Source organism: Episyrphus balteatus, chromosome 3, assembly GCF_945859705.1.
Source record: "Episyrphus balteatus chromosome 3, idEpiBalt1.1, whole genome shotgun sequence".
In the NCBI taxonomy this organism is placed as follows: Eukaryota; Metazoa; Arthropoda; class Insecta; order Diptera; family Syrphidae; genus Episyrphus; species Episyrphus balteatus.
In genome coordinates this window covers 32992417-33115288 of record NC_079136.1, presented here as the reverse complement: position 1 = coordinate 33115288, position 122872 = coordinate 32992417, and the positions used below count along the sequence as shown (strand labels likewise).

Below are 122872 nucleotides of genomic sequence, written 5' to 3'. Positions count from 1 at the left end.
GTGAGAAACTTATGTAATATTTTTACTTAATGCATATAAATTCCAAAAATAACAAAACTTACCTAGATATTTCATATATTTTGTAAAACTAGCCTTAACTCAAAAAATGGAAACCACTGTTTCCATTTTGACAGATTTTAGGCGTACCTATACCCAAGTATACCTGTTGATTTTAATTAATGAATCTAAATAATATTTATTTCCAAATATTGTCTTGATTATTTGAACAAAAAAAAATAGTTTTGACATTTTTCTAAATATTAAATTTCGAAGTTATGTTAGAAAAATGTGTAGGAGTTTTTTTAACTACCTACAACTTTTGCACATAACTTTTTTTGATAAGAGGTGTACTTTTGCCATAAATCGTTTAAAACCCCTTTTCTTACCCAGTCCCTTTTTTTCTTGAAGCTAAGTTAAGTTCAAGCCAGTTTACTTGTTGCTTTCTGTACAATAGGACACTTCGTATCACAAAAATTAAATAATGTTAATGTTATAGGTTATTTGAAGATCTATAGCTCTTACAACGATATTTTATTTTGTTTGCATGTCCTCAGCAATATTCAACAGCAAAAAAAATCTCAAAACCATTTTTTGCAACGGTCAATGCAAAATGTTAATATTAAATTTGGCATGAACTTTTTTTTATTCTTTATTTGATGTTACTTAAAAAATGAGAATTGCACTTATCGTTAGAGTATCCATTCTAACCAGAGCCGGTTTTAGGGGGGGGGGGCAGCCTGGGCCGTCGCCCAGGGGCGCAAGAATTGAGGGGCGCCGCAGGCGCCCCGAACTTTTACAAAAGTTATATAAATAACGAAATCTTTCCAATCGATGTTTTAGTTTTTTTTACATTCACAAAGGCGCCCCAATTTTTTTCTATTTAACATTTTCAACGGCGCTCGTATTGTTTGTCCTAAACTTTTTGAAGAATGAAGGCGCCCCCCAATTTTGAGTTAGTTTACTTGGCTTCCGGAAGGACAATGGTGTCCAAAATCTTCGTTCATCTTTGAAGAACAAGACGCCCCAATTTCTTTTGAAAGACTAAAGCAATCCTAATATTCCTATTACCAATTTAATTTTTGCAAATGTGCCCCTATAATAATGAATAAGGAAAGAGAAGGGAGACGGACAGAATCCCGAAATTAAAAATCCAGAAAGCCCAAAATCCAGAAAACCCTAAATTCCGAAAACCCAAAAACACAAAATCCCGAAAACCCACAATCCCAAAATCCCGAAAACCCAAAATCCAGAAATGCCAAAAATTGACAGCTTCTCCATTTCTCATAAAAACTACGTTTGTGTGTGAGAATAAAAAAATAGGTTTATTCGTTGTTCCCCCCTCCAGGGCACTCTAAGTCATTTCAATTAACTGTGAAAAAAATCAGAGTTTCTCGGGTTTTCATTTTACATCGAACACCTCAGAGCTTTAGTTTCATCAGCAAACATCGAACACAGAGGAAATAACTCTGGTTGAAAAAGGAGCTACAAAAAACGCTTGACAACGAATTCGGAGCGACCCAGAGTGCCCTAGAGCTCACAACGAACAAACCTTATACTTATAAAGGTATGTTGTTTTCGATTGGCCGTCCGGAAGCGCCTGGAATCATTAAGAAGCGTGCTGCAAGTTTTTTATTCTCCTAGTGAAAAAACAAAAACAAAATATTTGATTTTTCACCAATACAGATATTAAATTTTAGAATTGGGTGGAAGCGATTCAAAGTTTTTTATTGGATTTCAGAATGAGTGAATCATTGAGTGATTTCAATCGAAAACGACATTAATGTACCTAGTTTAAAAAGTTTTTTGAAAAAATATTGTTCAAATAAAACCAACTGTACCTAATCTTTAAATGTGTTTAAACAAAAAAGTCAGATATAAAGGTAGTCTTGTCAATTGAGCCTAAATGACATGAATAATTAATTTTTTTTTTAAGTTAACCTTTTTAAGTTAATACACTGCACAGTTTTAATAAATGCATTAACAAGTATATGAGAGGTAAGACATAATCTGCTACTGCTTTTTTTCGTGATTTAAAAAAATTGTTTTTAGATGAATTTTATTTTAGAGGCTCCACTTGCAATTTTGCCCAGGGGCGCCGGTAGTGCTTAAACCGGCACTGATTCTAACAAAACTACCCAAAAACAAAATTGTGAGTAAAGTTAACTTTTGTAGTCTCAAGAGGAAATTAAAATATTCTCGTGGATGTGCTGAAATAAAGTTTTCTTTTGTCAGTTTTTGGAATCTCATAAAATATAAATGCAAGACTGGGTCGTACGTAATAACTGCTCTTGTAGTTTGAAGTACCTTACCTATTAGTTAATCATAAAAAGAAGTTCCGACTCTGATACACGATTGTTCACATCAAATCGACAGGGTGACTGGTTATGAACATAAATATTGTTCAAGGTCTTCGACAACATTAAAATAATAAAACAGTTTTGTTTTTTTATTTATAACAAATATAATTTATTTACTTTTTTTTACTACATATTTTTCCATACAGTCCGTTTTTGTTTTATTTTTTTTTTTTATTTCCCTCTTGTTTTGTTTTTCAATTGATTTTTTTAAGGTACATAAATTAACATTACAATCATAAATATTACTTACACATATTACACAATATTATTTAAATTTTTTGTTTTAGTTATCAATAATTTTTGTTTTATTTTCGTTGATATTATTTTTATTTTTTGTTTAAAAATTTATAATTATTTTGCAAAAACTAAAGGTGATTTTGTTTGTAAAAAAATAACAATTTTAAATGAGAAAATTCGTTCTATTTAGGTATACAAAGTAGGTACTCGTGTCTCGAAAGCCAAAATGGTGCTTTGAGAGATGTTTGTTGAGTCAAATTTTCTGACAGTGAAGAGTTTCTACAAATTTGAAAACAAGGATTTCGAAAGAAATGTAAACATGTTTTAGGACTCAAATAATTAGGTACCATTTTTTTTTTTCTCTGACTCTCACAATTTCGATTACTTCAGAGCTCTGAGTTTCTCGTACATCATTTAACGAATTTTATGGAAAATAATTCGAGAGATACTTAAGTATTTGTCTTAAAACTGAGGAAAAATTCAAAAGAAAAATTGAAAAATTATTTTTGAGAATAAAATTATTTTTAAATTTTTAGTTGTAATTTTTTGATGGGTCTCTTAATAGACCAGTGCCAATCCGGTTTTCAGAAGGCAAAAGTTGAACAAATTATTAGCAGCATAAAGGTGGTGGGAAAATTTAGGATAAATTGTATATGAAAGGGGGAAAATAAATTGCCCACAAAAAAATTTTGGGAAAGGGGGTGGGTGGGCGAAAAAGTGGGATGGGTGTCAAAAATCATGGTTTTTTACGATTACTGTCAAAATTAGACGTCCTAGCGAAAAAAGTTAAACGCAAAAGTTGTAGGTAGTATAAATGTCTACAACTTTTTCTCAAACAATTTTTTTCTATAACCTCAAAAATATTGAAAAAAAGCAAAAATACGATTTTTTTATTTTTATTTTTATCTTTTACAAAAATAGTTGGATTTTACAAAACTTGGCTAAAAATTACTTTGTTATGTTTTCTATCTATTAAAAATGTTTTTTAAGCAAAAAGTTAATTTTTGGATTTTTTACGAATTTAATTTGAAAAAATAGCCCATTTTTCAATCAAAAAAGTTACCGTGATTTTTGAAAAGTTTGGAATGCAATTATTTAGCTTAAAACCGTTTTTTAAAGATTTTGTGGAAAAACTATACATTTGTTTTAGAAAATATTGAGAAAAATTGAAAAAAACAAAAAAAAAAACATTTTTAAAATTGATTTTTCCGTAAATGACAGTAATATTGGCGAGAAATAATTTTCCATAGAAACCAAATTATACTTTTCTAATTTTCATTGACCTTTTTAATTTGAATCAAGCACTAGAATAGGTCTAACGTGCAAAGTTTTTCAGATATTGAATTTTGAACGTCGCAAATACTAATTTTCTGATTTTTGGCATGGTAATATGTTAAAAACGTGATGTGATAGAATTTTTCTGATTTTTTCAGATTCGACCATTAGAAAAATATACTTTGATCTCTGTAAAAAAAAACTTTTTGACTAGTGAAATCGAACATGGCAGAAAAAATTGAATGCCATTGCCTTGTTCGATTTCACTAGTCAAAAAGTTTTTTTTATAGAAATCAAAGTATATTTTTCTAATGGTTTTTTTGTGCGCTGAGCTCGAATCTGAAAACAGAAAAATTCTATCACATCACGTTTTTGACATATTCGATGCCAAAAATCAGAAAAATAGTATTTTTACGATTCCTGGCAAAAGTGGCATTTCAAAGTTGTAGATAATTAAATAATCTACTTTGGTTGGAAACTATTCTTGAAGATTTTATCGAAAAACCTGAGAAAATATTGTCGGAAATATGAGGAAAATTAAAATACGATTTTTCGTGATCAATTTTTGAGTGAATTCCAGTAATGAGATGTTTTCTAATTTTTAATATATCAAAATTGATTGTAAAAAAAAACAACGTCGAAAATATATATTTTGTAAAAAGGTTTTACCAAACGTTTGCTATAAAAATCCATACAAAAAAATTACACAAATTTTGGGTGTAACGTTTTTGGCAATCACAAAATATGGTAGAAAATATAAAACTTTTGCTAATAAACCAAAATTATGAAGATACTCCATATTTTGTAGTTTTTAAAAACCTTACACAGAAATGTTGCTTTTTTTCGTATGCATTGCACACAGTTCTTTATTTCTGTTCATTTTTTATTTACGTACCTTGAAATTATTCCAAAAACCATTCTTTTGTCTATTTCAAAAAATTTTCTATCCATTTTAACTCGATGAGGATTTGCAATTTATTATTATCGTTTTTTATATAGATACCTACTGTGTTCACAATTCAAGAATGCATCCAACCCTGTAAGCGTAAGACATTAGACCACAATTTGTATCAAAGTTAACTTTAACAACCAAAATCACCAACAGTAACTACCTGATATTTTCATAATAAAAAATTAATTCCATCAATGCTCATTTTAATTTTTAATTCAAATATTTGAATTTTTATTGTTTTAATTAACAATTTTTTTGTTAATGGAAAAAAATAATTTACATTATACAATTACATTGAAATATTTATAAATATCAAATATTGTTAAAAAAAAATTCAGAAACTCGTTATGGTTGAAATTTCGTTTAAAAAATGTCTGTTTGTATTGTCAACATTTAATTAGGCCGCATAATATTATATTAAAAATAAAATTCGTTTTTTTTTCATAAAGTATTTTTTTTATAATATTTAGGAGATGAAAAAAAAATACTTTTTTCTTTAAATATAAACAAAAATTAATTTAAACAAAAAGTGCAAGATTTATATATTTTCTTATAATAGAATTGCTATATAAGAAATTAAAACAAATAAAATGTGCAAAAAATAAAATTATTCATAATATATTATTTATTTTTATTAATTTTAAAATTCTATAAATAAAACAATAAATTTTAACTAAACATATAGTTTTAATCACACTTTTAGAACTTAAATATTTATGTATATTATAATATCTTACAAATTAAAAAAATATTTACAAATGAATTTGAATTAAAATTATGTATAATTAATTTTTACTTTTTTTTTAATATTGAATTTATAATTTGTTAATTTTGTTTAAATAAAATAAAAGCTTTGCTTTGGGATCAAGTTGAATGTTGGGTTTTTTTTTTTTTTTAATATTTATATATAATAAATTTAAAATACAAATTTTATGTGCATTAAACACTGATGGAAGGAATATAATGCATAAATAGGTACATTTTCATTTTTCTGAAATGAATTTTCATAGAACAGCAATAAATTTATTTTTTTTTTTTCAAATATTTTATATTTTATTTATATTTGTTTTTACTGCCAAATAGGTTCTGTAAAAAACATTTTTTTATATGGATTTTCTGATTTATAAGAACTTCATTGCAGTGTTTAATGAGAACATAAATTGAAAAAATAAAAAGTATAAATCAAAATATTTGGCACTAGCTACATTTAACTATCTAGTAATTGAATCTCAAGTGGTTAAAAACTGCCAAAAAATATGTTTTTTTTTTTTTGAGATGTAACATCTATGAATTTTTTAAATATGTTTTTTTTTTTTTTATTTTAAATTTTAAATTCTTAAAAATATTATTGACGAATAGTTTTAAATATTTTTTTTTTTTAATTCTTAAAAAGTCTCTACACAAATATTTTTGGTATCATAATTATGTCTTATTATCCATTTTGAAACATTAATAGTTTTGATATTTTGTTTAATTTTTTTAATTAAATTTAATCAGGAATAGTTTTCAATAATTTAATTATATTATAAACGTTTAAAACATTTAGTTTATTTTTATTTTGTTTTTATACACCTATTACAACTTTACGAATATTTTTTGTTTGAATTTTATTTCTTTTTATTAATATATTTTTTAATTTTTTGTTTTTTTAATTAAAATTAAATATTAAATTTTAACTTAAGAAGAAATAATAGATTTAACTAGAAATAATTATATATTATTTTTTTTTTTTTGTTTTTAATTAGATTACCGCTATGATGTATCATCCAATGAATTCTCAAGATCTTCTGGAGGATTTTTCTTTAAACAATCACGTATTCCTTGTAGGATAATTGCAACGCGGCGATCCAGCGCCACTAAATGTGGATCCCATAGGATAGGATTGATGGGATCTGTTGACATTGTTTCACGCATTATATCGGATAAGTGTTTGGGTCCATTGTGGAATCTATCAAAAAAATAAAAAAAAAAAAAAAAATAAAACGAAAAATAGTGATTTTAATAAATAAATTTATTAAATTAAGAAATTTTATTGAAACTTACTCCAATAACTTTTTAAGGGTAGTCGTCCGTATTAAACAGCATTGCAGGACTGGTGCCAAAATTGTAAGTTCATCATGAAATGGTTTACCAAATCCACGACCATGATCCAAATGTAAAGGAAATGTGTCATTTCCGTAAACTCTGTTAAATACAAAAAAAAAATATAATATTAAACTTCTTCAAAAAATGCATATTTTAGATAGAAAATAAGACTCTCTAAGGACTTATTCTTTAAGCAAATACGATAAGTTGTTTGTAAGTATCTTGCTATTATTTGGCTTTTCAAACTAAATTATTAAGTGACATTGCAATACCTGTTTTTCTATATATTGTATATATTCCCAAATCTTAATAATCCTAAATGGGTCTTCATTTCGAAATAAAACTCAAACCAATTGTTTTACTTTTTTTTTGTGTTTCTATTAATTTTCTTCATTTATTGGCAACACACTTATTGGCTTTTTATCTATAACCATTGTGGTGGTGAATTCAACATCTGGGCTGATGGTTTTGTTATTGGTAATAAAATTCTCTTCATGCGACATATAGAACACTAGACAGAAGGAAAAAGGATACGTGCTCCATTCAGACTTTAGAGTTTTGCAGAAAGGTTGCACAAATATTCATTTTATATGATGGTAGCATTATACGGCGGGCATGTAGTTGTTTTGTCGCCGTTGCTTTTTGTTACGTCGAGGAGGTTGCCGAAGCCGATGTCCTTCACATCGGAAGTATTGGAGTTCTATACATTTATGTTTGTTTGTAAGAATGAGCTTGAGCATGCATTGGAGTCTTGAAACCTTTCTGTATTTCATATAAGGAGATGCATATTGCAATGCCTTCGTTTGCATACATACCTATGCAAAACAGGCTTTAGACAAGTTTCCTTCTTCTAGTGCATTTTTTTTTAAAGTAAAAGGTTGATTTGCAGTCAAATTTAAGTTGAGATTTTCATTCAAAAATTTATAATTTATCAGTACAAGGAGTATATTTGAAACTCGACCGCGTAAAATAACTCCAACCAGGAATCAGGGTTGTAAAAACATCAATTTAAAAGAAAAAAATATTTTTTGCAACTGAAAAAAATTTGCAAAAAATTTGTGTTGCAAATAAAAATATCTTGCATTAAAAAATAAATTGCACGACTGGGGTCGCACGTATTTGCTCTTATGGTAAAAGTTAGTCTAATGTTAAAGCTTTTCATTGAACAAAATAAGGGAAAATTTAAAATTTGATATTTGCACGGAATTTCATTAGTGGTGCAAAAAAAAATAAATAATTATATACCGGTTTAAATGATATCTTTAGAAAAAAAATTTCGAAAATCTTTGGAGCTGTTTTTAAAAAAAATAATTTTTTATATATAACAATTTTTTAACATTTTTCAAAAAAATATTTGGTATGACAGTTTGAAGAAATAATTAATTTACATATAAAAACTAATTTTCAAAATTTTTCATTAATCCGTTTTCAAAAAATTGATTTTTCAAAAAAAAAATTTGAAATATTTTTTAAAAATCCAAAAATGCGGTTTTTGAAATATCATTTAAATCGGGTTAATGTTGTACGAGATATTCAGAAACGAAAAAAACCGTTCTATGACAGGTACCGTTAATAACGGTACAAAAAATATTTCTTTTTATTTTAAAAGTTGGCTCTTATGTGTAGTACTACACACAAAAATTTTAATCAATATCGTTAGAGCCGTTTTTGAAAAAAAAATAACTTTTCTATTTCCGTTATATGGCAGGTACCGTTAGTTTTGGTCAAAAAAAAAAATTTCAATTTTCCCTCTAAAGAATCACCAAAAACTGCTAACTACCAAGTTTGAAGAAAATCACTTCACTCGTTTAGGCTGCAGCTCCACATAGAGACAGACAGAATTGCCGGACCCATTTTTTTGGCATTCTCCATCATCGTAATGTCATGTAAAATTGTTATCTCGAGTTCGATTTTTTTTACGAATCCTAAACTTGCCCTATAGTACCTATTTCGCAAAAAAAAATGTATTGCAACTGTAAAATATTTGCATGAAAATAAATTTTTTACTGCATACAAAAATTTATGTACTTTGCATTAAAAAAAAGTTTAACTGCAATTAAAAAAAAATTTTTGCATTGAAAAAAAAAAAAAAAAAAAATCAATGCAAAATGTGTGCATTAAATTTTTTTTTTTGAAGTGAAAACTTCTTTAGTATCGTAGTGATTTGGAACACGATGAAACGAAAAAGCGACAGGAAAAATCAATGAATAAAATTTAAACTGTATATAAGTAATAAAATAACATATAATTTAACAACAAATAAATAAGTGTACGAAGTATCGTAATCTCAGTTTGAAATTTCGACATGGTTGGTTTTAAAAAATTCTAACTTTTTTTTGTAGGCGTGTCGGTCGTAGAAATATCATTGAAGCATCATATAAAAGGTGAAATAATAAGCTTTCAGGTGGTTTAAAATTTATTATAGGTTGTAATTAAAAAAAAATGAATGGAAGAGAAAAAAAGATTGATTTTTTGCTTTTTTTGATAAAAACTGATTGGGTTCAAAAAATTATAGCTCGTTTTGTAGACGTGGGACAGACATGATTGAAATAAATATTTAAAGCTTAAATAGATACATTTCCATATGATATAAAATTTGTTATAGGTTGTCATATAAAAAAATGCATTTAAAGGTGACGCAAGAAAAATGAGTTTTTAAGGTTTCACTTCTACCACGTGTGAATTGCACACCTGAATATTCGTCATAATTTTATCTATTTGACTATACATTCGCTATTTCAACTATAATATTGAACCTAATGTAAGACCAAACAGTCAAAATTGTAAGAAATTCGACGAATATTAAAAAAAAAAATATTTAATGCATGCATTTTGCATTGATTTTTTTTCCAATGCAGAAATTTTTTTTATTTCAATAATATTTTTTTTTTATGCAACTTGTTTTTATTTATAATAAAAATTTGATTTTCAATGCAAATATTTTTCAGCGACAATACAAATATTTTTAATGCAAAATATTCTTAGTTGCGATAAATATTTTTTTAATGCAATTTTCTTCATTTGCAACAAATATTTTTTGTTTAAATTTGTATGGTATTGGGATAGAAAAGCTCTAAAAAAATAATTTCTTACAACTTTGTAATGTATATTTCAGCTGAAAACCCTTTATGAATCAAAATAAAAGTCACAAGTAGCACAAAATAGTATATAATTTCTTTATTTAATCTTTATTGGTATTGTACATATGGCTTCTTTTTTTTTTTTCTTTATTCCTTCTTTATTTGGTATTATTTTTCAATTTATTCTAAATTATGAACTTAATTCCTTCTTAAATAAGGATAGAATCTATAACTTCTTTTTATTAAGAAAAAACTGTGTTTTAAATCTTTGAAAAAAACCGTACTTTTTGTAAATATGCTGTACCAATTTGACTGCAAATCGGTCTTTGCCTATACCACATACAAGGTTTTACCTCGTCTTCGTCATATAAGGGAAGTTCAACAAGGAATAGGTAATATAAACACTCTAAGCGGCTCTATATAGAAACACACAAAACTATGCAATGAAAGTGAAGAGATATTATTATTCCTTGAATTCCTTAGAGGAGCTAAAGTGTGTGTGCATACTATAGTTTTGGCTTCGAAAGAGAGTACCTCTCTATACCCAACCTTCAGTACTTATGCAGTGTAGGTACATGCCGCTTCTCTATAACCGTCGTCATCGTAGTCGTCGTCTGCCGGATCTCATCTTTGAGTGGCTATTTAGTGCAATATACTTTGTCGACTTTGTATCACCTATAAAGTGGTGCCCTCAGTTTTTAACGATGAAAACCATTTTGTGCAAAGCTTCAAGTCTCGTTTAGACGAGTTATACCGTATACAGACGAGCATCTACTTCAGTTTTTGTCACTTTGCTTTTGAATTCGCATAATGGTTCAATAAATATCCAAAGTTGCAGTTGCAGTGCACGGTGCATGCATTGCATATTGGCATCAGCACATATTCGTGCGTTGTGTTTCGTGGGGCAATATGCACTTTTGTTTCACATATTCCTTGAGTTTTGGGGTCCTTGAATGGGGTAATTTATAATAGACATCACCTGGGACCTGGCAAATTTCAATTTTCCATGAAAAAAACCTGAGCTAATTTTGGGGCTCGATTGCAAATAAAATTGTTTAATCTTATTGTTCGACAAATCGGAACTTTTAACATCAATTTGTATATTTTTATGAATTTTTTTTTAGAACAGAAAAGAAGTGTCATTGCAGCACAAATGAAATATCAAGAAAATCAAGTCAAGTTTTGAACAAGAAAGGTTTTAAAACTGCTGCTGTAGTTTTTTTAATTGTGTATTTACACCTTTTTTTTTGGAATTTTACATAAAAACTTAAACTTTCAAAACCTCAAGAATAATCATTTGAAACTTTTGAAAAAAAAAAAAAATCATTTCCGTAAAACTTTTGTAGAAAACAGGAAACTTAAGGAGTACCTACCTATCTTACACCTATCTACCAAAAGATCCAATTAAAAAATTAAGTCACATTGTCATTTAAATAAAATGTAACTCCTTCAAGAAAGTTTAAGTAGAAGTTTCATTTTGATTGTAAAAATATTGAAAAAAATTTTGAAAAACTTTGCCTGCTTCCAGGTGGAAACAATCTCTCAATTCAATCTAGTATAAGTTGGTAACTGCAATTATTACTTCCAAACCACAAGAGAAAATTTGTTATTTTGCCTCCATTTCTGATTCCACAAAGAATTCTGAAAAATCTTTCCAGGTGTTCATATTTTTTAACATTTCAAAAGCAAATAAAAAAAAATATGAAGTAAAAATTTTGAGCTGAGACAATTTAATCGTTTCCTTATTTCTATTTCATTTTTTTTTTTGTTATTTTTTAACGGAAAGATAAAAAATTGTTGATGGTATTGCAATGCAAGTTGTAAAAAAAAACTTATTTCTAGAGGAAAAGTCAAAGAAAAAGAAAAGTTTCAATGCAAGGAAAATTCCTTGAGAGATAGTGAGATGAAGGTATAGAATCAATTAAAATCAAGTGATGCAGTATCTGTGACAGGTTTCAGTTATAATTTGAAAATAATAATAATAAAAAAATATTGTTTGTCAACTGAGTTCCTCGTGGAAATATTACGTCAGTCAACAGATTTTATGTGCAGCAGGTGCTAAGGATTACAATTTAATCTGTAGTTTTCTTATTTTTTTTTTACTTAATAAAGTTCATAATTCTTCTTGCCTTTGGTGTGTTATTTTTTTTTTTTTTTTTGATTAAGAAAAAAAATGTTTCTAGGTGAAGTTTTTACTTGAAAACAAAGGTAAAAATATGAAAATACACTTAACAAATTTTAATAAGTTTTTTTTTTTTTTCAATTAAACTTGTGTTTTGATATTACTTGTGGATGTTTATTAATAAATTATTAAAAAAAGCTGCATATACAAAAAAAAAAAATAATAATTTTAATTGCTTATAATAATTCAGTAATTATAGTCTGAAGAAAAAAACTCAAATCATCAAGTATCTATCCCAACAAAATCATTATCTTAATAAATAAAAATGTACGTCGCAAGCATTTGCTTTTACTGTAAAATTTCTTAGTATTTTAATTGTCTTTAAGTTAAAAATGATAAAACACAAATTTTAATTCAATGTATAAAATGCAATCAATATTAATATAATAAAAAAAAAAATTAAAAAATAATTTTTAAATAAACAAAAACATCTATCTTTATGGTGTTAATCTTTAAACGAAACATGCCATTACAGTTAAGTTTTTACAATGCAACAAAGAATTTGTGAAAAATAAATAACATTTTTGAACTGTTTTCGAACCCAAGCTATGAAAATCAATATTAAAAAATGTTTTTTCGGTATTATCGGGTCAAAAACATCACAACTAAGAAATATGAATAGCAAAAAATTATTTTCCAAAATAATAAATAGTAAAACTAATATGTTTTTCTCATGTTACATGTAAGTAAAATGCACTGCCTAAGACCACCAAAAAAATTCGGAGAACTGAGAAAATAACTTTTTATGAAACTATAATATATGCTACTTCTTCTAAGCAAAAAAACAAAACACTTTCTGCATTAACATTTTTTATATCTTTTTTTCAAAAATTATGACCATATATAAAAAATTTTTTTTTTTCAAAAAAAAAAAAATGTGAATTTCAGTGCCTTTCTCAATAACAAAAAATTAAAGGTATGATATTTGATTAACTTTTTGTAATAATCCAGTAACTAGGCATTATTATCTTTCAATTAAGCCATCGTAACCTAAAAAATTGTTTAATTTAATATTTTTTACGAATTTTTAAAAAAATGTTACATGAGAGTAACGCTGGGTCCGAAATTGTTAAAAAACAAAATAATTTTCAAAAATGTTTCTCTAAGTCATCAAAATAAAATAATAAATATACCTATAAAAACAGCCTTTTTGACGTATTTTTTTAGAAAATTATTAATTGTTATACAGTATGTTACAGTTGTAAAAGACGTCCATACTTCTAATAACTCTTATTTGAGCAAAATCAAATTCACTGTAGTTGTTTATTTAAGCATTTGATTAGAAAAAAAATCGTTTTAATTTTAAATTACTCAAAAATTAAAAAAATACAGACTCTTTAAAGAATATTTGCAACGAGATTTTTTATAAATTATGTTATAAATTTTGGTTTAAATACTTAAAAAAATAGTTTTCCAAAACTCGAGCAAAATTTTGAAAATTTTTTAATTAGTTCTTCTAAAACCAAACAAGTGCCAATTCTCAAAAGTACACAGAAATTTTGTTTGAACTTTTGACCCACTTTGGTGGGTTGTAACTCCATAGCTAATTTGTGGACTAATGAGAATGACCCATCCAATTGTGTTAGTAGTTGGTTATGGACTTTTGGCATATGAACTTTTACCCTGTACCTGAGAAAGGCAGATGCGAGCAAAGTATTCATAAAAATGAAAAAAGTATAACTTAAACCCTAAGAAAACATTTCTAAGTGTTACTTATTGCAATTATATTTTTCATTACCGAACTTGCAATTTTCGTTTATTTTCTACTAAGGCTTTATAATTGTTTTTCAAATCTCGGTGGCAAATACTTACTTAAATGTTTCATAATGATGTCGGTCCATGTTTCCTGTTAGAAAGTCAAACACTGACATATCCATTAAATCCAAAAGACGCCTGCCTTCATCATATGGTGGGATGTCCCGAACCTTTAATTTTGAATACAAAAATGTATACATTATAATCAATAAAATATATCAGTAATTTATTTTTTTTTTTTAATTTTAAGTTTTTAAAAAAATATGAATAAAAAAAAAAGAAATCAATTCATTTTATAAAACTTCTTTGATTTTAGATTTTAGATGATTGCAATATTATCTTATTATTCAACATTGTTTTGAGAATTTCCGCAAAAAGTTATCGTATCAAAAAAAGGCTTGATGAAATATGTGTCAAGGAAAAACCCATTAACACATTAAATTGATAACAAAACTCAAATCCTTCATATTTACTAGAACGAGAAGAATTGAAGCTCTATTTTATCTCATTTAATTTAATTAATTTTTCGAATTTGGCAGATTTTATCTTTTTTGTTATTAATTATGTAATATCGTATTAAGTGTTTATTATCGCTACAACTATCGGTTAAGAGCTGTGCGCCAAAACCCACTTCATCCGCATGAATTCTCTCTAGATATCGAATTATCTGAAGAAGATTACTCGCGCGGCTGAAATAGAAGCCAAAAAGTCTTAACTATAACTAACTCAATTTGTTGTCAACTGCTCAAAATTGGCATAAGATAAAAGCCGTAAGAATATGAGCGACTGTAATAACATCAGATTTATTTTATTTTACGTACACTGTGGCGTATGCGTACCATTTTTTTATTTTCAAAATTCACTCCGTGCTTATACGATTTACTTTCGTTACTTTGAATTTAAAGGTGCTTGGTATATATGTTTGCGTAAATAATTGAAGACACCAAAATCTTGTTAAAAGTTAGACAGATATTTTGTAAAAAATGTGATCGCCTTAAAACTCTATTTATGTCGTTTGTTGATACAAATGACCACCAACCAGATGAATGCTATCAAACGCCTACATGAATGTGTTTCAACTACTGTTTGCATAAACCTTTGCATATTTTGAGGTGCATTTTTACTTTATATATTATTCAATTTGTTTTGATTTTTTTCCTAAGACTTTTCAAATTATTCTTTCCGACAGAAACACAAATTGTTCAGATCTGTAAGCAACGCATAAGAAAAATCTGTTATTTTTAGAATATAATTTCTTGAAGATGTTAAGTAGGTACTTACTAATTAATTAACTAGTAGAAAAAAACATTTAGACATTAAGAACTTATTGAGCATAAAATAATTATAAAATTTTACCTTGAAGCGACGAATAAAAAATAATTCTATCCAAAAGCTTTTTTTCATTAAGTCTTTTGATTTAATTTCTTTCAGTTTTCTTGAAATTAAGATGAAAATTTTCAAACAAACAAGTTCATTTTGATTTCATCATCAAAACTCAAAGAAAACTGCAAAATTGGTTTTATAATTTTTGAAAAAATATCTCTCAAACTGCATGCAACTGCGTTCTGGTTCTGAACATTGCAAGAGAGAGGATAATATTGTTATTTTCCTTTTTAAAATGTATTTCATTAGGATCAGGAGGAGATTTTTTTCTTTTCTTAGAGCTTCCCAAAGTACAGCTAAATAATAATTTTCATTTCACCTAGAACATGGAAAATATTAAGTCCTGTGATGGTGAAACCATCAGCATTGCATTTGTATTTTCCCTTTATTATTATTTGTTTGCATTCTCGCATTCATTCATTTATTTACAGAAAACATGAAATTTTATATTCTAGCGCTGCCACTCAGGAAGTGCACGACCTCTATAGTTTGAGAGTTGCCTTGTTTGAAGGGTTAAAAGGATAAAGGTACTCACAAAACTTGAAGCAATATCCTAAAGAAGAGTTTGACTTAAAAAAAAAATATATATATAAAATCTTCTTTGAATTGCGTTCTTCTCTATGTCTGCATCATTTCTTGAGGCAATAAAGAAAATAGAAAAGACCTTACAATCAGTATCATAATCAAAAAGTGCCAAGCAACCGGTTGTAGAAGAGCAGAAAAAAAATACAAAAAAAAAAAACAGCAAAAACGAACGAAGTGAAGTGAAGAAGAAAGAATCGCATTCTCCCATTTAAACTTACCATTGTACAGTAGTCAGCGTCAGTTTCCCATTGGGCTTTCCTTCTTTTGTGATAGGATCGTCGCCAAGGATGTCTCCAAACCTGCAATTGAATATTAAAAGCAATTCAAGATTATACGGTTCATTCATTTTGTATTATTTAAATTATAAACGAAGAAGGACATATTAAATAACGTTCCTTGAAGAAAATAGATATAGATATTAGATATGCTAGGGATAGTGATTGAGATAGGTAATTTACTCCGTAGAAACGTAGGGCTACGACAAAGATTCAATTACGTTTTATATTAAGATCGAAATATTAAATTCTTTCATTTTAAATTCAGGGTTTAATTGAAAGGTTTAGTATTTCAAAAAAACTGAAATTTCGTGCTCAGTTATTTGGGCTTGTTATTATAAGTACTTTAGTACTTAAGTACTTTTTAAGGTAATATTTTAGAGAAAACACAATTTTTTCAAGAACTAGAATTAATGTCCAAAATATAACAAATATGGAAAAATTTATTTTTCTATAAAACAGCTGTATTGATTTGCATTTAAACGTTTTTGAGTGATGTCGAAAATGAGGTCGTCTTTTTGAAACAAAAAACAATATGCATAGGTATTTTTTAGCCGTTTTGTTGATTTTAACTTGCTCTATACGGCAAGTATTGGTTTCGTGTCGAAAAAAAAATTTGATTTTTTAATCAAAACCAACATTACGATGATGGAGAACTCCGAAAAAGTGGGTCTGGCAATTCCGTCCGTGCGTCTGTGCGTCCATCTGTACACATTTCCACAGCATAAAAGGGTAAATGGATTTTCTTCAAATTTGGTACAGATGATTTTTATGGAATTCTGAAAGTTGGTTTTTTTTCCTCCCCTACAAAAAAAATACGACATTGGGAATTTCTCGAAAACGGATTTAACGATTTTGATTAAACTTTGTATACGTAGTATTTAAAGCAGTGGCAATAAAACTGCATTTTTATTTTTTCTCAAAAAAGTCAACAACAACAAAAATTTTTTCATATAACAAAATTTTGCCCTAAATGTCGGCTCTTTCTCAATATCAATTTTTTTTTTAATTTAGAGCCAGCTTTAAAAATCTACAAGTAGACTAATATAAAAGTGTTTTGAACTGCAAAAGCAAGTATGTGCGAGCCCAGTCGTGCATTTCATTTACTTACTCATAAAGGAACAATTTTAACAAAGATTTTTTTGTAAAAAAACATTTTATCTATATTGAAAAAATATATTGAAAACAATAAGACCTACAGAGATGGTCTCAGGCTTCAAATATCGGAAATTTAACCCTTTCGGACCCAGCGTTACTCTCATGTAACATTTTTTTAAAAATTCGTAAAAAATATTAAATTAAACAATTTTTTAGGTTACGATGGCTTAATTGAAAGATAATAATGCCTAGTTACTGGAGTATTACAAAAAGTTAGTCAAATATCATACCTTTAATTTTTTTTTATCGAGAAAGGGACTGAAATTCACATTTTTTTTTTTTTTTTTTTGAAAAAAATTTTTTTTTATATATGGTCATAATTTTGAAAAAAAAAATATAAAAAATCTTAATGCAGAAAGTGTTTTGTTTTTTTGCTTAGAAGAAGTAGCATACATTATAGTTTCATAAAAAGTTATTTTCTCAGTTCTCCGACTTTTTACTTGCGATATAGGTACTATAGGGCAAGTTTAGGATTCGTAAAAAAAATCGAACTCGAGATAACAATTTTACATGACATTACGATGATGGAGAATGCAAAAAAAGTGGGTCCGGCAATTCTGTCTGTCTGTCTGTTTGTCTGTCTGTCTGTGTGTCTGTCTCTATCTGGAGCTGCAGCCTAAACGAGTGAAGTGATTTTCTTCAAACTTGGTAGTTAGCAGTTTTTGGTGATTCCCTAGAGGGGGAATTGAAATTTTATTTTTATGACCAAAACTAACGGTACCTGCCATATAACGGAAATAGAAAAGTTAATTTTTTTCAAAAACGGCTCTAACGATTTTGATTAAAATTTTTGTGTGTAGTACTGCACATAAGAGCCAACTTATTAAATAAAAAAAATTATTTTTTGTACCGTTATTAACGGTACCTGTCATAGAACGGTTTTTTTCGTTTCTGAATATCTCATACAAAATTAACCCGATTTAAATGAAAATTTTTATACAAAAGTGTGTAAGTAAAGATAATATTAAAATTTTAGAAAATTTTCAAAAAACGCATTTTTGGTTTTTTAAAAAATATTTCAAAATTTTTTTTTGAAAAATCAATTTTTTGAAAACGGATCAATGAAAAATTTTGAAATTTAGTTTTTATGTGTAAATTAATTATTTCTTCAAAATGGCATACCAATTTTTTTTTTGAAAAATGTTAAAACATTTTTATACATAAAAAATTAATTTTTTAAAAAACGGCTCCTACAATTTTCGAAAATTTTTTTCTAAAAATACCTTTTTATACAAGAAATAAAATGGCATATTTGTTTTTTTTTTTTAAGATAATGTATGACGGAGTTTAATTAATTATAAAAAACCGATTTAATTTTTTTATACTACTTATGAAATTTCTTCAAAATATCAAATTTTAAATTTCTTGAATAAAAAGCTTTAACATTATAGTTACTTTAAGCATGAGAGCAAGTACGTGCGACCCCAGTCGTGCAATTTATTTTGGTGGTCATAGGCAGTGCATGTTACTTACATGTAACATGAGAAAAACACATTAGCAAAACTATTTATTATTTTGGAAAATAACTTTTTGCTATTCATATTTCTTAGTTGTGATGTTTTTGACCCGATAATACCGAAAAAAACATATTTTAGTATTGATTTTCAAACCTTGGGTTCGAAAGGGTTAATAAGCTTCAAAGTTTTGATGCAGTGTTTTTGTAAAAAATTCGTTTAAATTAACAAAGGATGAAAAATTTCGTTTTTGTATATATTTTTTGCATTTTTGACAATTTTTCTTTCGATATAGGGGAAGTGGGGGCAAGACCACCTATGGGGCCACGACGGTTTTTGTACTATGTTGTATGAAAAAATACTAAATTGGCAGGACTTTTAAATAGCTTATATTATGACTGTAAATTTGGTTGAAATCCCGAAAAGTTATAGTAAATTTTATGATTTTTCATCAAATCGTCATGTTTTGTGTGAAAAGAAATTTGTACTTTTTTAAATGAAATATTTAAAAGTCTTTACTTTTTCTTTTTTTGTAATAAAAGTTGGGAACCGATGAAAATATAGCATACGTTTCCAAATTTTAAGATAGAAACGGTTTTATTATCAACAGAAGTTGATAGGGCGGTCTTGCCCCCATGTGGGGCGGTTTTTTTGTTAGATGTTTTTCTAAAACGTATTATCGTTTTTTCATTTAAAAAAAATTTTTTTTATGATGATATTTCCTACAAAAAACATTAAAATTAATGAATAAACACTTTATTTTAATTAAAAGATGTTTTTTATTGGTTTTTAAGACGGTTTAAAGCCTATTCCAAAATCAAAATTAACAAATTTGTTGTATGGTCTGATAATAATAAAAGGGTTAATTCAAAAACGCATCGTTGCTTTGCATCACAACTATGGCACAGACAAAATAAATTACAAGTAAATTGTATCACGTCGAGATAGGGCATTTACGGAAAGATGGATTTTCTTGCAACTTGGTATAGGAGAATTTTTCGTAATTTTTAACACCATTTAAGAAAGATTTTAATACCTACATATCTCAAAAAGTTCTGAAGTCAGCTAATCCTGAGTATAAATCCTGAGTTAAAAATTTCAGTACAAATCTCTGTTTGCGTTTTGTTTGGTCTTGTGGAGTGTCCGCCATTTTGAAAAACCGCATTTGTCTCAATATCTCGTGAACAACTGGTCGGACAGAAAATTCGCAAGAATTTTTTAGATTGGAAATATAATTATCTTTTTCTTTCAAAGTTACAGTACCGTAAATACTGCAAATTGCAAATGGTGCATTTTTTGGTATTTTAAACAAACCTTAGAAATAAGTATAACTTCTAGAGCAAGTATAAGTTCTGGAGAAAAATGTATGTACAAGAGAAAGAAAGAAGAAAGGTTAAATCTTGATTTAACATTTTAATGAATAATTTTGAAAATATTTAATACGCATAAAAAGCCATGACTCTTATATTTTTGAAAATTTAAATATTTATACACTAGGGTGGGTCAAAAAAACAAAATTCTGTTTTTTTGATTTGGTACTCCGAAAAATCGATTGCAAGATTTCGCAATTTTCCATTTTTACATCAAGCTTCCACTAAAAAGAAAATCATTTTTTTTTTAATCTACTTTTTAGCAAATTTCTTGACATATTCTTGTAGGAAATTAAACGCTCTACAAAAAAAGGCCTTGTACACTTTTTTCCTTTATCTAACCGTTTAATAGATATTTGAGGTCCAAAAATCCAGAAAATCTTTAAAAATTCGTTTTTTGTTCTTAATTTTGTAACAAATTGAAAAATTAAAATAATCAAACGCGCAAGACATATTCTTGTAGGAAATAGATCCACAAAAAAGGTCTTGTTAACTTTTTTCATTAATCTAACCATTCTAATGATATTCGAGGTCAAATTTAAAAAAAATTATAAAAAAATTTTTTACTTTTCAAAATTTTCTAATTCACTGAAAATTCATTATTTTCGAATTAACAAGATATATTCTTGTAGGGGCTTAAACGTTCTATAAAAAATTTCTTGCAATCAAATTGATTGCTTTAACCGTTTACAAGACATTCATATTAAAATATAGAAAACTTAGTTCCTCATAAATTTAGTATGGAACGGCTACATCTAGGTATAACATTTCCAGAATGGATAGTTTAATTTTTTTTTTCTTAGGTTTTCCGCATCATCCTCTCTAGGATAGCCAGTCTTTGCAAGAAAGGTGCTGATTGACGTATTTGTTAAAATTTCGATAATTCCCAACACGTTTCTGATTTTAAAATTGATGATTTTGGTATACAATGGGTTAACACGTGCTTAATTTAATTATCCACAATGCATGCATAAAATAATCCTTTAAACATCATTATTTGAATTTCTTTTTAAATTTATAGCAAATATTTAACGATGCCTGTACCCCAAATATGTTTTTTTCTTGTTTGTATTGAATTAAGATTTTTCTTTACCTTTTACTGTCCACCAAAAAAAACTCCTATACTTAAGTTGAAAACCAGTGTAAAAATCTTAATTGATTTTCAACAGAAGCATTTAAAAGTAATTTTATATCTGATTAATATTAATAAGTTCATTTTTATCCTTAGACACTTTATAAAAAATAAAGAACAACAAAAAAGCACTTTGCTTATTTTGTTCGGTTTTATAGCATTTCCTTCCGCCAACACAAATATTCCTACTTAGGGATAAGAAAGAAAAAAAGAAACAAAAGTTATTTGCATTTTAATTAAAAAAAGAAAAAGACGAAGAATATATAACTTAGCGACGACGACAACGAATTCTGATAATGACCCCAAAATTACCCAGGACAATGGCTGAATGATTTATGAAGAAACCGTCCAAAGTGCAAAAGAAGAAGAAGACAATTCTATTTTTGGGACATACCTAGCTAATATTTTTTTTTTTTTATTTTTTCAGTTTTAAATGCGGGCTTTTATACTGGAGGGCAATTTTAACTATCCATCTTCCGTAACCAGTCTTTTTTAAAAGAAAAAGTTTTTCTATGTTCATAGATTCCTTTATTACTTTTAACCTACTTATCACAATTTGAGAAATAAGGTATCAATGGAAATATCCTGCTTATCCATTGAATATAGGCTCTGAGACGCCACCTTAAATTAAATAAAGCGCCCTCTAGGGACAAAAGGAATGACTAAAAACAAAATTTTACTTGGGTACATTTAAGAAATAACTATCCACTTTTTAAACAACGACTTTAAGAAACTGAAAAGTTGCTGTGGCCGTCAAAATTAAGCTGGAGTGTTCATTTCTTTTCTGAGAAATATTTTTTATTAGCAAGACATCACTCCCACCTTCATATTAACAAGAAATTAGGTTTTCTTCTCTTTCCACAGTGGCGAAACAAGGACTTTAAAAATATAATTTCTTTTTAAATCAAAACTACCTCTCGTTTTGCATTTTTCTTGTTCCAGACATAGTCAAAAAACCCCCGACAAGACCCCGCATACAGAAGTGAAAAAAAAAAAATAAAAATAAAATAAAACAAAAAAATATTATACGTAGGTACCGTTCAGAGAAGGGTCGTCGACCAAGATATTCATTCACCTTTGTCTATGCGGAGAATTTGTATTGAAAAGGATTTTATTTAAATGCGGTTAAAAGATAGATACGGAAAAAAATCTCCTTTAAAGGATTGCAAATCCCATCGACAAAGTTAAAATATAAAGAGAGAAAAATAAAAGTATACACAAGGAACAAAAAAAAAAAAAATATAACGAAAATCCCAGCCACAGGAAAAAAAAACACAAAAAAAAAAAAGATTTCTGCATTTTCAAATAGGTCAAAGTTGCACTTCCTAACCAGCAAGGATCATTGTAGGTGGATGTAACTTATTTAAATGTACCTAAAAAAAAAAACGTGAAGTGGAATGCATCCGTTACATTGTTGCATTGTAGGCGACTGGTTTTTACAAAGAATAATTTATTCACTGAGTCCTTTTTTATCTTATTTTTTATTTTTTTTGTATTATTTTTTTTTAAGGGATAGTATAAAAGCATCCCCATCATCTACTTTGATATGCTTGTGGTCGCCGGACTATATACAGAGTAGAGAAGTACTATGGTTTGAGATTTAAAAAAATAAAATGCGGGAACACTGGCATTGTTTTGCATATTATTGTTCAAATCCTCTTTAGATAGTTTTCGAGGGCGACCAAACCCAAAACCCCACTACAGTTTTTTTTTTTTTTTTCTTTTAATTTATTTTTTTATTCTTGTAGGAATTTGTATTGGAATTTTAGTTTTTTTTTTTTTTTTTGTTTAAATTTTTATTTTAGAATAGAATCATGAAATCAACTCGCTTTTGTGTTCTGGAGGATGTGATCTGTCCTCAATTTAAATTTGTTGTTTTTTTTTTTTTTTTCTTTTCTATTGTCAGAAAGCTTAATGTACCTATTGGTAACAATTTTCCTAAGAAAGGACATTTAGATAATTAATTTTTTTACAGAAATAAAAGTAGGTCAGTCTGATTTTGTTGGATTTATTATTTTATTTAACTGATAGAAGGCGTTTTTAATTCATTTAAATTATTGAATTTATTGAAAAAAATATTTGCAAATTATTATACATATATATTCTAATGGAATGTTTTAACACTTGTATATTACCCGAAGAGCTAAGAAAATTTTGATCTATAAAAAGAAGCTTAAAATAATATATTTTAAAGGAGTTTTAAATGTAGATGTACTTTATGATTTCTTTATTAAATCTTTTACCCTTCTTTATAGGGATTTTTTTCTTAATTTTTCCTAACAGCCGCCCGACTTGCATCTTTTATCTACTTATGTAATATGAACTCAAAAGAGCTTTAGAATTGTAACTACTTTTTTAAGTAATCCTGTGCTACTTGAGATTTAACCAGTTCCAAATAAACTTTGTTGTAATTTTAACATGCGAGATAAGGAGCAATGAAAGAAAGAGCAAGACTAGAATGAAAAAAAAAAAAAAAAAAACACATCAAATACAAGAGGAGTACCTACCTAAAACTTTTATATCTGTGTAGGTAACTCCTTGGATTTTGGTTGATGAATTGTTTAAAGGAATCGGATGTTTTATGAGGATTAACTTTCAAACGCGCTAAAGTTCAGTACAAGATTACTGATTTGGTGAGAGAGAGAGTAGATCCTGCTTTTGAAACAGATATCGCTGAACAGAAATAATAGACTGGATTTAAAGTTTTTTTTCCTGAGCAGAAGTGGACAGCAAAAAAAAAAAAAAGAAATCTGAAGAGCACAGAAATTAACATTGAAATATACCTTGCAGCGGAGAACCAACTGACTATATTAAGATGTGGATACTCTACCATAGTCCAGTCAAATAAGGGTTTAACATCGGAAGGAATGCTAATATTTTTTTTGCTCAATATTTTCGTTTTTGCATTCTATGTGTATCTCAAAAGTCTAAAAAAATGTCCGTAAGTCGCGATTTTTAAGGTCAAAGCGTGAAAACCTTTTAAAGTTATGGTAGCGTAACCAAATTTTGCACTAAGTTTTTGTATGCATTTTAATATTAAGAATCAAAACAATGCATTAAAAAAAAAACATAATATCTACGAAAAAATTGTATATTTTGAGAAAGGGGGAAATTTTAGGATATGCACTTGTTTAATTATATCAAAAATCTAAAAAAAATCTGAAAGTTATCATCAAATATTTAATTAAGATTTTTAAAGCAATTATTGGTTCATCAGTTGAATAAACCAATTTTATCGAAAATTTCGGAAAAAAAAAATACTTTTTGATAATAATTTACGTATGTAAATCTTGAGTCTGATCAAAAATTATTTTCATTTAAAAAATAAAAAATGCGACTTAAAAAATCAGTTTTATGAAAAATGTATTAAATTAATTTCAAGCTAGGACAAGCAAATCTTCTCGCCGAAAACATTCTTCGATATTATACATAGATTGCATATCGATCACCATCACTTTTTTTCAATGTTAACATAATTTAATTTTTTTCTTTAAGTCCAAAAATATAGGATATCGCCACATACACTTAATAGCTATGAAGTTTTTTTTTTAAAGATTTTAAATTTTTTTCTGAGTCGATATAATATTTTCGAGCAAAAGATGATATGCTGATATTAGTGATGGGAACTATCGAATGATTTAAACTATCGAATAGTTCATTCATTCATTTATTCATTCGAATAAAAAACTATCGAATAAAACTATCGAATAAAAACAATCGAACAAACTATCGAATAAACTATTGAATAAAAACTATCGTATAAAAAAACTATTCAAATGAAAAAACTATCGCTTAAGAAAACTATTTGAATGAAAAAACTATCGTAAAAAAAAAATCTAATCGAATGAGAAAACTATCGTATAGAAAAACTATACGAATGAAAAAACTATCGAATAAGAATAATGTTCAAAAGAAAATACTATCAAATAAAAAAACTATTTTAGTGACAAAACTATCGTATAAAAAAACTATTCGAATGAAAATAGTAACTAAATGAATGAATGAATGAATGAATGAATGAATGAATGAATGAATGAATGAATGAATGAATGAATGAATGAATGAATGAATGAATGAATGAATGAATGAATGAATGAATGAATGAATGAATGAATGAATGAATGAATGAATGAATGAATGAATGAATGAATGAATGAATGAATGAATGAATGAATGAATGAATGAATGAATGAATGAATGAATGAATGAATGAATGAATGAATGAATGAATGAATGAATGAATGAATGAATGAATGAATGAATGAATGAATGAATGAATGAATGAATGAATGAATGAATGAATGAATGAATGAATGAATGAATGAATGAATGAATGAATGAATGAATGAATGAATGAATGAATGAATGAATGAATGAATGAATGAATGAATGAATGAATGAATGAATGAATGAATGAATGAATGAATGAATGAATGAATGAATGAATGAATGAATGAATGAATGAATGAATGAATGAATGAATGAATGAATGAATGAATGAATGAATGAATGAATGAATGAATGAATGAATGAATGAATGAATGAATGAATGAATGAATGAATGAATGAATGAATGAATGAATGAATGAATGAATGAATGAATGAATGAATGAATGAATGAATGAATGAATGAATGAATGAATGAATGAATGAATGAATGAATGAATGAATGAATGAATGAATGAATGAATGAATGAATGAATGAATGAATGAATGAATGAATGAATGAATGAATGAATGAATGAATGAATGAATGAATGAATGAATGAATGAATGAATGAATGAATGAATGAATGAATGAATGAATGAATGAATGAATGAATGAATGAATGAATGAATGAATGAATGAATGAATGAATGAATGAATGAATGAATGAATGAATGAATGAATGAATGAATGAATGAATGAATGAATGAATGAATGAATGAATGAATGAATGAATGAATGAATGAATGAATGAATGAATGAATGAATGAATGAATGAATGAATGAATGAATGAATGAATGAATGAATGAATGAATGAATGAATGAATGAATGATTTAAAACTATCGAATGAATTAATATTTTACAACTATCGATAGTTTCATAGTTTTTATTCGATAGTTCCCATCACTAGCTGATATTATCATTTTGATAAATAAACAATTAAAACTTAAAAAAACAAAAACAATAAAAACTTTAAAAAAAATTAACAGGTGGTTTCTAGTAGTGATAACAGGATAACAAAAAGTAATAATTACGTCTTAACGCACTAGTATAATTATTATACTATAGTATAATTATTATACTATAGTGCGTTAAGACAATATATAAAAAAAATATTTTTAAAACCTACCTAATTTTTTTGATATCTAAAAACACTTATCTTCCAATATCATTATTTAATAATAAAACAACATAGGTCCTCTTTGCTGGGAACATAAAATATTTTAAGAATAGTTTTTTTTTAATTTTTCTGGCTTTGCTTAAGGACAAATATTTTTACTCACAAATAATACTTTATATAAAATAAGCGTCCGTAAACCGAATTTACAAACAATTAAATTTTTTTTCCAAAAATAATAGTAAAAATATTATTTAGCTTTGAACAAATTTAAGACTTCTTGATACATAAAATTGTAGATTTTCACAATATGTTAACAAAATTTTACTATTTTTGTTAGAGATAAAAATAAAAATCTGTTTTGATCACAAAAATATTCATTTAAGTTTTAAAAAACAATAAGACAGTTTTTTAATATTTATAGGATGAAGTATTTTTATATAGGTACCGACCTTTAAAAAAAAAAATAAGAGCAAAATTGGAGCTGTACGGCCAATTTCCACAATAATTTGCTTTAGTTACCCCTCTTCAAAAAGTTTCAAATCTTAAACTTAAAAAAGAAAAAATAAGTTCAATTTTTTTTAAGCACTTCTAAAAAAGTTGACTTTGAAAATGACATACTATTTAAAATTTTTTTTTAAACAGTTTTATTATAGATACTTTTACTCTTTTCAATGAAACGAAAAGTTAATATTAGGTTATTTTTAAATTAAATAACCTAGAAATTAAAAAAAAAAATTTTCACAAAAGTTAATTTAAATTTTAAAACATAATACAGCAAAACTGGCAATTTTAAACCCATAGAGATTAAAGTATTTTTAATTAGAAACGTTTAAAAAATTGATCATATAAAGCGGTTAACTAAATATTGCCATTTTTAAGCTTTTTTCTTAAATTCGAAAATAAATAAGGTTAGTTTTTTTTAGTAAAGGTAGTTTACTACTTCAAAACTTTCAAAGTTTCTTACTGCGCATAAGCTTCATACAATACTTTCAATTAGTTTTAAAATTTAAAAATTTTCAATATTTTAATTAATTAAATCAAACCAAAAACTATGAATGTAATCCAAATGTGAGCAAAATTTTTAGATAGATGGTTCTGTAAGTAATCATATATGTAGTAAGGAAAAGGGAGCATATTTTTTCTTCAACTTTTCATTGGTATGACGACATCCCAAGTGCCTTAAATGCTCAAAATCCAATTTCTATCTCATCCAAAACTCCCATAAGCACATTATCTATCCACTAACATATCATAACTTTGACTTTCTCATTTTAAAAAACTCATATTAAGCAGCTTTATGACAACCAAACTGCAGTAAGTTCAAAAAATGTACGAAGAAAAAAAAATTATCATTTTAATAACCCATATTAAAATGTCATAACGAAGCTAGAAAAACAGAAGAGCACAAAAATGGAGAAAACCCCCAGACATATCCGACTTTTTGTGCAAATTTTCTCGCTATTCTCGCCAACTTAGCGAATTAATATATCACAACGAGTGAACATTGCCAAAAGACATAATGAACAAAAGTCCTTCTTTCTCCAAGAAAAAAACCAAAAAACTAAAGGAAGAAAAAATGACAAATGAAAAAAACAAAAAAGATGATAAACGGATAAACTATTTCGCGGACATTTTTACGCCACTCAGCTTCCAAGGATGTGTGTGTGTGTGTGTTGCAAGAAGAGGATGAGGATGAAATGCCAAGCGACATCATCGCAATGCCATGGCACCAGGCAAAGTAACGAAACGCGAAGATAGCATCACCTCCCAATATTTTCTAGCAGCTGCTCCCACTTCAACTCTCCATCTCCATACAGACACCCCATCCCAAACCTTACATCCTTACAATAATAATAATTTTCTAATGCAGAACATTATTCTTACCTTTCGCTGCGTTTGCTCGAATGCTGGCAGAAAGGCGGCAAAAGATCCCTCGAGTGTGTCCGGATTACCACAGATGGCGTGCGATGTATCACAATAGTATGAGCATTTTCCATGGAAGCATAAATTGTTGGACGGAGATACGAAGAATGTCTTTAATAAATTATCATCAGCAACCTGGTAAATATCTGTGGTTATGTTTAATAGGCGACCGGTTACTGGCATTGCACGACGGAATCCCATGATCCTGGAAATATAAGAGGATAATAATAATATAGAAGCAGTATTCCAGTATTAAAGTGTCTTTGTGTGTGTATAGTATAGAAAGTAAAGTCATTTTTGTTTTGTATTTTTAGAAGAAAAAAACAAAAATTGTAGGTTTACACTTAAGGATGTAAGTAAGTACCTTATACAAAGTGTATAGGTATAAGAACTCTTAGGTTAAAGTTTAATATGGCGGCGGTTGATGGTGCATAACTTTTGGCCCACAGAAAGGAAACCATGAATAATGCTGCGTTATTTACATATTAATGGAGGTGCAGAAATGCTACTTTAGTAAATTATAATAACCCATAGGATAATGTGTGTGCGGCTGCATGTGAACTTTGTAGTCTAGATTCTTGTTGCAACCTTGTTTATCATTATAGTCGATGACTTGTATTTTGCAAGGGTTAAGATGAGCAATATTTAACTTTGTCATAAATATAAAAGCTATTTTTAAAGTTATTAGGAGTAAATTAATTATTTATTTAAAAAGTAGAAAAACTCAGCACGATTTGATTTACTTTGTTTTTACTTATATTACGTATTTAAGGATTGGAGGCAAATTAAAGTATATAAAGCAAAAAGAGAGGCGCTTTAGGTTTTTTAAGGCATAACTGTGTCAATGCAGGGGACATGAAAAACATAGTAATATGTTTCATAAATTATTTATAAAAACTGCATTAATATTGCGCTTTTCCGAGAAAATGGTGCCGATACATATCGATAGACTGACATGTTTTTATTGCTGGAAATGACTTTTTTGTACTATTCATTGATATCAATCAGTTATTTTTCCTGTGAAAAATCTGCTGATCAGTCTATTTATAAAAGTTATGTTGGTTGTTTATGTTTATGTAAGCATATACGAATTTTTTTTTTCCTAATTTAATTTTCATGTATTTTCGCATCTATAAGTTTTCTTAGAACCAAAGTTTCCAATAGAATTAAAATAAAATGTGAAATAGGGTCACACGTTCTTGTTCTTCTAGTTAAATACACCTACATATATGTATAAGCTTTTCGTTCAGTTATCCAAAAACAATCAATGAATATTATATCGATGTAGGTACGTACAGATGGACGAACAAGCGCACGAACGTGAATTGAATCATTTATTTTCAAAACATGATAACTCCATTTTTTCAAAAAAAATTTTTTTTTACTAAATTTGTAATCTAGCGATAACCAAACCACGACTGTCTTTAAAATATGAAGTGTCTACTCTATCCATAACCGATTTTTAAGCTATACGCGAAATATTTTATTAGTTTAAAAAACAGGATAAGTTCCGGACTTATCATCTTTTCACAATAAACAACAGCTTTTTTATGTGTAAATGCTATAATAGACCATTGTCTGAAAATCTTAAGTTTAAAGCATCTGTAAAGTTAAATAAGCACTCTGAACATTGTATTTCAATCTTACATATATAAATGTATTTGTTAGGTTGAAGCTTAAAAAATATTGTACATATCTCATTCATTAACAAATTAGGTGACTTTTTTTTAATATTTAAAATAAATTTTTTTTTTATTGTAGACTTTAAGCCTACAATAAAAAAAATTTATTTTACATATCTCATTCATTTCATTCAAATTTTGACACAACGTACGTTTCATTAAATATTAGAAATCGTTAAAAAAAAACGATTTTTCAATACATATGTGATAGGCATATGTTTACAAATTTTGTAATATTTGTAAAACAAACAAAATTGGTATGCCATTCAAAGTAAATAATTTATCGACTCATAAAAACAAAGTTTCAAAATATTTTATACTCCTGTTTAAAAAAAAACAAAACGATTTTTCAAAAAAAAAAGAACATTTCTTACATATTTTTAATTTTATGTTTCTTTAACGATTTTATAAAAAAAAACGTAGTTGAAATCATCATTTATGTATCGGGAATTTAGAAATGAAGAATACGGTTCTTTAATAGATACATACTTAAAAACTTTTTAATTTATAAATACCTATATTTATTAATAAAAGATTTTTTTTAAGAAATTTAATAATAAAAACTTAAAAATCAATCTAAAATTTCCCTTCAAAAGAAGTACCTGTTAAATAATCCGCGCCTACTCGCAGGAGAAGCCTCTCAACACATACAACATCAAAAAGGAACAGGCGATCAGCGAACAAGCTGTGTGTACTTTCTTTTTACTTAGCAACCAACAACACCAGCCAACGATTGTGTGTGTGTTGCATCCTTCTTTTTCCTCCTCTCATTTTCCTCAGTCAAAAATGTCAGTCATAAAAAGACCTTTAAATTAAAAGGACGTGCTGCGCGCAGTCACAAACAAGACAATTCGTGTTTTATTTATTTATTTATTTCATATAGATACATTTTAATATTACAGTCCACTCTCTAGTTTATCGTTCACGGTCCTTCGACACCAAATTTGTTCTAAGCGACCTGTCCTTTAATAAAATTAATAAAACAAAAAAAAAAAAAAAACTATTTACTCGTATAAACGTAAATTATGTAACAGATACAAGCTAGAAACAGTAGATCCTTCTGTGAGTGTGTGACATTTAAAGACAAAAAAATCCGCGTGTGCATACAGAAAAAACACCCTTGTGCTTGTGCAGCGTGTGAAAAAGAAAAAGAAATACCTACAAATACAAAAGCAAATACATTCCGTTATTAAAAAAATAATAATAATAGGTATACAAAATACATTACAAACCAAAAAGAGTTAAAAGAACAGAAAAAAAAAAAGAAAACAAAAAATAGAAGTTGAGCGAAGATGTCGCACGAAATAAAAGTATTACGATATACATATTTTGTATCGATATGTGATGATGTGCAGTGATAAATAAAAAATATAACCGTAATCAAGAGGCAATCAATGAATTCCTCTTTGAAGATTTCTTTGACTGTGTTTCACATCCATTTGCTTGTTAATTGAAATACTTAGTTCAGCGTTATAAAAACTAACAAAATAGGTTTTCATATTTATGTACCTATAATGTACGTAAGTATGTAATAGGTTTCTAAGTTTTTAAAAAATCAAACGAAATAGGTATTTGCAAATTATATTGCAGTATATATATAAAATGAATCATGAAAATTTAATAGTTATCCTTGATTGTGTTCCCATCAAGACTTTTCAAAAATATGGCTCATACGTCATACCTCCTTAATATATATATGTACCTACAATCATGCAAATCATTATTTACATACCTACCTAATTATTTTGTTTCAAATGAGATCACTACCTGGGTATACCAACTCTTGCGGGGATACATTCAGGTATCTATGTACATTTGTACGTGGACGTGCACACAAATAATGCAATAAGATGATTGTGAATACAAATAAGGGACGAAGTAAAAACAAAAAGAAAACTAAAGAAAATTGTTTGATATCATATTGGCTGTCCGTTTGCGTGGTTTCTTAATGGCGGTATTTATTACACAATATATGTACATGTGTATGTATCTTGGATGTATCTTGGATGATGTATACATGTGATGTATCTATTTTGAGAGTCTAACTTCTTCAAAATCCTTTATAATTTTTGCGCAGCAAATGTGTTTGTTTTGTTTGATTTTTTATTGTAGCTGTTGTGCTCTGTTTAAGTGTTGTTGTTTTGAATAAAAACCCCGTTAGGTTGCTTTTGTGTTATGCCGATCATGTAGGTTGCTTCTCTCTTAGTAAGGATATTGCTGTTTTGTTTTTTTGGTTTAGGTTGGGGATGCATGTATGTACCTATGTAGGCACGTAGGTATGTATCTCGATCGGAAGTATAAATGATATGACATCTCATTCTCCTGTTGGGTCGAATTGGGAGGTAGGTATGTACATACCTTGATAGTATGGTGTAGCGTTAGCGTGTAGATATGTATCTTGGCCCATAAATAGATTGGTAGGTGGGTGGGATAAGACTAATTGTTATTGTATGACAATTGATTGTAGTAATTATGGAAACATATGATTACTTTTGTGGTGAGGTTCATCGAGAAAGTCGCTCGTTGGCTGTGTGATAAATTGTATCGTTAGAATTTTACAGGTTATAGGTATATAAAGATTTGACCACACAGTATCAAATGCATATTGTCTTCATTAAATTCAAGTCTACCTATTAGAATTGAATAAGATACGCTCAACGCAATTACTTACATACAATTAAAAAAAAAATTATCTATTACGAATAATTAGCACCTAATCAAAACAAAAACAAAAAACAAATACAGCGTGCATTGTGTAACATGAAGGTATTTTACCTTTGCAATTGCATATGCCACATCAAGATTTAAAAACTCAGACAAATCTGTGGTGTGGAGGATATTTTTATTCATATGTTAAAAAAGAGAAACCAAAAATACTAAAGTAGGTATAGAAAGAACTTTAACCATTTAGCAACTTTTCACAGTTTTTAGAAAAAGTGGAATAAAATTACATCTGCAATAAATTATGTGTACAAAAGAAATACAATCGTCATTGTATAGAGCTACACCTCCAGTGAAATAGTTTTCATTGTACTGACTAAAAGAGCGGGTATACTTAGGCGGGTGTTTTATATAAAACAATTCAATTTTCAATGCTATAAAAAACTAGTGCAAGTAGATTGAAGTAGCAACTGCTCAAAAATTATACGATCTTTCCTCTAAGGAGAGTAACAAAACATACAAGTGCATTGTCGCAAATGGATTGTCACAATAATTGTTTAATTGTTTGTTTTTATTTATACTAATACAGGCGCATATTTAAATTTTACTTCAGAAGTTTCTTTGTTCTATTGTTTCACTTGTTTCCTATTGGAATATATTTCTTATCTTAATTTGGCAAGTAGGATTTGTATTCCCATCTTGTGCGATAGTACGATTAGTCGTGCTGCAAATGTATGTAAAAACAAAACTTTTTATTTTGAATGTGCGTTCTTACAAAACGCACATTCTTGTAGAAAAGTGTTGCAAATGCGGGGTGACCATTTAAAATTGTATAATCTGAATGTGCTTTCGCAGAAAAAGCACATTCTTGCAGAAAGGTTTACCTACAAGGGTGACTTTTAAACTTTTCATTTTGCGTGTGCGTTCTTACAAAACGCACATTCTTGCAGAAAAAGAGTTGCCAACGCAGGGTGACCTTTTTAAAAAATTTTAATCTGAGTGTGCTTTCGCAAAAAAAAAGAAAAAAAAACATTCTTGCAGAAAGGTTTACCTACAAGGGTGACCTTTAAGCCTTTCATTTTGAGTGTGCGTTCTTACAAAACGCACATTCTTGCAGAAAAAGAGTTGCCAACGCAGGGTGACCTTTTTAATAAATTTTAATCTGAAAGTGCTTTCGCAAAAAACATTCTTGCAGAAAGGTTTACCTACAAGGGTGACCTTTAAACTTTTCATTTTGAATGTGCGTTTTTACAAAACGCACATTTTTCTCAATTCCATTTTGAGTGCACGTTCTTACAAAACGTACATTCTTGCAGGAAAGCAGATCGCCTACATAAGGTGTCCTTTTCTCAATTCAAATTTGAGTGTGCGTTTGCAAGATGAATCATTTGTTCATGAGACAAAGTTCATCCGAGCGTACATTCTTGCAGGAAAGCAGATCGCCTACATAGGGTGTCCTTTTCTCAAATCCATTTTGAGTGTGCGTTTGCAAGATGAATCATTTGTTCATGAGACAAAATTCATCCGAGCGTACATTCTTGCAGGAAAGCAGATCGCCTACATAGGGTGTCCTTTTCTCAATTCAAATTTGAGTGTACGTTTGCAAGATGAATCATTTGTTCATGAGACAAAGTTCATCCGAGCGTACATTCTTGCAGAAAAGCAGATCGCCTACATAGGGTGTCCTTTTCTCAAATCCATTTTGAGTGTGCGTTTGCAAGATGAATCATTTGTTCATGAGACAAAGTTCATCCGAGCGTACATTCTTGCAGGAAAGCAGATCGCCTACATAGGGTGTCCTTTTCTCAATTCCATTTTGAGTGCACGTTCTTACAAAACGTACATTCTTGCAGGAAAGCAGATCGCCTACATAGGGTGTCCTTTTCTCAAATCCATTTTGAGTGTGCGTTTGCAAGATGAATCATTTGTTCATGAGACAAAATTCATCCGAGCGTACATTCTTGCAGGAAAGCAGATCGCCTACATAGGGTGTCCTTTTCTCAAATCCATTTTGAGTGTGCGTTTGCAAGATGAATCATTTGTTCATGAGACAAAGTTCATCCGAGCGTACATTCTTGCAGGAAAGCAGATCGCCTACATAGGGTGTCCTTTTCTCAATTCCATTTTTGAGTGCACGTTCTTACAAAACGTACATTCTTGCAGGAAAGCAGATCGCCTACATAGGGTGTCCTTTTCTCAATTCAAATTTGAGTGTACGTTTGCAAGATGAATCATTTGTTCATGAGACAAAGTTCATCCGAGCGTACATTCTTGCAGAAAAGCAGATCGCCTACATAGGGTGTCCTTTTCTCAAATCCATTTTGAGTATGCGTTTGCAAGATGAATCATTTGTTCATGAGACAAAATTCATCCGAGCGTACATTCTTTCAGGAAAGCAGATCGCCTACATAGGGTGTCCTTTTCTCAATTCAAATTTAAGTGTACGTTTGCAAGATGGATCATTTGTTCATGAGACAAAATTCATCCCGGCGTACATTCTTCCAAAAAAGAAAAGCAGACTGCCTTCGAAGGGCATCCTTTTCACAATTCAAATTTGAGTGTACGTTCGCAGGATGGATCATTTGTTCATGAGACAAAATTCATCCCGGCGTACATTCTTCCAAAAAAGAAAAGCAGACTGCCTTCGAAGGACATCCTTTTCACAATTCAAATTTGAGTGTACGTTCGCAGGATGGATCATTTGTTCATGAGAAAAAATTCATCCCGGCGTACATTCTTCCAAAAAAGAAAAGCAGACTGCCTTCGAAGGGCATCCTTTTCACAATTCAAATTTGAGTGTACGTTCGCAGGATGGATCATTTGTTCATGAGACAAAATTCATCCCGGCGTACATTCTTCCAAAAAAGAAAAGCAGATTGCCTTCGAAGGGCATCCTTTTCAGAATTCAATTCTGAGTGTACGTTCGCAGGGTGAATCATTTGTTCATGAGACAAAATTCATCCCAGCGTACATTCTTCCAAAAAGAAAAGCAGATTGCCTTCGAAGGACATCCTTTTCACAATTCAATTCTGAGTGTACGTTCGCAGGGTGAATCATTTGTTCATGAGACAAAATTCATCCCGGCGTATATTCTTCCAAAAAAGAAAAGCATCAGACTGCCTTCGAAGGGCATCCTTTTCACAATTCAATTCTGAGTGTACGTTCGCAGGATGAATCATTGGTTCATGAGACAAAATTCATCCCAGCGTGCATTCTTCCAAAAAAAAAAAAAAAAGAAGAAAAGCAGATCGCCTTCGAAGGGCATCCTTTTCACAATACGAATTTGATTGTGCGTTCGTAGGATGAATCATTTGTTCAAAAGACAAATTTCATTCCAGCGTACATTCTTCCAGAAAAGCAGACTACCCACATAGGGTATCCTTTTCCCATTTTGAGTATGCGTTCTCAGGATGAATCATTTGTTCAACAGACAAAATTCATCCTTGCGTACATTCTTACAAGAAACAAGGATGAATCTTTTGTTCAAGAGACAAAATGCATTCCAAAAATTATCATTTTACAGTAAATATTTAATAATGAAAAACACTTCTAACATACATACATATAAATATTAAATTTCAAAACACACTCATTTCAAAAACATACATACATTTGTAATATTCCTCCAAATAGGAAGCATAATTAAATATTTTCTTCTTTATTTTCTTTTCTTTCCGAGCGACACATGAAAGATCGTTAATAATTCTCTTGATTCTGCCGAATCAAAGTGGGCAGGGACATCTCTTATGCGTTCAAGCTCAAGAAAAATGATATAGTCCATCAATGGCAGCAAGTGATCCATTCACAAGCAGGCAGGTTTGTGTTACAACAGTAGCGGCAACAGAAGAAACATTGATATCAGAGTGATGGCTCGATATCGGCCTGTTCTTCATCAAAACTATCAACAGAAATTCCTTTATCGGCAGCTCTTCAACAATTATTTGTCATCATTCAACGGCATTCATCTGGGAATGTTGTAATGCGCCTAGGCTTCAATACCTCTTCAATTTTAAAAATACATCAGTATCTAAAAGTCCTAATACAGCCATCAATTAAAAAATTTTGCAAATAAACGGAACAAGTTTTCCACCCTCAAATTCAAATATTTTAATTCTTCATCAAGTTAAGCAGAGCAGACATTCTTAACAAGCCATCTGTTTCACAACAACAGCAGTAGAATGCGAATGCATAAACAGCTTTTACAACGTCTAATACAAATGGTGGGCCACTTCAAAATCCCCAAGAGATTCAACAGATCATTAGTCTGCAAAACAGTCAACTATAAGGTCTATACGAGCAAAGATCCCCTCAGTCAATTCACTACATATTACCCGAATCGACTTGGTTTTTTCCATTGGCATTTACAACAGGGGCGCCAATGGTTTTCCCAATGTCCTTGAGCAAATGCTATTCGGAAGAAGCCCCCACCCAACGCATCGAAGATCAACAATCATCAAATATTAAACCGTAGGTTTAAAGTGGGCAGGATGTTAAATAATCCGCGCCTACTCGCAGGAGAAGCCTCTCAACACATACAACATCAAAAAGGAACAGGCGATCAGCGAACAAGCTGTGTGTACTTTCTTTTTACTTAGCAACCAACAACACCAGCCAACGATTGTGTGTGTGTTGCATCCTTCTTTTTCCTCCTCTCATTTTCCTCAGTCAAAAATGTCAGTCATAAAAAGACCTTTAAATTAAAAGGACGTGCTGCGCGCAGTCACAAACAAGACAATTCGTGTTTTATTTATTTATTTATTTCATATAGATACATTTTAATATTACAGTCCACTCTCTAGTTTATCGTTCAGTACCTATACCATTTAATTTCTTTTAAAACAGACAATTTTTAGAAAAAAATTTGTCGATCGTTAGAGCCGTTTTTTTAATGTTTTTTTTGTTCATAAAATATTCAAACAAAATTTTAAAAAAAAGTTTGGTATGCCATTTGGAAGGTAATATTAAACGTCACATAAAAACAAAATTTCAATAAAATTCATTGATGCGTTTTCAAAGATTTGATAATATAAAATCTATGCTCTATTATTTTTCCGAAATCTGAACATATCAATCTCAAAGATGTGGCTAGTAGAACTCAAGATATAAGCTTTTTTAACTAACCATATCAGCATTTTTAATTCAAATAAACAAACAAAAAATTAAACAAAAAGGCTCAAAAACATAATCGCATAAACGGTTTATATCTTGAGTTCTATTTGACGCATCCTCAAGATTGATATATTCAGATTTCGGAAAAATGATAGAGCATAAGATTTTATAGTTTTTATTTTAAATAGTGTAAATTTAGCCCATTCCCATTAACTGGAAAACTTGGGTTATTTAACCCCCTGAAAACCGTATAAAGCACAAAATAAGTGTTGTCAGACCTTTAAATTCGATACTAAGATGCGTATGGCTACAAAACTGCTTACTTATGTTTTTTTTTTCAAAACATATTTTTTTTAATTTATGAAAATTTTCCAAAAAAAAAATGATAAAGCTCAACTCTCTGGCACAAGAATACCTACGAGCCATGAAATCAGATTTTGTAAGTTAAAAACCTGTGTTAACTTGCAGGATTTTTGTTTAATCTTTAAGTAGGTTTAAGAGAACATCCATTTAGTGGTTAGGGATTTAGATTAAAAATAACCCAGATTAAAAAAAAAGGTCTCTAAAAAGTTTAAAAAAAAACTTTGTTTTATTTTTGCAAGCAACGTGAATACATTCTAATGTTTAAGTGGTTTTAGGATGATGCTATAATTTGGCTTTTTATTTTTGTGTTATTGAAAAAAGAAACTTTCTCCTTAACGAAATAAATAATCTTATTTCAATTATATTCTCCACAAAATCCTTTTTCCAGTTTTATAGAGTCTTAGAATCCATTTCATTTAGTATTGAGAACAAAAGACTTTTTAATCAAAAAAAAATGGTTGGGGTGCAAAAGTTATAATCTTTTAAGTGTTTTGAATAATCGTCTTTCATTCGATAAAGATTACAAAGCAACTGAATAAACAAAATTAAAAAAAAAAAAACGATTTAGTTTTATTTTTTAACAAAACCTTTTTACATTCATCCCAAGTCTAAGCTTTAAAAAAATAAATATCTGTATACCAAACATCTTGTATTTTGGTGGTGATAAGTCTTTGCATATGTTTTTGGTTTTTTTTTTATTACTTTACGGACCAAAATCGAATTCCAACGGTTTGACAGTTTTTCGACACAAATATTATACGATGATTCCACAAGGACACATGCCTCGAAAGAAAACACAAACACACACATGACAAGGATAAGACAGTAGAGGCAAGGACAGAGACATAACCCAGCATCATGTTATACCTTTTCGAAGAGAGCCAACAGCATGATGCAGGCACAGACACAGCAGACATGTAAGATCGAATAAACTTGAATAATTTATTTGATGAATTTTTAAATTTTATTACTTGGGGTCTCTCGCTTTTGGGAATTTTCTGTTTCCATCCATACACAATAGAGAGGAGCTTCTCTCATCTAGATTCCAGCTTGGGGTGTAGACCGTAAGGCGGAAGTTATTATGTAGCTTCCACGAGACGACAATGCCAATTGATTTATGTGACCCGTCCTTACTGGAGAAAAGAAGGCCCAACCAAAACGGACAACGGACGAGATTTTTCTTCGAAGTTGTTGGTAGTTGGAGAGCGACACAAAGCATCGTCGTCAGTATATAGAGGAAGGTGTTTGGCCAAACTTGGTCCATTATGCGGTAGAAGGACATTATTCTCCGTCTGTCAACGAAGAGCGACGACAACGACGACGACACGGGCACTAGTCTTTGTTATATTACCAAGAAGGAGGCAAGCTTCTGTATATTCTATAGCTCTACACCAAAACGTATACCGTTTATACTGTTATTATAATGCAGGTGAATTAATTATTCCGAAACGAAGGACAATTCCTTTACTCCCACAAGGACCCAAGGAGATTAAAACGAGATGATGAGTGTCATCATTTTGGCTCGTTGGGCCTGGTGTATAGTTGTTTGGCAGCACAATCCCTGTGATTTATTATTCGCCATACAATAATGTGATTGTATATTTTATTACCTCGACTAAGAATACAGCAACAACACGAGAAGAAAAAAAAAAAAAGAATGTAATTTGTTTATTTTTGAAAGAAGAACGGAAGGAAGCCCATTGCCATAAGGATACGGATGTGATTTTGTGTTTGGCTTGATTTGGCTTTGGTTTTTGTCACCCCTCAGGGGAATAATATAACCCAACGCACTAATTTTGGTGAAAATTGCTATGATATTCAAATTATGGTTATGAGACTTGCATGGAAGAAGATTCTCTCTGTGTGGAAGAGAAAGATTTATTGGACGATTGTTATTGTCTGTATTTAAGCAGGTGCTAAAGAATAATAGTAATTTTATTATTTTTTGTTGGTGTAATGGCCTAAGTTGCAAATAAAAAGAATATTGTTATCGTTTAAATTAGACGTTTTTTTTTAATCGAAAAGAAAACATAAAAGATGGATTTGTTTGAGGGGAGATTTTAAGTACCATTCAGGATTAAGGACATTAAAACAATAATTTTGAATTCGAGGTTATGGTTTTTGAATTTGCATAGTAGACAAATCTCACACAATATACGTATATTGTAAGATTTTTGATTTAATACTGCTATTATACTTTATTCTTTTGAACTTTACTGTAATTTAAGACAACTAACCCTACAAAACCCTACAATAATGGATATTCCTTATCCTTATCCGTGGAATGCAATTCAATTTTTTTTTTTTTTTTTAGATTTGAAATCCCTAACTTTCGGGATTCTTCTTATTAGCGAAATGCGTCATTTTGAATAGTCAATCGTTGTATCCGAAACTAATAATTTAACCGAAAATATTATCAGGAAATAGATTTTTTTCTACAAAATGCTGAATTTTAATGCAAATGCGGGCTCAAAAGTTCCGAAATAAATACAAAAAAATATTCTTCAAATTTCAAATTACTATCTTTATGCTAACCTGACGGGACTTAATTTTTGATGTTTCTTTACAAAATAGGTACATATCGATAAATTATACAAGTAGTTTTGAAGTGGTTTACTTAAAAATTCGAAAGAGTTGATAAAAAATTTTGAAAATTTGCAAATACTTTCAACACTTAAAAAAAAAATTAAAATTAAAAACCCAAAAATCAGGATTTAAGCTGAGCTGACACTTATCTTTCAAATCTAAAAAAAAATATCTTTGCTATATGTTATTCCACGAAAAATTCTATGTTTCCTGTGCTTAAAACTTATGGTTCATTCTATGAGAAAGTAAACAGTAAGATATTGCCCAAAATTCTAAAATAAATTAATTACACCGTGTTACAAAATAAAAATCATGTCAATTACTTTGGAAGTGACCTAGCAGAGGTTGTAGGTTGTAAGTATTACTGAGTGCATCATATTTCGGCACTTGGAATTTTTCGTAGACCCTCAAAATTTCAAAATTACCGTCAAAAAACCATTTTTCAATGTTTTCAGATTTCAACGATTTCTTACACAGCCATTTTTCGGTCAATCTCAGTTTTTTTTACAGTTTTAAACAGAGGAGTACTTGTTCTTTTTGAAAATATTTTTTCATTATGTTCAAACACCAAATTGGATGTAGATTTTATGGGCTGAATCTCAAAGTACAACATTTTTCACCGTTTTTTAGAGTTCGGAGTCCGTTTTAAGCTACATTTTGTGTTTTTTTATAAACAGTTTTATTACATTTTTTATGCTTATCAAAAAAGCTTTTATTCATCAAAATCAGTAAGAAATTGTAGAAGTCAAGGTTTTTTACTCGAGAGAGAAATTTCAATTTATTGCAAAAAAGCACTATTTTCATGATTTTTTGAATTTTTTATAAAAATTTTGAGGTTGTTTGGGCAAAACTGACCTCATATTCGGATTCAACATGTCAAAATAAAAATAGACAGGTCCAATCAAAAGTATTGGCACTTTTTTTTGAGCTTGTGTTATCGTGGGCAATAAAAAATGATCAGTATTTAAAATATAGATCTGAGCAACCAAATTCTATATCAAAATTTTTCAAACGTATGCAATTACAAAGAATAACATTTTTTCTAAAAATGAAGACCATAAATATTTTTCTACCTTTATTATGAACAGAGAAATTAATTTTTCATTTCTTTCATTGTCGAAAAAAAGTGAAATTTCTTTCTCGAGTAAAAAAATCACAACTTCCACAATGTCTAACTAATTTACTTTTTTAATTCAGCATAAATAGAACAATAACACTGTTTAGGTATAAAAAAAAGGTTTCAAAACACAAAAAGTAGCTTAAAACGGTCTCCGAACTCTAAAAAACGGTGAAAAAATGTTATACTTTGAGATTCAGCCCATAAAATCTACAACCAATTTGGTGCTTGAGCATAGATAATAAAAAAAAAATATTTTTAAAACTGTAAAAAATCTGAAATTGACCGAAAAATCGTTGAAATCTGAAAACATTGAAAAACGGTTTTTTTTACTGTAACTTGAAATTTTGACGGTCTACGAAAAATTTCAAGTGCCAAAATATGATATACTCAGTAATACTTACAACCTCTGCTAGGTCACTTCCAAAGTAATTGACATGAATTTTTTTATGCAACACAGTGTTATTTTAATCAATTGTACGTGTTACTAAACTGAAACCAGTAACTGGCGATAAGAAGTAACCAGTAAAATTAAGTGAAATTTTTACTTAAAAGTCTAAAAAATATTCACATATTCGAAAAACAAATAAAAATGATTGACTTATAGTGGGACGACTTAGCAACAAAATCGTGGACTTTGTGATAAAACCATGAAATTTACATGGTTGATAGTACTCAATATAAGAGTTATTTTGAGACATTGCGCCACTTTTTATTTCATCTGGAAGGGTAGATACAAGAGTTTTTCTGTGTTCCACTCGATTTGTTGCATATAGGTAATGAATTTTTTTTATTATTATGATGCAAGATTTCGACGTATTTTTTAACGTCCGATCGAATAAAACTAATATCAAAATGTCTCGACCTTCATTTAAAAAGTTATGGGGATCTTTATGAATAGTCTTTTAATTACAGAGCTAGAGTCAGAATATTACCAATTACTCTTGGAAAATAAGTGGTAGACTGATGACATGTTGATAAAAATGATAAAATATGAGTATCAAATGTTTCAGGTTAAAGGGTGTTTTTTTTTTTATAGAGAAAAAACACTTTTGAAATGCTACTACTGCACTACATAGAAAATGTATGCATTTTTTTAAACTGCATACAAATTTTATACATCTTATGAAAACAAAAAAAAAATTATATATACCATGAAATATTGAATTTTTATGACTTAAAGAGCTTGCTTTTATTTTTTATTTCATTCATTTTATTCGTTTTATTCATACAAATTAAAGTGTTGAAAGAGTGAGGTATGCATAAGTAAAAGTATGAAAAATAATAGTGCAACTTGTGATAATGGAATGAAGGTTTTGTTGAATATTTGAATTTTTTACTTCTAGGTACTTTAAAAGCTATAAATAATGTTTTGAAATAAAGATTTTTTATCCAAAAAAATTTCAATAGCTTTAATTAAAATATGGACATTTTTACATTTGGAATACCATCGCCTTTGTGTTTATTTATTGATTGACAGTTTTGTCCACGAATCAAATAAATCTCTCAACGAATACAAAAGAAATCAACAATATCCTTACAAAAAAATCAAAATTAAAAAAAAAAAAAAAAACAAATATTAACAAATAGTTGCCGTATTGATCGATTTCATTTTTTCGTTTCAATATTTTTTTTTTGTAATTTTTTTCGGCTGATTGTGGGATGTAAATATAACATGAAAGGACGATAAGGCTGATATACACCCAAAGAACCGTCTCGCCTCTGTGTAACCCAAATGGGTGACAATACTCGGTACTCACAGTCGATTTTTAATTTATCTGCCTTTAGGCATTCGTATATGGATGAAATTGCAATACAAACATCATACACCACCAACCGACCGCTCCGCCGCGCCGACGATTATACTCCAAACCGTGGCGTTATGGAACGGCATCATAGATACAACTCCAAACAAATTCGAATGTAAAAATGTAAATATAAATATTGCGAAAAAAAAGAAAGAAAAAAAAAGGAGTCATTTGTTCTTACCTGTCCAAGTGGAAAGCAGCAATCTCTGCATTGTGCCTCTCGTAATCCGTAAAGTAGAAGTGATTCGGTAAGGTCTGTTGATCCCTCGGGAATCTGTATTTAAAAATATAAAAATTGACACACAAACGTATCTCTTTTGTAGGTAGGGGAGAGTGGGGCTAAATGTAACAGGGGTAAGAATTAACAGCTAAAACAAGCGATGTTCCTTTCAATATTAAGAAACGCGTAAAGGAGAAAAATGCTCAATTTTTGCATATCTATCGGCACATTTTCTTCAGATGAAGATTAGACTACAGGGTGAGAAGTTACACTAGTGGTGCCCAAAAAATGAATGTTTGTAACTTTTTTTTTTAATTTTATTTTTAGTCTACCTCTTTACCCGAAAAAGATAGAGTGCTAAGTGTTTTTTTGTTATATGCAACTGTGTTTTGGCTCAAATTGCGTGTATATGTTATGTCTATATCAGTTTCGCTTTTTTTTAAATTGATTTTATGTGCCAAATTTCATGCTGGGGCTAGTTGTAACATTTTTCCGGGGCAAGTTGTGCCATGTAAAAACCTACCTATACTGAAAAATTGTTTACCTAATATAATTAAAAATCCTGAATATGAATGCTTGTAATTGAATTTGTACTTATTTTAAAATTGGAAACACATTTTTGAACCACCACTTGAATTCATAAAGCTTATAAAACAATTTATGAATTCGAATAACTTTTATTTAAGACTACTGTCGAATTTTCTCTGGAAATCTTGGATTTGCTCCACTTTTTACAAATTTGCACCAAAATTTCATGACTGAGGTTTGTTTTTATTGTTATTAATTAAAAATATATAAATATAAACAAATAAAGGTATTTTGCTCTTATTTTTAGTTCTTGGTACAACCTACCCCGGTATGTGTTACACTTTGCCCTGTATGTGGGGTAAGTTGAAACAACACGATTTTTTTTGTGGAAGCTTTATTTTTCAACATTACCTTTATGTTTTGCTAAATTTTTATGATGGATCTTGGAGCTAAAACATGTTTCTTTAATTTAAAAAAGGTCTGGTTGACCCACTTTCAAATTTGTAGGAGAACCATCGATTTTAGAAAAAAGTGTTACATTTGGCCCCACTCTCCCCTACAATAAAAACCAAGCAAAAATATGACAAAAAAAAAAGAAATATAAATGTAAATCTATACGAATGTTAACAATAAAGAAAGTTCGAAAAATAAAAAAAAAAAAAAAAAAAAAAACAGTGTATTAAGAATTAAATGTATTTTACTTAAAAAATACACAAAATAAAATGAATGGATGAAATTTAAGGAAGAAAGAGAGGGAGTTTATAAGGTCGGATTGGAAATGGATAATCCTCTTCCAGTCGAAAATGTTCATCCGGTGTTCAATATAAAAATACAACGTCAATCGAATATACTGAACATTGTCCAGTTAAATATTTATAAAGAAGTTGATTTAAAAAAAGAAAATGGAGAATATACAGGAAACAAAAATAAATGAGTGTGTAGTATTAAAAGAAAAAGGGTTTTAATTGTATCTAATGGGTGTGATTTTGTTGTCCTTACCTCATTGGTTTCATTAAGGATTTGATGTCATTCGTATATTCGATGACTAATTTTAACTGAGTTCCACCGTCTTTTTGATCTGAAAATAAATTGAGACAAAAATACGATAGGTTTTTATTTTTGTTAAATTAGCTCAATATATGATTTTAATATAACTTTCTTCTTCTTTTTTTACCGACTTAAAAAAAGGAAAAGGTATTCAATTTTTTTTTTTTTTATGTTTGTTACCGCATAACTTTGGACAGAGTGAATCAATTTTGATAATTTTTTGTATTGGGAAGCAAGTGCCTGCAATGTGGTCCCATTTCAATTTCGTTCAGTTTAAGCCATAGGAACTTTTAGAAAAACCATAAAACCCCGTTGTGAATCATGGAAGTCGGTTTTGTTTTTTTGATAAAAATGATTATCAGACATTATAAAATTAAAGTTAAATTCTTATACAATTTCTGCTAAAGACTGTTATTTCTGAATTTTGTCGCACTTTGAAGCAGAGTTGTAAAAAATCATTTTTTAAATGCATTTGTTTTCCATTTCAAATTTAAATAAAAAATATATACAAATACAGCCTTGGCCAAAAGTATTAGGCACCCCCAAAAAAATGCTTTTTTGAATACTGGAAGCGCGGATTTGTTTCATCTGGAAACGGGTCGTTATTCTGTATTCCTAAATTCTGTATGACCAAAATTCTGTATTTCAATAAAAAATTCTGTGTGAACATAATTCTGTATTCCATTATTCTGCTTTTCTATTATTCTGTATTTAAAAATTCTGTAAATCCAAAATTCTGTTTTCAAAATTCTGGAAATCCATTATTCTGCTTTTTGGAATTCTGTATATTCCAAACCTATACCTTTTTGTCTATTCTGTTAAACAATTAGTATTCAATTAAAAAAAAATAACTCTTATACATAACAGTGTATAAGAGCCGACAAAAACAAATAAAAAATAACAAAAAAAAACAAAATATTACTAGAATTTTGGTATTCAAGGTATGTCATTTAAATTCAATCCAAAAGCTATAAGTCATATATGCAAATCAATTGGGAGGTACTACTTCAACATTTTCTTCAAAGAAAATACCAAAAATCTGTACTCCAAAATTCTGTAAATGATAAAAGAAAAATTGTTTTGATAATGAAAAAAAGTGCGCACGTTTTTTCATTATCAAAACAATTTTTCTTTTATCATTTACAGAATTTTGGAATACAGAATTTTGAAATCCAGAATTTTGTATTTACAGCATTTTAAAATACAGAATTTTAAAATACAGAATTTTGGAATACAGAATTTTGGAATCCGAATTTTGGCACATACAGAATTTCGACCCCAACCCATACTGTATTGAAAATACAGTATTTTGCAATACAGAATTAAAAAAAAAACAGAATTTTGCAAGTCAGTATTTTGTTCATACAGTATTTTGACAAGCAGAATTATGACCCGCTACCTCGTCGAACTGATCATACATATGCTATGTCAACTATAGCATTGAACATAATGTATGGTCAAATAATCAAAATTGTATGAAATTCGACAAATATTAAAAAAATATATTTAATGGACACATTTTGCATTAAATTTTTTCAAAGCAGAACATTTTTTATTTGCAATCATTTTTTTTTTAATGCAAAATATTTTTATTTGCAATAATTTTTTTTTTGATGCAAAATATTTTTAATTGCAATAAAAATTTTATTTTTAATGCAAATATTTTTCAGTTTTTTTTTTGTTTCAATTGCAATAAATATTTTTTTTTTATTGCAAATTTTTGTTGGTTGCAATAAATATTTTTTTTTTTTATTTCAAATGCATTTTTTTTTTTTTGCAATTGATATTTTTACAACCCTGCTTTGAAGACTTCAGTAAAACCTACAATATTGGGCTCTAAATGGAGTTTAAATTTTAAGAACCCACGAAGCGTGGGAACTAACTGGTTTAGAAAAAATCTTGCAATTTACTGTGCTATAAATCATTCTCGAGGTATTGAGACTTAAACGTTCTTCGAAATGGCGGATGACACAAACTATGTGACCTGATATTTATATGCTCAGAATAAACCCCTCTTAATAAATATATGGTTCCAAATTTAGCTGAAGTCGCAACTTTTTCAGGTCATTTGACTTTTCATTCAGATCATTTGACTTTTCATTCAGATCATTTGACTTTTCATTCACTGAACATGTTCATATGTGGTATCATAACTTCTGAACGACTTATCGTAATTTAAAAAATGCCAAACTATTTGAAGCATATTCCTTTTTCGATTGCTATAGCTTAATATGAGTTGCATGAAATTTGAATCGTTTATTTCAGAAACAGCATAAGTCCACTTTTTCCAAAAAAAATTTTTTTGGAAATTTCTCATTTATGTATTGTTTTTCATCTTCTGGAAAAAAATTAAGTATGGCAGACCCCCCAAAATACGAAAACTGAAAGAAAAGGGTTCAAAATATATGGAAAAATTTCACCCGGTGACAACATTTTTGACTGTTAAATACATGACTTTTTACCAGTTTTAAATTATTTTGGCAGCAATCTTGACACGCACCCCCTTTTGTTAATATTTATAAAAAGGTAAAGAATTACTCTATCTATATCTATTAAATTCATTAAAATTGTACTCAGGATTCAAAAGTTATAGCCAGATTTCTGGTGGTGGCAGCATTTTTAACTCTTGAATAATATGACATTTTACCAGTTTTAAATTATTTTGGCAAACATCATGACACGCAAGCCTTTAAGTTATACATCTATAAAAAGGTAAAGATTTACTCTATCTACCGCTATTTAATTTATTAAAATCGAAAGTACGGTTCAAAAACTATAGCTAAACAAAAACAAAAGTCTTACCAAAAAAATTTCGTTTATTTCAGAAACGACATAAGTCCACCGACTTTAAAGGCTTAAAAACTTGCAAAGACCTGAAAAAAGTTTATATTTTAAAGGTTTCTAAATGCATCTTAGGCTAGATTATAACTCGGCATACTCTAAATTTGAAGTGTTGTGGAATTTTAAGTAAAAAACAGTTTTTTGTTGCTCCTGAAAAGTTTATGCTCATGGACTTATGTCATTTCTGAAATAAACGATTCATTTACTATAGCACCCTTTTCTAGATCTAAAAGTCGTGATTTTTTTTTTTGGGACCATAAAGAAAGGGTTTAATATAATCAACTCTGAAGTCTTATAAAAGGAAATTTCTAGCGACCACCAGCTACAAAGCAACTTATGGTTATTTTCCCACAATTTATGAAATGATAAATGCATGCCTTTATACAATACATAAGTATAGAGGAGCAATGACATTTAAAGCTAAACTGTTAAGCATTCACCCTAGCATTCTTCATAAATTTTTAACATGAATAATTTTGAAGCCCTTAATTATTTGCCAAAGAAGGAAATTAATTGAAAACTATCATATTGTTGGTTTCATAAACTCATATCTACTATATGTGGGAAAGTAAAGTTTTTTGAAGTTCGAACAACAACCACAAGTAAGTTTTTGTATCCTTCAATAAAATTGGATGAAACAAATTATAATGGGTGCATTCGCAATAATAGCAGCTTCTGTATTATTAATATTCACATATTTCATTCAACATGAAAAGGGTTGTCTACAGTATGATAAAGCTTTAAAATTTTCCACATAATTTGATATAGAAATACAAAAAACTAGAATATATAGGAAACCACAAGAAAATGTGTAATAAGAGGGGTTTTTTAAACAAAAAAATATATTAAACATTTGAATTTAAAACCAGAAGACCTGCCGTAACCTTTTCTGAGCAATGTTGCCCTTCTGCTACATTTTTGTAAAAAAAACAAAAAAATAAAGACCCACTACTAACAATCAGAAAATAATCACTAATAATAAAGTCAAAAAGATAGTGAATGCTGGAATGCACATTGCACATGTTACTTAGAGAAATTACACAAAACGGGGCGCATAGAAGGACCAGAGCTACCAATTATCTCTATAAAAAATAATAATGAAAAATTAGAAAGGATGGAGGAAGATACTTATCTTAGTTTAGCTATTAAGGATTCCAAAACAATTTTTACGTTTTATTTCATTAAACTCTGTAAAATAGACTTCTACATTTTTTCGTTCTCAAAAAATGTTTGGTATTAAAATACCTTATCTTTATCAACTTTTTGAAAACCGTCTTAGTTTACAAATTAGTTGTGATAATTAGATACAAGATTTTAAATTATCTTTTTGCCTTAATGGAAAGTAATACATAAGTTAAAAAAATGAGTTTCGAAGTTCAAAAAATCATTTAAAAAAATCCAATTTTTCATCATCAATTTCACCTTTTAGTTCTGTGAGTTTGATAATTTTCTTCAGCTTTCAAAAGTTCCCCAAAATAAGAAACCTTTAAAAAAAAAAACAACTAAAAAAAAAGTTGTTTTTCCAAAACTTAATTTTCGGAAACTAAGGCGTAAAAAAATCCATATCGGTCTCCAATTTTTTTTTTTTTGGAGCTCAGCAACAAAACGGCCTAACCCATATTTAAAAAAAAAAAAAAAAAATTAAACTGAGTATATAAAAATATATTCCCACTAAATTATATTAATAAGAGTTAAAATTAGAGCCAAAAAGTCTTGTCACTCTAGTGGAAACCATTTTGGCTTCACAGACAAAATTGCCTATACTATTTTTAACAATGTAATTTCCGAATAAAAAACTATCACACCTTAGTCCAAAAGTATAGCCAAAACTCTCCGCTAAAAAAAATTACAAACTAAGAATTATTTTTTTATAACTATTACAAGCCATTAAAAAAGAAACTCTGCTCGTTTTTCTCAAAATGAAATTTTTGGAACTAATCCGTTTTAGCGCTGAGCTAAAAAAGTTTCTGTAAAAAAAATTCCCTGCCAATAATAAATACTTTTTCAAAGGTCTGCCTCTTGCAGTGATTCTTCTTAAATAAATATTTATTTCTGTAATTTTTTAACAAATTTATCTATCGATTAACTTCATTTCTTTACGACTTACAGTTTGGAAAATATTTTGTTTACCATCTCAATAAAAAAAATCAAAATCCCAGAAACGCAATGTCCCGAAATAACAAACTACATAAAAACCCGAAATCCATCAGGATAGGTAAGTACTATTCGGTATTTTGAATTTTCGAAATTCTAGGTTTTCGGCATTTTGGGTTTTCTAGATTTTGGATTTCGGGATTATTGGCTTTCGAGATTTTGAACTTTCTGAATTTAAGGTTTTCTTGATTTTGTATTTTCGGGACTTAAGGTTTCCGGTAGTGATGGGAACTATCGAATAAAAACTATCAAACTATCGATAGTTGTAAAATATTCATTCATTCGATAGTTTAAAATCATTCATTCATTTAGTTACGATTTTCATTCGAATAGTTTTTTTATTCGATAGTTTTTTCATTCGAATAGTTTTTTTTATTCGATAGTTTTTTCATTCGAATAGTTTTTTTTTATTCGATAGTTTTTATCACTTGAAAAGTTTTTTTATTCACTTATTTTTATATCACTTGAGTGGTTTTTTTTTATATCACTTCAAGTGGTTTTTGTATACGATAGTTTTCTCATTTCAATAGTTTTCTTAAACGATAGCTTTTTTTATTAGAATATTTGTTTTTGATTCGATAGTTTATTCGATAGTTTTTTATTCGATAGCTTTCTCATTCGAATGATTTTCTTAAACGATAGTTTTTTCATTCGAATAGTTTTTTATTCGAATATTTTTTTTTATGATTTGATAGTTTATTAGAAAGTTTTTATTCGATAGTTTTAATCCGATAGTCTGATTCGATAGTTTATTAGATAGTTTTTTTCGATAGTTTTTATTTGAATGAATAAATGAATGAATAAACTATTCAAATCATTCGATAGTCCCCATCACTAGTTTCCGGCACTTCAGTTTTCGGGATTTTGACATCAAACCATTTTCCCCTGCACCTTATTTAGGGTTCTACTATAAATATATTGAGCTATCTTAAGGCTACAGGGCTAAAGTGTGATCACATAATGTATGTGGTTACATAAGGTAATTTAAAAAAATGAGTTGTATATAAACAACAATAAATTGACTTGAATAAAACAATAAACAAAAATATATTCTTTTCAAAAATATATTCTAAAACGAGAACTAAAATATTGCTAATATTTTCTTACCACAACGACGGTTTAATCTCATTAAATCAAAGTCTTTAAATCAGGTTCCCCTTCTTTCTTGCGAACTTACATTTTTGTATAAGTTATTCGACAATATTCTTAAATCTTGAAAAATAACTTGACTTTGGTGCAATCTTTCGCAAAAAATTGCGTACACAAGTCCCATAAAGTAAGATTAATTTAAGAACCACCAAATTTGCTTACAAAACTCTTATGGCTCGAATTTTTTTTTTAACGTAACGTATGGAACAAAAAAGTCAAAGGTATACGGTTTCGATATCAATTCTCCGATAACGAGCTTAAATTAGAAGCCTCATTCCACCATTTAAAAAAAAAAAAACTCCCTTGGCAATGAATTTCCGCATAATATAATCGAAGCATCGAAGAGTGTAGGGTACTCTCACTCACTCTTCCTTTGTAAGCACAAAAGTTCTGTTAAAAGGTAGATAACTCGATATGATGTGCCTATATCCTATATTTATACTCGTACCTTTATGGGTTTTTGTCTTCTTCTGGTTTTAAAATGCTTTAAAAGATGACGAAGGCAAAGGAATGCAAACAATTTGAATAATAGGGGTACCTTCCCTAAATGCAAAACTGGGTTCTCTCTGACAAATGGCAACTTGATAAAGGCGATGTATATGGGGATGTAAAGAAGAGTAAAAAGGTATAAGGTGTATACACCAGTTCATCATACTAACTTGTTGTAGGGTACTTACATACGTGGTGAATGGGTAAATTGGCCATGTCGCGTATGACGGCATCCACAACTGTGTCGTTCTCACGATAAAGCTCTTTCTTTGATATCGCCAGTTGGAATTTTTCCAAGTTCGATGCATTCTTGCTGAAATGGCACAAAAAAAAATAAAGTTGAAAAAGAATGTGCAAAAAAAAATATTACAAAGTTTTATCGAGCTATAACATAAAAAAAAAAAAAATTGAGAAAAAAAAAAAAATAGGGAAAAAAGAGAAGAAAATAAAACAATACCTTTGAACCTTGAACACGAGAGGGAAAATTTAAATGGAGGCTAAGCGTTTTTTTTTTTTTCTTTGTTTTTTATTTTTTGAACTCAGAAACACACACGAACTCACACACTAATATGCATATGATTTTGATCCCTTTTGAAAAATTTCGTTTTAAAATTCGTATCAAATCATCGGGAAAATCTCAAACACACAGCGGGAGAGATAGAGTGGAATATTCATATAAGGGATGTGGGAGGGATGTGAAAGGGAGGGTGAAACGTGGCAAATTGAAATGTCGACGACAAGTATTTTTGCAAACAAACAGTTTCAGTTACGTTTTTTGCCTACACATAAGGAACACAATGGATTTCTTCGTATCCCGAAACCAAATCAAGTGTTTGATTTGTCTTTGATTTGTAAAATGTGACATGGATATAAACCGAACCGCAACTGTGCACAACAGGGATGTTATCTTTATAACAGTTTTATAGGAACAAAAAAGCAAAACATTTTTTTTGAAATGGCTGATTAAAAAAAAGTTTGCTTGGAATATGTTTTAAAAAAATTTTTTTTTTAATTTAAGGACGAAGGATAATGCTTTTTTAATTTTTATTTTTTGGACAATCCTTGAAAATTTTATCAGTTATTTGTTTTGAAGACCCTTCAGGACCCGCTTTTTTATTTTTTTATTTTTCATTCTAAAATCATTTCCTTAAGCTCTAGAACTTTTTCCACAACTTAAAAAAAAACCCTTATAACAACTCTGCCTATTACGTTTGATCCGCGTATATGTGTGTGATGTGTGTATTGCGATGAAATTGTGCTTTAGATTTTTGAAGTGGCAGTGGTTTTCTAATATTTAACTTTGTTTGCTTCGCCTCCATCATCATCGTTGCGTTGTTTCTTCCCTCTCTTTGATTTGATTTTGTTGTCAAATTGGTAAAACGTGCTGGTTTAATTTAATGGAAGAGACCATATATAGCCACCTTTTACTCTAACAATCTCCTCCCTCCACCCCTCTTATGTTATCCTTATTGGTATCCTTCCAAAAGAAAAATAATAATAATAAGTAATTTATATTTTTTTGTTTTGGTTTGTTTTCAAAAGAACTATTTTGTGGCTGCAGGTGGCATCTATTGTATTTTGTGAAAAAGTTTTTATATTGTTTTCTATATTTTTGCAAAATGAAAGGACCTTAAATTTTTTTTTTTTATTAAAAAGGAGAAGAGATGAAACAAAATATTAGAATTGAAAGTCATTTCGATTGATTTTTCACTTTAAATATATTTTTGGGGAGTAAGGGTTGGAGGCATTATAGTTTTTGATTTTCAATTTTGTTTTTTTGATTTCTAAAATGGAGTTGTAGCTATTTTATTGGCCAAATTTATACCACAATAACGATTGTCTGTAAAATTATGATTTTTGGATTAATAATATGGTTGTAATATTTTGCAATGAAAGAAATTCAATCTGTTTTCTAATAGGTATGATTCAGATAAAGGGACCTTGAGAATAAATAGACCAGAAAAATTGTAGGGATTACTGATGTAGCTTTTTGAACAATTTTTGTTTAATGCTTTTTACTTCTTTATAACGAAGCATTTAAATGTAAGTATATGGATCCCTAAAATTATTGTTTAAACTATTGTATAGTATTAACTATTGTATAGTATTAAACTATTGTATAGTAAATACATAAGATAGTGGAAAAACAGGGATAAAAGTAACACTTTTTGTTAAAATGTATGCTCCTTCTGTAATTTTGGAAATGATCAGAGGATGTTGTAACAAAAACTAGGACATTGTAAAAAAAATAAAAAGTGGCATCTTGTACAACGAACTAGACCTACTTAGGATTATATACAAATGCCTATATTATTTTATTTTGGCCCTGGTGAATTTTAGTAAACCCGAATTCAATGCACTTAATCAGAATTCAAGGTCTGTTTGGCCCAATAGGTTCGGGCTTTGAAAAAAATGCAAAAAAAAAAACAAACAAAACTGCAATTTAGTTTTTTTCATTATTTTGCAATTTTGTCCAACGAGCATTGTAATTCAGATGGATTTTACACGCCACTTTTTGTTTTTCATGTGTCAGTGTAATGGTACCTTTACCTGTCATAAGACCGTTTTCTGCATATCAGACAACGAAATTTCTTAAATAGAAACGATTTAGTAGGTGCCATAAAATAAAATTTTCAAGGAACAAACATTTTTTTTACAATTTTTTTTTTTTTTTTTGATAAATTAAAATTTTTTGATATAATGAATCTCCGTTTTTATGTGTCAATTATACAGGGTGTCCCAAAAGTAATGGATCAAACGAAATATGCTGATTGGCCTACTAAAAGGCTCTCAGTATTTGGTAACTTGTTCCTCCCAAATCCTTACGGTTTTCGATTTAATGCAATTCTTGTGAAATTTCGAAAAATCCCTACTTGGCAACAGTATTTTGCTTCCTGCTCCCATTATTGATTTTTGTTTTTTAAAATTCTTTTACGAAAACATTGCCAAATAATTAGGAACAATTAATTAATCAAAATATTTTGTATTCCATACGCCATTTCGCTACAAATTAACTAACAGTTTCAAACCAAACCCTGTTTTGTTGAATTAAAATTGTAATATTTTGCGATCTAACTGCAACTTTTGAAACTTTTATACTTTTTTGAAAACCACAATAACAAATAAAATAATAAACCATTCTCGCACCGTACAAATTTTGTTTGCGGTGTTGCTCTCAAATAAAAGTTAGAAATAGATTTTTTATAAAACTTGAAACTGTTAGTTTATTTGCAGCGAAATGGCGTATGGAATAAAAAATATTTTGATTAATAAATTGTTCCTAATTATTTGGCAATGTTTTCGTAAAAGAATTCAAAAAAACAAAAATCAATAATGGGCGCAGGAAGCAAAATACTGTTGCCAAGTAGGGATTTTTCGAAATTTCAAAAGAATTGCATTAAATCGAAAACCGTAAGGATTTGGGATGAACAAGTTACCAAATTCTGAGAGCCTTTAAGTTCCCCAATCAGCATATTTCGTTTGATCCATTACTTTTGGGACACCCTGTATATCTCTTTTAAATGACACAACAACTTTTTTTTAAAAATTTTTTGAAAATTTGTAGGTATACCTAATTAATTTTTTTTTTTTAAACAACTCAAATAATAATTTAAAAGGCATGCTATACGTTGGATTTAATTCATTTAAAAAGATTGAAGAAACATAAAGAATCAAAAGAGTCAATATACAAAAATTTTGCGTGGAAAGGTGATTTTTTTTTCGTGGAAAAGTGAGATTAGAGGAAAACGTTGAAAAATACTTGTGTTCCCTTCACCAAAAAAAAAAAACACTTTTTCACCCAAAGTTTCATTTAAATTTTGGTTTTCATGACAAATTAAACGTTAATCCTAAGGCTGTTGGACATTCTTCACCAATTTATTGGCTTTTTTAAGACTTATTACAGAGTTTGCATCCTTATCGAAAAAAACACCCTTTCATTGTTTTTTTTTTTTTTCAAATCTCTTTATTCTTTGTTTCTATTCCAAATGTAACAATATTACCAAATTTCCACGTTATATCAAATTCTGATTTCTTGCAATAAACCCACGTTTTGTGTATACCTACCTAAAAAAAAAACACCCATTCTTATGAAAAAAAAAATGAATAGACAAATATTTTTATTCGTGAATTCCCATGGCAAAGACAAATTTTAAGTTCGTAGTGGTACCTACCAATTATACCATTGATTTCTTCGGACTTATCACGGATTTTTCTCATTTCCCAAAAAAAAAAAAAACCCCTTTCACCAAAAATATCTTTACAGACTGTTTAGATTCTTTTTTTCTGACATATAATATATGAGTATAAGAAAATAATTCTTTATCTTTTATTTAATATAAATGAAACATAAATATGTATTTACAAATTTTCATTAGGGTATCATTTTTGTTATTTTTAATGATATCTTCTATATAGTTGTGAATTTCATTTTTACTTAAAAAAACACCCTTTTCAGTCAAGATGATTTTGTAAATTTTTAATTCTAAAAATAATAACGAAAGAAACTCATTCACCAAGTTCAAGGAATTAACAAAATTTATGCCAACTGTTAGGTATGAACCCTTTTCACGCATAAGGCGCACAGTGGCCCATTTAGACAAAAGTGCTTGCAATATTCGAAAAAAATTTATAATTTGGGTTATTGGTGTGCCTTATAGAGCAAGTCAAAGTTAATAATTTTTTACTATGAAAAAAAATCTGTTTTTTTATTTTTTTTTCTTAGCTTTGAGTGTTAAAACTAGGAAGAGGGCTCCTAAAACGTTTTGATTTTTATTTTTTTTTTTCTAATGCTGTGTAAATATTTAAACCAAAAATTAAAAAAAAAATTAAAAAATTTATTTTTTAATTGTTTAATTTAATGTTTTTTGAAACACTGTTTTTTGCACACTTTTTCGACTTCAAATTGCATAGAAAAAAAAGATTCCTACGTAATCAAACCAAGCTCAGCTAATTCAAAATTCTTATATATTTCTTAATAAAAATCCAAAAACTCAGCTGTGTCATTTTGCATCCAACTGAGCTAGAGCGATTTGATTTGAAAAGGTCAGTCATTTTTTCGACATTTTTTTTTTTCATTTGTGTGAAAATAAAATCTTGGAAAATTAGAGTTCTTTGTTTTGTAAGTGGTGGATTTCAATAAAATGATTTTTTATGAATATATTGGGACCAAGGAGATGGAAAAGAGAAGAAAACAAGCGATCCAAACGCGTTTTCGAGAAGAGCTTGGACTTGATGTGGATAAACCAAAGAAAGGCTATGGAAATACTAATAATGGAAACACTTCAAGGAGAACAATCAGATGCAACCGCTCGAATAACTGGAGTCAATTTAGAAGTTATTATGAAGCTGAAAATAATACCTACTGAATGTTTTGAATTGCAGGGAAGTAGTGAATGCTGTTAAATTTGGAGAGTATACTAAGAAAACAGCAGAGCTTCTAAAAAAAAGTATCCTGAAAATCTACTCACGCCTACTCTTCACAAAATAATGGTCCATAGTCAAAATATCATTGAATAACAATCACTTCCACTTGGAGAACTGTCAGAAGAAGCCCAGAAGTGCAAAGTTAAAGACCACAAGAAGTACAGATATCAAAATACGTGCAAAGTTTCAAGGATTCGGCAGAATGAAGACCTATTTAACATGCTTGCAACCTCATCGGATACACCTATTTCTTTCTTAATGCATGTAAGAAACCAAAAAGATCTGCAAGAACAATACTCTCCAGAAATGATGAGTTTATTACAAATTACCCCGGACTTAGATGATAGTTTTAAAGAAATCTTATGTTTTTTATGTCTTAATTTGTTACTTTTATCTTTTTCCACTGTTTGACGTAATATATCACTGAAATACATTATAAATGTACTGTTCTATAAAGAAAAATAAAAAAATTGCATAAAAATAAAAAACAAAAAAAAATACTTTTCTCCCCACTGTTTCACTTGAATTGGTTCCTTTCCTTTTTCCCCACTGTGTCACCTAACTCAGATTACTTCAGAAATTGAATTTGACGATTGTAATCAAAAAACCATTATGTTTACAACCTTATCTAAAACTTCTTATTTTAACACCAAATTCTGAAACACCCTGTAAAGTTTTTTTTTTGAAACTCACAATTTTCATAGCCTTGGAAATTTCCTTCAAGATAAAAAAAAATTGTGGCGATGTCTATATTTGTTTAGAAGATAATAATTTTGCAAGCAAAAAAATTAAAATGGGCCACTGTGAGGCGCCTAAAAAACACTCTTTCAGCTCAAAAACAAAGCTTTTTAAATTATTTTTTCTTGCTTCATATGAAACCTCCATACCGAATTTTCAAGTGTAATATGTTTTTCACACGGGTTTCGGTTATATTTTACCTGATGTAGTCAAAAAGCAATCACCCGTAAATCAGATATAGTCCATTGAAATGTTACAAAAATTTGACCGAACCTTGCATTTTAGGTAGGACAAGATTTTTTTATTTTGATGTGTAGAGGAGGTTAATGTGAGTATACAATCTAGTTTTCGGGGTTGAAAGCCCCCCCATTTGGCCGCCATCTTGGAAAAAGGGGTGTAAACTGTTTTTAATCGATATCTTGCGAACGGTAAGTCCCACAAAAAAAATTTCTAAAGCGATTTTGTAGATAATTTATTTCTGTACAATTTTGATTAAGGTAATTTTTTGTGTGAAATTGAAAATAAGAAAGTTATACTTGAAAATAGATGTACATTTTCAAGAAAAAAATCTTTGAAGGGCCATAGATTTTTTTTACAACTTTTTTTGAAAAAATACTCATGACAGTTTTTAAAGATCATTTAATTTCCAACAATTTGATGTGCTCATTTTGCAGATTTCGTTTATATAAAGCTGTTGGAATGGTTTTACAAAAAAAAGTAGCAATTTATTTTCGTACTTTTATATGTTCATTTTATTTTTTTTTACTTCAATACAGGCTGATTCAGAAGAATATGTAGGTTGGGTTGAAACCCTACCGTTTAGTCAGGAGATCAATTTTCTAAAAAAATTGTCTTACTTTTGAAAAAAAATTACTAAAAATCAACGTTTTTTTGTAAAGCCGAAAACCCTTTCTTTTATACTATTTCTAATTAAACCTGTTTTATAGAATAGCTTTTGAAAAAATAATTTTCAAAATAAAAACTTTGAAAAAAAATACGAAAAAAATATTTCGAACTAATTTTTTTCAAAATTTTATATAATTAAGTACTAATTTAGTTTTCAAAATTCAATGCTAAAAAACCGGATGCAAAAAAGTCTTGTCGTTTTCGAGAAATTAAAAAAAACCAAAACTACTTTTTTCTAATAACCCCATTATTGTTTGTTTTAACTTTAAAAAATTATTTAATTATTAAATCAATTTTGTATAGTTTGTATTTATCTTTATTTTTCCTTCACAAAATACTTGACAACTGAACGCTGTGAAAATGAATTTTACATCTGGGTTATTAAAGGTAAACAGACCCCCAGAGAGCAGTTTAAATTTGTTTGGATTTAACGAGATTGGATTTAAAAAATTGGATATAAGTGGTGAAAGTAGTTTTGTTTTTTTTTTTAATTTCTCGAAAACGACAAGACTTTTTTGGCATCCGATTTTCAGCATTGAATTTTGAAAACTAAATTAGTACTTAATTATATAAAATTTTGAAAAAAATTAGTTCGAAATATTTTTTTCGTATTTTTTTTTTTAAATTTTTATTTTGAAAATTATTTTTTCAAAAGCTATTCTATAAAACAGGTTTAACTAAAAATAGTATAAAAGAAAGGGTTTTCGGCTTTACAAAAAAATATAACACGTTAAAATATGTGTAAACGTTGATTTTTAGTAATTTTTTTTTCAAAAGTAAGACAATTTTTTTTTAGAAAATTGATCTCCTAACTAAACGGTAGGGAATGGACCCTCCTATACCTCATGATTTTTTTCTTGTTTCAACCCAACCTACATATCCTTCTGAATCAGCCTGTATTGAAGAAAAAAAAAATAAAATGAACATACATATAAAAGTACGAAAATAAATTGTTACCTTTTTTTGTAAAACCATTCCAACAGCTTTATATAAACAAAATCTGCAAAATGAGCACATTAAATTGTTGAAAATTAAATGATCTTTAAAAACTGTCATGAGTATTTTTTCAAAAAAAGTTGTAAAAAAAAAGCTATGGCCCTTCAAAGATTTTTTTCTTGAAAATGTACATCTATTTTCAAGTATAACTTTCTTATTTTCAATTTCACACAAAAAAGTACCTTAATCAAAATTGTACAGAAATAAATTATCTACAAAATCGCTTAAGAAATTTTTTTTGTGGGACTTACCGTTCGGAAGATATCGATTAAAAACAGTTTACACCCCTTTTTCCAAGATGCCGGCCAAATGGGGGGGCTTTCAACCCCGAAAACTAGATTGTATACTCACATTAACCTCCTCTACACATCAAAACCAAAAAATCTTGTCCTACCCAAAATGCAAGGTTAATGTAACATTTCAATGGACTAATATAACTAAGAGTAATTGTATAGACTGGATTTTATTTATACCTAGTGTTGTGTTGACCCTCATCTTCTTCCTTTTTTCCGCAAAAAAATACCATCCATCCAAAAAATTTTTAAAGACTCTTTTGATTCAATAGAAAACATTATAATTAAACATCCAATTTTTTGTTTTGAAGAAAAAGTTACACATACGCCATAGTGACCGTTTACATTTTCAATCTAGATTGGTCTATCTTACCTGAAGAGGGGTAAGGTAATTAGCTTGAATTTTATTAAAGGAAAATAATTTTAAAACTTTTTAATTGAATGGTTGATTTCTGTCAGTTTTGTTTTGTTCTTAAAAAAAAAGCACTGAAAAAAAAACTTCTCAGCGCTTCTCTCCAACTGCATCCGCAAACGTTCAAAATAAATGATGTAATCCATTTAAATGACCTGCATCCTCTCATCATCTACCAACTTCCTATGTTAAACTCTATTCTACTACAACAGGCATTGTCAGAATTCAAAAATGAAAAAAAAAAAAAATGATGCACTGTGCACACTGGTAAAAGTATAGCATACCCGCCAAAATGTGTCTTCATCGCATTTCGCAGATAATATTCTTCAAAATGCATCCATGTGTCCTTCGTTTAGCGAAAGTAGGTATCTGCCACATTCCATTTGCCATGATGACATCTTTTCGTGCCAAACAAAAGTAGAAAGGAGTTGCTAGCAGCTGATGAAGCACACCCAGCCAGCATATCAGCCAAAGCAGTATGGCGTCAAAGTTCGCGCCAAATTGAGTTCTTACGTTCCTTCTATAATAATAAAAGGAAAACCACATCGAAGTCTAGAGTTATGGCCTGACAGCTGTTATACTTTGTTACTTGTAGGTACCTCTTCCTGATGCTCTACTACATTTTGGGCTTACTATTGAGTTGAATTTTCTCGCATTAGAAAAGTAGCAGGGATGGTGTTAAAGTAGGTATATGCAAGAACCAAGCCGGATTTGTTTTTTTTTTTTTGTAAGGAAATTATTCAGGAAAATGGTAGAATTACAGGAAGTTATAAATTTTGTTTCTCTTTAATATCTTTATATCTACTACGAATTTTAAACGAATTAAAACTCATTTAATAAACAGTCAAGTAAAATCTGTTTGGTGAATCATTATGCAAGACAAATGAAAGTGATGAATATTTAATTTATCAAGATTTATTATTTTATCTAAAAATAAATAAACAAAAAGCTATTGTTTGTCTATTATTTAATAAATCAAAACAATGAAAATAATTACTTTAAAAAAATGATTCGATGTAGGTATATCATTTTCTATTTACTACAGCAGTTTTTATATTTATTAACACAAAATAATGACTCACTAGGGAATTTTTTTAGAATGCATTTGACATGGCTTGTTTGAGATGGTAATTCACAATATTTTTTTTTTATTTTTTTTTATATTTTTTTTTATTATATTCTAAAATGGAATTACGCAAAAAAAAATATGAATCAACTGAAGTATCAAAAACAAATATTTTGTTTTACTTTGTCTATCGTAGATTTAAAATAATTTATTTAAATAACAAAGTTTTTAGTATTAGATACATTAGGGTGGGTCAAAAAAATCGAAATACTTTTTTTTTGATTTTGGTACTCCGAAAAATCGATTGCTAGACACCTCTAGAATATACACACCAAATATGAGCTCTTAATATTAATGGGAAGGTCTTCCGCTTCGCAATTTTCCATTTTTTACATCAAGCTTCTACTAAAAAAAAATCATTTGTTTTTAAATCGATTTTTTAGCAAATTTCTTTACATATTTTTGTAGGAAATTGAACGCTCTACAAAAAAGGCCTTGTACACTTTTTTGTTATTCTAACCGTTTAATAGATATTTGAGGTCCAAAAATCGAGAAAATCTTTAAAAATTCGTTTTTTGTTCTTAATTTTGTAACAACTTGAAAAATTAAAATAAACAAACGTGCAAGACATATTTTTGTACGAAAAAGATTGTTCCACAAAAAAGGTGTTATTAACTTTTTTTATTAATCTAACCATTCTAAAGATATTCGAGGTCAAAGTTAAAAAAATTATAAAAACAATTTTTACTTTTAAAATTTTTCTAATTCACAGGAAATTCATTATTTTCAAATTAGAAAGATATGTTCTTGCAGAGGCTTAAACGTTCTATAAAAAATTCCTTGGAATCAAATTGATTGCTTTAACCGTTTATAAGATATTCGTATCCAATCCAATGCCCACTGATTTCAGTAGTTTTTTTATGACTCGTATGCATTGCGATTTGGATACTGTTATCTTCTAAACGGTTAAAGCAGTCAATTTGATTCCAAGGAATTTTTTATAAAACGTTTAAGCCTCTGCAAGAATATATCTTGCTAATTTGAAAATAATGAATTTTCAGTGAATAAGAAAATTTTGAAAAGTAAAAAAATGTTTTTATAATTTTTTTTAATTTTGAGCTCGAATATCTTTAGAATGGTTAGATTAATGAAAAAAGTTATTAAGACCTTTTTTGTGGAACAATTTATTTCCTACAAGAATATGTCTTGCGCGTTTGATTATTATAATTTTATAATTTGTTACAAAATTAAGAACAAAAAACGAATTTTTAAAGATTTTCTCGATTTTTGGACCTCAAATATCTATTAAACGGTTAGAATAACAAAAAAAGTGAACAAGGCCTTTTTTTGTAGAGCGTTCAATTTCCTACAAGAATTTGTAAAGAAATTTTCTAAAAAATCGATATAAAAAAAATGACTTTTTTTTAGTAGAAGCTTCATGTAAAAAATATAAAATTGGGAAGCGGAGGACCTTCCCATTAATATTAAGAGCTCATATTTGGTGTGTATATTCTAGGGGTGTCTAGCAATCGATTTTTCGGAGTACCAAAATCAAAAAAAAGAATTTCGATTTTTTTGACCCACCCTAAGATACATGCACATAGGAAATAACTTTTAAAAATAAATTAACAATCATTTTTTTCCTCCAAGTACTTACATTTTTGGAGCTGTTTGAAAACTCTCCAAGCGTAACAAAAAAAATCCCTATTAAGAAGGAGCTTTGACAGGTATGAAGGTAAAAAAACATTGGGGTCAAAAATTACGACCAAATTACTTATACCTATAGTTAAGGGTTCAATTATTTTGATAGTTATAATTTATGTATTAATATTTTTTTTTTAAATACCTTCTGTTAGATACATTTATCAAAACGAAGAGGAACCATTCAAATAGGACCACAAGAGGTTGTACTTGAAGAATATAACTGACTTACTCAAAACTTGGAAAATAAATAGGAGCTGATATTTATAATGCTTGAAAAACTAAAAATCAGAAATTACAATCAAATTAAAAGAAAAAGGATCAAGCAAGACGAATTTGGCTATTTGAAATACGAAATATAATTTTGAAACGGACTTCATCAAGACTTGTATTAACCGTTTCTAAAACTATCTACATATTATTTAAATTCCGGAATTTTTTTAGGCAATGATAAATATGAGGATTTTTGAAATAATATAATTTATTTATTTTTAAGACTTTTTATATAAAAATTTGTTATATAAACATAAAAAAAAAATTAAAAAAACACAAAATTTCTTTTTCAAATGAAAAAATTAACTCTTTACAGAAATTGAAGTGCAAAACAAGTATGCAATTTAATTTCCTCTATTAAGAAGTATTTAAAAAAAAATATTTTGTGCATTGTTAGAGCCGATTTTTTTAAACTAATTTTTTTTAAAATAATTCTTTGGAAGACAAAATTAATTAAATTGGTGTTATTACACTGAGGGAAAAAACAACTTAAAACCAACGAAAACCACGTTGATTCAACTATTTTGAATGATTTTGCGTTGAAGACGAAAATTTTAAAATCAAAGTAGAAAATATAGTTAGTTTAAGTCGTTTGCCGTTATAAAACATCTTAAAATCAAAGTTGTTTCAACTTTGAAAAAAAAAAAAAAAAAAAATTGGTATCAGCTGGGGATCGAACTTACAATTCTTAGGTCTCTAGGCAAATGCTTTAGGTAACAACGTGCTATCTCACAATTGGAAATTAGGGTGATAAAATGCAACAAAAGCTGAAGTCCGACAAAATTAAAAAAATTTCTTACGTTGTTTCAATTTTATTTTAAAAGTGTTTCATGTTAGTTTTTTCAACATTAAATCAACGATGAACATTATTACATTTTACGTTGCGGTTTTTCCCTCAGTGTATTTACCTTGTTTTAAGAACTAACTATTAAATTATGGTAATTATTGCTATAGGTAGTTTTTCTTGTCAGTTTTTAAATTTGACTAAATTTAATTTTTAAAATCTGAAAACAAAAATTTAAATTAGGTACAAGTGCAAAAAGTCAATGAAATTATTAAACATGAAGAAATTCTTAAAATCAAAACTGTCAAAAAATTGTCATTGCATAAAATATAGGATATTTTAATTCAATTTAATTGACTTAATCCCTTAAACATTTTTTTACGAGATTCTTTAATGTATGAGAAAATAGAAACTTCTATAGATCAGATATAATAAATGCACCGAACTACTTGGTAAGTCATTTCTAGTGATGGGAACTATCGAATAAAAACTATCAAACTATCGATAGTTGTAAAATATTCATTCATTCGATAGTTTAAAATCATTCATTCGAATAGTTTTTTCGTTCGATAGTTTTTTATTCGATAGTTTTTTCATTCGAATAGTTTTTTCAAACTATAGTTTTTTCATTTGAATAGTTTTTTTTATTCGATAGTTTTTTCATTCGAATAGTTTTTTCAAACGATAGTTTTTTCATTTGAATAGTTTTTTTTATTCGATAGTTTTTTCATTCGAATAGTTTTTTCAAACGATAGTTTTTTCATTTGAATAGTTTTTTTTATTCGATAGTTTTTTCAATCGAATAGTTTTTTCAAACGATAGTTTTTTCATTTGAATAGTTTTTTCAAACGATAGCTTTTTCATTTGAATTTTTTCATATTCAGTTACTGTTTTCTTTCAGTCTATTAGATTGTTTTTTTTTTTTTTTTTAATTCAGTCATAATTTTATTTCTCTACTATTTGCTTTTTCTCTTGATTTCACAATTTAATTGTAAATGATTTTATCTGCATTTGAAGGAAGGACTGAAGGAAGATGAATGATGATACACATATTGTGCGATCTTCCAAATGATATCTTGAAAGTTTTTCAGGACTGAATTTATGTGTTTTATGCTGGAGTGCCCATATTTTCAAAACAAAGGCGGTAAAGAAAAGAAAAAAAAAGGCAGCACGGTGCATGAAAAGAAAAGAAGTTATCCGTCGGTCAGTGCGGTGTCATAAAAAAGTGACAAATGAGAAAAAAATAACTCTTTGACCTGGGAAGCGGAACATGTTCATTGTTCAGCCAGTGTATAGTTTATGAACCTAATTAGTGGGAAAACCCATCTTTTCAATCACTTGACGAAACATGGCGCCGGAAGAAGCAAAACATTCGCACAAACGGCAGGTATATGCGTCAACAAGTGGATTTTGTAAAGGGTTGTGAATGGGTTAGACAAAAATATGATGCAACTGTGTGGTTGGTTTGGATTATTGTAGGTAGGTATGTATATACTTTTGATATTTGCAATTTTGCATGTGGACGAGCAAAAATAAAAAGTGTAAGAAAAGGAAACAAATCCTTTCCAGTGGTCATTTCTCGACTATTTTTTTTTTTACGATTTTTATATTATGTACTTCAATGTATGATGGATGCTTCTTTAAGATGAAATCGGATGAAAAGTGAAAAACTTGATAAAATATTATTTTTAAATAGCAACTGAATATTTGATAGTTTTTATTCGATAGTTTATTTGATAGTTTTTATTCGATAGTTTATTCGATAGTTTTTATTCGATAGTTTATTCGATAGTTTATTCGATAGTTTTATTCGATAGTTTTTATTCGAATGAATGAATGAACTATTCGATAGTTCAAATCATTCAGTTACTAACTATCGATAGTTCAAATCATTCGATAGTTCCCATCACTAGTCATTTCGTTTCGACAAAAATGTTTTCGTTAATGGCTAGGTTGAGTAATTCGTAAATGTAATCTGACTGAGTCTTGCAATAATTTAAGCTATTGGTCATCATAATATATAAGAAAGTTCTAATTTTAAAGCCGAAATTTCAATGATTAAAAATGTTTCCAGTGAAAACATAGTGATAATATAGTAACAGAAATTCTACTACAGATATATTTTACAATAACGAAGAAAAAAATAACAAAAATAATAAAAAATTATTAAAATTATTATATTGAATTAGATACATTTTACAGCCTCCTAAGTTCATTTATAACAAAATCCAGCACTGATGCTATATCCTGATGCCCAACAACAAACACAAATTCTGACTTTTACCACAAAAGTCCAAAATGCAGCTTTTCGAAGAATAATCTGGAATTTATGATGATGGGGTATGGCCCCATTTTCTAGTTGTGTTGGATAGAATTGCTTTGGCACTATTGCAATAAGGACACAACGATGATGATGACGACGACGCCAAACGTTGGACGACAGAACCGCCACCATCCCATCAAAACGAGGACATTTTCTCTCTTCTAAACTTTATGCACTGCCACATGACAAAGTTGATGACACCCAATAGTTCACTTCACCATTGCCGCGCTGCATCATGAGGAAGAAGAAGAGTGAACGAACACCAAAGCTGTATGTCACAGATGTGAATGGTAATTTGCAGAGTGTGGTTGGTTGTAAGTGTATTAAAGTAGTTTAGTCGTCGAAAATGCATATAGCTAAAGCTTTTGTTGTAACCCAGGAAAGGCCAGGCCATCATATACATTTTTAGTGAGAAAATGTATTTCTGGTGAGTTACAGGGCCAAATGATCGATCATGTCTCTCAGGGTGACTGTTAAAGTTTTGGTTTTTTTGTATTTTTTTTTATTTCAAAATAAAGCCAGCTTCTTTTTTTTCGTCATCCTCGTTCACTATTGTAAAGTAGGAGTTAAAAAATGATATTGGTACTATGCCAAAAAAAAAAACTAAATGGAACTAGCCATCTGTGTAATAATGCATCGTCAATCACTTTTCTTTTTCGTTGTTGTTATTAGATTTATCAATTTTAATTTTTTTTTTTTTTCCTGATGAAGTTTTAGTTAGTTTTGAAAAGAACAGAACAAAAACTTAGATTTTGTGTCTTAGTTATTGTTTGATTTTTTTTTTGTGGATAAAAACTTGATAATGCTTCAGAAAATATTAAAAAAAAAATTGATTTTTTAAAAATTGGAGAGACATACAGAAATACCTAGGGTAACTTCGGGCATTATGGCGCACCGGGCATTATGGCGCACCTCTCAACTACCATACTTCCAATACTCGCATTTAAATAAAACCAATGCAGAAACTTTGGTCTTCGTCGAACAATAGCCTTGTGAAAATCGCAGGTCATTGCTATTATTTTTGTGCCAAACAAAAAAGAAAACAAAAAAAATATACCGGTTCTGGGTTCCAATATAATATCGCTTTGTTTTTGTTTGTGTGTATCTCGGTAACTATACAGTGAACGTGTTTGTTGTGAAGAGTGAAATGCAGAGTACAGTTTTAGTTTGGTTATATAACTTGTAATATTTTAAATGAAGTAAGAATTGTGTTTGGTTTTTGGTGTTTTGTGAATATGTGTATATTTTGCAATATGGCGCAGATGCAATAAGGGCATTATGGCGCTACATTATACCCGACTGCGCCATAATGCCCTTATGTAAAACTAATTTCAAAAGTAACTTACATAATATCTCTACATTTTTTTAAATTTGAAATTAACCTCAATTTAACGTTAATTTTAAGAAAGTTATTTACAATCATATTTCAGAAATGCCTTATATACGTAAAAAAAAGTAAAGGGCTCCGAAGTAAATGGGGTTCGCCATATTGCCCGTACATAGGGCAATATGGTTTTTTTTGGACTATTTTTATTTTAATTTATTTTTTGTTAAATAGCTTGAATTTTTATTCTTCAATAATTTATTTATGTTACGTTTTTATGAAATTTAATAACAAAAAATGATTGAAATAAAAATTGTTGTCCGTAGTAAAGTTATTTGAGTTTGTGCTTAGGTATGCCATAATGCCCTAATTTACCCTACTAAAAAGTTTCTTCTCAAAAATAACCTATAATTTCCTTTTTCAAAATACTCTTGTTTTTACGATAAATTCCATTACAAATAAACTGAAGAATAGTTTAAGCCATTTTAATATAGGGTAAATTAGGGCATTATGGCATACCTAAGCACAAACTCAAATAACTTTACTACGGACTACAATTTTTACTTCAATCATTTTTTTTAATTAAGTTTCATAAAAACGTAACATAAATAAATTATTTAAGAATACAAATTCAAGCTTTTTAACAAAAAATAAATTAAATTAAAAATAGTCCAAAAAAAACCATATTGCCCTATGTACGGGCAATATGGCGAACCCCATTTACTTCGGAACCCTTTACTTTTTTTACGTATATTCAGCATTTCTGAAATATAATTGTAAATAAGTTTCATAAAATTAACGTTAAATTGAGGTTATTTTCAAATTTAAAAAAATGCAGAGTTACTTTTGAAATTAGTTTTACATAAGGGCATTATGGCGCAGTCGGGTATAATATAGCGCCATAATGCCCTTATTGCATCTGCGCCATATTGCAAAATATACACATATTCACAAAACTCCAAAAACTAAACAAAATACTTACTTCAGTTAAAATATAACAAGTGATATAACCAAACCAAAACTGTACTCTGCGTTTCACTCTTTACAACAAACACGTGCACTGTATACTTACCGAGATGCACACAAACAAAAACAAAGCGATATTATATTGGAACCCAGAACCGGTATATTTTTTTTGTTTTCTTTTTTGTTTGGCACAAAAATAATAGCACTGACCTGCGATCGTCACAAGGCTAGTGTTCGACAAAGTCCAAAGTTTCTGCATTGGTTTTATTTAAATGCGAGTATTGGAAGTATGCTAGTTGAGAGGTGCGCCATAATGCCCGGTGCGCCATAATGCCCGAAGTTACCCTAGTTAAAGTAGCTAATTAAGAAAATTAACCACAAGAAATATTTCAATTTACCACAAAGGCTAAGTTAAGTGAATAATTTCATTCAAGACAATTTATTATATTAACATATTCAAAGAAACCGCAGTTAATTATCTTTTACCTTTGATTTAAGATACTCTTCTTTTAGTTAAGTGGGAGTGCGGTGATTGGGGTTTCTAATAAATTTTTTCCTAAAAATCGTAGTATTTGATGATTTTAGCTCTTAAAGACTAATCGTGGACACAAAAAATGCATCACTGCCTTGTTAAGCTAATTATAACACTGTGTTATTACTCGGGCGGAGACCTATCACTTTTTGTAGAGCTAGTTGCACTGATTACGAAACGGTATTATTTAAAAAGTTACTAACACCCCCACAATCTGGAGTTAGGGGCAAAAAACGGTTTTTTGGACATTCACCCATTGAGAAAAATCCAGCTTCGTCAAATTCTTACCCATTTTTGATTTTTACAGTTTCTGATAGAAGATAATTATACCTTTTCAACATAGTATAAAACATTGTGATTCGATTAATCCACCTAGAATTTATAAGCTGTCAAACACAGAGAAAAATATGACCCGCTTAAAACGATTGCCATATTGTTTTACCGTCCATACATTTCATAAGGAAATCTTATTTAAATCAACGATTAATAAGGTTTTTTTAAGGAGATTTCTTATTATTTTTATAGAGAAAATCTTATTAAAATTTGACTGAAAAGTTGATTTTTTTTGCAACTTAGCACTAGAACAAAAATCGCGATTAATATTTTCATAGCAGGTTGGTTCAGGTGGTAAGGTGGGCGACTAATGATTTGAAGTCTCCAGTTCGATTCCCAGCCTGGTCATCTTTTTTTTTATTTTTTTGCAGATTTTAAAACAATAAGGAAACCCGATTGTTTTAATAAGGTTTCCTTCTTGGATGAAAACCATAGAGAAATCCTATTGTTTTTGTTCTATTTTATGTGGTCTATTTTTCTCTGTGAAGTTTAAAAATTCCATTTGTTTCGTCATTTACCCAACTTCTACATTAATTATATTTAAAGTATATGTTTTCAAAACAACATGCTGTTTTAAAAATTAAATTCATAAATAACATTTATTTCTAAATGAAACGAGGTGTTTTTTATTGAAATCATTTCAAAATTGGCTTAGAAAAAAAATTAACGATTTCAACCCAGGTACAGAAATTCGAAACGTTGCAATTTTTTGGCATTGAAAACTGAAATCTTTCAACATCGAGAGAGTGAGCTCAATGCACCATTTTTAATCAAAAATAGATACACAAAAATGCAAAAATAACTCAGTAGCAACGCAATGTGCTAAGCAAAAAACTGTTAGCTAACTTGTTAGAACATAAAAATAAATCTTTTAAGATCAAAATTACGTTGGTAAACCATGGTTCCTAATGTGATACAATTGGACATTTACCTACGTTCAATTTGTTAAGCCAGAAAGATGTCTTAAGGATGCATACAAAATTCTTTCAGATGTATCATACTTTGCGAATGTAAATTGGATCTAAAAATAAAAAATCCATATAACCAAACAGGATTGTTGAAATAAAAAAAAAAAAAATGTATTGCAAATACAAAAATTGTATTGCCACTGAAAAATGTTTGCGTAAAAAAAAATATTACAACTGAAAAATATTTGCATTGAAAAAAAAATATTTATTGCAACTTAAAATATTTTGCATTAGGTAATAAAAAAAAATGTATTGCAAACGAAAAAAAATTGCATTGAAGATACAATTTTTATGGGAGCGGGTCATAATTCTGCTTGTCAAAATTCTGTACGACAAAATTCTGTGGGGTCAAAATACTGTAATACCATAATTCTGTACGTCATTATACTGTAAATACAAAATTCTGTACGTCAAAATACTGTATGAACAAAATACTGACATGCAAAATTCTGTTTTGTAAAATTCTGTACGGCAAAATACTGTATATCAAAATTATGTAAAAATGCTGTAAAAAAATATCGTTTTAATAATGTAAAAAAGTGCGCGCGCACTTTTTTACAATATCAAAACGATATTTTTTTACAGCATTTTTACAGAATTTTGATATACAGAATTTTGATGTACAGAATTTTGAAATACAGTATTTTGACCAACCAGAATTTTGCTGTACAGAATTTTGACTTTCAGAATTTTGTTCGTACAGCATTTTGCACATACAGAATTTTGACATACAGTATTTTGGCATACAGTATTTTGAATACAGAATTTCGCAACATACAGAATTTCGACCCCAACCCAATTTTTATTGCAAATAACAATTTTCTGCATTGAAGAAATAATTCAATGCAAAATGTGTGCATTAAATATTTTTTTAATACTCGTCGCATTTTTTACAAATTTGAATTTTTAACTTTATATCTTCAATATTATAGTTGAAAAAGTGTATTGTCAAATCGGGGCAACGCAGCCCGACTTCAGACAACACGATTTTGTACACCCTGACTCAGATAGCCCGATTAAATCCTCAGCCCGATTCAAGATATCATTCATTTAAGAACATTCATTTAAATTAAAAAAGTACCTAATTTTTCTCTACAAATCTCATGGCATAGCTTTATTGTAACGCTATCAAACCAATTTTCTGATATCATAATACCATCATTTTTCTGTAAACCAGCAAACGAAATTCCACGTGAATTAGCTAACAGGACTTTTCTTCTAAGTTCTTGTCAATAAAAAAAATGTAAAATCAATTTAATGATTCAATTTCAGATCTCTATTCCCTAGCATAAAATTAATATCCTCGTCGTAGTCATTACCAGCAAAATACTTCATTTCCTCAAAACATGCTTGCTTTTTTAATAATCCACCAATACCTACAAAATTCTATTTTTTTTTTCATTCTTAATTCGAAATAAAAAAAAATATATTCAATCATTTAAATTAGGTAAAAATTCAGAGTAGAATGTGAAGCTTTCCAGCTCCATCGAAGCTTTACCATCTCACCCAAAATGCACGTCGTCTGATGCTAAATTATAAAACACTTCTTTGTTCGAATTTATTCGTCTTGTTATCGAAGTGAATAAGATTTAATGGAAATTTGTTTTGAATCACAAGGATAGAAGAAAATAATAATAAAAAAAAAAGAAAATTCTTCTTTACTAGAGCTTGTCTTTTAAAATTAGGTAGCTATACCTTACCTACGATATACCTCATGAAATTGCCGTTTAAATAGGATAATTCTTGAGATGGTGGTTATAACGAGAGTAGGGTATTATAGATAGCTATAAGTTTGGTGGGTGGATAAATATCATTTACCCGATTCCATCTTATTTACGTGACTCAATTACAAAGGATTTATGTTCAGTTTCTTACACCCTTCTTCCCCCCATTATTTTCCTATTATAAATTTGGATTTAAAACATTTTGCTACATTTTGCTGCCGTGTCGCCTCACGTTTTTGAAACACACACTTACTCATCTCGGTCTTTTCTCTCACCTCTCATCTAACCTCATTCCCTTCTTCGTCGACCAGAACCACAATTTCACGAGTTTGTGAAGATCCCTTGGGGGTGCATATTATGCATAAATTCTCCCTATGCAACATTCACCCCCGCTGCTCTTTGGTACAATAGATGCATGCTAACAGGTGAATTGTGGGCGAGAGTTGTCAGAGCTTCATACCTCTATTCTACCCTATATTTTCTATATAAGTTTTATGCGCTGCTTTGTGCTTCTTAAGTCCCTAGAGAATAAATTAAGCGGTTTTTTTTGTTTTTTTTTTTTTTTTGTGTTGTGTGCTTCCTCATTTTTGATTTTAAATCCTTTGAACAAAAAAGAGGCGCTTTGCTGATGCGGTAATTTTTGCTTGGCTGTGAGCTTGAGGCGTGTTTTCATTCTTAGTGGATATTAAATTTTTTTTTATCGTCATAAAACTTTAAAGGAAGAAAAAAAACTACTGGGAACATAAATCGGAAAGATGAAAGCCCACAAAATCTACGTTTACTTTAACCAACCGTGCATTATGCTATGGCGTCTATGTGGTGTCGCGCATCTTCAATATCATTTTAAACTGAAATCCAAACCGTAAATGTTATAAACCAATAAGAGGGACTATAGGGCTCACTTTAATATTTATTTAAAAATTTGCATCTGCGTAATTCCATGGTAGGCTTTTGTCAGATTTTTGTACGTTTTCGCTTATATTTCTTTAAATATTCAGTTATTTAAGAATTTTAATACATTAACAATTAGTATATTAATTTGTTTGATGGTTCTTCATATTAAAAGTATTCCAACCATTGTAGTGCCTTAGAGTATCTTTGAATAAAATGTAACGGGTGTGTCGTTAGAAAGTCACACCCGTTACATTTTATTTGAAGAAATACCTATACATACATTTATCATATAATTACTAATTATTAAAAAAAAAAGTGGTTGTCTTAAAGTCAGACTATAATTTTACGTGATAACGTCATAAGAAAATAGTTCATTTTTTTTTTATATAACAACTTATAATAATAATTATTATTATTATATTATATAATTATAATTTTATACCATCTGAAAGCCTATTATTTTAACTCAAAATATTTATATCGATCATGGCTGTGCGGCATCTTCAAAAAAAGCTAGAATTTTTTGAAATCAATCAGTTTTCATAAAAAAAAAGCAAAAATATCAATCTTTTTTATCTTCTCACGCTATTAAATTAATTTTTTTCTATTAAATTTTATATCATGTGAAAGCTTATTATTTCACCTTTCATATGATACTTCAATCACATTTCTACGATGTCTACAAAAAAAGTAAAACATTTTTAAAGCCAACCATGTCGAAATTTCAAACTGAGAATACGGTACTTCAAACATTAGTGGCTGGTCAAGTTTTTTAATTTAACATTGTGTAGCTTGTAGTGAATGTACAGTTGTTATGTGTGATACATCAAATAAAAGGTAATATTATTAGCATGCTCAATAAAGTTAAATTAATTTTTTATCTGCTCTAGATCAAATGAAATAACGTGTTGAAAAATTGTGACTACAGAATTGATTGAAATTTTGCAAAAAAAAAAAAAAAATGGTCCTGCCTATTATCTATTTACAGTATAAATTTCATTAATTTATCTGTTGAAGAAAAAAAGATAAAAATAAAAAAGCGGTTAAAAACGGTCAAAAAACTTGGGACAAAAAACTTGTTTTCCCGTTATTCGGTAAAGAATCTTTTAAGAATATAAATTTTTTGTGCAAACATGCGCACAGTCAAAGACAATATGTTCTATAAGTTTGAGATTTTTTGAACGTTACGAAAAATTTATAAAAATAAAAACCCACCCAAAAATACCCCAAAAAAAGTAGGAGTTTTTCAAAAATTCATATTTCAAAACGTAGATACTTAAAAAAAAAAAAAAAAAACGTATCAGACAGCTAAATTTATTTCTTGTTATCTTTTGAATGACGTTTTTCAAATTGGCAAAAAACACGTTCCCTACCTATAAACACTACTTTGTCAAAGGTCTACCTCGTGTTTTAGTTTTAAAAAACCATTTATAAATTGGTTTTGAAATTTTGAGAATTTTTTTAATACCACTGTGAGCCTTACAATAAATTTATGTATCTATCGAAAAAAAAAAATCAACTTTCTACAGCATCGCGTTTAGAAAATAGCCACCTTTTTCAATTTTGTTTTACCACTATTTACCCTATTAAATGACGATTTTTTATAAAATCCTTCAAATTTATTCAACTATGGGTTATTTATTATCTTTTAAATAAGCTATAGAAATTTTTGTCGCACTGCTAAAAATTTCAAGTGGAACGGAAGAAAATGGCGTCACTTTTTCGTGGTGGCTGCCATGGTTCATCGATTTATAAGACACGTCAAAAAATCCAAGTATCGATAAAAGTACCTAATTAACCTAGCTTTTTTTTTGGTTTGAGTTTTCAGGGGAAAATTCTTTAAGTTTAGGTCAGTTCAAAATTAAGATAAAATTATTTATTATTGTTTGAGATTGATCTTGATTACTTCGTTCTCAATTTGATAATAATATTATTTAGATTTGATGTACATAGTTTTCAGGACAGGTTGTTTATCAGCTACTAGTTTTTGTTAATTTTCAATGTTCAAGTAGAAACGCTTGTGGTTTCATTGATGCATCTTCATTTGAATGGATATATTTAACTGAACTCTTGCTTCTCTTGAAAAGTAAGAATCAAAAACAATGTATTCCACTTTTTCTTTTATTGAATTAGGTATTAAAAAAAAAACGTTTCTTAGCACTTTATCCCGCTTTATTGAAAAAATAACTTCCTAATAGAATTAAACATGTATTTTTGTTTTTAAACTGATTGTGTCGCCTTGTCACCCAACGCATTTTATAAATACTTAACATTTCCCAATTTCATCTCAGAGAAAGTATTTCTTGCCAGTTAATTAAAAAACCATTAAGTTTCAGAGTAACTATTTCTCATAAAACTTATTTGAAGGCGTCAAAGAAAATCTTTTAAAATTCTACTGGCCTTATCTATTATACTTATCTGTTTGTCAGTTTTCGAAAAATTCCAAGTATCGGAAATAAATCAACTTACAAATTAAATTAATTATATAAATATTAAATTTGACTTAACCATCCAGCTTAATTATTGTTAATGAAAAGATTATTATTTGTGTATGACTTGATTTAAAGCGAAAAACAAAATACCTATATAAAAAAAAAAAATTATCCCTTTTTATAGACCTTTACAATAAGACCGCATTTAATAATTCCTTCATTAACATTATTTCACGTCACCTATACCGGGGTAGGTGGTTGGTTATTATGCTTTAACCACCGTTAAATTCCGTTATTAAAATTCCAACTAAGGTTGAAGAGTATTTCTGTAAAAACAGACATCAAGAAGCACCTGCAAATTACAAGAAAAACACCCACACACAACCACACCCCTCCTACCTACGAATATAATAATGTATAATGTGTTGAATTATTTTTTTTTATATGTATTCTTAATACAAGGATACACATATGCACATACGTAACCAACAATCGGAGATGATTTTAATGTTTTAACATGACGGCAATGGCAACGGTCCTACCAACATACTACCTAGAAGTAGAGGTGTATAAGCAAGATTAAACACATCTGTTGAGTGTGTGTATAGTGTGTATAATCGTAAACATATACCCCATCTTCTCTGGAATCTGTACTGTACATTGTACATCTATAAATATACACACATGTAGAAAGAAAAAAACTCTTTTTTAAGATATGAGTTTCTGTTGACACAAAATGAACAACAGAACATCAGCATCAACAACAATAACAACAACAACAATGCAAAAAAAGAAAAAGAGGATACATGTATAAAAAGGATCCCCCTTATTACGCAACCCTTTTGTAATTCAATGCGTATATAAACCATCCAATAGCATACTGTCTATACTAACAGATGCGTATACACACAAATACAGGTAGGCCTAGGAAAGACAGACATATTATAATGGTGGGAATGAATGGGGGGGGGGGGGGGGAAGGCATAGTGGCAGGAGCAAGCAGCAGCAGCAGCTATCTCGACAATATATGATACGTGTAATTAATTGTTATTGTTGTTACATAATGCCAACGTTCGTACACACTTATTGTATCACTCACAATCACGCTGCTGGGACTGTGAGAAATGCCAACGCCAACAGAAGTTCACAAACTTTCAGGCAATTAAAAGCTGCCTTATATAGGATAGTGGGGGGGGGGGGGGTGAAATATGGGGTCTTTGGCAGGTAGATACAATTTTTGTTCAAGAAGTGGAGTGGATGTGGGCTAGAATAAGAACAAAAGTTTACAGTGTTGTTATTAAATAGGTAAGGAATTGAATAATAATTTAAGAAAGAATTAGTATTGATCTAAAAACGTATAAATTTAATTTAAAAAAAAAAGTGCACTGGGGTGTATACGTAACAAAAAAAAAATGTTTTATTTTCTACTTACTAGAATCTGGTTGTAGAATCTAGCTACTTGGTAAACAATTGATATGCGCGGTTGTGTTGGCGAAGTAAAATATAAAAAAATGTTTTTGTTAAAATGTAGGTTTTTGGATTAGGTATTGCGTTTTTATTATTTCTTATAGGCATGTTCAAAAAAAGTTATAAAAACACTGGTAGACATTGTTTTTGTTTAAGAACGCAAATATACTTTTTTTGAAGCTGCACAAAAAATCGTTTTTTTTTTTTTTTTACTGTTTTTGAGGTTATCCAATAATGTGTGATAGGGCTTCTCAGTTAAAGATCAAATGTTGAAAATACTCCAGCTTGTTCACAGTGAACTCAGTTTAAGTCAAATATGAGATTTCACTGACATTAAACTTAAACAATAACACGTCCACACACACTCCTTTCAGAATTAAATTTTTTTTTTCAATTTTTTATGGGGATAACACGGTATTGCCTATATCGATTAAGATGCCAAAATTGTCTTCACCATGGCCTCCTGCGAATGGTTCATTAGATAACGAAGTTGCAGGCTTTTTTGGATCAATCCGGTATTTAAAGTGAAATCCTCAAAATGTGTCCATTTTTTAGTTGCTTTTTTTTCTATATTTGTGGTGGTAAATTTTGCATAACATAGATAATGTTTTCTTGTGTTTTCTTATTTAATAAATTTATAGTTCCCCGATGAGCTATACTCATTGTTTTTTTCGCTATTAGTCTCTTTTTGATCAATTTGTACGTCGCTTTTTTTAAAACCAAATCAGAAGTCACAAACTGGAATTTGGTTCAAAAAATACATGTATTTTATGTAACAAGATTTTGAACTGTTATAATTTTTTTTTTTTTGAATATCTTTGGGAAAAAATTAGTACCAAAAAAAAACGCGTTATTAACCTGTTAATATTCAAGTATTTCAGAAACATTTCCAGTGAAATTTTGACTTGGATTTCGAATCAAAACACAAAAATTATTCAGAAAATTATGATTTGATTCAAGATCTATTTGCGTTTGCGACCAGTGCTACCTTTGACATCTGCCTGCTAAGAAAACCCTTTTTTTCATATAATTAGCAATGATTGTATAATATATATTTCCATATTCTGGTTATCTGTATTTAGGCACTGGAAGGGAGTATTCTGAGAGATTGAGAGAACCCGAACTCCACAATTTCTCTCAATATCTTGCAATATAAAAATATCAGAATCTTACATCAATGATATTGGAAGAATACGTCGCGTTTATCGTGAAATCCTTAGATGAAAACCGATACCGAATGCTTGTTATGATGAGCTGTGTCCTCTTTTTCACATGTTACTTTAAGCATTAATGCATTCTTCCCTTCTGTCGGTTTTAGGTTTAGGTATAGGTATAACACACACAAATTTTTCAACTGTAGTAATTTTCCACTGATGATTCTGAGTACAATTTTACAAATTTAATACACTTCCATGGCTTATAATATTCAAAAGCAAGAAAATCTTCTATTTAAAGGTTACTTCTAAAAAAGTAAAAAATAATTAACATTCCATGAACTTGTTAAGCCAAAAATTCCTTCAAATCATCGCATAAAACCTTTTAGAATTTCACTTCTTCAGTAAAATCATTTTTTCGGAACCAATAAAGGGCAAAACAAATCTGCGAAACATTTGCAAATACTTTAGAATTGACCATTAGCTCTAATGAATATAATGCATTTCTATAAAAAAAAACCTTTCAAACTACAAAATTCTAATTAAAGAAACGAAAATTTCCTCAACACCCTTTCAAAAAACCATAGTTTCTAAACAGTTTTTAGTCCCACATCATAATAATGAAATCGCTTATTCAAGAGCTTCCTTTTTTTTTCTAAAAATTATATTTTTTCTAGTCGAAATCCATTGAGGATATTTTCCAAACATACTTTTTTTTTTTTAACCCTCATCGTAGAAAAAGAAGAAGAATATGACAAAAGTTCAAAGCTCTAAGTGGTTAAAAGTGGACGGATTTTTATATTTTCAATTTCCTCAGAGGAAACTTTTTCCTTTTTCGTTTTTGTTTTTTTTTTATTTATTTTTTGTTAGTTCTTCTTCTTTTATTAATTTTTCTTTAAAGGAAATTTCACGCGCAAAACATTTGCTGCTTGGCATAGTTGTTATCGATTATTGATCCATAACGATGCGACACAAGAGTGTAAAAAAATGAAACAGAGTAACTTTTGAGAGAGTAGGTATAGCAGCGGTGATGTTGGTGTGGTGGCTGGCTGCGTTGCCATGGAGGGTAATTCAATACCATTTTCTACCCGCACTTTTTATAACGCAATTATAAAACGAGCACCATCGGTCGGGCAGTTGAAAACACACAAAAAACACCCACATGCACAGATTCAAAACCGAGAGAAAAAAAAAAACTGGAAAAAGTTTTAAATTGATAAAAGTTGATATTATACGCCATTACAATGCGTATCCTGTTTTCTGGGTTGTAGAATCAAAGTTTTTTTCATGTTTTTTTTTTTTTGTCCTTTTAAAACCCACCCACAGGTTTATTTTTTGAATACCTTCATATTTTTTGTATTTGCATAAGTATAGGTTTAAAAAATACACGAGAGTGATGTGCGATGGGAAATTGGTGATTGAAAACCGCAAAGAAGTAATTTTACTTCCAGGACTTTCGAGCTGAGGTGGGACGAGGGGAATTGTTTGAAGTTGATGTTTTTTTGAAACGACGAATGACCTTGTAAAGTTGAATATAACAATAAGAATACTTTTTTTTGTCCAACTATGAGAGGTAATTTAGAAGTTATGAGGAAACATACATACATACTTACATCCATCATTTTTTTTTATATAATTAATTTAAAGAAAGTCATAAAATTTAAAAAATAACACTTTTGTAAGAACTTTTTAAAATTTTGGGTTGTATTTGTTACCAATTTATTTTCTAAAGTCTTAACTATAGGTATGGGCCCAAAAAGTGAAAAATTGCAAATGGTAAAATTTTTAAACTTATTTTTTTGTGTTTCAGTCTGGAACACTTTAAAAAATGATGCAGAAATGTTAGATTTTGGATTAAAGAACAATTTGTATAGGTATAGGCACTCTTTTTTACAAGGTAGGTGTTTAGTTAAAACCCGAGTAAAAATAGAAATTGAATTTTTAAAGAAAAAAATAAATATAATTTTGACCGCCACACCACAGCTGCACCACCGAGCCCTTTGGCGGAAAATTTCGGCACACCACCGCCGCGCTGCATCACGACTGCACCACGTCCGCACCCTTTCATTTTGTAGGGAAAAATTCGCTGCACCATGATACATAATTTTAGATTATTGAAAAATAAAAAAAAAAAAAAACTACCGACGAGAAGGAGATTCGAACACTTTCAATTAAAAGTCCAACGCCCTTACCACTCGACCATTTTTGTCATTTTTGTATGAACTGGCAATTTGTGTCTTAAGTCAAAATATTTTTGAAGACGACTTAAAGATTTGTATAAGAACGAGAATAGAATTTTTGATCATGGCGCAGACGTGGTGGTGCACCGAATTTTTCATACAAAATGAAATGGTGCGACGCACATAGGAGTATTGTCATCAAAAACCTGGCCATAATTATTTTTCGTGGTTTTTCTTATTATTTCTGTTTAAAATGAGTATTCCTACAAGAAAATACAATATAAACCTAGTTTTTGTTATTTTTATTTTTTTACGAAAAACTAAAAAAATTGATTAATGGCCTGTACTCCGCCTGTCGACATTATTGTTCCCAAAATTTTTTTAATCATCCCTAATACGCAATTCTCAGTTTCTTTTCTCTCTTCCCCAACCTTAATTAAGATCACCCAAAATAAAATACACTAATAACATCAGTAAATTTAATTTAAAAATAAAAAAACGTTGCATAAAGTAAGGAGTATTTTCTATCAGAAAGTGAAAAACTAATTGACCCTTGATTCTCTAAAGAGCACTTAAGAGCACTTAAGAGCACCCAATTTTTGTTGCATTGTGTTAAAGAATATATAAACTAACTCATAAGTTTCAATTCATCGCAGAAGAACGGGGTATACTAAAACAAAATCATTAAAGTTCAAATAATAACTTAACAAAAATATCAAGTTTTTAGATACTAGTTCTAAGCAGGAATTAAAATAGAAAAAACCATCTAACAATATAATATTGTTAATAAATAACTGAAGAAGAATTCTCCATTTAAATTTTTTTAGATTTCTATCACAACACTTCGATATCGCATATAGAATAACACTTACCAAAATACTTCGAATTCAAATAAAAATGAGGTAGATGTAACAGTTAACTTTGAACTCATTTTTTAACAAGACACGATCGAAAAACAAAAAAATGAGTGCAGCATATTGACACAGGTTTATTTTGCACCCACTTTGCCAAACTTTTTGGTGTCAATTTTGATTTTCAGAAAATCGACTTATGACCAGGTTTTTACTGCAAATACTCCTATGTGCGACGGTGGTGCAGCGAATTTTTTTCATATTATTTTCCATTTTTTCAAAATGAAATGGTGCGGACGTGGTGCATAACAGCGGTGGTGCAGCAGTTAAGAAATTTTTAAAATAATGCGGACGTGGCGCGGGGTAATTCTTATTTTACTCGGGAACTTTATAATTTTTTTTTTTTTGGTTCTACCAAATGAATCCAAGCGAGTGAAAAAATCCGCACTCATACAGAAATCATTCTTGAAAAAACAATATGCATTTCCTATGTGCACTGACGATGATGGAATTATCCAACTCCGAACAGTTTTTTTCTTTGTCTTCATATAATGACTTTGGTTTGCTGCACTGATTACACAATTTGGAGTCCTGCTGATGTGTTTGTTCTCATATGTGTAATTGTCATCAACGTCAAAACCATGAAAGTCATTTGTCTCCGAAGCTACAAATACCAAGCAGAGTGTTCAATTCACATGCACTGCCACAAATTGTGACGAGATTGTCTTAAATTGTCGTTAAAGACCAACATTACTACTTGGATGGGCTTTGTCTCAAGTCTCCTATATCTTTATCTCTTTTTCATCTGAAATAATGAGAAAGCGATGAGAAGAAGTGAAATTTTCGAAGAAATAACATTTAATGTCACTCTAGCTGTCAACGGATTATACTTCGTTTATACTTTATTGTAAAGAAACTTGCTTGAAAACTTCTCAAAGATACATAGGAACAGCACATATAAAATTGGTTGGTTGTTTTCTTGGAAAACATCAGGTGTGTTGACTTACTCGACATAAAGGTATTCATTTGATTCATTTAAAATATCCTTTTTTCGTTGAGTCAAACTGCAAAAAGGTCTAAATAAAGGGATTTCTTGCAAGGAAAAATTCCAGGTAATAAATCTTTGAACAAAAATTTGTATTTCTTTAACGAGTAGCTATTTTAATGGACAAAGTGATTAATATTTACTTCCGTTATATTTTGTGGATAAATTTAATTTAATTTAGAATAATTATTATAACACGCAAGAAGTATTTTGACTGATTACACTGGTTTACAATTACAAGGGTTTTGTTGACGAAACAAAAATATACTTTTCTGAAGGTTTTCGGTGTGCTGAACTCGAATCCGAACTCTCAAAAACAACTAATCAGCTCCCGTTTTTGAGACATTAAAGTTAGAAAATGCAAAAAAACGTTTTTTTTTTTAGTTCTTCGGACCTTATTCTTTTTTATAAGGAAAATTGTTTGAGCATATCTACTATCTAGTAAAAATTTCTAGAAGAACTGTTTTCCATCTTTCGATACCTGTTTAAATCTTTTCAATATCTTTTGTAATGCCCGAGATATCTTAAAATGAAGTAAGTGGGTTTGGCTTCACATACATATATCATAAAGGAGATAATGGCGTTATAAAATTTATAAAAATACCAAACAACTGAGGATATCTCGGGCAGTAAAAAAGATATCGGAATGATTTAAACAGATTTAAAAAGGTGGAAAATAGTTCTTAAGATTAAATATGCTCAAACAATTTTCCTTACATAAAAGAATAAGGTCCGAAGTACTGCATTTTCTAACGGTAATATTTCAAAAAAGCGAGCTGATTAATTTTGTTTGACTTCGGATTCGAGTTCAGCAAAACGAAAACCTTCAGAAAAGTATATTTTTGTTTCGGCAACAACAAAAAAGTTTAATTTTGTTGACCAGTGTTATTGCGAGGTTCTGAAAACGTTTTTAGAAGAAAATAAATAAGAAAATCATTTCAACCAAATTCTTCATCTTTAAGCCGAGTAAATCTTTGTGATCAAGAAAGTATCCTTATGCCTTTAATTTAAAGAAAGTTCAACTTACCACTTAAAAGACTGTATTATTATACAAAAATTGATATTTAATTAATAAGAAACCCAAAAAAGCTTCTGTCTGACAGATTCATGTCAAGAACTCTGTCATTTAAACGTGTATTTCTAAAGGGGACTATAATACATCTACAGTCATAATCAAATTCCGATTAAAGTTCAATTAAATATCCATTGAAAAACCACAATCCAGATGAAAGGAGGCAGCTGGACTCTCATTTATAATCTAAATTTGCTTCACTACCTTCATAGACAGCTGGTGGCAGTTAAAAACAAAATCATATACCTATCTTTCTTCTTGTTTAGCTAAGAGCAAAAACAAATTCATGCTGACATCTAATAAACACGTACGAACAACATACATAGGTATAGGGAGTATAAAGAAAACATATATTTAAACCATTTCAATGCAGTAGCTATATGAGCCTCAATATCGTTTATATTGATTCAATCAGAGAGTGTTAAACTGCAGCATGCTTTTTGTTTTAGTTTATATGGTGACCATACATAATTTTACTGACCATTCGGTTAGTTCTAAGTCGAAAATCATTGCCTAATTTTTTTGAAAAATTAACTTTGACTGCTCTTTAAACTTCAAAAGTTTAGCCAAAAATAACAAAATTTTTAACCTAAGAAAATAAAAATTAACAACTTAGCAAACTCAAAAAACTTTTTTAGACTTTCGTGGTTTTTATTAGACCTTTGCCATAAAGTCACTAATTTTTTAAAAAAAAATTTGAAATTTTCTTTTACGATTTACAAAACTATGAGATTTGACTTAATAATACCTTAATTAAGAAAAAACGAAAAAAAAAAACTGCAAAGGTAACTCTATTTAAGGTTTTATTACCTACCTATATAAAACTACATATATTTATATACCTAAATATACATTTTGGTATGAGATACTTTGACTTCATTTTCACAAGCACTCAGCATCATATTCACACACACTTTGTTGATGTTGACAATAGTGTCACTTAACAACATAGAAAGCGATAAGAAAATCGATTTAAGATAATACTAGAAATATAATATAGGTAAGATGTGTTGATTGAATATAAATTCTCAGAGAAATAAAATAGAAATTATATATTATCTTTGTTTAAAAGTATTTAAAATGTTATTTAAATTATTGAAATCAATTCTTTTAAAATTGTTTGTGTTTTGAATTTATTAAATTTATTAAATTTGTGAAAAAAAAACTATTTTCTTTGGTCACACCTTATTTTTTCAAGGCTGTTCTATTTTTCCTGCACGTGCTTGTTCTTCAAAAATACGTAAAAAACACTTTCATTTGATAGCAAACAATGGGAATTAGGTCTTATGATTATAATGGAAAATGCATTCTAAATACAAACAACACATGAGCTCATTAGTCAGAATGCAGTTCTACCCTTCTAAGACGCAAAAATTTTGGTAGATGAATACCGACTCTAATTAAAATTACACTAAAAATTCTAACATTTTAGGGGAATTTAAATAAATTCATGCACTTAAAATTAATCTCGCCCGTGGTCTGGATGTTAACAAAAAAAAAAAAAAAATGCACGACTGGGTCGCACGAACTTGCACTTAGAGTTCAAGTTGCTTAAATTTTAAAGACTTTTTATATAGAAATTTATGAAATGTAGGTGCTATGTATATTAGGGCGTTCGTTATTTAGGTTTTTTTCGAGAATCAAGTTCCTAAGTGGAAAATCTGTTTCTAAATAATAAAAAAAAAATACCCTAATTTTTTCAGATTTTTATTTTGACGCTAGATGGCGCCCCAAGAGGGCTAAAGTTTTTTCTCATTTGAAATAGGTATGTGTTGACTTATGAGGCCATTTTTTAGATATAGACTTAGATCAAATATTTTTAATGAGGTCCTTGTCTACATTAAACAACGTTTTCAAAAAGGTATAAACCATTTTTCTAGGACCAGGGGATTAGTCAGGGCATGCATGTTCTTTTTGGGTTGCATTTTATTTTTCATACTATTTCATTATGCTTGTTTTAATGAAACATACTTGCTTTGATAAACCTAAAAAAACATGCATGCCCTGACTGAACCTCTGGTCCTAGAAAAATGGTTTATACCTTTTTGAAAACGTTGTTCAATGTAGACAAGGACCTTATCAAAAATATTTGATCTAAGTCTATATCTAAAAAAATGGCCTAATAAGTCAACACATACCTATTTCAAATGAGAAAAAACTTTAACCCTCTTGGGGCGCCATCTAGCGTCAAAATAAAAATCTGAAAAAATTAGGGTATTTTTTTTTATTATTTAGAAACAGATTTTAAACTTAGCAACTTGATTCAAAAATAACGAACGCCCTAATGTATATGTATATATTGTAAATAGGTGCAAAAAAAAAAATAAAACAAAATCTGAAATCAAATTGCCCTCCAAAACAAGAAGTATGCAGTTTTGATTGATGTATTAAGATGCATTTAAAAAAAAAAAAATTTCAAAATCGTTACAGCCGTTTTTTAAAAAACTAATTTTGTATAAATAATTTTTTGGAAAAAAAGTTTTAAGATAATATTGGTTAAAAATTGGCCATTTTGTAGAAATCACTTATCAACATCTAAAAACAAAATTTAAAAAAAAATTGAAAATTTTATTTTTCAAAAACAAATTTTCAAAATATTTTTTAAAAATCCAAAAATTATGTGTTTTTGAAATTTTATTTTTGGCTTATATTTGAATTATATAAGTAATTTGATTTGGATTTGAAAAAAAAACGGATCTATGCCAGTTACCGTTAATAATGATTTTCAAAAAAAAACTTTTTTCATTAAAACATCGACCTTGTGTTTAAACTTACATTTTCGAGAAATTTATCTTATCCGAAATTTTTATATTTTTGGTCCAAAAAAATTAATTCCAAAAAACCCCTCTGGAGAGTCTCCAAATAAAGCTACATAGTTTGCATTAAATATTTTTTTTTTTATTTTTGTCGAATTTCTCTCAGTTTCAATATTATAGTTGAATTAACTAATGTATCTATGGTCAAATAGCCAAAATTGTAATAAATTCGACATATGTATATTTAAAAAAAAATATATAATACATTTTGCATTGAAATTTTTTTTCAATGAAGAAAATTTTTATTTTCAATAACATTTCAATAACATTTCAGATGCACTTTTCAGTTATATTATAAATATTTTTTGAAAGATTTTTTTTATTTGCAATAATTTTTTTTTTTAAATTTGTAATGAAAAGCAAATGCATTAAAAAAAATGTTTTTTTTTTTTTAACTAATAAATGAAAGTTTTACAATCAAAACGGGTTTATCTATGAAATTTGTTGAACACCGATTATTGATTTGAATTTTATTGCGATATACTGTAGCATGTCTTTGGAGCACACCAGACTAGTTTAAAACTAAGATATCAGAAAATTACAAGTAATGTATGTAAAACGTGGAAAGCTTATGTCGAAAAAGGTTTAATCATTCTATTACCACAAAAATTGGAACCATCGAATGACCCCATTACATTATGGATGAATATATTGATATTTTGTACATACCTTAATTTCATATCCATAACTTCAGCCAGTGTTGGATTAATTGTATCCTCTTCTAAATGACTGTCAACAATGACATTTGAATATTTACTACCTCCATCTCTTAAAATTTTTAACAAATCTTCAAATCGATCATGAGGCGATGGTTTTTTCGTTGTTGTAACAGTATTTTTTTCATTTGAATTTCCTTGACTTTTAGCGACTATAGTTGTAGATGCTTCTTTGGAACCAGATGAATTACTGCAAAAAATGAAAGAGTATGATTTTTTCACTATAAAAACTGTTTAATGATAATTAAATTAAAATTTTTTAATGCTCCAACCTCCAGCAAACAAAAAACAATTTTCTTGTGTTCAAGATTAATATTCAATATCCCAGAAGTCATAGGCGGATACAGAGGGGGGCACGGGGGCACGTGTCCCCCCCAGAACTTAAAGTTCATATTTAAAGGAAATCAAACTATAAGAGTTTTAAAAATATATGAATAATAACAGAAAGAACTTGAGTGAAACTCTTGTCTATTTCTGGCTGAAAATGCGAATTTTATTGTTTGTTGCATCCCTTTCCCATGAAAAGCTCCACCTCACAAATAAATAAACGGCTATTTGTTGGGTACACACGAATTTTTTTTTTTTCGATTTAAAAAAAAAAGTGAATTTTCAAAGTGATTTTGGTGAAAAATTTTGATATGGACATCGAATGACATTGAATGATATAAAAAAAATAATTGTAGGTATATGCAACTCTATTTTTTCATACGGAGGGGTTAAAAAATTTGCACTTTTTTCGTTGTTTTTTTTTAACATTAGTGTTTTTAAAATAGCGGAACACGTCACAAAATTGCATAAACCATATATTATAGAACTGCTGGATATGTAGAACAAACTTGAATTTCAGAAGTTTGCTCAAGTTTGCACCCCGAAAATAAAGACCCCTTGAAAAAAAACTCCTCAAAAGCGACCCTTATACTTATAGATTTTTATAAATATTATTTTATTGAGAAAATTTCTCCAGGGATACCTCTAAAAATATGTAAAAAAAATAGTGTTCCAAATTTCAAAAGAATCGGTGCAGTAGTTTTGAAGTTATGAGGAGCACCGGCGTTGAAAACATTAGTTGTGGGGATAACGATTTAAAGTTTTGAACTCTGGACTAAAAGACTAAAACGTTCCTAAGGGAAGTATTAAAATACTCATAACTTGGTCAATTTGGCTCCAAGAGACCTACAATTTGAACACAATATTCTTGAGGTATAAAACAATTTAACCCCTTGTAGCCCCATGTGACATTTCTGTAATAAACCGAAAAAGATTGCATAAAAGCTCTACAAACTATTTTTTTTTTTTTCTTTTGAAGCTTCTAATATTATAATCTTTAAGTATTGCTTTATCGAAATAGTACTTCAAATTTCTAATAAATAGCACCAATAGTTTTTAATTGACAGTTAATGTTGAAAGTTGGGCTTTTTTTGAAAATAAGCAAATTTGTGTAAAAACAACGAAATTCAGAAAAAAAATAGTTTTTGTTAGTAAACCCCACGGGGTTTTATTTTTGGATTTTAGAAAAGTGCCTAAAAATTAATATTAGATAGTTTTTTGCTTGAATTTTTGCATTTTTATATAAAAATAAATTATTTGAACTTTTTTTTTACTCCCAAAATATCGAAATAACTAAGTAAATAATGACTTTATTGAATTTTTAAAAAATACGTGTTTTATTAAAGATAAAGGCCAATCGATTGACTTATTAATTTTTAAATTAACGACCTTGTGTTACAAAAGGTTAATGCAAATAAAAAAAAAAACAAAACTGGGTTTCCCGGCAAAAAAGTATGATTCAGTTTTTTTTGTTATTCTTAGGAACTTTAATATTTATTAGAATGAAGTCTTTAGTATTTGACTAAAAACTACTAGGTCATTAACTAATAATAATAATTATTTGCAATAATTATGTCCATAATATTGCAAAATTTTATACAAAATCAATTAAAAAACGTAAACATTTTTTTTTTCAAAATTTCATCTTTAAAACTTAATTTCTCAAAAACTATTTGGTGAAACAACTTAAGTCAAAAAATTAAATAAAGAATAGATTACTAACTTTAATATAGCACAGAATTGTACGTGCATTTTCTGATTTTTTATATTTTTTTTCTTCCGGCTAATCCAGGAGTTAGCACTTAAGTGGCTTTTACTGTAACAAGAAAATGAAAATTTTTCCTTCCGAATAACTTTTTGGTCATTTGGTACCTATTTGATGTGGGAAATGTGCCTAAATATTTTTGGCCAGGTTTTAGACCACTGTGGGTCGTTAAAATTTTCAGCTTGTTAGTCAGTCGTATGGTACTTCACTTTATTTCTAACTGTTATTGCTGTTTTTTTTTTTGCCAATCCGTCCCTTGTGCCCCCCCCAGAAAAAAATCCTGGATCCGCCCCTGCCAGAAGTAACCCATTATACCTAAGCTTTATGATTTTCTTGAAAAAAGGAGAAAATTTCAGCTTCATATCCTTAAAACTCATTGCTTTTCATTGAGAAAAGCACATAATCAATTCTTTTTAATGTCGGAAATTACTATTATTATACTTCCGTAGTTTGGCTCAATACCATCACACTTTTGCACTCTTTTCTTCTCCATAACGACTTTGCTTAACGGCCTCATCCTCAGTCGCTTCATAAATATAAACATTTAAAACATAAAAATTTGAATTCCTTGAAATGAAATATCCTATACATTTTGGTATAAATTGTCAGTAAAGGAAGGGGGTGATAGCAAATAAAAATATTTTCTTATGGCTATTTCCGACATTGAAGGCGCATTGCGTTACGTTGTGGTGTTTCAGCCCAGGAAACTACTATTATTTTATTCTGTTATTTACTCTCAGGTAAAAGAAAAGAGTTTGAGAAAAAGTTTGCACTAAAATAAAGGATTCTATGTTACTGTTATTATGTTTATAAGTATAGGAATATGATTTTTCTATATACAAATGGTATATCACTATAGAGAAACTTTTACAGCTGCAACAGTTTATGTGTTCTTGCCCTTCCTACTGTTTCTGAAAAAGAATGCAATTTTTTTTTTCCTTTAGACTATTTCGATGGGAAAGTGCAGATTCAAAGAAGGTCCTTTTTTTTTTGTTCTAGTTTTTTTTTTGCACCAAATTGGACGAAAAATAAAGCTTTACTATGCAAAGCGAAAGAATAACACACCGAAATATAGCTACCATAGCCAACTCTTAAAGTTAAAGCAATATGAAAAATCTTATATTAAAGAACCGGTCGATGGCTGCAGTGAAACTTTATGAACGAATTTTGATCAGAATTGAAATTCGGCGAAATTGTACAATAAACAAAAAAAAAAAATAAACGAAATCACGTAACAGTTCGTGGAAGATGTAAGCCTATAGCGGTTTACACTCCTTAGGATTCGCTTGTGTGCATTGTTACTTGGAAGGATATTCGGGGATGTTAAAAAAGTTCTGCTGAATTCTAGCGACTCAGATGAATGGTCTTTTTATACGACGATATATCGGCCACGAATCTGCAAAATTGCAGTTTTGAGAAAAACGGCTTCAAAGTTTTGGAAGTTCATGCAAACTCATGGAAGCTCATGCAACGTATACCTATTTTAGTTTAGGCTGCTAGGCAACAGATGGAGGATTGGGGTTGACGCAGTGGATAGAGGGACCCATAACAAGTTGAATAATGCATTACAATGATTATGTCAAAAACTGCAGATTCGCTGTTCTGGAATTGTGCCGTCGATATGTTCTAAACCGCTGATGAACTTATAAACTCAAAACATTTATTTTGTCTTTAAAATGCTCTGTTCGTATGTAGAGAATACTTTTGTGCATCTTTGATTTTAAATGTTGGATCGAACTCTCTCTTCTATGTCAAAAATTGCAATTTTCATTAAATTAAATATCCTAACAACATTTAAAAAAATAAGAAAGAATTCACGCTAATTGTTTTTAAAAGAGTATTGAAAAAGTTTTTCCATGTTTCGACAAAATAAACGATTGAATTTTTTTCATTGAAAAAGATCGAACATCTTTTTGATTCAATAAACGCTTATTCTGTTCTGTTCTGGATTTTTTCCATTTTTTGATAAATTTCGAAACGCATGCGCGACTGGAATTCCCTAACCAATTCAAACTAATTTTTTTTTTTGCTACTTAATATTTAGCTTAAAGAAAAGTTTTCTAAATCTATTATATTGAAAAAATAAGATGTTACGGTGGTACAATTTTTTTTTGTCAAAATAAATTTTTTTCAAACTTCAAAGCCGATGCGCGACCGAAATATATACTAACCGTTTTTGATTATTTCTTAAACACTTCTTGGTCTTTACCAATCGCATTTTTTCCTCGCTTTTACGATTTGGAATTCGAAAAAAAAGGTTTTTTGGCCCACTCTAGTGTATACCAAATAAAATCCTTACTATCTTTCAATATCTTAAAATAAAAAGAACGTTCTTCTTCTAGTTAAAGTCACTAACCATAAAAATTGCATTTTCGAAAATTCAGAAAAAATTATTTTTAAATTTGTTCAAAAATAACAAAAATTAATTTCGTGTAACAAAGAATTGAAAATTGAAGACCATTGGAGCTGTTTTCTATACAAATAGGTTTTTTACAAAACTTATGGCCCAAAATAAATATGCAGAGAACTTAAGTTCTTTGAGAATTTGGTAAGCTGTTCATCCTTAGACCTGACACAGAACCGTTTCCAACTTAAATTTGTATTTAACTAACTTGCGTTAAACTAACTTTAATTTCATAAATAATATAAAAAGTAAGAAAAAAAAAAAAGTCATGTGTGCAATTCATACGTGGTAGAAGTGAAACCTTAAAAAAAAATTTTTTCTTGCAAAAAAAAAAAAGAAAAAATCTAAATATTTTGTATTCTATCTCCTTTAAATACATGTTTTTATATGACAACCAATAATAATTTTATATCATCTGAAAGCTTATTGTTTCAGCTCAAAATATTTATATCGCCCATGTCTATACAAAATCTACAAAACGAGCTTATTTTTTTCAAACCAAATCACTTTTCATCAAAAAAGCAAAAAAATCAATCTTTTTTCTCTTTTAACACCATTAAATATATTTTTTTTAAATGACAACCTATAGTAAATTGTGTATCATCTGAAAGGTTATTTTACCTTTTATATGACGTATGAATCATATTTCTACCATGCCTAGAAAAAAAATAAGAATTTTTTAAAGCCAACTATGTCGAGATTTCAAGCTGAGATTACTGGTCATCGTCAACAGATCTCCACAGGTGTTTTGAGGTATTTTTCAAGTTTTTCAATTTAAGATTGTGTAACTTGTAGAGCTAATACAGTTAATTGTGATATATCAAATGAAAGGTTTTGTTATCAGCATGCGTATTAAAGTTAAATCAAATTTGTATGTGCACTAGATCAAAAGATATAACGTGTGTAGAAAAAAAAACATCTTTTTACCGTTATCTCCGAATTTTGAATATGAAATTAATTGAAATTTTGTACACTTATAGTTTATCTAATTACCTATCTACAGTAAAAATTTCATTCATTTATCTATTAAAACAAAAAAATTTATAACAAGTGTCGCGTTTTCGTTTCATTTTGTTTCAAATCACTACGATACTAAAGAAGTTTTCACTTCAAAAAATATACACAAATATTCTGTGAAAAATCAATTCCTTGAAAAAAGTTAAATGAATTTTTAATTTTTGATATTAAGTGTTGCTTAATGTTTCCTTAATATGAAATTTCTTGACAAAAATCCATGCAAAAATCCATAATTTGTATTCATAAAAAGTTTTAACATTGGAGCAACTTTTATCTCAAGAGCAACTAAATGCGACCTAGTTGTGAATTTTATTTATTAAGAATCTTAATATTGCCCTATAAGTCCCCCATTGATACTGAAAATGGAAAATAGGTTTACCAGTTTTTAAGTGAAACTTCTTAATTTGAAGGATTGTCACATGAAGTAAAAAATATAAAAAATGGCTAACAAAAGCAAATATTATCGAGGTCAGGCGGAGTTGGCTCATGATTATATTTTCCAACCTTAGGATCAATTAAAATTTTCTTCTTTCAATCAATGCAAATGAAAGGGTGATACGCGATGGCCTTATTACCAATTATACCTAAGGGGAAACAGAAAAATTGTCATTTTCAAATAGCTAAAAAAAAAAAGAGTTTTGGACAGGAAATTTTCCTGGAAATTTTCCTTGGGAAACGGAGTGAGTAAAAAACTGCACTCTGAAAAACTTATATCGTGCAATAATCCAAAATAATTTTTTTCATGTCTAACAGCGGTTTTTTTATAATCTCTGCAGAAATCCACAGCATAGAAAAATTTTATTGATGAAATAGTAGCCAACTACATGAATTAAACCACAATTGGTAAAAACTTAAAGCTTAAATCAGCTCATATTTTGATACACAGAAGTTTTGAAGACCAAATAATTCCACCCCATAGCAGATTTTTTATTTTAACCCTAACTATTTCCATTAATTTATATACATGTTGCAAACTTATATTCAATTGCCATCACCAACTACCGGAAACATTCTCCACCACTTTCAAATGAAAAAAAATCAATATCTACTTTCTTGCGGAATTTTAAACAAGCAACAAGTTATTCTTTTTCACAATAAAAAAAAAAAACCTTCAATAACCTTCCTTTACTAACAACCACAAATACGTATGTATTTTTGCATAGAAAAGTATTGACCTTTATTCTTCCGTAACTTCAATGTCTTTCCAAATTCCATACAAAACCCTTAACAAATTTCATTCAGAATGCATTTTTTTCAAAAAGAGAGAATTATCCCCGCTGTTCACTCTGATATACTGACAAAACTATGTGCTACTATTCTGTCAAAACTTCAATCTAAAACTTGTCTAAGTCTGAATAAAAGTTTTTTGGAAACCTCCTAAAACACCGACATTCAATGGCACGCAGCAACTTTTCTTAAACAACAAAACTTCTATCTCGCTTCACACAACTTCCCTCATCTTTGAAAATTTGAGGAATCCCCCCAAAATCCACCCTCCCCCACTCGTTTTAACATTGAACGCCAAAAGTTTCTCTTTAATTACACAATTTTCTTGCATAATTACTCGAATACAATACAAAAGTTAGAGCGACTACATAAAATGGTAATGGTTTGATGATGGCTGATGGCCATCATCATCATCATAATGAAACTCACCTCTTTTGCAGGAACTTCCTTTTGAAATCTCGGAATACACCGCTTCTGTCTTCCTCGTTGACGTACCGAACTTTTGCATGCGATGGCATCAGGTGTCGATTGGTGACACCGAAATCCATCTGCACGTCTATTACCAGCAGCAGGGTGAATAATATAAGAGTGGCACCCAGGCTTATTGCCAGACGCTCCTTCAATTTAACCGACCGAAGGACTCCCATGATGATGGTGGTTCCACTATTTCTGTTGACAGCTGCTGCTGCTGTGGCCGACGAATGGGAACTACTGGATGTGCTGGATGTAACTCCGGCAACTTTCGAACTACCACCAAAAAGTTGGTCTAACTTCTGACAAGCATATTCGGTTAAGTTCTGTTGCTGCTGTTGGGACTGCTGGTACTGGTACTTTTGTGACAACAGTGGCTTTTCAAGGATAGATTCTGAATGTTGTAATGACTTCCGAACACGTCTACGCAGTACAACACGCTTTCGCTTAGGCTCATCGGCAGCAACTACTTCTGTGAATGCACCAGTATTGTTGTAGTTTTCTAGCGTCGTCAACGACGAAACAACCTTCCGGCTATCGATCGGCGAGAGCTGCTTACAATCGATAAGGCTTAAACCAACCAACGACGACGATGAGTTCAGGGACAAACTATGTTCGTTGTTTAAAGGCTGCTGGGGGAGACACTTAATGCTTTGGTCAGCACCACACGCTGTAGTTGGCAAGGGTAGAGGGCAGTTATTGCCACTAACATTAATGCAATCGTCATCAGATTTTCTATTCGCTTTTGAAGCTTTGATTTGATGTGGAGATTGACTACGACTGCAGCGATACACTAAATTGTTATCACTTGACCTACTTGACTTGATGTCAGCGAAAGATGAGAGCGACGACGAATTATAATTTGATAAGGGTTGACTTTGGAGCGAATCTAAGGGCTGCCACAATGTTACTAAATCTGGTGATCGGTGAAAATTTCGGAGACGTTCTGCTATCGTTTTATGCTCTTTTGTTGGTGTTGGTGGATTCTTATCAGTGAAGAAGAGATTTTCAAGTGAATTGTTGTTGTTGTTGTTGGAATTTGTTTGTTGTTGTTGTTGTTGAAGATGATGATTCCATTCAGCGGTGCGATAATGAGTGTTGTTTGAAGAAGAGCTGAAATGAAAAAAAATAAAAAAAAAAATAACACAGATTAACCAGAGATATAAATTATGATAGTATCTGGATGGTTGTGTTTATTTTTGCGAGAATATAGGTATACACACATTTTTTTTTTTTAATAGGGCTATCGTTTATGCAGGTATTATGGGGGTATCTTAATGATATTTTTATGTTGAGGGTATAGTGGAATTTTTTGCAGACACACTGTAAGGGGTAGGAGAGACAAGTGGAGAGAAAGAATATGGGTGTGTAAGATTTTCTACGTTTTTCTTTTTTATGCTTCAATCCAAGTTCAATTTGGAAGATTCAAGGTTAAATTTTAAGGTTTCTTTTAAGTGGGTTTATATTTCTTTTATCTACAGATACATACATATGTTTGCATTTAGAATTATCTGTTTGCCAAGATTTTAAAAATACCTTTACGCACAGATGTTGAATTTTTTTCTATTTCATTTTATTAGATTTTTTTTTGCTCTTTCTTAAGGTTAAGTACTGGTTAAATGAAAAAAAAAAACTCAAAAATTGGATGTTAACTTGAGTATTCATACCTACTTTCGTTTAAATGACGACGATTACACTGGTCTGCAAAATTTAACTTTTTTTTCTCCTTCAAATAATTTTTTGATATTATGAAAGATTAGACTTTCCTTAAGAGGTTATATCTAGTTGTAAGTGCAAAAAAAACCTTCTTTTTTGTGGATTTTTTGTAAAGAGGCATTTAATTATATAAACCTAAAGAATACATATCCCTATAGCAAATTTAATGTATAAAAAGAATTCGCTGTGTATTTAAAAAAATATTGTGTTCCGTTATTTTTGTAGTAGATCTCCTAGACGACCTCCAAAAAAAATGTGTCTGGCGGTGAGCACGATTACTCCGGAACGGCTGGACCGATCGGATTGAAATTTTTACTGAATTTTCTTTGATACTTTTGTCAGGTAATGAACGAAGGAAAAAGGTTTTTGACAATAATTGGATTTTTTATGCCATTTTAAAGTGTAAATTTTCGTGAAAAAAACGATTTTTGTCTTTGAGAAGCCGGCATTTTGTCAAAAATCAAAATTTTGACTATTCCTTTGTTCATTACCTGCATTTGTCTATCCTGGAAATGAATATTTTGGATTTTTCAATTTTGGGTGATTTGTATCAGAGATATCTTGCTCACCGCCAGACAGCTTTTTTTGGAGGTCGTCTAGGAGATCTACTACAAAAATAACGGAACCCAATATTTTTCTAAATACACAGCGAATTATTTTTATACATTATATTTGCTATATGTACATGTATTCTTTATGTTTGTATAATGAAATGCCTGTTCACAAAAAATCCGCAAAAAAGAACGTTTTTTCGCAATTACAACTAGATATAACCCCTTAATCTAAATCTGGTTTCAGAAAAATTCTATCAGCTACCATTTTTGTAAAAATGATTTCTGAAAAATGTGGGTAGTTTCGAAAAAAAAACACCCTTTTAGATTTATTTGAACTTGTATAAAATTCTCAAATTTGGAGGACTTATTCTACATAATATGACTTATCGATTGACATTAAATATGTTCTTTTACATTAATGTTTACTCATTTTTTAAAATACTGATTGACTAAAAAAGCAGACATTTGGAGATCCTTCACTTTTTAGTAAATCCTATATGAAAAAAAGCACCTTAATTAAGGAAAATGTAAAATATCGAAAAATAAAATATCATAGTATTTAAAAAGTCAAGTATTTAAAGAAAACCATAATAAAATACATAAAACAAAATTTATACGTGTTTTGTAATTTTATACTATTTATCTATTTAGAAATATCTTATTTGTAATAAATTATTCGATAAACTGCCTTGTAAAGCTTCTCCTAGAAACAAAAGTATACTTTTCTTATAGTTTTTGATGTGCTGAGTTAGAATCCGAAGTCGAAAATTCGCAGTATCAAAAAAAATAAGTTTTTTTTTTAGAAAATCTCAAAAAAAAAAAACTACTTTATATCTTAAAAACCAGAGTTGACCGAAGTTTTTTGAGTTCGGATTCAAAATGAACACACTAAAGTCCATTAGAAAAGTATACTTTTGTTCTAGGGTGAAAGATAGATTAATTTTTAGAGGTCAGTTTCTTTATGGTAAGATATGCCAAACCTACTAAACTTACTTAAATTAAGATATCTCGAAAAGAGATATTAAGAAGATTGAAACTGAATTTGAAAGAAATAAAATGCACGACTGGGTCGCACGAACTTGCTCTTAGAGTTCAAGTTGCTTAAGTTTTTAAGACTTTTTATATAGAAACTTGGGAAATGTAGGTATATAAAAATAAAACAAAAAAAAAAAAAAAAAAACAAATACAAAAAAATTAAATTCATTTTTCAAAAAAATAAAACAATATCTGAAATCAAATCGCCCCACAAAACAAGTAAGCCGTTTTATTTGATATATTAAGGTGCATTTTTAGAAAAAAAAAATTTCAAAATCGTTAGAGCCCTTTTTTAAAAAACTAATTTTTTATAAATAATTTTTTGAAAAAAAAAGTTTTAAAATAAAATTGGTACCTATGCCATTTTGTAGAAATCACTAATCAACATCTAAAAACAAAATTTCAGAAAAATTCAAAATTTTTTTAAAAATCCAAAAAATATTTTTTTTCAAAATTTTATGGTTTATATTTAAACTATACCTAAAAATACTTTTGTATACATAATTTCGTTGAAATACAATAAGCAGTTTTGCAGAAAATCCGATTTGAAAAAAAACGGTCCTATGGCAGGTACCGTTAATAATGATTTTCAAAAATTTTTTTTTCTTCAAAAGATAGACCTCGTTTAAAAACAAACATTTTAATTTTTTTAACAAAATCGTTGGAGCCGTTTTCGTGAAATTAAACTTTTCCGAAATTTGTATATGACAATTACCGTTATTTTTGGACCAAAAAATTAATTCTAAAAACCCCTCTGGAGAGCCTCCGAAAAATGCTACATACCAAGTTTGAAGTCAATATTTTAATATTCAGAATATCGAAAAAGTGTCCTCAACATAAAAGATGCGAAATTTAAATTTCTACGTTTTAAGTATACACAACTTTTATGTAGGATAAATACAAATCGAGATATTAAATAAAAACTAAAATCCAAGATGGCGGCCCAAAGGTGAATTTCACGAGTGCGAAAAATCATTGTAATGATATTCAGTCAAAGCTCTATCGAATGAGCAAAAAAATTGGGGGTGGTACAAACTGCTGGGTCAAATTATAAATACTACCATCAAAGCTTTCAGCCAATTATCGTTTTTAAACTTACATACAAGCCACCTTTATCGCACACAAATAACCCTTTAAAATGACCTATAAAAAATACCGCCTTCTATTTTTTTAGAACAAGATTAGTCAAGACAAGAGGTTAGGAATGATGTCATAGTATAGGTTATAAATGATCATGCCTTTCATTTTTTCTGCGGGTCTAGGCAAGAAATTAGTGAAAGGACATGGGGGAGATTAGAAATAAGGTGGGGAAGGACTTATAAGTGCCATGTTTCATGTCCTTTCAGAATTTTAAACTGATAATTACAAAAACACAAATTAAAACAGAAAAATTGACAGAGTGATAAAAATAGAACCTAAAACAACAAACCATTTTTACCATTTTGAAACTCGTTTTTCAAAGTGATCCCATGGTTGGAGTTATTACGATTTTGGATATGTCGTTTAGCACTGACAACTGATTAAAAATCAATTGCCAACCTTCTGTAGCAATTTGGGCAATGTCAAATTATGATTATATTATAAAACCGATTTTGTTCACAATCCACAATAATATAAAATAAAATAAGAGTAAATTCGTGCAACCTTGTTGTTCGTTTTATTTCTTAAAAAAATATTGTACAAGTTCAGATGGAATATGCATTTAAATTAAATTTAATTAAATTTTAAGTAAGGTAAATACGAATTGGCTACTAATGTTTATTGGAAGGGGTGTCTTAGAATTTTTTATTTATTAAATCCAAGCCAGACATTATCCATTTTGTAAGTTTTTTTTTTTTTTTTTCGGGTCAGACGCTTTGTTTGTTTTTTTTTTCAATGTAAAATTAAATGTATACCTACGTAACGTAAATATATCAGCAATGAAATGGGGTACCTACTGTTTAAGGTGGTCGAAGGGAAAAAGTAACACACGTTTAACATTAAATGGTGTTTATTTATTTTATTGGAATTACTTTTTGTGTGAGTGTATTCGTAGTTATTAAGAACACTTTTTTTAAGGCTATTTTTAACCGACTTAAGCCTCTTTCATGAGTAGGTGCCTAATTTCATTTCTTCTAGTACAAAAATAAGCCATGTCGTTACTCTATTTCAGGCATCATAAAAGTTAAACAATTTTTACGAAATGTATTATCCTTATAACAATATAATCCTTTTTATTTTTGTTTATTAAATCTTGCTCATTTTGTGATCCTGCTCTTAAATTATAAGCTTGCTCAAGTTAAATATTTAAGCAGTTTATACAATAAATATTATAGGTAGAGTTTTTCCAACACTTTTCCAAGCTTAACTCTTATAATGATCATATTTTCCTGTTTTGTTTTTTGTTTATTTTTGTTTAAAGAAAAACTGCAAGTCCTCCTTCAGGTCATTCATTACCAGTTTTAAGCTCTTGACAATATAAAAACGACTTATGAGAAAAAAAAACTAAAAAAATAAAAAACTTTTCAACTTCACACAAGCTTTGGAGTTAACGTATAGCAGCTAGCTGCACCCTGGTACTCCAAAGAGAAAAAAATAAATAAATAAAAAACACTTTCTGCCAAAGGAACACACTTTATACCTACAAGTAGGTCCAGTTCGGTGCAACTTAGCCATTGGAGAGTTTTGTGTCGGTGCTGGCGTTTAATCTGTTTTGCAAATTATTTTAATTTCTTTCTCCTCTATATGAGAGGAGAGGACGTTGTGATGACAATGACAGGATTTCAGGTTATTTGATAAAAGTTTGTCCTTTGCAATGACTTTATGGTCATGGATGGTGGTTGGCTCTTGCAAAAACCTATCAAGGACACAAAGCATAGAAACAAAAAAAAAAAAGTTAAAAAAAAAAGAAACTGTCAAAAACAGTGTTTTGGTTGTGGTTTTGGTGTTGGATATGGTCGCTCATAGCTTCTGGCAAAACAAAAGCTGGAAAAATGTATTTTTTTTAATCGTCGTCCTTTGGAGTGACTGCGAATAGCAATTAGATATCCTTAAAAAAAAAAAAAAACTAGCTGAATAAATGCGTTAGTCATTTTTATCTTATTTTTTTTTCATTTTTATCCTTTTGACTCCTTTTAAAAATGAGTTTTTTTTTTTTTTAACAGCAATCAAATACAAGTTGTAGAATTACACAAGAACAATCACAAGTAATGGTGTGCTAGTTATTTCGTCATCATAAAGGAACTTTAATCTGGCCAAGTTCTTCTATGCGATGTAATAAGATAAAGTCCTTATTCAAAAACAGTATAATCAACGAAATCTGAAACAAAGGCAATCCTACTGCAGTCTTTCAAGTATATTTTTGTCTCCATTATGTTGAAAACAAAATAAATACACAATACAACACAAAACACACAACAATGGAATGCTTCTGTAAGTCAGCAAAAGTTGATTGTTTTGATGTGAACTATGATGGTGTGATGATGGTGGAAGCAATATGAGAACAAAACGAAAGCAAAATTCTTCTTCTCTGTGCAAATTGACAGAAAGTCAAGCTTTTAGTTTCTAGGTTTTTTGGTAGTGCGTCGCTGTTGTCGTCGTCGTCGCAGTTTTGTATAGTTTTTAGTTGTTGATGTTTTCGTTATCGTCATCGTCGACTTCTTGTCGACACGAGGAGAGCATGTAATTAAAATGGTGGCAATTGTTTCAAGTAAAGACTTTGCGTCAAACGCTCCTATTCAATGTGACGAAGTAGGTTCCTACATCAGAAGCCAGAGAGAGAGAGCAGCAAATGGAAGCGGGTTCCCTTGAAATAGTGACTTGGGAACTAGTGTCGTTGCATTGTTGTATACTACTTCGTGTGATATGCCTAGAAGGCATTTTGTGTTGTTTTGTGTGTTACTTACCGCATAGAAATTCATTGTCCTTCGGTTGGAATACTGAAGGTGCCTTTATTTAGAAAGAAAAAAGTGTGTGACAGGACGAATGCTTTTTAGAGCTCAGTTGTTTAATTTACTGTGGAATTTTTAGTTTTGTAAAATTCAGGACACACAGAAGGATTAAACTATGTTTATCAAAATTCTATTACTTCTTGGTGTATATTTAATTTGCTGGTTACAAAATTCATGTTCTATTTCTATAATTTGGGATAAAGATATTGTTAATATAAAATCACGCTATTTTCAAAACCAGAGATCGAATACATGAGGCGCAATTCTTAGGAAGACAAATTTAAATGAAAAAGAAGATTGAGAGAAACTAAATTTTTTAAATATCAGTTCCTTCATATTTCAATTTTCTTGACAACCATCATTTTTAGAAGTAACTAAAAGGTCAAACTTTAGACAGAATATGCTTTTCGAAGAACTTTTTACAGCATTTTCACTATTTAGACCATAAAAAGTTTTTAATTTAAATCGCACTTAACAACTTCTTCTCGAGGTCGCTGGTGTGGTTGGTGTAATAAGCTGTGAAATAGGCCCCAGGTTCTTCCTAGTTTATTATGGAGTGTTCTTTGTTTTTTTTTAAATTTTACTGGTGATGGGGTCAGTTTCAACTTTGGGGCCCTTAAACACCATTTCAAATGATGTTCCACAAAAAATCCATCAACCAGTTTTCAATAAATTAATTTTTCAAAAAAAAAAAAAAAAAATTAAACTTTATTTTTTCAAAAATTTTAGTTATTTTTCAAAATACTGTTGCAAAAACGATTTTGTATAAAAATATATTGAAATCAATTGAATCAATTACGAGTAATGAAGAAGGCGGTTCTATGACAGATAGAGATAGATTGTTAATAAAACGGTTAAGTTTTTTTTTACTTTTAAAGTACGATCTTATAATGTTATAGAAAAATTTTAAAAACATTTCTTCATTTCGTCATACTTTTATTTAATCTTTTTTTTGTTTAAAATCCAAGAACACATTCTCATACATGTATTCCAAGCTAAAAATTTGTGTTCACCAATTAAAACCATAAGTTGCTTTGCAAAGTGCATTATGTGTATCCTACTTCATTGCGACAATTACTATCTGCTCGAAAAGATCCAATTTTTCAAAAATTATATTTCCCAACTCGAGTATTAAAAACTTTTTTAATATCTCCACTTTTTCCCTAATACGAATAAATGAGTACCAACTATAGTGAGCTTGTTAAAAATTAAAATTTTTAATTAGCAATATCATATGCCCTTGTTTTCCCTATGTTCCTTTACATTATACACAAGTTAAGGATACAAAAAAAAACTTTTTATTCAAACTGAAATTATAAAATCAACTGGTTGTCAATTATATATACGATTTCCCCTTGTATCTCAAAAGTTAAGTGGAACAAATAAGGCTGCTTAATAACATCAGTTAAACCAGAGAAGCTGAAGTAGAGACGACAAAAAAGATAGAAAAAAATACAAAAACCAAGCATCATAAGGCTTTAAAGTTTGTTTGTTTCTCTAACGACCCACATGACATATACTATAAAGGATTAAAAAGACACTCGAGCAAATGGTCTAGGGTCCCAGTGCCATAAAACAGTTTGCACTTAATTTAATCTCATAATAAACTAATTTGGGGGATGAACTTCTATACTCTTCCCTTTATTCAGCCCCCCATTTAACTTTATACAATAATAATACATCTATGTATCTCTTCTATCTACATGCATAAATATATATTCCAAGTAGATATACAAAATTTGTCATGGCAGTTAGAGTTGGTTGTTTTTTTTAGTGGATACAAATTGAGTTCTTATATGAAAGTTCAGAAGTAGATATCAACGAAGTACTCCTCTCTGTTTTTTTTTTTTTTTTTTTTTTTTTTGCATAAAAAATGTTTGGATGATGTTGATGAAGATGAAGATGACAAAATGGCTATGGAAATAGCTCGCATTTCAAACTGAGTATATTTTTATAAATTATTCCAAGGATTATAGCTGCAGGTCTACCAAAAAAGGCAAGACCTTTTTTTCGAATTCAAAACACGTCCCGTCCATGACTTTTGGGGAAAAACAGGTTTTTTTTTTCTAGTAGAAGCCTACATGGTGCTTATTTTAGGTAGGTTCATATAAATGTTTTGTGAGATGACTTAATATTATAATGAACATCCAGACAAGACAGTACAAAGATCAGTGTTTTGAAAAACAAAATAAGTTTTAGTGATTTTTTGACAAAATTAAAATTAACAGTCGATATTTCAAAAAAAAAAAAAAAATCCAGATGTCAACTTTAGGTAAGGGTAGGGTAACTAATAAAGGTTAAAATGTTATTTTCATTTTTGTTAGAAAATTTTAAACTTTTAAGCCTGACAAATACATATATCGTACATATTTTGTGTAAGAAAATTTGAATTTTCAGAAAATTTGCTCAATTTTTTGGAATCAATGGACATAAAGGGTCATTTTACAAAAAAAAAATTATTTTTAATTATTATCATAATTGTAAAATTGTCTTAAGTAAACCATCAAATAGCCATATATTTCTCCATAGTCTCTTAAATGAGCATAAATATTGACTAAGTCAAAAATATAGCCTTAAGTAAACAAGCCTTGTATTATTTTTTACTTGCGATATAGGTAATATAGATCAAGTTATGCATTCGTACAAAAAAAAGTTGAGATAACATTTTTCCATGACATTACGATGGTAGACAATGCCAAAAAAGTGGGTCCCGGAAGTCCGTCTGTCTGTCTGTCAGTCTGTCTGTCTGTCTGTATAAGGAGCTACAGCCTAAACGGATGGACCGATTAATGTCAAACTTGGTATGTAGCGTTATTTGGCGACTCTCCAGAGGGGTTTTTGGAATTAATTTTTTTGGACCAAAAATAACGGTACTTGTCATATACCGATTTTAGTAAAATTGAAATATCTCGAAAACGGCTCTAACGATTTTTTTTAAAAAATTCAAATGTTAGTTTTAAGCTAAGGTCTATCTTTCAATAGAAAACATTTTTTTTGAAAATCATTATTAACGGTACCTGCCATAGAACCGTTTTTTTTCAAATCCGATTATCTCCGAAACTGCTTATTCGATTTCAACGAAACTTTTTGTGAAGAAGCATTTATATAATTTAAATATAAGCCAAAAATAAAATTTTGAAAAAAATAATTTTTGGATTTTTAAAAAAAATTTGAAAATTTTTTTTTGAAAAATCAAATTTTCGAAAACGGGACATTGAACTTTTTTGAAATTTTGTTTTTAGATGTTGATTAGTGATTTCTACCAAATGGCATACTAATTTAATTTAAAACTTTTTTCCAAAAAAATATTTATAAAAAATTAGTTTTTTAAAAAACGGCTCTAACGATTTTGAAAATTTTTTTTCTAAAAATACATGTTAATATATCAATCAAAACTGCATACTTGTTTTGGAGGGCAATTTAATTTCAGATTTTATTTTATTTTTTTTCAAAAACGAATTTTGTTTTTTTTTTCCAAATTTCTATATAAAAAGTCTTAAAAATTAAAGCAACTTTAACTCTAAGAGCAAGTTCGTGCGACCCAGTCGTGCATTTTATTTAAACTACTCGATGTAAGTTAAATTATAATATATCATGGTAAAATATATTTTTATTTTTATTTTTTTTATTTATAAAAAATTATTTAAATAAGTAAATAAAATTAAATAAAACATATTTTTGTTTTGAGTTCACTGTGGTGTATGAGTATCATTTTTTACTTGCGATGTTAGTACTATAGGGCAAGTTTAGAATTCATACAAAAAAAAAATCGAACTCGAGATAACAATCATTTATGGTATTACGATGATAGAGAATGCTAAAACAGTGGGTACCGCAATTATGTCTGTGCGTCTGCCTCTATCTCGAGGTGCAGCCCAAACTTCTGATGCGATTTGCTTCAAACTTTGTAGTTAAAAGTTTTGGGTGATTCCCGAGACTGGAGATTGAAATTTTTTGTTGCACCAAAATTGACGGTACTTGCTATATGAATAAAATGACAAATGTTATTTTTCTCAAAAACGGTTTTAAAGATTTTAATCAAAAAATACATGTACTGTGACAAAAAACGTTCTACTTTTGAAATAAAAAAAATATTGTTGTTATTAACCGTACCTGCCATAGAACCGTTTTCTTGATACCTGACTTACTCATAAACAACTAATGTAATTTCAACGAAAATTTTTAAGCAGAAGCGTATAAGAAGCCTTAATATTAAAATGTGTAAGAAATTTCAAAACTCTTAGTTTTGGATTAAAAAAAAAAAATGTCAATATTTAAGCATTTTTGAAAAATCAATTTATTTGAAAACGGATTGATAATTTTTTTTTTTTAATTTTGTTTTTAATTGTCAAATAATTATTTCTTCAAAATAGAATACCAATTTTTTTTAGAAAATGTTTTGAAATTTTTTATTAAGAAAAAACTATTTTTTAAAAAAACGGTTCCTACAATTTTCGAAAAAAAGAAAATTAAAAATTTTTTGTTTTAGGTTAGGTTGAACGGGGTGATAATCCGACAATTCGAACCATCCCACTCTCGATAGATCCATTGTGATCCCCAGGGTTAGGGTGGTAATGAATCTGGATGGGTAAGGGAAGGATTTATTGGAAATTAGGTGTTGGAATTTATATTTGTGTTTTTTACAAGAAACTAAATGACATACTCAGTTTGAAGATTAAGACTATGCAAAAGGGTATTTTCGTTCTTCTTAGTTTTTTTCTTTTTCTCAATTCTCAAAACTATGAATATCAAGTAAGATGGTTTTAACATTTACATTCATGTATTTTAACTTACTCATGTGTTTTGGTAAAATATTTGCAAAGATTGAACAACAACCTCCCAAGTAACAATTTGGCTTGCATGAGGTCCAAATTTGTCCACTTTGGAAAGAAAGGGAGTCTCTTTAAGGCTTCCTTGAAGTGTTTACAGAAAGCCTTGTAAATTTTAGTTAAAGAAGGTCTTTTTGAGACCTTTTTGAACCGTTTTAAGGAAGCCTCGTATTTTCAAGTGACAGAAGGCCTCTATAAAACCTGTTCTAAGAGGTTCTTTTAAGTATGCAATGTTTTTTATCCTTTAAGTATGCAATGTTTTCTTCTTGTAAGTATGCAATATTTTTTCTTAAAAGTATACAACTTTTCTAGTGCATTCGAAAAACATTATGTTTTTTTTTTACGAAAAATGAAATTTTTATTTTGCTGTTTAAAGTTTTATATAATCCTTTGTTTTGTCATACTCTTATACTATCATAGAAAAATAGATTTCAAATGATATACTAAATGGAAGCTCGAAAGACACAAAATATTTTAAGTAATTTCATTTACTTTTTAAATAAGATATATTTTGAGTTTTTGTTTCTTTTCTTGCACTACTTCGATTGCACTAATGATTGTAATCATATTTAAAACTTAAATATTTACATTTGTTTAATGTAACGCATATTAATGATTGATTAAGTTATACTAAATATAAATAACAATTAAAATTGTAGTTCACAATAACAACGAAATATATTCTCCTTTGTTGGTCACGGTGGCGTATACGTACTATTTTTGTATTTACTTAATTTTAATGTTAAATACACTTACAACACTTTAGAAATCAATACAAACAGATCAGTCCTCAAGAAGTATCTAATTATTTCATTCAACACTTTCTTCTACTTGTGTATTGGTGAGAAGTTGAGACGAAGTTAAAATATTTATTCCTGAGTCAAGACCCGACTGCTGAATTGTGTTTTGATCCAAACCTACAATGTGAAAACTTCTGCATCTTTGATTTAAAGTCGCTGATCAAGTGGGACCTTGTCTCTGAAATTTTTTAGAGTTTGTTTGTTTTAATAGTACCTACATCAAATTTTGCCAGGTAAAATCTCACACCCACGAAATATTTTTATTTTTTTATTTTATTTTTATATTTTAGTATCCAAGGACTTATAAATTATTTTTTTCTAAAATCATCAGTCCATAGAAATATTTATCCGCTTTCAAGGTTTAAGCCACCTATCTTACTTGAAAAATATATTTAAAATTTAAAGTGACAAATTGTCCCATACTAGGCTTTAAGATAATATGAGTATAAACCTCAAGAGTCAATGACGAAATTGCTTTCTCTGCGCAATTTTCTTTCTTTTTTTATAAAAAAAAAAAAAAAACGTAATTGAGAACAATAAGGGAATAAAGCCAAAACATACAAAGTAACAAAAAAAAAAGTAACAAAAGAGTATCAACAAACAAACTTAGTTCCATAGTTACCCACATAATCACATCCATCCATCCTTGCAAAATATGATTATTCAAAGCTCTTTTTTTGTTTTCCTTTTAGTCGTCCATGAAAAAAACAGAACATATACAGTAAAAGAGTGAGAGATCCTTCAACCAAACCAAAAGAACTAACCCATACCCACATCTGAATCTTTGGCTAGGAGTTAAAAGGAAAGTGTATATATACTTCAAAACACCCCAATTCACTTATACACATCATCACTCCTAAACATCAAACGCAAAGAAAAACGATACAAACAAAGAGGAAAAGTATCCTTAGCTTAAAAGACATACAACAACAAAAAAAAAAATGAAGAAAATCTTGAAAAAAAAAACTTCAGAAAGTAAAGAACAGGGAAAAACGGGCAAAATTCCTTCCAAATTGCATTACGCTTCTCGTTAGCATGAAATATAAGAAAATATCCACAAGCAACAGGACGACGACGCCGAAGACCAAACACATACTAGACCAGACCAAACAGAGGACAACGAGTGTGGTGTAGAAAAAAAAAATTACTCTCTTACTCCTGGAGGTTTCCATTTTGTTGGTCTATCCTGCCCACCTGCATGTATGTGTGTACATCAAAAAGGGTCCCATAAACTAATCTAAGACCTTTTTAATACTATTTCAATGAAGGACACATAATGACGATGACGATGACGACAAAGACGAGGATATGACGATGACGACGAGACGCTAGCGACACTCATTACCTACAGGCCCTTATAATAAATGAACGAAGTAAAATTCATGATTTGTTTACTCCATTTGGATTTTAAGGAACAACCAGAGTTGCCTTTTATAAATTTTAATAAAAAAAAAATGCATTATATAATACCGTAAAACAGAATTACTTTAAGATTATAAACTGCTTCTGACCTTCTTGTTAAAGATAGACTTAAGTTCATATCAAGCAGATTAAAGCCGTATGCGGTAGCTACAAAGCTGCAACTTTTTCTGCAAAGGCTGGAACATTGCAATCACAGGATTTGACTCTGAATTTTGACACCATAATGGTAACTATTGTTATTACTATGCAACGAAATTGTGTCAATCTCGGCAATGGTATCTTCAAGTTCTATTATTCAGTCCGAACGAACAAGTACATTAAAAGAGCCATCGGGTATTTTCAGGAAAATTTAAAGACTTACTCCTTTAACAAATTGTCTCAATACAGTTTTTGTGTTTTCAACTTTTTCGATTTTTTTTATCTTTACTTTTTTTTCAATAATTTAGAGGAGTCAGCCCCAAAACATTAAAAGTTTAAAACTTTGAATTGAACATTACCGAGACAGAGACGTAGGTTCGTACACGGAGAAAAAAGTGTCACCTTAAAATAAGATGATGCGCACATTAAATTTCACCACCTTAAAATAATTGATGTCACCTTAATTTAAAGTGAAAGTCATTTTAGCAAAAAACTATGCAGAAATCCTCTTAAATTAAGGTGCGATCCCCTTAAATCTATGTGGTCTGTTTTCTCCGTGTAGTACATGAGTTAATAATAAAATTCTAAAGTTATGGAAAAATCCTTCTCGGTGGAATTATGTCCAGTGTAAACTCCAATTTTTTTTTAAAGGTGGTACAAAATACATATACACACAAATAATTTAAAGATTAATAATACGTATATACAGTAAAAGTGTGCAACTTCCTGCCTGGGGTCACATTAGGACATGAAATAGGTACAAAATTTGTTGAAGTCTGAGGTTTAATTTTGGGTAAACAATTTTTTGAAATTAAATTCTTAAAGTGTTTTATAACACAAGGGGGCCCATGTCTCACAATACGCACCTGACTCTTCAATTAGAACCAACATTTGGGTTGTTCACACATTTTTTTAAAGGAGCTTATGCCCCTTTAAGATTGGATAGGTGTCCCTAATCGAACTATGGAGTTATATCCCAACAAATTTCTTACTCTTGAAAAAAATTATTAAGAATAAACTATGTATGAGTCTAATTTTCTTCAGTAAATGCTTTTTTTTAACTTTGGAATAATATTTGTGTAAAATTCGTGGATCGTGATCACTTTGCGTAAAATGCCAGAATTCATCTTGGAGACAATGTCGAAGACAGCTCTTCACAAAAAGGATTGTTTTCTTGGAAGCCCTCCGCCAAGAGGCTTTCCAGGATTCCAAGGTGATAAACTTCAGAAGTTATCAGCTCTATCCTGATTTTCACACGTATGGAAAATTTTCCCTCCGAAATATTTTTGTTCGGCCAGAATTTTAAAGCCTTTTGTTTCACCCAAGAGAAAAGAGCTATCAACTACCTCGCATATTATCGAAGAAAAAAAATTAAAAATACCTTCAGTTTTTCGAACGTAAACAGCTTTTCACCCGGAACTGACAATACGAAAAAAAGTGAAATGGAATTTTTCCGGGTGGAATCTTTTTCTCGTGAAAAAATAGGGCTTAAAATCTCACGATCATGCAAAAATTTCAGGCTTGTAAATGTATGCAGAGGACTCTTCTATTTCCCAAAAGTCGGTATTCACTACGCTTTGAAAGGTCCAAGACACGTTAAGTGCTTTGATAAAAACAGTGGCTGCTTAAAATCTGGCACATTTTTTTTTATGCTATTGCTGTTGTTCTTTTTCTTGTACTGAACTATTAAAAAAAAATTTCGTCTAGCGGTTATGCAACCTTTCGGTAAAATTCTGAAGTTTTTTTAACCGCTTGCAGAATTGCTAGTAGAAATACTGTTATAGTTCTTACTGGGGTTGGGGACAAAATTCAGACGTGATCAAAATTCTTTTGTCAAAATTTTGCTTTTCAAAAATCTGTTTTTCCAAATTCTGTTTTTCAAAATTCTGCTTTTCATAATTCTGTTTTTCAAAATTATGCAATAAACTACAAAAAGGTTTGGAAAATGTTAAAGAAAATGTTTAACATGTTCCAAAACCTTTTTTAATTTTTTACAAAATACATTAAATTCATCTGTTTGAAAAATTAGCTGCTTATTTGATTACTTATCTAGGTACATAATTTTTCATTAGTTTAATGCATATTAATATTTGTTTTATAAATGAATAAATTTGAAATTTGTTTTTAATATTAAACATTTCCGAAAATAATTAAAAAATGTATTAATTTTCCAAATAAAGATGATAACACGGTGTTACAAAAATGAGGTTTTAAAATATACGCGGGCGGAGGTTTTGTAGAGCTAGTCGCACTGAATACGAAACGGTATTTGAAAATCCCCTAACACCCCCAAAATCTAGAGTTACGGGCAAAAAACGGTTTTTTGGGCCTTCACCCATTGAAAAAATTCTAGCTTCGACAATTTTGTACCCATTTTCGATTTTCCCAAAAACTAGAAGACATAGAAACATATAGTTTTCACGGTTCGATAAGGAATCAATTGAGGCAGTTTTCTGTGTGAGTAATTTTTTTTACTAAAATTCGCAGTCTGGACAAAAATAGTATAAAATGAGTTTAAAATTTTTTTTTTCCCTATTTTTAACTTTGAAATCGATTATTTCAAAAACTATTGGTAATATTATATTGATTTAAAAATTAGAATCAAATGCACAATTTTGCCTTTTGGAAATGGTATCATTTATTACTGTAAGTGTTGCAGTTGTTTTTTAATAATTTTTTTTTATTTTGATAATTTTTTTTTGAAAAATGCCCCTCTTACCTAAACGGGGGGAGATAGACCCCCCTCCCAAAGAAAAAAAATGTTTGTATTGAGCTCCTCTACAAAAACCCTTCATCAAATCCTGGCGTCCAACTTATCCTACTACGTGCCGAAACAACATTTTTGTTCTATACCTAAAAGTTCGAATTTCTGTATCTGGGTTGAAATCGAAAAATTTTTTTTTCTAAGCCAATTTTGAAGTGATTTTCATAAAAAATACCTCGATCAATTGGGAAATAGATATAGTTTTAGAATATATTTATTAAATAGCATGTTGTTTTGAAAACATATACTTTAAATTGATGCCGAAGTTGGGCAAATGACAAAAAAAAAATTGAATTTTTGAACTTTGACATCTTATAAATTCTAAGTGGTTTAACCGAGTTACATGTTTTAAACATTGTTAAAAAGGTATATTTATCTTCTATCAGAAACTATAAAAAAATCGAAAATGGGTAAAAAATTGTCGAAGCTAGAATTTTTTCAATGGGTGAAGGCCCAAAAAACCGTTTTTTGTCCGTAACTTCAGATTTTGGGGCTGTTAGGGGATTTTCAAATACCGTTTCGTATTCAGTGCGACTAGCTCTACAAAACCTGATAGGTCTCCGCCCGCGTATATTTTGAGTGTTACACCGTGTAATTAAAAAAATTGAATAAGAACAGGAATATTTTGTATCAAACAACACCAGTTCCAATTAGTATATAGATTTTCTTTTGAAAGAAAGTCGGTCTATGCATTTTAAAAAAATATTTGCGACACTTTAGGAATGTACCAATTTTGAATTACATTAATGAGGTGTATTTTTCTATATTCAGCGCATAAGCTGTAAAAAATACAGAATTGGCAGATTTTTTTTTTTTTTTTTCAAATGTAATGCTGGCAGAATTTTGAAAAGCAGAATTTTGCAAAACAGAATTTTCGTTAAAAAAGCAGAATTTTGAAAACCAGAACTTTGAAGTCAGAATTTTGACCCGCTCCCTTCTTATTAATTACAAGAAATGGAAGTTCATAGCCAACCTATAACAACAATCAGCATCATAAGACAACTCATCATGGACAGCCCATAACGAAAATAGTCATCACAATGTTCAATTGAAAAAATTCGTTGTTACTTCATTATATCTGCATGTTCTTTTTTTTGGGTATTGATAATTTTTGATGCATTTGTTTTTTTTTTTTTTATAGGTACTTTCTCTCGATGAAATGTTCCCAGTGACGAATTATCATGATGAGTTGTCCTATATTTACCTGTGCTATGATTAGTTGACTACATATCGATACCTATACAGAGCTCAATATTTTTGAAGAAATTTATTTCAAAAATTTACCTACATAGACTTCTTAAAAACTCAAGTGCATTAAAGTTTCAAACAACAGTATACTCTGACAAAACTCATACAGAAAATGACTTTTTCTTGTGTATATTTCCTTAAAAAGACAAAACAAAAAAACATTTTTTTTGAAATAGGTATACTTTCTGAGTAAAGACTCGTTTTTGGTTGAATATATTGAATATTTTGCAATGGCAACCTATTCCTATATGCAGCAGCAAATTTTCTTTATAAAGTGCATGTTTGTTTGTGTTTGAAAAATTGAAATCCATCTACTTTCCACCCCTCTTCTCCCACTCAGGTTCTTTCACAATAGAAGAATATACACAAAGCTAAAGCAGCAGTAGCAGGAGCATGCCAAACAAAAACCAACTTGTTGGGGGATTTTTAAAACAACAAGCTCACAAAAGCAAAAAAAGAACATACAACAGGTTTTTATACTGCAACAAGGACCAAAGACATAGTAAAAAAAAAAATTAAAAAAAAATATGCAGTGTGGTTGTATACATAGCAACATACACAGAGCACACACACAACACACATACAATGCGGCACTGTTGCAAAAAGGATAATGAAAATGAAAATCGCCTCGGGCAAATTAAAAATTCATCTTACCTTTGATTATAGCACAAGGAGGAGTGTTTCCGTTTCGAAACGAAATTATCCTCTTCGGTGGTTGCTTGATGGTCGATGGTGATGGTGGCGGTGCCGGAAGAGGGGCTAGGCTTTGGCCAGCCCAATGGCAAAGGAAACGGAGCAGGGCAAGGAGTTTGGGGAGCATTGAAAGAAAACTGCAACGAAGGCTGCTGATGCCACCTACTATGGCCAAGGTGTTGTTGGCTTTCTTCGGTTCTTAATGCTTCTGCTGCTTCAAGTCTTGTTGTTGTTGTTGTTGGTAGTGGCCCTAGCATTTGTGTCATCGTCATGGTTCGTTCGGTTGTATCCGTATCCGGCTTTAACTGTTCCGCAGTTTCGCCTAAGGACAAACACAAGGGATCACTAACACTGTTGGCACTGCTGCCATCGCTAATAGAATTTTCCGGTGAATAAGAAAAGTCATTCGTTGTTGTTAGCGACAGCAGCGACAACGACGGCGACAACGTTGACGACAACAATGGTTGTCCATTACTGTTTATTTTGTTGTTGTTGTTGTTATCATGTTGTTCTTGTTGTTGTTGGTGTTGCCATGTGACCAAAGGTTGATGCCAATTTTTTCTTTCAAACCATTGCCAAGACGGTGATCGAATTCGCTTTGAATCGGTAATCATCGTTTGGCTAGTAGACGAAGTCTTTGGTGAACTACGGTCGTTGGATGTTGATTGCGATGGCATTATCTTCTTTTTCTTCTTCTTGTTCTTATTCTACTACAACTGTCTGGGAAACGGCTCTGATGGCTCTGATTGAAGACGCATCCAGAATGATGAAAACATTGGTGGATTGTGTTCATCAAGAGTTTAGTTCTAGTTTTTTTTTTTTTTTTTATTTCCAGGGATAAAAGTTTCGTTCTCGACTGATTCTGACTTGGGACTTTGGACTTTGGCAATTGCCAATAGGAATTTTAAGCTCTTTGTCCTTGCATTTTGCTTTTTGTTCGGGTTCGGGTTTGATTTTCTTTTTGGTTTGCTTCCAATAAAATATAGAAAGGTATACGTAGAAAGGAAGTTTATTTGAAGTTTATCGTTTGACCGAGTTTAGGGGGATGTGGTGGCGGGCGGTGGTGATGGTCTTCGCGTTACCTAAATGGATTGGGAGGGGGATTATTTTTTTTTTTTGTTTTTTCTTTGGTTTTCATTAAATGGTTGGATTCTCCAGGAAGTGGATGTATAAGTTCACACAAAAGCCGTAGAAAAATGCTTGGGCAATCAAGCATGCTGGTAAAATCATGAGGCTGGAGGCAAAAATCAATACACACGATGTGGTTGTGGTGTCAGTCATGTTATTTTATTGTTATTATTCGTTGATGGGCATGAGTCTAGGAGTAGCAGTTTTACATTGAATTTGGTTTTTTTGGATGAATTGAATATAATTTAGTAGGTAGATGTATATTTTTGTATTATTTTTATTTGAAACTTGAAGTTAAATTGTAGGTAAAGGTACATTTCTTGTTGTTGTTGAATGATATGTATTTACTTAAAATAACTTTTAAAAGAGAAGAAACATCTGTTAAAGGCATTTTAGTGCTTAGAGATCGAGTTGGTTGAGGTATATTATGTTGGAGGTTTTGTTCCAAAAAACCTAAAAAAAAGGGTAAAACAAAACCTGTGGACACAATTTCAAACGAGAGACCTTCAAAAAAGGTAATGTAGACAAGAAAATCTTAAAAAAAATTTTGATAGAAGTCTATATCTAAAAAAATGGCCTCATAAGTCAACACATGCCTATTTCAAATGATAAAAAACTTTAACCCTATTGGGGCTCCATCTAGTGTCAAAATAAAACTCTGAAAAAATTAGAGGATTTTTTTTTTTATTATTTAGAAACAGTTTTTTCACTTAGGAACTTGATTCTCGAAAAAAATCTAAGTAACGAACACCCTAATGTACATATGTACCAGAAATAATGTTAATCAGAAGTAATAATGCTATGTTTTCTCTCTGTGGAATAGGATTTAAAAAGTTAAAGTTAAAAATGAATTAAGAGACATTAGAATCATTAACGTTGGTGTTCCACAAGGGTCTGTTTTGGGTCCTATATTGTTTCTCAATTATATCAATTCAATGTTGAATTTACCATTTTCTGCTAAAATAATGGCTTTTGCTGATGATTACCATTTGGCTTATATGAATCGGTTCTTTAAGTTAATTTGAACCATTGTATTCATTTATTGCATGTTTTTGTTTGCTAAATATTCGTCTTCGACAAAACAATAGTTATGTACTAGTATGAGAAATGATACAATTCTTACCATCATGAACCAAACTGTCTGCTACATAATATTTTTTTTTTATCGGTCATGCAGTGTTGATCCAATTTTTTTTTTTTTTTTTTTTTTTATTTTATGTTTATTTAGAATAGTTTATTTTGGCATATTAAATTCAAAGCTTCCTTTGCTGAAGTGGGCAATTTCATCGGCAGACGGCTTATAAGCCATGCTTGTAAATCTTTTATTTAATTATAAGTTTGTATCTTTTTATTAGAAAAAAATAGAGATTAATAATAATAATAAATTAATCCGCTTCTAATTCTACAGAAATGTGCTGTAAAAAAAAATTTGAACCCAATCGTTGATGATTAGATCCTAAAAAATTTAATAATTATTTTGAAAGACGTTTAAAACATTTTTTAAAAGAGGAAGGGCATTTTCAAAATCCCATAATGTAATATTGTTGTTGTTGTTGTGATCGTCCTCTCGTTCCATACCACTCTAATCTATTGTGTACTGGAAGCTTTTTAAAAAGTTTCCTGTAACTATTCGTTCTATACACTATTCTAGTTCACTATTCTAGTGGAAAACGAAAACTTAGCTTCTTGAATTTGATTTCAATCAAAGATTTGTTGACTTACATCACCTAATAGATAAATATTGCACCATTATTTCAGAATTTATTATTCTATATTATTATTTTATATTGTTTATCAAATTAAATATCTTTTTATATTTTTAAGACTTCAATTATTGTTGTTATTTGTATGCTGAAGCGGTATTTAAAGCTATTTTAAATTTAAAAATATAAAGTGTTACAATAAATAAATAAATTATTAATAATAAATTATATAAAATATATTGTCATTTTATTTTTAGTAACACATCCTCAGAAGAAAAAAAAAATTAAATTAGATCTTATAAAACAGGGTAAGAGGATAAGTAATGACTCGAATAAATCCAGGAGGTTATTTTCTAATCAAATTATGTCTCCAGAAATCACATGGCGAAAGTGAAAATAGGACCTAATCGTCTAAGTTAAAGAATTTATGATAAAACACCCAAGGATTCAGTTCTAAGATTTTTGGCTTAAGAGACTCTTCTCAAAGAAGTTATAGAATATGTTCTAATATCGAGGACACTATCGATTGCATTTAAGGGCAAACGCTGTTAGCTTACATCTGCGTAATATTACCAGCCAAAGAGGATGCGTGGAATCAAGTGTAGCAATTATTTTTTTTTTGTAAGTGTTTTTTTTTTTTTTTTGTCAACATGCAATTTGATAACACTGTGTTCGAAAATGGAACTTTTTTTTTCCGACAGAGGGCTCTCATATCTACTAAAGATAATTCTGCATTAGGTCAAATAAGAAAAATTTTTACGTTTGAAATTTTGTTTGCACATGCAAAAAAAAATGAGGGTATAAAACACCATATATTTTCCAATTTATGATTTTTATCGATGTAAATTGATGGAAAATCTATTTTTTATTGAAGTATTATTCGTAAAAAAAGTTATTTGAAAAAAATCTGACGATTTTAAATCATTATTTTATGGCAAAAAATGGTCGATTTTTCTTCTATTTTTCGTATTGCTTATATTAAAATGCATCACTCGGTGGAAACGATTTGATCTTGTATTTCAGGATAGAATATGGCTATGTTTACAAATACGAATAGGTAGTACCTACCTAGCTACAATATTGGTTAAGCTTAAGAGTGAAAAAGTAGCAGTAAAACAGCATTGTTTTCAATTTTTTAGTTTATTAAATACAAAAATTACAAAATGTTTAAATGCAATACATATGCAGGGGAAGTGGGGGCAAAATCGTTTTCTTACTATGTTCTATGAAAAAAAAAAAAAAATAAAACTGGCAAAACTTGCAAAATGAAAAGTGGCTTTTGGTATGATCGACCATGTCTGAAAGTATGAGCAAATTTGGTTGAAACGCCGAAAAGTTACGGAAACTTTTGTGATTTTTCAACAAATCGTTACCGTTTATGTTAAAAGTAAGTTGCACTTTTAACAGTAAGATAGTTAAAATTTTTAACTTATTCTTTTTTATAAAGAAAGTTGGGCATTCAGGAGTATTTTTTTGTGAAAGAATGAATCCTAAAAGTTTGAACCTTAATAAAAAAAATATTCTAGAATATCGGGTAAGATCGGAAGGAGGCAAAACGCCCATGGGCTCAAGTAGCTAAAAAAATAAATAAAACATAGATGACCGTTAAAGGAGTCAAAACAGATAAGCGACAGGCAGCAAATAACTGTAAGTGATGATTGTTCTGCTTGCAGCTGCTTTTAAAATCCAAATCAAAAGGTGGATGCCTTAAATGTCCTTTTTATGTACCAAATGGTCCCACAAATCATGTGCTATGGTGGAAACCGATGAAGATATACCATACGAGTATGATTATTGTTAATAGATTTCATTTTCAAAAAAAGAAACGGTCATGCTACCAACAAAATTTGATATTACATAAAAACCCGCTTAAGAGAAACCCTCTTAAGAGAAAAACCAGCTTATCTGAAACACTTTTCTGATCTACAAATATTTTCTTCAGTTAAACGGGGTTCGTTAAAGTGAAAACCCCGGACTGTGAAAAATATTATGTGTTGTTTTTTATTTTTAAAACAAATTAAAAGAAAAATGAGTTTTTGAACTTAAACAAAGTTTAAATAAAAATATTGATACCATACCTGATTTCTTAATTAAATATCTACATCTACTATGTATAATATTCCAGAGCACTAACACATACAAGGTATGTACAAAAAAAATTTGAATTTTCGCATACATTTGTAACTTTATAGTTAAAAAATGTAAGAAAAAGTGAAAGAAAAGTTCACGTTTTTTGCCATAAAATATTGATTTAAACAGTCATTCGACAGATTTTTTTCAAATAACTTCTTTTACGTATAATTCTTCAAAAAAAAAAACAGATTTTCCATCATTTTACATCGATAAAAAATCAAAAATTGGAAAATATATGGTGTTTTATACCCTCATTTTTGGCATGTGCAAACAAAATTTCGAATGCAAAAATCTTTCTTATTTGACCTAATCCAGAAAAACTAAGAACGCCATCGTGTTCAGCATACTCGAATTATCTTTAGTAGACATGAAAGCCCTCTGTCGGTTTTTTGAATTCTTTTTTTAAATAAAAAAGTGAATGAGTTATTTTAATTTTACAGTTATGCTAAGCATTTCCGTATCCTTTTTAAATAATTTTATTTTTAAACATTGTACTGTGAGAAATATGGCCAACCATAGGCGTAGGTACGGATTATGTAAGGTATGAGATTTATGGTTTTTTTTTTAGTTCGTATTACCGCAGTTATATATTAAAAACCATTTTTTTTCTATTTTACTTCACGCAATGAGTTTGAAAACAAAAGATCAGGAGGCTATGAAAAGTGCGATTAAAATGGTTAGGTCCAAATGGTGTGGCTTTTTAAAAGTAAAAACTACGTTAATAAGATTAAATAAAACATTGAAAACCCCGATACTGGAAGTTTTATTAATTTTTATTAAGTTTTTCCATCTTCCTTTGAAAAAATACCCATGTAGTTCAAATTACCCCCTCCTTTTTATTTTTAACATTTTTGAGTTTCTTCAATATATTATTTTTTGTGTAATTTCATTTATAAAGTGAATTTTTATTTGCCTTGTTAATAATAATTATTCATAAGAATATACTCCTGTTTTATATTTTTAAAAATATCGTTGGTAAAACCTTATATTTATCAGCTTTAATAGCAAAAATATTCACCGACTCTACTCTATTAATATTAATAAAATCAGTAAATCTACATTATATTTTGTCACCAATTAGTAAAAATCCAACAATATCACAAATAAGTGATTAAGTTTCAAAAACTTCACCTAAATATTTGGCATTCTATTTATTAGCAAAAAAAAAAAATTAGGTATGTATATACTTTGTGTTTGTCTAACTTTTATTCAATTTTTCAAGTTGACTTTTTTTTTTTTTTTTAAATTTTGTTGCGATGTGATACTCGTATATTGCTGTTGTTTATCTGTGTATTCTTAATTGTTATTCACTCAATGAAAAATCACTTTTTTTTTTTTGTATTGAAGGGCTTGAAAAATATCAAAAACAGGAAAAATAAAAAAAAAAAATATACAAACGAAATTCTAAACTTCTACCACGCGACATAACGAACCATAATCAAAGTCAAACAACAAAGGATGATGCAGTGTTTACTCGTTTTTTTTTTCCTCTCTCTCTGACACACAAACATTCTATGTTTTTGGTGATGTTAGAGTAGCAATTTTGTTAGTATTTTTGCAAAAAAATTTTAGAAAGAAGGGAAAAATACAAAAACAACACACATTAAAAAAACAACCAACAACAACAACGAGAGCCAACATAAAGCACACAGAACTCATTTTTTCTGCTTAACAAAAGAACAACGCAATGCAAAAATTTCAAACGGAAACAGTAGTCCTTTGGAAAAAAACACATCGAACGCAAAAAAACAACCCGTTCTTTTAGAAAAACATTCATTTGCCATTGCCAGAGGAGTAGTACCTAGTAGAAGGTCGGTTCAAGGCTGCAGGCAGGGAACAGAGTGAGGCGTTAAAGTCTTCTCAAATGCATCAGTTAAAAACAAAAATAAAAACAAAAAATAGGAAAAAAAATCACAAAAAAAAAAAAACAAGCAGCAGGATGCAGGAGGAAACACAACGTGTCTACCTCAAAGTTTGGCATTTGCCTTTATTTAATTTTTGTTGGTTTTTGTTGCGTTTTTTGCTTTGCATACGTTTTGCTGTGACATGTATTTCAATTTTGGACCGACTTGGTAGAAGCAGTCGATGGCGGCGGCATCGTCCTCGCATAGTCCTTTTTCGACTCGACTTTAGCTCTAAAAGCGAGAGCTAGATCTCTAGCTCTTCGACTGCGACTTCGACAACAACCAGTTTGTTAGTTGAGTAGAGTTTAGCTGGTATATGGTATTGGTAGCAGAAGCACAGTGTTTGCGTTGATACTGTTGTCGTTGGCGTTACTGACTGGTTCGGTGGTGCTTGGCTTGTTTGAAATCCTTTTCAGTGTGAGAACTTTTTGGTAAGTTTTTTTTTTTTTTGTGTGTAGTTCGAGAGCAGCGCACAACTCCTACCTACTACTTCTGTGGCCCCCTTGGCGCTGTTGCATTTGTAGACATGATTCTGTGAAGAGAATACACAATGAATGAGGGTAAAGCTAAACCAAAAAAAAAAAACAAAAAACAAAGAAAAACAGTTTTTTTTTTTTTTTTTGTTGCATCTGAAGAGAAGGATAATTCTTGTTATACGTGTGGGTAATGAAGTTTAAAAATTGTTGGTTTATGAAAGTTTAATCCAGTTAACAGGATAGTTGGATGCATCGACTTTTGATAGTTTTTTTCGTGTACAATTTCAAGACAAGAAGTCAGAATTGAAAAATAAAATATGCACTATTTGGCACATGGTTTTGTGATGCCTTGAGAGAAAATGAATAAAAGTGGTCATTTGTGTGCGTCGTTTAGGACTCGAACGATTTTAAAAGTTATACATTTTATAGTGAAGTATTTTAGCAATATAAAAACAGGTACACACACATTTCTTGTATGTGTTTAGAAGTATGCAATTTTTGAAAGGATATAAAAGATTATATAGCTGGAAGGAAGATTATTTTCTTTAAAGGAATGATAAGTTATTTACACATTATTCTGGACTTAGGTGATAGTTTTCTAGAAACCTAGTGTCTAGTCTTTGTCCGCTGTTTGACTTATATGCCTACCAAAAAAAAAAAAAAAATTATCAACCACATTTAAAAAAAAACTTTCTTCCTACAGTTTCACTCGAATCGGTTCTTTTCTTTTTTTTCCCCCACTGTGTCACTTCACTCAGATTACTTTTAAATTACTATCTACTTCAACACCAAATTCTGAAACACCCTGTAAAACTGTGGCTATAGCTTTATTCGTTTAGAAGAAATGATTTTTGCAACCAATAAGAAACTAAAAACAGCCCACTGTTCGCTAGGGTGTTTCACTTTTGTATGGCCGAAAAAATTACTCTAATTTGAAATGTTATAGTGGTCAAAAGTTGTTTTAGGGTCTGATGTTTATTAATATGTATATAAAAAAAAAATACCTAATATCGTTCGTCTTTGGCTCGCTAAAATCAGTTGAATAAAAAACTTAATTTTTTCATAAAAGGTTAATTTTTACCCATATCTCTGAATTCTGAAAAAAGAATATAGTCCTGCATTTTGTCTATGTACTATAATGTATAAATTTTATTTATGTATCTATCAAAATAAAAAAGGATATTAATAAAAAAAACTGTTAAAAAAGGTCAAAAAATGTTGGGCAAACAAAAAACTTTTTCCCGTTTTTTTTTCAATCAAATTTCATCTTAAAAATCTAACTTTTTGCACATGTATGAACATTTTAAATACCTTTTAGTCCTGTAAGTTTGAAAAATTTTTAAAAATAAAAAACACCAAAAAAAACAATAAAAAATAAGTGTTTTTTCAGAAAATCGCATATTTCGAAAAAGTGACTTAGAAAAACATACGTATGAGTTACCTAATTTTTTTTATTAACTCATAATTTTTATAATCCATGTTGTCCAAAAAAATGACCCCTACCCATAATACT

General features: G+C 29.4%; 1 protein-coding gene across 1 annotated transcript; it reads right to left on the bottom strand.

Moving 5' to 3' along the window:
• Window positions 1-6229: 6229 nt before the first annotated feature.
• Window positions 6230-113995, bottom strand: LOC129915244 (extracellular serine/threonine protein CG31145). The gene is made up of 11 exons (XM_055994725.1): window positions 113977-113995; window positions 94846-96000; window positions 87630-87866; window positions 52475-52599; window positions 45606-45684; window positions 44040-44132; window positions 28494-28737; window positions 16110-16190; window positions 13981-14093; window positions 6865-7005; window positions 6230-6769 (listed from the first exon to the last, which is right to left on the bottom strand). Exons 2-11 carry the CDS (start codon window positions 95061-95063, stop codon window positions 6574-6576), a joined length of 1527 nt encoding a protein of 508 aa, XP_055850700.1. The 5' UTR covers window positions 95064-96000; window positions 113977-113995; the 3' UTR covers window positions 6230-6573.
• Between the last annotated feature and the right edge of the window lie 8877 nt (window positions 113996-122872).

What these genes read in the sequence shown, in the direction of transcription:
- LOC129915244 (XM_055994725.1), bottom strand. Translation starts at nt 95,063, where the DNA reads ATGGGAGTCCTTCGGTCGGTTAAATTGAAGGAGCGTCTGGCAATAAGC. An exon ending in GTTATGGATATGAAATTAAG is followed by an intron (nt 52,600 to 87,629) that starts GTATGTACAAAA and finishes GTGCCATTTCAG; the next exon opens with CAAGAATGCATCGAACTTGG. An exon ending in TCCTTAATGAAACCAATGAG is followed by an intron (nt 44,133 to 45,605) that starts GTAAGGACAACA and finishes TTTTAAATACAG; the next exon opens with ATTCCCGAGGGATCAACAGA.